We start from the raw sequence: 138,593 nt of genomic DNA, 5'->3' as shown, positions 1-138,593 counted from the left end.
AAAAAAAAGTAGAAGAAGGAGAAGAAAGAGGAAGAGGGAGAAGAAACTTGTGGAGAACTGTACATTTTGATTGCCAATCTTGAATACCAAGTTTCGACTGTACTATGCAAAGCCTTTCTAGTTTCCACCTTCTGCAGCATTAACATCTGAGAAAAATTACAACAGAAGAAACAGATCATGTCAGATGCAAAGCTCAAAGCATAAATTTTAAAGAGAAAAGAAAAGAACGATAAATTATTGCATAAGAGAACAAGAAGAGTGCAGACATTCTCAAATGCTCACATGCAAGGTAAAAAAATTGAGTGCTGATATTTTCAATGACAATTAACAAAGGTGGCAGAAGATGTACAAGATTGAAACGCTTACGTTTATGATGGTTTTAAATGAAGCCTTAAGCAATGTTCTGCTCCCTTCTTATCCCATTCCTTCTTAACTCTTTAAGGTGCGAGGCTATTTCTTGAACGAATCGAAGTCCCTCTTCTCCGTTTCTGATCGAGTTGATGCTGTGCTCCAGAAAATCCCTGTCCGCCTCAAGAGCTTTTAACCTCCATTTTAGGTCAGAAACCTCAGTTGCAAGAGAATATAGATCAATTCCCTCATGGGTTAGAGAGCTTTGATCACTATAAAGATTTCCATTATGTTCCTTCATGTCTTCTACCGTTTCTCCTAAGGTTCCAGACCATTCACCATTAGCCAAGTCGGGTTGATTATTAGAAAATAGACAAAGCTTCCTTTCCAATTTCTCCATGCGCTGTAAAATATATGATCTTTCATCTTCAAAATCCAGCAATGAATTATTTACAGAACCTGTATATTTATCCCCAGCAGACATATTTCTTCCTTCAAAATTGTTCCTGTTATCTGGCTGGTCAGTAACAGAGTTTCTACGGGATATTGCACCTACTTCAACAGAACTCTCTTCTGCGTGCTCCTCTTTGATATCTTTTGTCTTCATATCAGAATGTTCCTTGGTATCCTCCAAGAATGATAAACTTGAGACGTTGTTCCTATAAAATTCAAGCTCTGCTTCTAGATCTTGAATCTCTTTCTCCCTCTCTGTAAGAAGGTCATTAGTTTTTTGCAAGGATTCCATATCATACTCAGCTTGCTCTTCCATCATTCTTAGTTGCTGCAGGGCTTCCATTTGGAGTGTGGCCTTCTCTTCCTGCAGTCTAGTAATCATGGCCATAGTTTGATTTGCTGCAATTGCAGATGCATTTCTTTCTTCTTCCAATTCCTTGTACAGAGCCTGCAGCAATTTCTTATCATGTTCAACCTGCCGTTTCAACCTATCAACCACACTTTCACCTTCAATTTCACTGACAATACTTCCATCCAGAGATAAACCAGATTCATTTCTCTCAAGTGAGATTCTCTTTTGAAGTATTTGCATCCCTAAGCCACTAGTAGCAAAAGGATTCTTCAATTCGTCACTGTTTACAGACAATTTTGGACTCATAGAGACTCTTGGGCTCATAGGCACTCTAGGACTTGCATCATTTATAGACTGCTCTCGAGTAGCAGATAACTGTGAAAATAAGAGCTTCAAATCGTCACTGAATCTTGATGAATCCTTCCCAATCCATTGTTCTGCAAGAGCACCAGATAACTGTCTCCCCCTACTGCCAATGGCTAGCTTGTAAGCATCACCAAGATCCAATAAATTGGGCCCTTGCAGACCATTTTCAGCCAAAATAGAGTTTGTTTCTGCAGTTGTTTCAGTCATTATAGCTGATCTAGTTCTTTCTTTGCAGATCTCCTTGCAATCTGTCATTGCTATTCTTGTCTCGCAGATCTTCTCACAATCTGTCATAGCTGTTTGCCAAACTTCCTCATTCCTAGCAATACCTGTGCAGTAAAACAATATGTTCTCTTTATATATATATTAAAAAAAAAGAATCCAATTTGTTAATCAGAACTACAAATTTGCCTTGACACCTTTGCTAATAGAATTATTCAATCGCACATTTTGGTGCTTTATAACAGTACAGACACAATCATGAAGGAATCTATATCTACAAATTGCAAATAAATTTCAGGATCTTCCTCATGGTTATTTTTTATTCTCAACAGTAACTGATTAAATTCTTCAAATTTGCATATGCTTCTATATCCTTACTAAATATTATGTGCACCTCGAAAACCATGGAACATAACCCAAATGACATTAAGGAACAAATGAATGAAAGCAACCATGCTGTATCCATTGTAGTACTCATATTTGCAGCTTCCTGTACATGGAATCTGGATCATGTCTCCATATGTCATTTTTGTAATGTCTTAATTACTAAAATATACTTCAAAACCATAAATAAATTAATACAATACACACGAGCACACAAAAGTTCAACTTTAAATTTTAGCAAAGTTACCAATGCATAGCATCCACATATGTCAATGCAGCAGCGCACTAACACAAGTGGAGAGATAGAGAGAAGAAAAGAAGGAGAAATTCTAAACTTACAATTCACTTTCAATCCTTGAACAGGAGTTTCCGCTGCACTTGACAATGGAAGGACATCAATAGGGGAAACAAGCTTGCTATTTGTTGATATTTGACCAGGGGTTGCTTTGCTTTCTGACAATTGGCGAACATCATCTACAGAAATAAGCTTGCTCTTTTCCGATGCTTCCAAAGGAGTTTCTCCGCCACTGGATGATGAAGGAACACCCTCAGCTGAAACAAGTGTACTCTCTTTTGATGCTTCCACAGGAGTTTCTATGGCATTCAGTGATGGAGGAACATCATCTAGGAAACTATGCTTGTCATCTTCTGATACTTCAAGTGCAGTTTCTCTGGAAATTGATGATGGAAGGAGTGCATCAAGGGAAATCAGCTCAGGAAGTACAGAGGGATCAGACTTCACATCTGCTTGTTGCCAATCAAATTCTTCCAAACCATTCCCCCTAGCAACTGTAGGTGATACAGAAGTAACTTCCTGGGACTCAGAAAAATCTGACTGTATATTTGAGACTGAAATTGGAATCTCAGGTGAGGCAACTGCATCTATCAATTTTTCTGATGCCAACTCATCAGGTAGAGGAGTGATGATATGAGGCTCAGTCTGCACACATCTAACTGCAATATCTTTAATGGGATTAATTTCATAATTCTGAGCATTTACATCATTATCATCATCAGACTGTTGGACTTCAGATTCATTATCAGAATAAACATTGAGCTCTGTGTATCCTACATGAGATAAATGGTCAAACCCACTATTTATGCTTCGATGCGTGGCTCTGACTGATACAGTTCGTTCCACCTTCTTCAGGTTTTCCTGATATCCAACAGTGCCTGATAAAGGGCCATCAAAATCTGAAGTCTCTGGACCAACTATTTTGGTCTGCATCAACTTCTGGCTGTACCCCCTTGGAATCCATGGCTCATTGCAACAAGAACATAGGGGACTTGATGTATGATCGCCAAGTAATGAGTCCTCATTTAGACCAAGGCTAGAACCCTCCCCCAATTTGCCCACCAATAATCTGTATGTTTCGGAATTTGACTTGTTGATTGTGGCAAATGAGAACAAGCAAGTTTCACACATTCCTTGGACGTCAACAAGATTATTATGCGCATGACATAGAACTAAGGATGAGATCTCTAACTTATGTTTGCCACAGATCAAATCCCAATAATATTTCGGTTTCCTATTGCCTAAAATGTGATCAAGTCTTAAGCATAGCAGGCATGGTGTTTGCAGTCCATAATAACAGGCAAATTTTGTGATTAAGTATGATATTATAGCATCGACAAAGAGCATACAAATTAGTAACCATTCAAGAATAGCAGATGTCAAAGCACTCTTGATACTGTGACATTTTTTCTGTGATTTAACAGATAAAATCTGGGTGGTCGCCATACTCCATCAAGGTTAAGCAATCCCAATATAAATTGACTGAAAGAACAAGCTCCAATATGAATTGTTCGATAATCCCGGGACAAAATTCAACTCTGTATTACCACATCAATGAATGAAAAATTAAAGTTAGAATCAACAGGTGACTATGTGTATGTAAGAGAAAGAGAGACAGAGGTTATAAGTTACCAAAGAAAGAAATATGAAGCAAAATGCAAACAAGCAGACATTTGGACAAAGGACTTTAATCAGAACGTAGGGAATCTCACCAATAAAAGGTGCACTCATTTCACAAAAGATGACTATCCCAATCAAAACCATAATGTTCATGTTTCATCTGAAGTCAGTAAATAACACAACCTAAAATATTATATATGACCAAAGCTAGAAATTGAAATCAATAGCCACGCCAATTTCCAATCCCTGCCCTTAAAAAGTCATAAACCAAATTCTGAAATTTAAGCAGAGATATTTCGTTTGAAGCATAAATAATCATGAAAAGCATAGTCTCCCAAATCCGAAGCTAATGAGAAATTACTAATAGAAAATGAAATCTTAATGCTCCAAATAATTTAAGGAGTCGACGTGTTTCCAGATCAGAAGCTATCAAATCAAATTCATATGAAGTAAAAACTTAATCGCATCTAAAGTACAGCCTAAAAAGAAACTAAATAAATCAGTTTCCAACAAGCTGAAGATCAAAATTTTCATAAAGTTCAACATCCAGAAGGAACAATTATGTATGGCTTGAACTGGACAGTGGAAAGAAAGAATAGCAGACGACACACATCTACTTCACAGGAAAGGAAAAATAAAACTAGAAAAACCCAAAATCACATTTCAACAAAAAGGAAATTTCTTCTCTAATTCAAACCATAAATAATCCATACTACAACAGATAAAAATATAAAAATTCAAATAATCAAAATTAGAATTATGCTCGCAAACAAAAGAAAAGGGAGTAAAAGAACAGTCTAAAGCGATAGTAAACTGACCTGTGCTTGTGAGGAAGCCACGAACCCACCGAGAATTCAGAAGCAGAGAGTCAAATCAAAGTGATCCACCAATCGTATTGAAGACAAGGAACAAATCCCAGGTAGCAATAGTTACAGAAACCGGACACACGCAGATTCGAACAAAAAAACCAAACTAAAATACCCAGTAGAGAAGAGCTTTGTTTTACTCATTGAGTTATAATGCTTGGAACACAATACAACAGTGCACGTTGTTTTCAAACATCCCTTGCAATATTAAAATAATAAAAAAAACATAAAACAAAAGTGGAATTCCACGCCGACAATGCCAAAAGGTCGGCTTATTGATAGGAGAGAGACGACATTTACCGAAAGTATACCCCTTTGCCCTTGAAAAGAAAACATGGAAAAAAAAATTGGGTCTTTTTGGCTTTATCAAAGCACAATGAACCCAACACAAGTACATAACAGCAAAGCTTCCTGCGCTAATTAACTGTCAATATCTTTTATTAACAGATTTTTGTCTAATTATGGATTTGCAGGAAATGCAAATTGAAGAAACCCATTATTGGTAAGACATTGTTTTTGCTCCCAAAATTGAATTTTATATCATATACAAATTTTTTGATATTAAATTATTAATGCCTTTATGCCATCCATGCAAGGGAGCTTCGTGAAATTTTTTATTTATGCTACTATCTTATCATAACAAAATAAATTATAAAAAAAAAATGCAAGATAAATATTTATATAATTAATTATGCACACTAGATATATGAATATAAACTTAAACATTTAATTTAATAGTTATTAAATTTATCTTAATATAGGTTTTCTTTACCTAAATTATAAGAACTTTAAATACAAATTTATGTTAAAAAAAAAAATTCCTCTCTATTTTAGCTTTTATCACGGCTAAGTGAACATCATTATCTCACATCCCAATAGATTTAGCGAATGGTCAAGCAAGGCTGGGATTTGGTGAATGAGAATTTGTAGGTGAGCTACTGTGGTGAAAAGCGAGTAAGGATGGTGACATTGGAAACATTGTAACAAACTAAAAAATTATAATAATAATGAGCAAAACGTGAAAAAGTTGGAGCTCAATTTTGAAATTTATTAAAATATATTTAAAATTTTTAAAAAAAGTTTATTAAGTAATTACTCACTAATAAGTTTAACCATTAGAGGTATTAATTTATCCTTTCTTTTTCTTTTTAATTGAAAAGTTATAACTTTGTAAAAAACAAAATGAAAAGTTATAATTTTCATTCACTACCCACTTAATAGGAAATTAAATTACAATAAAAATAAAATAAAAAGTCGGTTTGTTGAATTTTTTGAAATTAACTTGAATTTCAATATAATTTTATTATAATTTTTTACGTTTTCAATTTCACTTTCATTCGGTTTTAATATTAATTTTTATTTTAATTTCAATATTAGTACAGTTTTAAATTTTTATAATAAACTTTAAATTTAAACAAAATAATTATATATTTTTAATATAATAGTAGTGTTATTTATATAGATTAAAAAATTTCACATTTAAACTTTAAAATAATATCAAATATTTATAATATCATATAATATTTTTATTTAAAATATTAAATAATTAAATATAATTTTTTTATTATAATTTATAATTTTTTTTAAAAAAAAAAGTAAAAAAAAACTTTCAATAAAATTTTTAAAAATTTTATTCTAATATTTTTACAAGAAATAAATTTCAAGTAAATAAATTTTTATGGTTCGTGAGATATGTTTAGCATCTTTTATATTTTATAATAAAACTATATAGTTTTATCTAAGGTTATATAATTTTATATAAGACTACGTTTAATCCAATAGTATTTTTTAAATAGTGACAATTATTTTAATTTTATTTATTTTTAATTTTATTAATATATATAATTTAGTTAACTATATATATAAGAGTAATAATAACAATTACAAATATATATATATATATATATATATATATATATATATAATGTATAATAATTTATATTCTATAAATTATATTTTATTATTATATATATATAAAATAATGTATAATAATTTATTTAATTTTAATTTTAATAATTTCTATTTTATTAATATAAATTCTATTAATATGAAAATAATGTATAATATAATTTATTTAAATAGAATGTCATATAATTAATAAATTAAATTAATTGAATTATACTCCTATAAACTTTTACTAATTAATCAATGACTAAAACACACAATAATAATTATATATATATATATATAATTAATTTTAATAATTTATATTCTATTAATATAAATACTATTAATATAGAAATAATGTATAATATAATATATTTAAATAGAATGATGTAGAATTAACGAATTAAATTAATTGAATTACACTCTTATAAACTTTTACTAATTAACCAGGGAGTAAAATACATAATAATTATATATATATATATATAATTATTTTAATAATTTATATTCTATTAGTATAATTTTATTAATAATGAGGTAGTGTTATTACATAATCTATTTAGATAGAATAACTTTAATTGATTAATGAAATTAGTTAAATTATACAATTGTAAATATTTAATAATTTACCTATCACTAAAAAATATAATAATTTTATATTATTATTATATTATAAATATATATACATTTATATATATAATTATTTTAATAATTTATATTTAATACTCATAATTCTATATATATATATATATATATATATATATAATTTATTTAAATAGAACAAATTGTAATTAAATAATTAAATTGGATAATTAAAATGATGAGAAATATTTAATAATTAAATAATATTGTAATTATATGGGTGTGTTTTTATTAAAATTGTATGATATATAAAATATATTATTGAAAATATATATTTAAATTATAGTATAGCTATTTTAATATATATATATATATATATATATATTTTATAGACTTTTTTAGTACGATTTCAGTTTGATTTTACAGTTTTTAATAAAAAATAATTAAAATTAAAATTAAATATCTAAATAAATTTGATTTGATTTCTTATATTATCAATGTTTATTTTATTTTATTTTGATTTAATACAGATTTTTTATTCGGTTTGAAATTTTCAAAAATCATGCACAACCTAAGGGTAAGCATCAATGATGTATTTTAATGGTGTCCTTTTGCTATTGCATGTTGATTTCTAATTAGTATTGTGCATTTGGATACTTCTCATGCCATTTTATTTTGGGATGATCAATTCCAATGCAAATTGTGCTTTGGTATGGTCATTTGGACAAACCCAAATTATTTACTTACTTTGGAGATCACATAGCTCTATTCCATAGCAAATTGGATCTATGGTAGAGATGATTTTGCAAGATATTGTCCAACCTCATTGGATTAAAAAACTTATTAAGTATTTTATTATTTAATTTTTATAATTTAAAAAAATTTATTAGTTGATTTTTTAAATTTTTAAAAAATTTAATAATTAATCTTTTGTATTATGAGCATTTTAGATTTTTTTTTTATGATATTTAATAGATAAAATTAATAAGGACTAACAAATAGATTTTTAAAATATTAAAAATATTTTAATATATTTTTTAAAATCTAAAAATCAATTAGTAAATTTTTTCATATTATAAAAATTAAATAGTAATTTTTTTATTTATAATAATAGAAATTATATCTAAATTAGCTATGTATTTTGACGTTTGGAATTTCAGTGTTTGGGATTTGAATATTTGGGATTTAGATTATTTGACGTATGTTAATTTGGGTAAGTTGAGTAGGGTTTATATCCTTTAAGTGATGAAGGATGTTATGTAATAAAGGATGAATTATTGTTTGGCATAAGTCCACCTTTAATAAATTGATGTGAACTTAGGAAGGACATGATGTGATGAATTGCTATAGGACAAAAGCTTTTGGTAATGGGATCCCATCTATCAACTTTTGGAAAATCATACTCATGCTGTATAATCTTACTTATGAACACAATCGCAATCATTCATGTGCATATTAAATTATTAATTATAAAGCGGACATTAGTTTTTGTAAATTATTATTATTAAAAATGTGAAACCTATTTTATATATTTAAATTATTTAATTTTTTATATTCAGATTTAAAACTCGAAACCATCATATTCATATTGATAATTTTAGTATAATTGATTCTCACACTTGTCCTTGCTCTTTGATGTTGAGGAATATATTCTATAATATATCATCATTTCTTGTCGAGCATTAGAATAATTAATACAATGCATCCATCGTGGACAAAGTGAAAAGCAAAAAATTCATGACCCATTAGGATTACATGCTTTTAATATAAATTGCTTAGCATATGGGAAATCTATATGTATAAATATATTGCAAAAGGTTAACTCTGAGGAACTTCACGAACATCATATCATGGTTAGTTGTGAATTTTATGCTCTTTATATAAACTATGGTAGGAATATATGCGGGCAGGCTTAATGTAGTCAAGCACGTGATTCACTTTATCTCCACAGGAAATGGAAGCTCAAGCTCAGTCTCCGCATCCAGTAAACAGGCTTGCCAAGAACTCTTTTATATGGAAACGAGGAATGGGAAGCATGGACCAGTGGTAATGACTTGCCTTGATTGTTTCCTCTCAGGTGACAAATTAGAGGTGAAAACTTATGATGGAAATTCAATTAAACCATCTAATGATGTTGTAGAGACAGCTTATAGCCTACTAAAACTTGGGTTTGGCCAATATGAACTTGTCGGAAATAACTGTGAGCATTTCGCCATTTTCTGTAAGACGGGAAAACGTCATAGCAGACAAATCCGCTCCATTGTAGAACTCATGTTTCCGACTCCGATTATGCTCCCGAATCCCTTTTTTCCTTTTTATTAGAAAAAAGGAAAAAATTGTATAAATTTTCTTTGAAAAATAAGAAGTTCAATCATTTTAAATGGAAATTGTAGATTAATATCGAATTAGACTGGTATCTTTTAATTTATATACATCATTATAGTTAATACAACTAAAAGTAATAAATGTTGTTTTATCTTTTTCAATATAAACTTCGTAACCCATACTAGAATGAATGAACAATAAATTAGATATATATTTGTAGAATACAGGAAATAATAATTTTTATTTTAGAAATACTAATAATGCAAGATGCATGGTTAGAATCTCGTGATGAGATCAAAGGACAATGTTGGACTCATTTACGCATGCTTTACCATCTTAAAAATACAAGAAATCATAGAGAATTACCAAAAAGATAAAAAGCTCGGAAGAGAAAACGTGAGGAAGTTTGACGCTTTGTGTAGGACTATAGAAGACGAAGGGATAATGGATGTGATAACAGAGCAGAACAAGTGACACGGTTCACATATAAGACCAGGTTCAAAGTAACAAGCCAATAAAAAATGTTGTAATAGCAATCCTACGGTTAGCCTAATGCACACAACAGATCTAACGTGTAACTAGGTCTAACCAAGAATCTCAATACAAAGCAAAATACAACATTATAGATGTCTTGATAAAATTATTTGATAATTTTACCAACTAAATTAGAAAGCATTACAGGCTCAATCACATGACCAATGGATAGCTTCTGCCTAGTACCCGTAATTTGTGCCATAGACCGAGCCATAGCCTCCAGTATGGCCAGCATGTCCCTGATTGGATGGAGGAGATGCATACACAGAACCATGAGCAGCATAAGGATTATATCCTTGCTCTGCAGATCCACCTGTTTGAGGCTGCGTTGGTGCTGCAGCTTCTGCCATGAAATTCTGCAACACAAAACATCAGCAGACGATCAGAACACATGTAATACAACCAAGTGCTTGAACCTGAGAATACTGAAAGAATCTGGAATCCAAAAATCATTGCCCCTGTATTTTATTAGTAGGTATAGTTGAAAGTAACAGTAATCCATGTCACTTTCCATCTACTAGCGGCTTTGCTGTTCAAACTCAAAGTCTCAAACACCATGTTAAATTACAGGGGAAATTATATGTGCACACAGCCAAGCATTTGTGCAAGGATGATTGCTAAATGGTGGCTCGGAGATCACATGCAAACTACAAAAAACAGTATCCTTGCAAAGTATCCATCCAACCTTTCTAAAGCCAGAAATGTGGAAACCATGATGTCACTAGAATAACATTCTTTTCCACATGCACATAAAGCTACAAATTCAAATGCCAGTAGATCACATCAGAGTGCATCATGCTCAAGCTTAAGATATGGAGTATAGAGTTAATGTTAGAATCCTAACCATTAAACCAACAAAAATTTTGGAAGTTTAACACAAATTGCAGGAACACCCAGAATACCAAAATTAAATCTGTTACAAGCATATGCACATGCCAGCAACCGCAAAATAGCAGTATGAACAAGCCACAAGGATATTTAGTAAAGAGAGAGAACAATGTCCATTAAAAAAAAAGATATTGTAAGCTATATTGCCTGTATCAGCTGCTGAGCTGTTTGTACTTGGGAAGCAGTTCCGCTGATTTCAACCGTCATTTCCCCAGGCACACCTCTAGTTTCTTGTATAGTAACAGTTGCTCCACTAGCTCGCCGAATGTAGCTTATACTTGCACCAGCTGTCCCAATAACAGCATCAGCATAAGATAATGGAATCTGCATTTGCTGTGTAATCTGCAAGAACCATTGAACTCATCATTTTGGGATCTAAGTAAGAGAAGTGCTTGTTGAAGGAAAATTTTCCAGCTTCAAGAAAGCACAGTTTTCATTTCGAGCACTTGACCCAGTAAAGCTCGCAGATTAGAACTTATTTGGTTGGAGGCAACTCAGTTAGGGAACTTGAAGTTCCCAAGAAGTGGAAAATTGTATTTGTTTGGATGGTATTTCTTCTTTACTTAAGGCTTTTCTTCTCTCTTGGTGGAGGGAAGTAACTTACTTCCACTAACCTAACCTAGTTAAGTTACGTCCTTGGAAGTGAACTTCCGAGGAAATAACCCATGAGCATTATATATCTAAATTTCTCAATCTGGTACATGAAAGTTTGAAAACAATCATCATATTAAGAAGATAAATGAGCACGCAAATATCCTCATACTACAAGTGCACACAAACATACAACTCCTTGAAACCAAACATTATATGAGCTTTGAAAGACAGCATCAGGCAGCTCCTCATAAACCCTGCTCAACCCTTGCAAATCTCAAGATATTTGCTTTGTCAGCAAGCTAGCATCAAATCCTATATCATTGTATCAACAATGCATCCAGCAAAGTGGGTGAGGTAAGGTAATAAAACAAAGCTCAATAGCATATAACCTGTGTAATCATTGACGGAGCTGCTTGGGAATTTGATGATGCATGGACACCCATGGGAGCTTCTCTTCCATAGGCAGATATACCTTGATGTGGTTGTTTTTCCATTGGAGGCGGCAAGTCAGCTGGAGGATAGTAATTCTCAATTTGCCTTGGAGGTGGCATATATTGAGGATTATGTCCAAAACCAGGACCCCCACCAGCATTCGGAGGAGGCAGACCTTGAGGTGGACCCCATGATTGATGAGGGGGCATGCGCTCCATTTGAGGATTTGACATTTGCATCTGCTAAGCAAATTATAGACATTAGAATTCCACCACATCCCCAAAAATTATAAATGTAGACTTATTAGGAAGAGCTGCTTACATGCATTTCAAATAATGGAATTATACTACGATCAACTAGAAACTTCCTTAAATGAGAAGCAATTAACTCTACAGCTTTGTGCACACCAGCTGGATCCCCCAATACTTCAACAACTCTATCGTCTTGGAGAGCAAAAACTGGAAGGTCTTCTGCAGAAAATTCCCAACAAATATTAGATTAACTATACAGCTAAAAAATTCAGCAACTTCAACTAAAAAGGGTGGGTAGAGGCAGTGATTAAAGGACAAATCAAATTAATGATAAGAATGAAAGACAATGAGAAATTAAAATCAATGGTGGTGATCAAGAATCAATGGTGGTGATCAAGTTGGCATTGACCATGGCACATGTTTGATGCCCTTAACTCTTTCCCAAATACTTGACTAAAAAAGGCTTCTAGTAAGAGTAAAATACAACCTTCGCATATTTTAGACATTTCCATTTCCACATATTAACCAACAATCGACTCCTAAAACTTGAAACCTATCAGGCCCAAACTAATGTTAACTTAGAGCCAAGTAATAGCAATAATAGTTACATATTGATAATAATGGTAAGAAAACAATGGAGGTAGAGATACAGAAACAAGCAATAGACCAACTTATTAAGGTCATAGGTTAAATGGCAAACGACCAAAATAAGGATCAGAATGATAGATAATGATAATAAAACTTTATCCTAATAGTGAAGATGAAATTGGCAATGACAATTAGAATTAGATATTTTTAAGTTGTTCTAATTTAAAAGTATTAAACAAAATCTATTGAAATACAAAAACATAAGTTCTATTGGAAAAACCTGCTCCAAGAACTCTAACTACACAACTAGAGGATTCTTGAATAGATTTAACAGTTCCTCCTTGTTTTCCAATCAAACTTCCTGCTTGTGAGGCTGGAACCAGCAACCTTGTTGAAACCTTATTTCCTGTGCCTGAGGGAACATGAGAAGAATCACCATCCAATCCATCAACAATCCGTTTGTGAACCCTCAAAAGCCCATCCATTGCAGGAGGAAGAGACGAATCAGGTTCCTCTTTGGCAGACACCATAACCTACATAAAAAAATAAAATAGAAAACAAAATTCAGCAGTAAGAATGTGAAAGCTTAAACAACTACCAAATCAAGCACAAAATTAAAATTTTAAAAGCAAAAAAATTCTAAACAACCTTATTAGCTACAGGAAAAAGTCAACATGAAATAGGCACTTGATTAAGTAAATATGGATGATAGCAACATGGAATTACCAATAAAATTTTCAAAAGAACAAATTGGGAATCTGCCAATCCCATTTTCTTCATCCCTCTGTAGCAAAGAGCATTTGATTTAATTTCCAAATCCATAAAACTATCTATGTAATCAGAGCAACAGAAGTTCTAATAAATTATTTTAGTAAACAATTTGAAAATTAACTGCATTATTCAAATTTTTTACTTAATTTTTGTCCTCCAATCAACTAGTTATTGTTGATGATTTTAGCAACAGCTTATTAAACTTCAGACTAAGTCTTGTTTACAATGTTTATGTCTTCAAATGTTATTACCAAGATACAAGATGTGCATCTCACTAGTAAATAATAATACAAAAATGCATCCAACAAGCTTCTGTATATTAGTGTTTAAAGTTAATTAATTCACCTCAGACGCTTTAATGATTAGTTTAGATGCTTTAATGATTAGTTTATATAAGCATATTCATGAAATTTAATTAACAGTTTAGTGTTAATAGTATTTGCAAAATCCTCTTTAGTTTTGATTATTACAGGTTCCTCAAATGGTGTTAATAAGTAATCAACCATCCAGGTTCTGAGGTTACCAGAGCAAATGCAGAGCTTCTTGATACAGTTGTACGTACAAGGTGTCTCTTAATTCACTCACTTTTCAGCACTTTGTAATGCTCAATGCTGATCCCTGCAATCTGGATCTTTGGTTCTTCAAATTTGGGATCCTAAAGATGATCGATTCCTTTAAAATTTGCGAACAGAACCTGCACAGATTCATTTTTGTTATTGCAGAAAAAGGAATCCAATTATATCTGGATTCATCTGGATTCTTCTGATCAGGTTTCCTCTGTCTTCTTTCATTACACAATCTTCTAAATAAGGTTTCTTGATATATTAAACATTTCCCCATATGTTTATTAGTTTTACTGAAGTTTATAACTTTGATTACATGATATGTGCTTGACAACCCCCTCCATATTTTTATATTCGGTGGTAATAAGCTATTCCATTTTTCTTGTTATAAGTAATTGTTACATATGAAAAATTTTTGAAAGCATCCTTTTATTCTCCAATTGATCTTTTTTCATTTCGTCTTAACTTTGTCTTTTTTTCCCTTTTCAATACTTTGTTTCTTTTAAGTAAAGGTTTTCACTGTTATTACCTCCATAAGAAAATTCATTCATTCCAATCACAAGGCAAGTTACACAAAGAAACAACAAGCAATCCATATTCTTAACAATAATTAAACATAGATAAATGACCAAAATCATAAAAGCAATAACTGCATAGAAAAACACAAATAATACATGATTGTCATACAATCATGATTGCAACAGAGTTAACACCGTAAAACATTGTCTGCAAGGCCTAGAAGTTGCCAGGCCTACGTCAAAATATAAGTAAAAAAGGAGCACGAGAAAAGGAGAAAATTAAAGTGAATGCTTCATACAGTAAAACTAGCTATATGAATCAAGTATGATGCATAATCAAATATGCAACTGCAAACACTTCATATTTTCTACATTTGCCAATAAACTAAGCTGCAAAAATAAATGAAAGACACAAACTAACTTACAGCTCTTTCTGTTGTCCCTGGAGGACCATCAAGTATCTTAATGCGAGCTCTTGTCTCCTCAACTATTTTTTTAATAAACTCTCCTTTGCGTCCAATTATACTACCAACTTTTTGTGCAGGAACCAACATCCGGAACACACTCTCCCCAGGCCATCCAGGCCACTTCTTTTCACCACTTCCAGCAACTGTATCCTCATCATGCCCTTGTTTTTCTTGAACCTGAAAAGTCTCAGTCACCTGATCTTCTGCATGGTCTATATCATGTTCTATAGCATGATCCACATTCTGATCTATACCATGATCAACATTATGCTCAGCCAAACCATCTGTCTCGAGATCCAAGCCCTGATCAACAGCATGTTCCAAGTTCTGATCAACAGGATGATTCATACCATGATCCAGACCATGATCAGAATGATCTACACCATGATCTACAGCAACATCTAGTCCAGGAACGGTCGCTTGATCCACATCATGCTCAACAATGGTTTGATCGAGGTCTGCCATGATTGTCGCTCTGGACAAAACAAACCATATATAGAAATACAAACTATCTCAATTATACTATTCTGAAAAAAAAATTAAATAGAATCATAATGTAATTCATGTCCATGTATTTCTTCAAAATGAAAACAGGAATGAAGTATCCTCAAACAAGTGAAATTGCAACCATCAAATTCCCACCAAAACACCACAAAAAATAATGCTATTATGGTTAAAAGTATTCAAAGTTACATAATTTCAGCGGGAATCTAAGAAATTAAGTGCATATCAAACTAGAAGGCTTTAAAACCAAGCTTCCTCACTTGGAATCCTACAAATTACTTAAGAGGCGAGAGGCAGCTGTGTAATACACGTCTAAAGCCTCTATCATCTGTATGTAGTTACAGAGCCTCAATCATTCACCTTATAAGGAAACGCTTTTATTAGTTGCAGACCTGCAGAATGAAAAAAAATTGGCCAAGAATACTGCAGCTTACATCTAATATTGCATCCAGAAAAAGCCTCAACCCAATAACTTTTCGATTGCATTTGAAGTTCCAGAAATTCCGCAGTAGCTATTAACTAAGACAAAAAAACAATGACGATGTCCAGAGGGAATAGTTGGGTTCAGGGAACCATGAATATATAATTAGCTGTATGACATGCCAAATATACTAAATATTTAAAAAAAAAAAAAAAAAAAAAAAAAAAGATCCCACGAACCCCATACATGAAAAGGACATATAATTCCAGCTGCTCAAAATTAAAATAAACCGTAACCAAAAACCTCTCAAACCCCTAATTTCATCTCCAGAAAATCCTAAATATCACTGTTCTCTTATTCGTCAAACAAAAAATCAAAATCAATCGGAAAACACAATAACGGGTTGCAGTTAAGAACCCTAACCCTAAATCAACTACCAAGAGAACATAACGAAAACCCCAAAACTGTAATCACTACAATAGGACAGCCAACCCATAGAACCCTAAAACAAAAAAGACGAAAACAGCTAACAAGATTGCAATTAAATGGGAAGATTATTAGAATAAACACTTACTTGAAAAGGAAAGAGAAAGGATTTAAGGATGGTACAGTGGAGTAGAATTGTTGCAATATAGGTTTCGAGGGTTTATAGCCTCAAGTCAAGAGTGAGGTAATGTGTGAAGGCGATAAAGTGATGAAGATTTTGGGATCGATGTTCCTTTTGTCATCCTCGTAAAATCTTCAATTTACAATGTGGCCCCTGTTACTTGTTGAATGGCCAAACTAGCCCTACATTTTAAGCGAGGCGCTCGGTAATGAGATGGAGTTAACCCATGCAAATCGGCAAAAATACCCAAAAAAACTGTAAATTTAATTTAATTTTTATCGAATAAAATCATAAATTTTATATCCAAATAAATGTTTCTCTCTTGATTTATTATTTGTACATATATAAATTAATTTATTATTTTTATATATATAAATTAATTTAATAAAATAAATTTAAAAAATATAAATTAAAATAGAGAAAAATAATTATATTTCCACCTCATCTCTTAAAAAATAATAATATAATAATATAATTAACCTATAATATATATACGAAAAAAATATTTTTTTTAATTTTGTGTGGCAATATATAAATTTTTTTTTAATTTCAATGGTGATTATCATTCTGAATAATTCATTTTCTTTTATTGGTATTTGTATACAAGAGTTAAATAAAAATAAAGATTGATATATATATAAACTTAAAAATAATAAAAAATTATATGAATTTATTATAAAAAATAATAATTAAATTAATATTTAATTAAATAATTTTTATTTTATTTCTAAATGTAATATATTATACAAGTTTACTTTTTTCTTAATGTATTAAAAGTGCGTTACTTTTATTAATATTAAAAATATTTAAGTAAATTCAATAATCAAACAGAATTTTGATTCAAAAAAAATAATCAAACAGATTTGAATAATTCAAATAATTAAATCAAGTTTCGGTGAAAATAAAATCAAACTCATCCAAATAATTTTTGAACAGATTTTTTACCAGACTCAAAATGATTAACTCAAATTATTTAATAGTTTCGTACCGAGTATTATATATAATTTTAATTTTCCATAATCCGTCAATATGAGACAATTTTCTACAGCCAGACAGTTGATCGTTACGCTCGGTCTCGCTAAATGAAAAATCAGACAGTTAACTGTTACTCTCGGTCCTACTAAATTTATATTTAGCAGTTTCTTACTGGCTATTATATATAATTTCAATTTATCGTAATTCATCGATGTGGAGGATTTTTCATAAGCAGACAGCTGATCGGAACCAAAAATTTAGTAGTTTCGTACTAGTTATTATATACAATTTCAATTCAATTGAACGTAATCGGTTAATGTGGGATAATTTTCCACGAGCAAACAACTGACCGTTACACTCAATCCTACTAAATTTGTTCATCGCAACTGAATCGAATATAATTGTAAACTAGAATCGAACTCCTACAAGCAGACAGCTAACCGAGATCGAGAATTTAATAGTTGTGTGCTAGCTATTATATACAATTTCAATTATAACGTCGCAACTGAATCGAATATAATTGCTAAATTAGAACCGGATTTTTACAAGCAGGCAGCTGACTGGGATCAAGAATTTAGTAGTTTTATGCTAATTATTATATACAATTTCAATTTGTTGTAATCTGTCGATGTGGGACGATTTCCTATAAATAGACAGCTGACCGTTATATTCGGTCCCGCTAAATTTGCGATATTTTCATCACAACCGAATTTAATACAATTGCTAAACTAGGACCTTATCTCGAATATTGATAGTACCTCAAGCGGCTCCACCCCGAAGGTCCACGGATGGCTCTAATACCAATTGAAACAGTCCGCTCCAAACCGACCTAAATAACTTTTAAACTTACTTTTCACTTCGTCGAAAATACTCAAACTGTAAACTACTCGGCCCTACTGTTTTTTTTGTACAAATGAAACGATGAATTTTCTTCAATACACCAATGGCGCTTTCATCTGTCCATAAGAAGTATAAGGTTGTGATGCAAACTACGTTTCTTTAGTTAATATCCTTGCATGTTAAGTCTAATTGGGTTCATTAAGATCATCATACATTTAATCAATGTAAAATAATCATATAATTAAATATTCCAATTGATTACCGGTGAAAACTCAAATCATTTCAAAATTATTTCTAAAACTTTGAATTCTTGATTTGCACGTCGTGATGAGTAAGAAGATCATGCAAAAAGGTAAGGTACAATTTCATTATAATGAGGCATAAAAGATACATGTGCAGAAAGAGTTTAATAGCGTAATATGTCTGTACAACTGTGAAGAGTTGTAAAGAGGCGGCACATACAAGTGCAACTGGCTCCCAATTATGCCTTCCCACTTATCACTATTAAGCAACAAAGCCTCCATCAGCATTGCTGCTCCTTCTCTTTGGAGTCCTCCTCTGGGGCTGTATTGGCAGCATCCATCAGACTGTCAAATTTCTCAGATTTCCCCAACACTATCTCGATCTACAAAATCAAGGAACTGATCAGATAACTAGAAAACTAAATCATTTTAATACCACCCTCTAAAAACATAACGCATACCTTGGCCTTCTGAACCAGTCGTCCTTTGTTTTCATCTTTCATGCCTACTGTAGATGTCAATACTTCTGCTCATTCAGAGAGAAATATTAGAAGTAAAAATTTAAAAAAAATTCCCATATTCAATCCTCATTTTGAATGCTAGACTATCATAGCTTAAGGAGAGAAGGGAAGGGAATCTCACTCTTCTCGGTGGCTAATCCATTGTTCTTCAAGATCTCAGCAATTGTGACAACAGTGGTGATTGCTAAAATGGAATGAAAATTAGAATTTAGTAAACAGTGACAAACTTTCTTTTCTTTCTCCCCTAATCGAAGATGTTATTTGTTTAAAGAGAAATTGATTAGTAAAGTGTCACATTGAAAGCTCATTTGTATTAGAGAAATAAGTTATACATCTGATGTCTTCATATATTCCATAGGGTATTAACATCCATGGGCAACAACTCTGACAACTAGAAAACTAATAAAAATCTGAGAAAATCAATAAATTGCGAAAATCTTTATTGACGCTAAAATGAAAACGAGTGAAGTCTGTGCACTACATACGTACCCATGCCCAAGGCAGAAAGCTCAACCTCGTCATGTTGCTGTATATACCTCTGCAAAAACAGATAACATATTCTCATTTGGAATCAAAAATAATTCAATTTAATTGATTTCTTTTTAAAGAATTTAATTCTTTTATACTGAAAAAAGATTTTATTCTAAAGCAATAGAAATTATGCATAGAATTCTTCTAAACAAGATTTGAAAGTAAAAGAAAACCAAGAAATGTGCAATGTAAAGAATCATGTATGTATTAGGAGATATTACAGCAATCAACTTACCAGAAAATGATATAAATTTCCCTTATTAGGTCAAAATTAAACGCGATATCTGATTGCGATTGCAGAAGAAAAAGAACTTGATCACATAAATCCTAAAATTTCCCATGATGAATCACAGACACTAGGACCAATGTAACAACCAAAACAAGCAAAAACTAGCAAAAAAGGACTAATTCCCAATTGAGAAAAAGAAAATTTAAACCTTAGCGAGATTGACATAAAAGAAGAGCGGCTTCTTGGTGTTGGAGACTTGAATCCGGTTCTTCTTCTGCTGTGCCTGAGCAGCGACGGACATCTCAGTGGGGGATCCAGTGGGTGCTGTTGCCGGTGTTGGCAAGGGTGCTGGTGCTACTGTCTCCACAGCCATTTTTCCTCTATATCTCTCTCTCTCTCTCTCTGAATCTGCAATTTCTTGATCCCTAATCTGAATTTTTCTTGTTTATAGAGCGGGAAAGTTGGATTGTCGAAGCGAAGCGATTGTTGGGTTCGTGAAAGTAGAGAAGGCCGTTATAAATGGTGGTGGTTTTATAAAAGAGGCGCGAGTGTTGGATAACCACGTGTTGACTTTTCGTTGGTTGTTGACGTGGTAAGAGAATAAGACGGGCTTGGGTTTTTTCTCTCGATGTAATCTGACGAATTTGCCCCTGAGGATTTAAAGAATAGCCAACCATGGTCGGTGTTTGAAGGCCCATGAACGAAAATGGGCTTTACATTGCATTTATTTAACACTAACACTTACAATTTTATAATTTAATTATTTAAAATGGATATTCAATTATTTTTATTTTAATTTTATTTAAATATAAATATAAAAAATATATACATACAATGGTAATACTCTCTGTGTCTCATTTACATTGTGCTGAATAGTGAAAGTAAAATTGTAAAGATTTTTAATATTTTTAATTAATATTATTTAATCATAATGTGAAAGTGGATAGTAAATGAACGGTCGTATAAGTAAAGTTGAAGAGAAATTGGCTTGCCTTTTGGAGAACAAAATTTAATGTTTATTTTCTTTTTTGCAAAGATAGGATTTCAAAGAAGTTGAGAACAAATTGAATAGCTCAATCAATGAACACACGTGAGAAAAAATGTCGGTGAATGAGGGCATTAAACAATAGTCGTGGAAAGGAAGGAGGATCAAGTGCAAAGCCCCATGTATTGAATGGTCATTTTCAAATTCGCACAGTAATAAGAGAAACAAAAAATAATAAAAATATAAAGTTATAAGTGTAATGATATAATAATTAATTATTATAATAAAAATATTGTACATATGAATGATTATATCGTAAAAACTTGACCAATGTGGAAGCAATAGAACATAAATACTTTATTGACTAACATTCCCTCTCAATATTTTTAAAAATATTTTTTTTAAAGAAACAAAAAAACTCCATGTAAAATGGGACTTTAGTAAAACTTTAGGGAGAAAATGGAGACTTAAGCCCTTTAAGTTGAAAGTCTCTTCTCTTTTTTAAAGTTCATCAAATTTGAAACAAAACAACCACACGTATGCAGAGAGTGATTAATTATTTAAAATGAACTTGCTTTATCAATAAGCTGCTTTAATTAAGTAAATATAATAAGATTTTGATCATACTTTCTTTGTCAAATTAATTAGTTCAATTTATCAAAAGAGTTATCAGCAAACTCAAACATGGTGACTCTTGTCCTCTTCGTGTCATTTCTACTATGAAATTAAAATTTGGGTTTATATCCCTCCTTCTCGTATAGTTTCTTGAATCGCTTTGAGTTAATAATATTTGTCTCCTTTTCAAAAAAAAACAAAGATTTAAAAAAAATAAAATAAAATTTATTAAATGGTTAAAGATTTAATGTTAGAGTATTACATAAAAAATTAAATAAAATAATATTAATTTAAATTTTATTATATGTGAAACAGTTGGACCCAAACTGATGTATATGACTTTTGGATTCACTTTTTATTTAATTTAAAATAGTTAATTCAAATTATTTAATATTACTATCTATATTATATATAATTTTAATTTGCCGTAAATTGCCGATGTGAATAAATTAAGCGAGGAACTGACTATTACATTATCTAGTAGTTTCCTACTAACTATTATATACAATTTTAATTACAGTAAACCATTGATGTGGGACGAATTAAGTAAAGAGCCAGCTATTATACCCTCCCGCTAAATTTGCGATGTTCTGGTCGCAACTAAATCGAATACAATTATTAAAATAAGATCGAACTTTTGAGTATTATGATTTACTAATACCTCGGACGGCTCTATCTCGTCTCACACGAATAACTCTTTCATTACAAGCCCACTAATTAGGCACCTCGTTTCACACGGGCGGCTCTTTACTCACCGGTTCACTAACTCTGCATAATTTATATGAACCAGAATAGTTCTGATATCAATTGAAACAATCTAATCCAAACTGTCTCAAATAACTTTTAAACTCACTTTTTTATTGACCCAAAATAATTAATCCAAATTATTTAGTAATTTCGTACTAGTTATTATGTATAATTTTAATTTACTGTAAACTGCGGATGTGGGATGAATTAGATTGTTATTTGAGCAATTAATTTTGGATTTTACGGCAGATTTAAACCGGGTCTAATTTTACTGTCAACGTCCAATAGAGACCCACGATAATTTTTCAAAAAGCAAATTTCGAGATATACGACTTTCACAAATGTGACAAGAGCCGTATCTTTAAAAGATTTTCATAAAATTATTCGTTTTTCAATTTATTTTTTCTTTTATATCGTTTTAACCAAACGATAGTAGTTAAAACTTATAGCGAAATTTAATTAGTATTTATCATATTAACTTAGATGATTTATTTTTTATTAAATAGAGTATTTTAGATAAATAAATAAATAAATAAAAGCTTACTTGAAATACAAGGGGTTGTATATAAAAATTGAAAATCCCCCAAGGAAGAATAGATCATAAAGAAGTAGAAAGTGGGAAAAGAAAGGTTGAAGATGTAACAGTTTTGGGCATTATCACATAGTATGACGTTTGCGTTAAGTGTCTCTTTAGCAAGATGAGAATGATCATCTTGTAATGAGACCAAGAAAAAGCTCAAGGTCTGCAGAATATTTGCAGAAATCCCAAGCAAACCTTTTGGTATCATTACACTATAAATAGAAAGACAAAAAAACCGACTTTTTAATAAAATAAAAAAATAATTTAAAGAAAAAACTATTACATTTTTTAGATTTATATAATACTCTCTCAGGCATATGTTTTTTTTATTTTATTTTTTCATGTATAATAAAAAATTATATTTTTTATTAATTTTTTAATAATATTTATTTTAAATAAATTACATTTTATTAAATACTAAGAGGTATTTTAAACTGAATTTTTAATCTTTAAGATGGAACAAACATCTCATGAAGCTTTCTCATGGAATGAAATTATGAATGTTGTCCCACTCTAAATTTATTTTTATAAAAATAAATAAATAAATAAATCTCAGCCATCCAAAGAAAGAATGTTGGGACGGTTGATTTTGACTTATTCTTCTGGATCCACAGAGACATTATGTGACCTTATATATCTCTGGTTGAAGACAATTTAGATCAATAAATGCTATAATTTAAAAAAAAAAAAAAGCAGTAGATCTTTCATGTAATTTAATCACATTCATTGTATTATGAGTTCAGTCTAATTTTGATAAAAATAAAATGATTTAATTTATTTAAATGGAAACCATATTTTCTAAAAAGTAAAATGGTTACCACATGTTTCCCTTTCCTCACCAAAGGAAAGTTATGGGTATAAAGTTTGGTGTTCATCAGAAATTTAAGGTTGGAATTTTTGTTTCTTTTAATGATAAGAACAAGAAAGTTTACAAGACAAGACGAGTTTTTGAGGATAACCAGATTAGATGTGTTGATAACTATGTTAATTAATTTATGGGACAAGGCAATTATTCTCTAAGAAACTTAATTTGCATTAGTATATGGTTGGTAATCAATCACAATCAAATTTTTTTATACAAATTAATCAAAATCAATTTGATTTTTAGCAAATGTGTAGTGGTTGATGTTTTGTCAGCATATGTGCATATGGCTAGCATTTCTTAATCACCTCCTAATCTTAGCATAAATAATAATTAATTATGATTATTGTGAACATATTTCCATGATTATGGTTTAAGATTGAACAATCAGATTCCTTAAAATAAAAGATCTGACCATCAGAAAATGGACAGTCATCCATTTGTCCCATTAAACTCAAACTCATTTACTTAATCTCGGTCTCCGTAAAAGAAAAAATAACAATAACTATTATTTCACATTATTTTTTTTTAAATAAAAGTTGAGAATTTAAATAGTAAAATTTAAAATCTATTAGATTTATTCATTCAGATACATGTACCATCGGCTAAACCTATAACTATATTAAGTTTATCGATAAATTTATTATAAAAATATCAAAATTAAAATTTTAATATATTAATTTTAGAACCACTTACTTTAAAAAACTGTGCGATTTTCAACTTTGTTATTTGCCGCCAATGACTCATCCTCGCACGTGCGGCCACCGCACCATCAACACACAAATTCATATTTGGGATGGTAATGCTGGAGCATGATCTGTTGGTCCCCTGTTTCTATTTTCATTTCTCTATCAAAATCAGACCAAATGGGACCATTTTAATATTCTTTTATCAGATGCTTCCCATTTTCAAATGTTGTGCTCTGCCAAAGCTGCATAGATCAACTGGGCTCCAATATTATCTTCAGCCTTATTTAGTTCAAATGAATTATTTTTTAAAAAATTTATTTTATAAAAATAACATTTAAATATGAAAAGAAAGCTAAGATTGGTAAATAGTAATGAATTTTCTACTAAAATTATATACAAAACAAAGGAAAAGTTTGTCTGCTCGCTACAAGTGGTGATGGGATAAGTTTTGCAATAAAAGAATCAAAAGGAAGAGGGAATTTTTTTCAAATGAAACGGTTGTATGCTTTTTTGACTTTTTAATAAATAAATAAATAAATAAGAAGGGAGAGTGGGAATATTTAAAAATATTTGGGTAAACGTTCAATCTATTTCAAATGAGGTTGGATCCAAAATTCCTCTTTTTACCTCCAAAATTCCAAAATTTTTATTAATATTGAACTTATTTCTACGAGAGATTAAATAAAATTACAGAAATTCACAATTTAATGTGAATTTATCTAAAAAATAACTAATTAATGTATTCATCCTTATTTTTCTCTAGAAATATTATGATTTTCATGAATTAATAATCTTATGATATAATGCAAGTTCATTAATTTTTAAAAAAATGAGTATTTATAATTAAGAAAATTATATTTTATAGCAAATTTAAAATTAAAGCAAACCAAAAAAACGTGTACTAGGGTTTCCTAGCATCTTTTGTAGTGGTCTGACCTGTGTAAGCATTTTCCACAAACTTTCGTGTATTACTTTGAGGAATGCTTTATTTTCTTTCTTTTTCCCAGCATCCAAACAATTTGTATCAGAAAATGTCATAGAATCTAAATCAGTCAATTCAAAGAGATATATTGCTTTTGGAAATAATGATGGTTTGAACTTCTATTTAAATTTTTAATTTATAATTTTTTTTATAACATTAACTGTTTTAGTAGGGATTAAATTTTTTTATCTATTATTTTATTAAATTGTTTTAAAAAATCTTATATAATATAATCAATAAAACAAATTACGTTGCATATATTATTATAAAATATATGATTAACTTTAAGTTTAATATATATGAAAATAAATTTAATAATTACCCAATTAAATACATATAATTAGATCTATACTTTAATTAATTATAACATAAAATTTTATCAAAAAATTAAAATTACAAATAATTTTATTTATAATAGTTTTAAATAAATCGGAAACGAGCTGCCTATTATTATTCTCTTCAAATTAAAAAATAGATTAAATTAAATTAATTTAAAATTTTAATTTTTTTAATTTTTTTATTTTTATTTTTAAAAAATTTTAATTTTAATCATAAAAAATTGATAAAATCGAATTAAATTAATTAATGATAATATTATATTATTTTTTATAATATAAAAAAATCATATTATAATTAAAATTAAAATATATTAATTAAATTTTAAAATATTAAAAATAAAATATATAAAAAATAAAAAACTTATTAAAAAAACTCAATCAATCAGCTAAATCAAAACGAATTAAATTAAATCCGTTCTATTCTACTTAATTTTTACAAATATTAAAATTTTTATTTTTATTTATTCAATTTAATTTAATTTTAAAATAAACGAGCAAACACCCATACCTGACGTACTATGAAATTATTATGTGTTTCAAATGTGTAATATCTTGTAAGGATAATGGATGCAACCACTATTAATCAACCATCGTAATATTATTGGCAGCAGTAAATTACTATTTGCACCTTAACTACTATATTTATACGTGCATTAATTTTTTTTTTTAAATTTTTGGTCTCCAAAATGTTCAAACCTAATTCTAGCTAATCAATTGCTTACAATCTTTAACTTTGTTAATTAGTCTTGCCTACATTTCAACCATGTATCTCATATATATTATCAAAAAATAAATAAATAAATAAAGAATTTAAAGACACTATTAAATTAAAAAATAAACTACTTAATTAAATTAGACACTATTAAATTATTGCTTTAATTATATTATTTTAATTTATTTGAAAAATCATATAGAGTTGTGTAGTATAATTCTATATTTAAATGTATTAAATTAATATTGGCAAAAGAATAAAATGTTTTTTTAAAGGATGTCGTGTACAATGTGTGGAAATCTTAATAATTTCAAAAGTTCAAAAGTGTTAAAAATAAAAATAAATTCTGAAAAGAAAAGGACGTAAGTACCAACTTGGATTATTATATTATAATTTTTTATGTATGAAAATATTTGTGGGGATAACTTTTATATATATAAAAATTAATTTTTGTATAAAATAATTTTAAAAAATAATAAAAATATTTCAACAAGATTTTTTTTTTCTTCTTCAAATATAATACATAGCAAACCCTAAAAAGTGGCAGAATTTGACTTTTTGGATCAACGCGTCGCCACCATCACCGTCACGTCGGCGCTATTTGTATTTTTTTTTTAAGAAAAAAAAAGGGCCTCCGGGTTGTGCCGTTAGTTAACGCTGTTTTAGGTAAACACCGATCTCCTGACGGTAGGTTTGAGTTTGACAACATAATCAATATTTTCTTTCCTTTTCCGTATGTTTGTTGACTCATTGACTTTTTTTGTTTAAAAAAGAAAATCCATAAATAAATAACATATTTATTTTTTTTAATTACTTTAGTTTTAATACTTTATTTTTGTTTTATTTTTATTCATTATTAATCATTTAAAACTATTAAAAAATCCTATTTGATGGAATTAATAAATGAAATGGTAATTAAAATAAAAAATAAGTAAATAAATTAAAAATTAAAAAAATAAAATCTGAGTTCTCTCATATTTATTTGGATGCACTTATCAGTAAATTAAATTTATAAGTGCATGTATTTTTTTAAATTTTATAATTATAAAATAAATATATAATAATGACACTTATTTTTTTATTTGGATAATTATTGTTTTTATTTGGGTAATTATTGTTATAATTAATTTTTGTATACGTATTTATTGATGTAATAATTAAATTATTTTGTTGTCAAAATATTTAAATTTTAATCTCTCTGTTGAAAATAGTTTTCACCAACTTTTGAAGTATTAGTTGCTTATACTGTAAAACATTTTTGTTTGCTTTTGTAAGTAAAGACAAAGCATTGGTTGGTTATCTTTTAAAAAAATATTTACTTACAATTTTTTTTTATCCTTGAATTAATATAAAATCAAGTGACGATTCAGAAATTTTATTTTAAAAGCTTTGTAAAATAAAATATATAAAATAAATATATATTAAAAATTTATAAAAAATTAATAAAATATTATAATTAAATTACAATTTATCTATTTTTTATTAATTAAAATATATTAATAATATTTTATTTTTAATATTTATAAATATATTTTTCAATATAAATAAAAATGAACCGGTAAATAATTTATTTTTTATTTTATTATAAAATTAATTTTTAATAATATTTATTATAAAAAAAATAATTTTTATTATAGTTGTAATATATAAATTTATAAAAAAATAATACTGTTAAAATAACATAACAGTTTAATATAATATTTATTATAAAATTTATTTATTTTTTAATTAAATTATCTAATTTATTACAGTTTAATATAATATTTATTATAAATTTTATTTATTTTTTATTAAATTATTTAATCCATTAGCTATAGAAATAATTATTTTATTTTATTTCCTTAAATTTAAATAATCTAACTTATTATTTATAAAAATAATATTTAATTTATATTTAAATATTTTTAAATTTAAATTATTTAACTTATTATCTATTAAATTTATATTTTTAAAATTAAATTATTTTTAAATTTAAATACTCTATAAAACTCATTAATTAATAAAATATTATTCATAAAATACTTTTATTTATAAAAATCTAAAATTGATTTCTCCAAAGTTATACAGTTTAACAAATAATTTCGATTATATAAATGGATTAGAAATTAATTATGTGAATTAATTATTTTTTAATAATAAAAATAGTATATAAAATTAAATTACATATGAATGAATTATTTAAAAAGAAAAATTATATATTAAAGTTAAAATTTTAAGGATGAAAAATAAATTTTTTTATTAGAAAAAATAAAAAATAGAAAAAATAAAATAAATAATTAAAATTAAATAAATTAAATAATATTGAATGTGAATGAAGATTTATTTATCTAATCGAGTGATTTTAAATTAACTAAAATTATTTTTAAATATATAAAGATTTAATAGTAATTTTATAAAAAAATTACTTAAATATTTCTATAAAATTTAAAAATTTTCAATGAGCCATGACTCTTGGCTACTCCCTAAATTCGTCTGTATAAAATAAACTTAAAATCATATAATTTATTTGATAAATTATCGAAATAATTTATTATTCTATATAATTAATTAGACTCAATTTATATAGATTTTTTTATATTATGATATTTTAGTTAGAAACTCAACAAAATTTTTTAAAAAAAGACATAAATATATAAAAAGTTTTTTAAAAAAATTATTTACTTCTCATTGATTGAAATATTTAAGGAATCGTATATTCTCACGTGATTTCTCTTTAGCTTTATTTAATTGTTTTTTTTTTAAATTTTTATACTTCATTTATATAAAAAAAGTTTTCAAAAAATTACGAGGTGTTAGAATTTAAATGTCAGTGGAAATTATTTTGGAAAAAAAAGTAGAGGGAATGCAGTGAAAGGGAAATAAAAAAAAAAAATTTCAGTTAATAACGGCGTTAAAACAGAAAAAACCGCTCTATGCATAATATAAACCGACCAGCGCAACATAAAATAAGAACAGTTTAAAGCCTCTCGCTATTAAAAGGCAAAATCACAGAAAACATTTTTGCTTCTTTTTTATTCTTAGAGAGATAGATAGGGAGAGAGAAACAGGGAGAGTGGGAGAGAGAAGCTCGAGATCCTGTCAGATCGCACCGAACTTGTAAGAAATCTCATCTCATTCTTACTGTTTTGGGTTTGTTTCTTATTTGTGATGCTTATGTTTTCTTCAACAATAGCAATGTGCTTCGATCTACAAGGTTGTTTATTTGATCTTTTTGGCTTCTTGGTTTTGAGGTTCTGCCTCTTGAATAGTTGCCTCATATTAGCTCCCTGCTTCCTGGATAGTCTTTGCTTTCTCCATTTGAACTCACTCTTGGCTAATAAATAAGCCCCCCCCCCCCCCCATTTGGGTAATTTTTTGAGAAATCCTTGGTGCTTCATTTGGAATGAAACTTTTTTTTAAAAAAATTTTTGGGTTTAAGTTCTCTCTTCCTGTATATAGTTCTGGATTCTGAGTAATTGTCAAGTTGGATGTGAAGTTGGGCCATTTGTTGCTGTTTTTGTTTTACATGTGTTTTTTCCTCTCTTTTTTCCTGTCTTTTTCATGGTATATTTGGCCTGAGTTTATGGTTTTGCATTCATTTCTTCTTTTCTTGAAAGAATATTACATTTTTGGGCGTTTAACAAAGCTATTTTTGAGTGCTAGCTGATAAATGGATTTCGCACTTTCTTTTCCTTTCCATGTGTCTTTCGATTTTAAAGCGTGAATTTTTTTCTTTCATCTCTTTATCCTTCAATTATTGTTATTTATTACTATTATTATTTATATCATATGAATGTAATCGTTCTCTTTTTGTTGCTTGATTTCTACAATTCGAGTTCAGATTATTTTGGTTTGATCTGTACCATCTTTTAATTTTTCTGCTGGAATTTTCCTTCAGAACATAGTGAAAATAACATGGTTTAAAGGGAAAAAAGATAAAGAAAATATTGGCTTAACAATAAAATCATTTTGTTGTCTGAACATCATGAAACACTTCTGTTAACGTGCAATTCTGGAAGGATGTAGGGGGTAAAGAATAAACAAAGCAAGCAAGCAAGAAAGAAAAATATCACCTAGTGATATTGTACAGACTATTTGTACAAATTTTGGAGTAATTTATCCTTTTTGGAACAATCTTTTATCAATATTAGTCTTAGCCAGTTTTTATAAAAAGATTGCATCTTTTCATAAAGTTTACTCGTGGCTTTGTGCTTTTCATACAAGTTTTTGGTGTTCTTTAAGTTATAATTTAATTTATTTTGCCTCGATCCAGGAGTTCTGCTTGTTAACTTCCTTTTTTTTTTTTTTTTCTCAACTTGAATGGACTATATGTAGGTCTTTTCAAGTCTCATCCATTTGGCTTTTTCAATAAATATTTTCTTATTCCATTCTTAAAAATGTATTTACTTTATCTTGTACTCAATTAATGAAGAGATTTTTTAGCTGTGATTTATGGATAGAATGTTTAAGGTGGCTTATTAAATTTAATATATTTTGAGAGTTCTATTTGTTTTAAATAATATAGCCTTTAGAGTGCTAAAACTAATTTTCAGTTCCTGACATTTCATGGAAATAGTAAATTCTTGTTTTGTAGGCTGTTTCATTTATTTGTTTGCTTTTTATCCCCAGAAAAAAAGTAGTTTATCCATTTATGTATGAGCTAAACATGTTGCTTTTGTGAAGCATTTTGACGCCAAGAACATTGCAATATTTTTTTTTTCAGTTCGATGGGACAGGAACTTGCAGATGAAGCAATGGATAGGAAGCCAAATGGTGTTATAATGAAGTCAAATGGTGTCTCTCATGATAACGTTCCTGCTCTTCCTAAAACTTCAGGACATAATGTTGAAGCAAAGGACTTCAAGGAGAAGGAAAGCACTGCAGCAGATTCAATTGTTGAGAACCAAAATGAGAATCAAGATGTACTTGGTGTGAAAAGCACAAATTTTGATACTGACCAGGCTGAGGTTAAAAATGAAAAGGCTGGATTGCAGAAGTCAAACAATGATAAAAATTCAAGTTTTCCTGCTTCAAAATCTAGTGGAGCCAGAAATGCACAGGGACAGCATACTATCCCTCAGCCATTTGCTCCGGCAACTGAAAAACGTTCTGGTGTGAACACTTCAAAAAATGTGAATAATTTAAGTTCCCCTATTGCTGCAAAGAATTCACAGGTAACTAAAGTGAACAACAAAGCTGTCATCTTGCTTTCTGTTATTTTCACCAAGCATTGCTGATCTGATATTATTAATTCAAGTAGAGCCTTGACTTGATCTGGTTGAGATTTGATCAACATCACTACAACTGTATGAGACAGTTTGTGATTGGATGATCGTACATGTCATGCATCAATGATTGATTTAGAGGTTCCCTACTTACATTGTGCAGGAGAGATCAAGAACAGAAAATTGAAAGTTTTCTGAAATTAACTTTAGTAACCGTGTACTGTTTTCTATATATATATCCGTTTCCTTTTATCTCTATGTAAATTTCTTATATTTAGTCTAAAAATTCATTTGGATGAAAGAAATTGTTTTCTTTCAGATATTTGGAACATAATATTTAGATACAAGTGAGACTGTTTTCTTATCAATGTGCCTGCCATGGTTAAGGTTTTTCTCTCCCATTTTCTCTGGTGGTTTTAGTTTATTGTTTTATGTGTATGCATGTGAGTGGTTATTCAATTGTGTTGAGCTATTCGTCGACTTGGAGAACTTTGTGTTGTATGAATGTACTGCTCCAGTGTGCAGTGTGCCTCAATAGTAATTATAACAATACAACATAATTTGCGTTGGCCTTTGAAGTGTGTATGGACTGAAGCACAGCTTGAATTCAGAAAGATTAAAAGAATAATGAATTTCTTCCCACCTGAATTAGTAATTTTGCAAAATAAATAAACAGTGGTGTTATATATGTATATTTTTATTTGGATATGACACTGATCTTAAACTCTTGCTACTTCCTTCAGCCTAATTCCCCTTCTACAGCAAGGAAGCCATTGCACCCTGATAATAAGAAGCTTCCTGATGAAGAAGATAATTGGTCTGTTGCATCCTCATATCCTTTTCCGGTTCAAGTACTTTACATTCTCAGTGTATTTTTGTACAGTTTGTTACCAGCCAATAGCAAACAGAAAGCCTTCTTTAAAAATTTATATTACATGCAAACTCTGGCTTTGTCATTTCTGGATCAGTAGTCCTTAGCTATGTTCTGTACTGCTGCATCAGCGAGAACTATTAAATGTGTAACCATTGGATCAGCTCCCACCTTTAGATCTGCTGAACGTGCAGAGAGAAGAAAAGAGGTATGTATTTGATTAAATGATCATGTGGAGCATGTTCCTTGAACTTTGTTCTTCATGGACACATTTGTATAATTGTATTGGAAAGTAACCAAGTTATCTTTGCTGTGGCAACCAGTTCTACTCAAAACTGGAGGAGAAACACCGAGCTTTGGAAGCAGAGAGAAACCAGGCTGAGGCAAGGGCCAAGGTAGATCACTTTCTTCAGTATCTTTTATATGATGTGTGTTTGTGTGCTTAAACTTTTCTCCTTTGTTTTAGGAAGAGCAACAAGCAGCCATCAAACAGCTTAGAAAAAGCATGGTGGTTAAAGCAAAACCCGTTCCTAGTTTCTACTATGAGCCACCTCCACCTAAAGCTGAACTCAAGAAGGTATTCTGATCAGGACTACGCTCAGTTCTGTATGAATTCTTAAAAGATTGAAGAAGTATATGAAGCTGGTAAAAGCCATCACTTTGCACAATGAATAGTAAGGAATGGGATATAAGTTGATGAAACTGGCATATTGTCAAGTAAGATTAATCTGCATCAGTGAAGTGGATAGTTTTGCTGCATCAGTGAAGTGGATAGTTTTGTTCCTCTAAAACTAACTGAATTTGGACCTTGTTTGAGCTTTTGACTGTTTTGTCTTTGGAGCTATGTCAAAAGGCTAGAAAGCGTGGGATGTAACTTAGATCAAATCTAGGGGAAAAGTTTTAAAGCTCGAGTCTACTAGATTTCAAATAATTTGTTTGGGGTCCTCACAAGCTCAAGCTTTTAGGTTCAGTGGTTCTTTTCATAAAGTTAACCCTCTTTAATCTCAAATAGAAGATAGATTAATGAATTAATGAATAATAGCTGTCAGTTGTGTGTGTACCTCATGCTTGGTAGTTTAGAGCTAAGATGATAGTACCATTGATTTTTGTCTAGATGCACAGCCTTGATCCTTCTTGCAGCTTTTGTAAGATTATATGTTTTGAGTACATTTATTTGTCATCAGCTGCCATTGACTCGACCTGTGTCACCAAAACTAAATCGGAGAAAGAGCTGCAGTGATGCAATCCAGTCATCCAAAGATGACGCGGGGAAACATTGTGCCCGGCGCAGCATGGGTAACCACAAAGAAGATTTGAATATCAGCCCCACAGCCAAAACTAAGGTTCAGAACAATGGTCATAATATTAAGGGCAGTCGCAAGTCCAAGGACAGATCTAAACAGGAAAATGTTTCAGCAAAGGGAGTTCCTGACAAGATCATTGGCATTGAGAAGACAAATGAAGACATCTCAGTTGAGTCATAAACAGCTGGTTTTCACTAACTGTTAACTGAGGGAAAATCTTGAGTTTCCTTAGTTATGATATTGGATGTTTTGAGAGGGAATAGCCTGCTTCTTTTTCAGCTGTGATGACTGTTTTAAGTAATTTGTGTCGATGTGAATTGTATATGTTTTGTAAGTTACATCATTACATATCATGTTATATATAAAAAGAGTTAAATGAGTCTTTTTTGGACAAAATTTGTTATTTTTCACCTGATGATGTAGATGTTGGCTGTTTTCTTTCTTTGAAAAACCATGACCGAGTAGTTATTCTGTTTAAAGGTGCATGTTGACATGATTTGTATTCGAATTTGCTGGGGTTTGCCTTTGATCATTCCTGATGTTAGGCTTTCCTTCTGTGGAATTTGAAGATTTAATTGCATGGCTGCAGCTTTTCCATGTCTGGAGCACCCCCGCCCCCCAACTCGACACACACGTATAGTCTCCTTGATCGTTATTGAAGCAGCTAAAATAGCTGGTTGCCGTAAAGAATAAATTGCGTAAATGAAAAATAAAATTATATCGAGTCAAAATCTAGTAATCTACAACTCTCTCTAGTTTCAATTAGAGAGAATCTCTCGTAGGGGCCTCTCCTTTCTTTTGCCAGGAGAGTGATTTCTCTCCCTCACTTCTGGTGGTTTCTCTCGTTTTTTTTTCTTTCTAATTTTCTTTAGGTTCAATAGAGAGGTTGAAGTATCTTTGGATCTGCAGGTTATAGAGGATTTCGGTGACAGATCTCAGCTTTCTAGGTTCCACATGTGTGCGATGAACAATTGATTCTTAAGGCATATTGAGATTGCTGATGAGCTCTAGTCGACATCGATAACCCCTTGGTTGAGTTCGCTATCCACCTCAATTCAAAGGGTAAGCGAAAAAAGTAGAATATTTGATAAAAAAAAAACAGGAGACTCAGTGATTTTAGGGCTTTAACTTGTAATAGGCCTTGGGCTTCCTTTCGGCTTTTTATATTTAGGCTTGTAGCCTTACTATTTTCATGCTGACTATGTTGAAATTTGGGCCTAAAGCACTTTTCTGTTAGATGAAAATCTTACCTTCGACTTGACAAAATGGAAAGAGAAAACAAAAATCCAAACAGCCTCCCTCTAAATTTATGGCTATGGACAAAATTGTTTTCTTCGACTGCCACAGAGAAGAATTTCAAATTAACAGGATAAGAGACCGTTAATATGGTTTCTCAGCTTCTTTCTTCAGTTTCTCCCTCCAAAACCATGACCGACTTTGTTCACTCTCTCCCATGCATGTCGTCTCTCTCTTCTCTTATTGTCCAACCTCTCAAACTCCAGCAAAACTCCTTAACTTCTGCTACCTTCTCCTCTTCATCCTCCAAATCTTCAACCCTAATTTGCTCTTCCAAACCCAACAACGGAAGAGCCCCCATGGACGGCGGCAGACCCGTATCGAGAAACCGCAAGAAATCATCTTATGGAACCTCTAGGAGGTCGATTCTCAAGAAATCATTCACCCAAGAGCAGGTTAACTTTTCTTTTCCAGTTACGCATGATCCTCATGTGGGTATAATTGGAGGAGGCATGGCGGGTCTGGTTTGTGCTTTGAGCTTGGAGAAAAGAGGGATCAAGTCCACAGTTTTCGATACGGTTGGTCAGTTGTTTCTTTTTAGCATTTGTTTTTCAATATGGATTTTCATTTTCTTTCTCCTCTATTACTGTGAAAGGAAGATGATTGTGGGTGAGTTTTTAGTATTTGTAAGTACCAATTTATGCTTTATAGAAATAACATTCTTCTACTTGATTCTTTTATCAAAGAGCTTAAGGATACAATGCTCAAATTTCATACAAACCTGTTAGAATGGATAAACAATTTGTGTTTTGTTTTGCTGTCTGCACGTAAATTTCCTGAAATGAATATTCCTTTGGATTAAACGTTCTTACACTATGTAATGGAATACTATATATGCTGCCAAGGGACCATGGTTCTTTGTGGATCCATACTGCCAGGATCGTGCTTGGAAGCAATTAATAGTTTCTTCTGTATTTAAGTTATTACCATTATGAAGGTTACTCACAAAGCTATGCCAATTCAGGGGAACCATGGTTTGGGAGGAAGAATGGGAACTAGAAAAATTGATCCTCAGCCGCTAATATTTGATCATGCGGCCCAATTTTTTACAGTAAGTGATCCTCGTTTTGCTGAGCTTGTTGATAATTGGTTGGAGAATGGTCTAATTCGACAGTGGCAAGGTACGATTGGAGAGCTTGAAGTGGGCGGTCAATTTGTTCCGCTGCCTTCTTTGCCTCCAAAATATATTGGTATCAATGGAATGCGCCCTCTTGCTGACGCATTACTATCTCAGGTGATTATTCCATTGCTGTTTTGTCATACTGTTTTTGAACTCCTCTGATAAAGTGGTTAACAAAATCTTTTCCTTCTACGAAAAAAGAAAGAAGAAAAGATTGAACAATAAATGAATTCAATTGTCGTTGGATACCTTGTATCCACAAGGCTGCAGCTTCAATGGTTGGCTTAGGCTGGAGATGCTCTACGGCAAAAGCAACCTGGCTCTAAATTGGACGGTTCATCTCTAGATCAAATTTTCATGCTTGCAGAAGGTTGTCTAATGAAACATTGTCCATGTGTTATTGAAGTTAAACCTTAATACTGTTCCAAAAGAAATATATAGTAGTTAAAGGTGAAGAACTTGGTTCTGGATTGCTTAAAGCTTGAGCTTAGACACCTAAGCCTAGGGTTGTATCAGACGTCCCAGGAAAGCAGTTCATTATGGCGTGTGGATTGGAAGGGGACTGTGTTCATCAACAGATTTGATTGCAATGGAGTATCTTTAAGTTGAGAACTACATACGAGTAGTCCTCTTTGTCAATGGTCCTAGTACTTCATTATATATAAAATTTTTATTTCTTCTCAAGTATGCTTTTGAAAAATGGTCAAGTTTGTGGGATTTAGTGTAAATTTATTGATTGCCAAAATTAATTATTTGCAGTGAACTTCATTTGTGTTTTGGTCTGATGGTGCGGGAATTCATCTCATCGGCATAGTCATTTTGGTAAACCTGGTCTGTCATGATACACTTGGGAAACTAGAGAGAGGGAGAGAGATGTATGTAAATATAGCAAAGCCTAGGGAAATGCTAGGTGATACTTGCATTCTTCCATGTCAATGAGGTTCACCAAAATAACAGTCATTATTGGACTTGCCATGTCTTTGGGCAGGAAATATGGGATTGAGCTTGTGAGGATATTTACTTAGTAGTATAGGCCAACCTAGGCCTAGACTAACATAAATAACCCGTCAAAATCAGGGAAATGTAGTCTCGAGAATTTTCAGTTTAATTTTGTCTAGCATCTTGTAATGTAAGACATACACAGGCCAAGCTTGTCCTCAACCCCTTCTAGATAAATCTGCCCATTAGTTGGGTTCATCCACCAAGTTGTTGGGTGGAGGTGCTATGTTTTATTGATTGCTGGTTATCTAGTATTGAAAATTTTTTTACCCGTTATTTGCCTCCTACTTGGTAATTGGTTACAAAAGTCTAATTTCTTCTTGTAGAGAGATATTGTATAGTACAATAGAGATTACAACATATTTATACATGAGATACCGTATCTAGAAAGGAAAAAAAAATTAAGCCTATGATCATGCAATCCCTAAGATTAAGCAACTAACATATCTAGCAATATTTACTTTCTCTATTAACATATTTACTTTCTATAACCTATAAAACTCTCATTCAAATTGGAATATAGATGTTAATCATGTCCAACTTGTTACATATATAATCAACTCGAGCCCCGTTTAGAGCTTTAGTGAAGATATCTCCTAGTTGTTCTCCAGTTCGAATATGTCCTGTTGAGATTATCTTTTGTTAGACCTTCTTACGAACAAAATGATAGTCAATCTCGATGTGTTTAGTCCTCTCATGAAATACTGGATTGGAGGCGATATGGATAGCTGCCTGATTATCACACCACAACTTAGCAGGCACCGAATTTGTGAATCCAACATCTTTTAACAATTGACGCACCCATAAGACTTCACATACGGTTTGTGCCATGGCTCGATATTCAGATTCAACACTAGAACGAGATACCATATTTTGCTTATTCCATGAGACTAGGTTATCTCCCACAAAAACACAATATCTAGTGGTTGACCTCCTATCAATCTTCAAGTCTACCCAATCAGCATTAGAAAAGCATTCAATATTTGAGTGCCCATAGTTACCATAGAAGAGGTCTCGTCCTAAGGTCCCTTTCAAGTAGCAAAGAATTTGTCCCAGAGCATCCTACTGAGCAACGGTAGGAGAGGATATAAATTGACTTACAACACTCACTGAATATGCAATATCAGGACGAGTCACCGTCAAATAATTCAGCTTGCCAACTAATTTTCTATACATTTCAGGATCTGCAAATGGCTCACTGTCTTCTGTGGTAAGTTGAAGATTAGGGGTCATTGGTGCATTACAAGGCTTAGCACTCAATTTTTCTATTTCTACCAATAAATCAAGAACGTATTTCCTTTGAGATAAAAAAATGCCTTTCTTACACCACATAATTTCAATGTCCAAAAAGTATTTCAAGGAGCCCAAATCCTTTGTATGAAACTGTGTTTTGAGAAACTCTTTTAGGGATGTAATACCAACAACGTCATTTCCTGTGATAACAATACCATCCACATATACTACAAGCAGAATTACTCCACTATCAGAATTTCTATATCACACTGAGTAATCACACTTACTCATCTTCATTTCAAACTGTTGGACCACCTCACTAAACCTGCCAAACCATGCCCGAGGACTCTGTTTTAAGCCATAGAGAGATTTTTGAAGTTTACAAACCTTGCCTAACTCTCCATGAGCAACAAAACCAAATGGTTGCTCAATATTAACCTCCTCCTGAAGGTCACTATGGAGAAAAGTATTTTTAATATCCAGTTGATGCAAAGGCCAATCATGTGTAGCTGCTAAGGAAATAAACAATCGAACAAATGCGAGCTTGGCAATGTGAGAGAATGTATCAGAATAGTCAACTCTATAAGTTTGAGCATAACCTTTGGCCACTAAACGGGTCTTGAGGCGAGCAACAGATCCATCAGGGTTTACTTTCACTACAAATACCCATTTACACCCAATAGCTCGTTTTTCTGGGAGCAAGGACATCAACTCCCAAGTACCATTAGTGTCTAGGTCCATCATTTCTTCTTCCATTGCAGCATGCCGACCAGGATGGAATAAAGCCTCAATAACAGTTTTGGGGACTGAAATAGAATCTAAAGCAGTGACAAAACAACGAGAAGAAGAGGATAATTGACCATAAGAGACAAAAGACGAAATAAGATGAGTGCAAGTACTTTTATATTTGCGAAGAGCAATAGGCAAATCCAAATCAGACGTAAAGGATCGGTAGGAGCAGGGTTTGTCGACGAAGAAGCTGGTAGCGGAGCGGAGTCAAAGTCCTCTAAGCGTCTAGAATAAACATAAAAAATGGGAGCGCGACCTGGCACATGAGCGAATGTTGCAGGAAGCGTCTGAGGAGACAGAGAGCAAACAGTGTATAACAAGAGGTCATCTTCCTCCCCTTGGGTGTCATAAACAGATGATGGCGAAAAGAACAGAGTGGACTCAAAAAATGTTACATCAGCAGACACAAGATACCGATTAAGATTAGGAGAAAAACAACGATACTCTTTTTGAAGCCGAGAGTAGCCAAGAAAGACGCATTTGAGTGATTTGGGATCTAATTTAGTAATAGTGGAAAACGGAATATTATAAAGGATATCACCATGAAGGACGGAGGAGGGTATGCGATTGATAAAAAAAATAAGCAGTGGATACAGCATTAGCCCAAAAGCATTTAGGTACTTTTATTCGGAATAAGAGGGCTCTGGCTACTTCAAAGAGATGTCGATTTTTCCTTTCGGCAACTCCATTATGTAGAGGAGTGTCAACATAGGAAGACTGATGAAGAATCCTTTTTTGTAACAAATAAGTTTGAAATTCCCCAAAAAGATACTCTTTAGCATTATCATTAGCAATATTCGAATGGAAATATTGAATTGAGTTTGGATTTCAGCATAAAAGGCACAAAAGATAGAGAATAATTCTGAATGACTCTTCATTAAAAATAACCAAGTAGTGCGCGAGAAATCATCAATAAAAGTAACAAAGTACTTAAAGGCTAACTTAGACATAATAGGACAAGGATCCCAAACATTTGAATGTACTAACTCAAAGTGGGGCGAAACCCGTTTATTGACTCAAGACACTATAGGTAAACAATGATGTTTGGCAAGTTTACAAGACTCATACTCTAAAACAGACAAAGAATGAAACTGTGGACATAACTTCTTTAAAGCCAAGAGAAAAGGATGCTCCAAACGACAATGAACATCAAAAGGCGTTAAACTCGTGGAACATGCAAGAGATCTAAGTAGTTGCTAATCTAAGACATAAAGACCTCTGACTCATGCCCTCTATCAATAATCTGCTTCGTCAAAAGATCCTGAAAAACACAATAATCAGGAAAGAACGAGACAACAATTCAATGCACGAGTGAGTTTACTAATAGAAAGCAAATTAAATGAGAGCTTAGGAAGACATAACATAGAAGATACAGGAAGAGAAGGGGTTAAGTTGATATGTCTAGAACCCATGACAGAAGATTTAGTGCATCAGCAAGAGTAATATAAGAAGACGATGCATGAGATTTAAGATTGGACAAAAGGATAGAATTACTTGACATATGATCGATAGCACCAAAATCAATAACCCATTTGGAATATGAAGACACAAGACATGCAAGAGTTACCTGACTTGGCAATTACAGTGATAGAGGAGTTAGAGGATTTTAGAGATGCCTAAAATTGGGTGGATTGTGCGTACTCATCTGCAGATATCAAAATTCCCTGATCAAGAAAGGCCTCAACTACCATATGCACCATTTGTGAGCGCTGATTTTTATTCTGAAGTTTCAGGCACGTCTTCTTAGTGTGTCCAGGTTCATGGTAGTAATAACAAATGATTCCACCAGAGTCAAAAGTAGGAACTGATTTCCCAGAAAATTGAGATCCTTTACCACGATTAAAATCTTCCCTGTGCTCACCTCTGTTATTTTGTCTGTCACTGTCATTGCGACTAACAAGAGCACTAGTGGTGTGTGAAAAAATTAGAAATTCTGTACGCAACACCCTAGTGAAAACATCATGTAGTGACGATATTTCAAAGTCAGAAAGAATATGAGATTTAGCTGTCTCAAACTTTGGAGGGAGACCTGCAAGGAAGCTCATAACAACCCTTTGCTCTCGTTGAGTTTGTTGAGTTTTTACATCTGTACTAAAAGGCATCAAGACATTAAGTTCCTCGTACACTCTTTTAAAATCCATAAATAAAATAGAAGGTCAGAGTTCTATAATTTTTCTCAGCTCGATAATATGTCTTGCACACATCATAAATACGAGAAATATTTCCTTTGTCAAAATATAAAAACTCCAAATAATCCATGAATTTTTTAACAAATTCATAGTGATTAATAAGGCTGATTACCTCACTATGAATAGAATTTCGGATATGCAAAAATAATCGAGCATCATCCCTCATCTAATTTCTCCTATTTTCATCAATTGGAGGATCCTTGGTAAGATGATCATCCATACCGATACTTCATAAATAAATACGGATAGTCTTACTTCAATGCAGAAAATTAGATCCATTTAATTTGTGTTCCGTAATTTTAGGTATCACAGGAATCACCTCAGCTACGGTATTTTTAACTTCAGCCATGAGAACAACCAACCAAAGCAATAGCAACAAAAGAAACACAGAATCAGAAATCAGGACGTGAACAATACTCGGACATGAATAGTACCCAAATGTGAGCAGTACTAAAAACGCCTCCTCCCAACACTCAAACGGCAAACAAACCATAGATTTGTCGAGTGGGTTGCTAGGCGACTTCAGTGAGGGTGACCGGGGCAGCGATAGACAGGCAACGCGCCTCCACGTGCCGGCGAGTGGGACGGCGTCAGAACTTTGTCGCGGCGCGTGAAGCTCACTTGCCGGCCGGACACCCGTTGTCTCTTCAGGGCAGCTTCGCCAGCGCTCCGGCGTCCTTCCTAGGTAGGCGGTGAGAGACAAATATTATCTTATATGGGTAATCCAAAAGAACAGGAGCCCTAAGTCTCAAAAAAATTAAATCTCTATGGGAATGGTTCTGATACCATGGAGAGATAATATTCGCTGTGTATTACAATAGAGATTACAACATATTTATATATGAGAGACCGTATCTAGAGAGGAAAAGAAATTAAGCATATGATCATGCAATCTCTAAGATTAAATAATTAACATATCTATCAATATTTACTTCCTATATTAATATATTTACTTCCTATAACCTATAACACTTCTGGTTTTCTATTAGAAGATGAGAGTTATGTTTGTGGGCCTGATGGCTGGTAACTTATTAAGCAAATGTATATGCTATTTTATTTTAATTTTGATGCAGGGAAAACCCAGTTCTTATTACCCCTCTCTTTTTATGACATCCTCTAGGTCACAGCTTAATAGATTCTGAACCCTTGCTGCAGACTCGCATGGTGAGTGTGGTGAGACCTTGCTGGATAAGTAGACTTGAGCCATTTAATGGGATGTGGCACCTGAGCGAGAATGGAAAACCTTGTGGGCAGTTTGATGTCATTGTCATTGCACATAATGGTGAGACTTCTTCTTACTTCATTTATGGTCTTATTTTACCAATTTTTACAATATTTCCTCATTTTGTTGTATCAGTATTAAATATTATTTGAAACTTGGATGACTTATAAAATGCTACACTTTGCTTCTTTTTGTTAAATTTCCCATAAGTATTTATATAATGTAAATCTGTAGACTTTTGAAATGGGCTGTTCGTATGACCTCTGCTTTGGGTTAAATAATAGCCTCTGTGTCTGACAGGAAAATGTGCAAATCGCTTGCTTGCTTCATCGGGCTTGCCACTAATTGCGAGACAAATGAAAGTATGCTCAAGTCGACGTAACCCAGATATTATTTTGGCTTAAGTAACTTCCAAATATGGTTGATTTGTTCTCAATTGCTGGGTGGTGTTTAAATGCTTGCAGAAGCTGGAATTAAGCTCTATATGGGCCCTCCTTGCAGCATTCGAGGATCCCCTTACAATCCCAAGTGGTGCACCCCCGTTTGAAGGAGCTTTTGTGAAAGGAGTTGATTCTGTCTCATGGATGGGAAACAACACTATGAAGCTATTTTCTGAGAATAACAGCCCTCATTGTTGGACCATTTTCAGCACTGCAGCTTTTGGAAAGAAAAACAAGGTTCCTCAGGTTAGTCGCAACTAGTTTTTTTTCCTTGCAAGTAACTGTGAAAACCAAATTTAGAATAATTAGATTCCCCATCCTCAAGATAAAGCAGATATTGTGGAATAGAGGTTTGTATTCTATGTAAATGTAGCTGGTGTGTTACTAGGAAAATATTCCAAGGGCAACGGCAGAGAAGGTGGAGACAGCCATGCTAGAGGGTGTAGAAGCTGCACTTGGACTACCAAAAGGGTCACTTCAAAAGCCTTTTTACAGCAGAGTCCAACTATGGTAATACAAAACGTTACAATTTCTTATGGGCTATGAAAAATACTAAAATGTGAATTATTGTGTCGAAAAAGAATGATGAGGTGTGGGTGATACAGGGGTGCAGCTCTTCCAACCAACAGTCCAGGAATCCCATGCATCTTTGATCCCAATGGAAGGGCTGGCATTTGTGGTGATTGGTTGTTAGGTTCGAATCTAGAATCTGCAGCTTTAAGCGGCATGGCCCTTGCTAATCATGTAAGTTCAGTTTTCATTTCGTGTTTCGGAACAGTGAGTCTGGACTAGCAAATTATAATTGGGAGGCGGGTGTGATGCAGATCGGTGATTATTTACAAAGCTGCGGAGGCCGTCCAGAGGAATTCGCCGTGGGTTTGGACAACGAGTTCCACTCTATTGAAGGGCACGATATTGGACAATTTTCAGGGCTGGACATGGAGTCCAAGCAACTTCAACACTTCAATTGAATCAATAATAATATTATTACTACGTTATTTCTTATACCAACATTCATTTGCATTTCTTATAATATGATTTTTTTTTAACCTGCTGGCGTGCGAAGCTCGCCTGGTCTGGTAGTTTCATTCCGCACCCAAAAAACACTGCGTATGATAAAAGAAACGCCATTGAGGGACAAATTTAATGAAATTAAAATCTATTAAATTTCTTAAACAATTAAGGAAAAAAAAAACCTAACAAACAACTCTGTTACAACTTGCAACTATCAAACAAGAAATTTACATTGCTACCCCTCTATCCAGATCCCAACTCAAGACCAAAACCTCATTTCTTCGCCTTCTTCGCTGTCTTCTTTCCGGGCGTAGTTTTGGCAGCAGTTTTCGCCACCTTAGTTGGCTTGGCCACAGTTTTCGGCTTTGGCTTCGATTTTACTGCCGACTTAGCCTTCGGCCTCACTGCTGGTTTAGCTTTCGGCTTCACTGCTGGCTTAGCTTTCGGCTTCACTGCTGTTTTAGCCTTCGGCTTGGCAGTCGGCTTAGCTTTCACAGGTGCTTTTGGCTTTGGCTTGGTTGCCACTTTGGCTTTGGGCTTCGCAACAACTTTTCCAGTTTTTGGCTTGCTGGCCGCAACCTTAGGCTTCACATCAGCTGGTTTCTTAGCCGGAGCAGAGCGAGTTGGGGGAAGCTTGTACGAGTTTTTCACTTTAACGAGCTTGCCAGAGGCAACAAGTCTCTTCAATTGAACCAGCAGAAGCTTTCTAAAATTTGAAGGCAACTTCTTTTGCTTCTCTTCGATAAACTTAGTGATTGCATGTTGGCTAGATCCAGTCCTCTCTTTCATTGTAGCAATAGCATCAGTTATCATCTGCATAGAGATTTTTCATTAAATCGATAAACACAAAATATTATTTTTCTTTAAAATAGGTTTATATAATCATAAAGTAAAGAAAAAGGATTACCTCAAGGAAAGAAGGATAAGCGCGAGGAGACTTGGCCTTCTTCTCCACTGTTGCCTTCTTGGCTTTTGGAGCATTGGCCTTGGCCGCGGTGGCCTTTGTGCTGGCTCTCTTGGACTTCGTATCGGCCACCGCCGGCACAGCAGGAGCCTGAACTTCAGAGTCGGCCATTCCTATAAATTGAAATTACTCTAAACCAGAGAAACTCTTGGAGAGACAGAGAGTACTTGTGCAAGAATAGCAGAGAGGGAAAATTGGATATAATGTAACATCAAGAGAGAGAAAGGATTTTATAGGGAAGAGTCGTGGATTGTGATTGGTGGAAAGTAATTTGACACGGATCGGTAGGCATTTTAGAAATTTTGAATATGGACCGTTGGATTGGAGACTTTTTCACGGTCGAGAATAAATGCTTAGTAAAGATGCGGATCATAGTGTCGCTGGGATAATAGCTCCACATGGAGGGGAATGAGATGGGGCTTCAACTTTCAAGTGTGTTTTTGAGCAGAATTCTAATGGACGTAGATTAGTATGTGGTTAATGGATTTTAATGAGATTTAAAGGGTTTTTAGATTAGGACGTCAGCTTTCCAAGGAGTGTTTATTCAGGCTGTTTGGTGCAGAGAACAGGGAGAATTTCGGATTTGAATGTGAAATGGTCAAAATTAGGGTTTTCGATAAGTTAGCTGAGATTTTAAGGGATTATTTAAAGTATCTTGTAAGTAAATTGCAATTTTTTTGAGGTATATGATACTAGCATTGTAGAGGAGTTTATTGGTTAAAGAATCATGAAATTTGGTTAAGAAATGGGTAGTGAAATTTTGATTTGAAAGTGATTCAATTTGAACATACTTAATAAGGTGTGATAGTTTTGTGACATTGAGCACACCATATATATAGCAGTATTACAATGCATGTTCTAAAATTATTACCTACAAATATAAATGAAATTAGGGTTACATTGCTACATGTTACTCCAATGTATATGTTTAATTTTTAAAATTTTAATATAGGAAAACTCTTATCAATGAGGGTTAGAGCGAATGGTAGAAATTTATTTTTTTATTTTGATGATGGTCTTCAACTTTTTGGCTCTCTAAATTAAACAACATGCTCTACTAGTATGAAAAGAAAATTAGTAAAATTAATGATGGTTAGGTAAAATTTTACTGTAAACGTAGTGATTATTCATGAATTATTGGATATACTAGTACATGTATATTTTCTAAAATTAAGAACTCAACCTTTTGTGAGCACCATACAACTTAATTCTTCATGCCTCCCTTCCATTTTGATTATTCAATTAGGGTGAACCTAACATAAATCCGCGTTGATATCAAAACGAGTTTTAACAATAATTAGGTTGAGTGTTTTTATTGAGATTTATGCAGAATAAATTAAGTGTATTTAATAAATACATAATTTTACATGCAAATATAAACTTATGCTCTTATTAATTCATGGTGAGGTAATTAAATTTATACTCTTATTACCTCATGTTTTATCTTTATTCCATACTCAAATTTATGCTCATTAACAGTAAACAATCGACTAATAAATGCGGAATTAGTTTCTCCATATCCTATCCTTTCATCAGTGTCACATTAGTCAAATTCGCAGCACGTACATTTAAGATCTCGACGTCGGCTAAGAGAGTCGACCATCATGTTGGTGATTTGCGCGTATCTCCTTATTGTATTAGGTCGTGCTCCGCCTGCTCGACCTTTGACAAGGTCGATTTTCTGATCTGGTCGACTATAGACATGTTTTAATAATAGAGGGTTTGATATTTTATAGGTTTTATTTTTCAAAAGCAAATATCTTATAGGTTATCAAGTTCAAATTATATGGTTCTGATAAGGAATAATATATTTTATGTAACTAACTAGATAACCACATTTTTCATAACTATCTAAATAAATATAATATCTAGTTAAAATAAAAATAATATATAATCTCTATCTTTATCTCGTAAATACCTCTATAAAAACTTCATAACTATTAAAAACTGCTCTTTTAGTAGAAACTTTAATACCTAGATTAGAGAACAAGTATCTAAAGTCTATCTTGGCACATCCATATCATTTCTATGCCAAAAAAACTCATCGAAAAGTTGGTCTAAGGGGCTTTTTTCTTCGTCCAAATGACTTTGAATGGTGTTAAATTGAAATTTGAATATTTTAGACCAATTACTCATCTCACACCATATGATTTTTGCAAAACAAATATATCTTTTTACTGAAAAATGGTAACTTCACCTCTATTATTAAGAATTTAAAGTTAGCACAACTATATTTCACAAACTTGGATCTAAAATCCTTATAAGAGAGACATATTATTTTTATCTCAAAATTTGGAAGACTCTGATACCATGTTAAATTTAAATAGTATCTAACTCACCTCAAAAATTAACTTGAAAAGTGCCTAAAACTATTATAAGAGACATTATCTTTATTCCAAACCGATATAGAATTAACTTCTGGAGTTTTGAAATTTTATTGTTTGTAACTCCGTAGACTATTTTTATATTCACTTTTATTTCTAAATTCTTTTATTCTATCCATATTAATAAATAAAAAAAATTACTATATAGTTTCCGTATTATAAGTAAATTTATTAGTCGAAAACCACTTCTAATATTTTATAGAATTAAATAATTAATCGTTCCTTTAGTTTTATTTAAGTAGTTATTATTTAGTTGGTATGAAAAAATTCATTAATAATTGATTTTAATTTTAAAAACTACATTCAAATGTATTTATTTTTTTAAAAAAAGTTTATTAATTAATTATTTTATATTGAGAGCATTTTATATTTTTTTAATATTTAAACTTTAAATTAAAAGAAAACTAATTTGTACTATTTTTAAAATTTATATTTATAATACCACATGGATCGACCGAATTATTATTATTTTTCATTAAATCACTATCTTTGTGACAAAAAAAGGGCTCTCGTAATAGGCAGTCTTTATTTTCTTCTTCCCTTAGCTTAGCTCTGAAATTATTATTTAATTTATAGTTATTAAATTAGTTAGTTTGTCAGTTTTTTAAAAATATATTAATATATTAAAATTTTAAAAAAATCTACTAATTAATTTTTTATTATTTTTAACTATTAAATATTTTATTAATTAATTAATATAATTTGAAAAATAAATTCAGACCCGCACTTTTATAAAACATTTACTAATTAATTTTTTTTATATAATTATTAATAAATTTTTTTAATTTTAAATGAAAAGTAATAAATATTTTTTTAATTGAGGAATTTAATAAAATTTTAAATAACTTTTAATTTAAATAAAAAATGAAACCGGTGAAATCTAATCGACATTATATATAATCTTAAGGAAACTTAATTCATTGTACTGCTCATTTCATTTATCTTTCCATTAACTCTTTCAATTCTTATTCTTCCTCTTCCTTCACTTCTTCTTCTTCTTCTTCTATGGTCCTCCATCTTCATCCCACTAACTCATTGTCTTCCTCCTCTTTTTCTTCTTCTTTGTCCTCATTTGCCTCTCTCAGATTTTTTTTTATTATCATTACCGTCACCTCGTCCAAACGGGAGAGACTAGATTAAAGAGTGATGGGTTCCGCTCAAAGCTTCAAGAAATTGGAGAAGATAAGACAAGTAATCTTATTTGATTGTCTGCTTAATTGTGTGTTTTTTTTCGTTGTATTTGCTGTGAAGATTATGCAGAGATGGGGTGTAATTGTTGAATTGAAATGAATGAATATTGAGTTATTACTAAATTTACAGATGCTCTGTTCTAGATCAGGACACTACTTTTTCTTTTTCTTTTTTTTAAGTGCCACTAAAATATCTTTAAATTAAAAGACTAAAATATAAAAAGAGATTTTATTATTCTATTTTTCATGGAATTATTTTTTTTAAATTTTTATTTCAATAAATTTTTTTATTTATATATAAGAATAAAATCATAAATAATTTTATAAAAAATTATTTAAATTTTTTGAATTGCATTTCTTATGATATAAAAAGGAAATACCAAACCAAGAAATTACCTGGTCTGGTAATTTCATTTATAATCGAGTCCAACCTAAAGTGCGCTATTCTACTCCCACAGTATGATAAATGAAACGCCATTGACGGGCAAATTTAATGAAATTGAAATCTATTAAATTTCTTTAGAAATTAAGAAAAAGTAACATAAACAAAACAGCTCTGTTACAACCTGCAACTATCAAACAACAAATTTACATCGCTGCGCCTATATGCAGATACCCAACTCAAGACCAAACCTCATTTCTTCGCCCTCTTCGTCGTTTTCTTTCCTGCCGAAGTTTTGGCAGCAGTTTTCGCCACCTTAGCTGGCTTGGCCGAAGTTTTCGGCTTTGCCCTCGACTTCACTGCCGACTTAGCCTTCGGCTTCACTGTTGGCTTAGCCTTCGGCTTCACTGTTGGCTTAGCCTTCGGCTTCACTGTTGGCTTAGCCTTCGGCTTCACTGTTGGCTTAGCCTTCGGCTTCACTGCTGGCTTAGCTTTCACAGGTGCTTTTGCCTTTGGCTTGGTCGCCACCTTGGCTTTGGGCTTCGCAACAACTTTTGCAGTTTTTGGCTTGGTGGTTGCAACCTTGGGCTTCACATCGGCTGGTTTTTTGGCCGGAGCAGCGCGAGTTGGGGGAAGCTTGTACGAATTTTTCACTTTGACGAGCTTGCCAGAGGCAACAAGTCTCTTCAATTGAACCAGCAAAAGCTTTTTAAAATTCGAAGGCAACTTCTTTTGCTTCTCTTCGATGAACTTAGTGATCGCATGTTGGCTCGATCCAGTCCTCTCTTTCAGTATCACAATCGCATCAGTTATCATCTGCAGGGAGATTTTTTTTATATAAATGATAAACACACAAATTTTTTTTCTTTAATAAAAGGCTTATATAAAAGTGAAGATGAGGGATTACCACAAGGAAAGAAGGATAAGCGCGAGGAGACTTGGCCTTCTTCTCCACTGCTGTCTTCTTGGCTTTTGGAGCATTGGCCTTGACCGCTGTGGCCTTTGTGGTGGCTCTCTTGGACTTCTTACCGGTCACCGCCGGCAAAGCAGGAGCTTCAAATTCGGAGTCGGCCATTCTAATAAATTGGACTTTCTTTAAACCGGAGGAAGTCTTGGGGAGAGGGAGAGAGAAAAATATTATTTTTTCTTTTTCCTTTACAAAGACTGAGAACTTGTTCAAGGACAGCGGAGAGAGAAAATTCTAAATAATATAGCATCAAGAGAGAAAGGATTTTATAGAGAAAAGCCGTGGATTGTGATTGGTGGAAAAGTTTTTGTCATGGATTGAGTGGCTTTTTAGAAATTTTGAATATAGACCATTGGATTGCAGACCTTTTCACGGTCGATAATAAATGCTTAGCAAAGATGCGGATTGCGGCATTGCAAGGATAATAGCTCCATATGGATAGGAATGAGATGGGGCTTCAACTTTCAAGTGTGTTTTTGAGCAGAATTCTAATGGACGTAGCTTAGTCTGTGGTTAATGAATTTTAATGAGATTTAAAGGGTTTTTAGATTAGGACATGAGCTTTCCAACGAGTGTTTATTCAGGCTGCTTAGTGTAGGGAACAAGGAGAATTTTGGATTTAAATATGGAATGGTCAAAATTAGGGTTTCCACAAGTTAGCTGAGGTTTTGAGGGATCATTTAAAGAATTTTGGAATTAAATTGTAATTTTTTTATAGTATATAATACTAGCATTGTAAAGGAGTTGATTGATTCAAGAATCATGAAATTTGATTAAGAAATGAGTGATGAAATTTTGATTAGAAAGTGATTCAATTTAAACATTTTCAATACCCTGTGATAATTTTGTGACATTGGATATACCATATTATAGCCGTATTACAATATATGTTCTAAAATTAATATCTATAAAATTAAATAAGATTAGAGCTACATGTTACTCCAATATGTAAGTTCAATTATGTCATTATTCATCTAAAATTAAAAAAAAAAAAAAACATATTGAAGTTTATTACCATTTATTCATTTTATCTGTTTATCTCTTGTGATCATATTGTTGATTTTCTCATTGGGATTGAATTATGGGGCTATGATAAGGGATGGTATATCTTATATAACTAAATAGATAATAATATATTTTATAACTAACTAGATAAATATAATTAGAGATGATTGCTTTAAAAATATATATAATTAGAGATGACAACGGATCGAGTATTTTTGAGTATCTAATCTGACTGAACTCTAATAGTATGTATTTGAAAAATTATAATTGAATTTTGATAGGATTGAATTTAAAAAATAATAGTCATGATGGATTTAGACCGGATTCGAATTTTATATATAAGATATTCATTAATTTATTTATATAAATAATTAATTTAATATAAAAATATATTTTTTATGATAATATTTATAAATTTTTTATATGCTTTTATTTATATATTACAATTTTAATAATTTTTTAAAAAATATTTTTTTTTAAAATAAAAATTATTAATAAAACTTTTTTATATAAATTATTAATTAATATATATGAGATTAAATGAGTTCACATTTTACAAGAATTCAGATAATTTAAATTAAATTTTAATCAAATTTGAAATAAATTTAAATATTATTAATATAAATGAAATTGAAATTTGATATACTAATTAATTTTCACATATATATATCCTACCAGGTAAGATATAAATAATTTATAGTCTCTATATTCATTACTGCTCTTTCAGAATGAACTTTTGTGTTTAAGATTTATTATTCTTTTTCTATTGCCTTATAATTTTTGTTTGTTTTTTTTATTTTCAGTTATTTCAAATATTGTCCACATACTTTTTTATATTATGATTAATATATGACCCTATTTAATTTTATATTATTTTCATCATAATTACTTATTAATTATTTTTTTTTTTTTTCAAATGAGAGTTTAAATGATCTCTTCACATCTAATTTAAAGAATGGAATCCATCTCAACCTACAACGGTCTAAACCCCCAACCCCATCAACTTCGAAAGCATCTCTTGGAACCCATCAACTCTTTGTTCAGATTGTGGGTTTGATCTTTTAATGGCCACTTTCATATTTTGATCAATTATGCCTTTATATACCTTTCCAAAACCTCCAACACCAATAACGTTACAATCGTCCAAATTTTTTGTAGCTTTCTTCATCTTATGCAGTGAGAAATGGCGACAAAGTCCCTGAGCCTGGTACTAGTATGGGAGCTGGTACGAAGAGGCAGCCAGCTAGAGGTGTGCAATTCAACGTTAAGGTCTCTCCTCTTCTTTTGGTGGACGGCGTACTGCAGCCACCAAACAAAAGCCTGCGGCTCCTCCAGCAGCTGCTCTTTCAATCTCAACTATATTTTGAAAAGTTTTTTATTGATCTCTGCCATATCCTTGATAAGCAATGCTGATAATTCAGGACTGAGACCTGCCAAGTTATTGCTTCGATCACTCATCTTGAATATCTCTAATCCATTGAGTGAAGCATCATAATGTTGAGGCTTAAACCGGGTTGATGGATTCAAGTCCACTTGAATATGTTCGTCACATTGCTTGTCATTAACTACAATCATATAATCTCTGTATGTTGGTTTTCCGATTTCTCCTGTCTAAGCAATTATATCAACTGGTTGATCGCCACCCTGAGCAGTTGGATTGTTGATGTAAATATTGAAGGACTTCAGATTGCTTCTTCTGAAATAAAACTCGCAAAAATGGAATCTAACAATTTATTTGAAATTGGCATCAACCCGAAACAATCATGTCAAGTTAAACTTCAAGTTCATAGCCGAATCAGGAGAGTAACGCCTGCTGCCACCACTGAGAAGTCGGAGTTGGAGATGTTAAGGCCAGAATATTCTGATGGATAAAAGTAGAGCCTTAGAAAGTGTCGAGTTTGTGGCTTTATTGGGACTTTATAGGTTGCTTCAGATCTGAAAATACTAGCATCCATAAGTGGAACATCAGAAAGAATTGAAGAATCCTGGAATTGAGCTCTGGCTTGCGGATGATTCCCAACAAGGTACTTAGCATCTAAAACCCATTTTGGCCCATCAGCATCTGTGCCTTCATTTTCAGATCCACAGTTCAAAAGCAAAGAATTTGTTGTGTTTGTACTAGACACATGAAGGGCATTGAAAAGAATGGAAACACAGGATAGAAAAAGCAATGTATGGGTATTAGAATTCATGGTTGAATAAAGAAGGACAATGAGGGCATGCAGTTTGGTGTTTGGCGTACAGGAAAACCAAGAAACATTTCCCACAAGGAGAAAGAAAGTTTTCCTGTACGCCAGAAACTTGACAAAATTGCTGCTGTCTTTTTTGTCTTTGTTATGTTTACAGCAGATCTAGCCAACTTTAATCAGCCATGGAGACTCATGCCTGGTTCAGAGAGGACCAATCCAGGCAATGTTTTCTTTTTTCTTTTCTTTTTCTTTTCTCCTGTTCGCTGGGCATCCATTGTTGAAATTTGTGCAGTTGGAAATTGATGAATGAGAGAAAGAATTGTAAAGTTTGAAATTTGGGTGGTTATAATGGATTTGGATTTCTGCTAAAATGCTAAGTTTAGCAAGCTTTTCCCCCTGCAAGTTTATTGTATAATAACTTGACAGGCTACTTGACTTGTACTTGAAATTCCATTCACAATGTTCCTCATCCCTTAATGATTTTACAATTTTTTTAGATCATTAAATTAAAATAAAGAATCAATAAATAAAACTCGAAAATTCTTTTATGGCTTCCAATTGGGTTCTCTACTATCATGACAAATAACAAATTACTCAAAAAAAGAAAAAAAAAAAAAAAAGAACTCTTTATAAGAACTCATGCTTGAGTAGAGATGATCAAGTATCATGTTTTTACTTTAGAATTAGCATGTTTTTGTTTATTATTACTAAGCCCTTAAACAGATTAATTTATTTTTAGCTATTCAATGTAACTGTTATATTATAATATTTTTTTTATTTTAATTACTGATCATAGTGAAATTGATACAAATAATTTCTAATATCATTATTGTATATATAAAAAATATATATTCAATAATTATTTCCATATAAATTAATTTTTTATTTCTACTTTATCCGTAGATAAAGTATATTAAATTTCTGTGTTTATTTTTTATTTTATATAGTGACTGACAAATAGAATGTCGATATTGTATGTTTCGACCGTTTTAGTTAATTAATAAATTAATGGGACATAATTAATATTCCCATAATTAGTTTGAAGATAAGTATAGTTTTCAAACAATTTAGGAAAAAAAAATACTAAATTTTTTCCTAATTTGCAAAAGCTTCTATGTGCATTGGTCTAATCTCCATATATACACAAAATACTAAATTCTGTTAAAAACCATCCGATTTCCTAATTAATATTCGGAACGTATATAGAACTCAGCAATTGAACCAAAAAAAGACAAAGCATTCCTTGGAGGATAGCCAACTGCTGTCCAAAATAGGCAAATTTCTCCTAAACTAGGCTTCCAAAATTATCATAGGAAGTTACAAATGAATGGCGTAACAGCAAACACAACAACCCAATGGATGTGCGCGACGGCCGCACTCCTCTTCCTCCTGCCCACCACCACCCCATTAAAGCCCTTCGCAGCAACTCTTGCTTGAGCTGGTCGGGCTGGTGCCGTGTGTTCCTCTTCAAATAAACCAAGACAACAAACAAACTTAAACGTGTAGTTCTTCATTAATATTCAAGAATCTTTTCATACGCACCTCTGCCCCCTTCTCACATTCCTCCTCAGTTGGCGGCTCGACGGCTTCTGTCCCTGTTGGCCGCCGACGCCGCCTCCTGTTCATTGCATTTTTATCAACTTATATATAATTGAAACTAACTGGCATATCGCCGCTGCACCGCCCCCCACACGGCCACACAGCTGATCCTCCCCGTTTATCCTGTCCTTCAACATTAATCATTTGTTAATTACACTATTAGATTATTAATCTTAGGATGATGAATTACGACCCAATGGCCAAGAACTTGTCATCCTCATCATGGTCACCATCATTGCACGGTTCAGACACGTTGGAGGAGTTGCAGCACATGCCATTGGCACCTCCCATGTGGAAGAACAAGAAGCGCTTATCAAAACAGCTATCCATGTGCGAGACTCGACGGGACAGAGCCTGGGAGAAGAGGCGTCGCCAGATTCTTAGGCAAGAAAGAAGAAAGAACAATATTATTGACTCCGATGACTTGACCGATGAAGACTTGAACGAGCTTAAAGGGTGTATAGAACTTGGGTTTGGGTTCAATGAAGAAGAAGGGCACCAACTGTGCAACACCTTACCAGCTCTTGATCTTTATTTTGCAGTAAACCGACAGCTTTCACCTAGTCCATCATCGACACCGCAAAGCGGAGGTTCCATGTCCAGGTCCTCATCATCGCTAGGTCGGCGATCGTCATCGTTTGGCAGCTCACCCAATGAATCAGATTGGAAAATATGCAGCCCAGGTGAATCCTCCATTCTTGAACATAAATTGTACGTTTATGCATGTGAAATTGAATGCAACAATTAATATTTTGATTGTTAACTGTGATGGTGCGCAGGTGATGATCCTCAACAGGTGAAGACCAAGTTAAGGCATTGGGCCCAAGCCGTAGCATGTTCAGTGATGCAGTCTTATTGATCCAAGTGTGGGACTGGTATGGCTTTTGTAGAGAAGAGCGAGACTTGAGAGGCAACCACAGGTTGGCTTGAATTTGCTCCAGCAAATTTTCTCTCTAGATTTAGATTTCTACTGCTACTAGGCCAACAAAAGGAGGATATTTTTATTGTTTTTTTTCAAGTTGGAGCGGCGCCGTTTTGGTGGTCCATTTCTATGGCCGAGGACAATCGAGTAGCTTCTTGGCTTTCAATGATCACTTTGGTTTAGAGAGATAATATCATGCATCATCATCTCTTCTTCTTCTTCTTCATGTAATTTCTTTTTATACCAAGTGCAGAGAAAAAATGTAACAGTACTGTAGGCGCTGTAATTTTGCGCTTTTTTTTTTTTTTTTTCTTGGGAAAAAATTTGAAATTGATGGGATTTGCTATTTTTTGCATTACCATCAGTTAGATATATGTGTATCTAACTATCTACATATAAATATGTAATAAATCCATCTCTCCAGTGTATACATCTCTCTGGTAGAACTTTCTTATATGGTATGTAGCTAGCCAATTCAAAACTGCCATGTAGATTCTTTCTTAGAGTTGCCGAATATATGTACACTCGAATACTTATAAGAAACATGTAGCATTATTTTGATTTGCTTATTAAATTTGGTGTTATATATTATTCAAATATAAATTATTTTTAAAAGAAATGGAGCTTAAATTTTTATTTTTTATATATTGAGAATTTTTCAAGATTCATCACCACGTGTTATGCGAAACTATAACTATTGATCCACGTCAGCTAATATAATCACATTACGGTATTAAAAAATGTTAATTATCAAAATTTGTACTTATGTATTAATTCATTATGTACCATTAGTTTCTGAACTTTATTTTTTGTGCATGATAATTTTTTTAAACAACGAAATATCTCGTTATTTTGTGTGATGAAAGACCTTAATCAAGACAACGAGGTTTTAGATTTATGTAATAAAGATTAATATTAAAATTTTAAGATTTGTTTGTCCTCAAGCTAATATTAATCATTATGAATATTATTAGTAAATTTTAAATTTTTTATGTAACCAATGAGCTTTGCATAAATATTAATATATTAATTATATATTATTCAATAAATTAATTCTAAATTTAGGTTTATATATATATATATATATATATATATATATATATATATTAATGACAGAGTGTGTCTACCATGTCTATCTGTCTGTGTTGCTTACTTGTTGAATGCGTATGATAAGTTAGTCGGAGGAAAGTGCTTGAACTCAAGTACATGCAAGAAAGGGAATGAAGTCCATCAACCTGTAAAAGAAAAAACAACCATAAAAAAAATTTTATCCACGTCCGCAAATATAAATCATAACTTAATACTACTAAATAATTTAAATTAACTATTTTGAACCAAATGCAAAAGGAATTCAAAAATTATTTGGATTAGTTTAAATCAGACTATTACAATTGATATCAAAATCACCCTGAATCGAAAAAACTGTGTAGAGCTAGTGAAATTCCGAGAAAAGGACTACCCATTTGAGATGAGGTGGAGTCACCCGAAATACTACGAACTATAATACCCAAAAATTTGATCCTGACTTAGTAATTATATCCGAATTAATATTCAGTTTTAGTCCTGACTTAATAATTGGATCCAAATCAGTATTCAGTTGCAACGTTTAGCAGGGGAGAATTTTATAACCCCTTTGTAATTATGCCTTACGAGTTTTGAAAATGCAACTTTATAATTGCATAATAATAAAAAAAATATTTTTTTAAATAAGCTATTATATAATTTTATAATATAAAGGGAATTTCTATTATAAATTTTTTTTATAAAATAAAATTTATTTGATTAGTAATTATTTTTTAACTATATGTATATAGAATCTGATATAATACTTGATGTGGCCGAAATGAACTGTACTGCTATTGGTTTACCAATAAGAAAGAGAATGTGAGATGGATGCCGCTTAGGATAATCACTTCAATGTTCAAGTTAGTAAACTGAAGAATAAATCGAATATAAGGAATTGCTTAAAACTGAAGAGTAGTTGTGTAATAGAATACATTCATTTGTCTCTGTGATCATATGCTTTTATACTATAATAAGATAGAGTTAATTATAGTATTTCTTGAAAATCCAGTAGGTGCTAGCTAATTTATCAAGGATCCTGTAATTACAGGTATAATAGGAATCTGTTGGATTGTATCTACTAACAGTAACTTTATGTGCAGACTTAACCTCTTTAGGAGAGGATAAGTCTTGATAAAGAACTGGATGTTACGGTGTCTGAGTCTTTCTTTCCACAGGTGGGGTTGCATATTGGCTTATCAGACCCTTTGTAACAGTCAGCTGCCTGCTTGTGGAAACGTCCCACATCGGCAGATTACGACAAATTGAAATTGTATATAATAGCTAGCATGAAACTATTAAATAACTTGGTTTAACCATTTTGGCCCAAGTGGAAAGTGAATCTAAAAGTTATTTGGACTAGTTTGAGCCGAGCTGTTTCAATTGGTATCAGAGCCACCCTTGGTCAGACAAATTGTGCAGAGCTAGTGGGTCTACGAGAAAAGGGCTACCCGTGCGAGATGAGGTAGAGCCGCCTGAGATACTAGCGAACCACAATACCGAAGGGCCCGGTCTTGGTTTAGCAATTGTATCCGATTTAGTTGTGACGAGGATATCACAAATTTAGCGGGACCGAGTGTAACGGTTAGCTGCCTGCTTGTGGATTCCATCCCACATCGACGGAATACGACAATTCCGAATTGAATATAATAGCTAGCACAAAACTATTAAATAACTTGGGTTAACCATTTTAGGCCAAGTGAAAAGTGAGTCCAAAAGTTATTTGGGCCAGTTTGGGCCGAACTGTTTTAATTGGTATCAGAGCCACTCTGGGTCACACAAATTGTGCGGAGCTAGTGGACCTGCGAGGAAAGGGTTACCCGTGTGAGATGAGGTGGAGCCGTCCGATGTTAGAACAATTGGTACTCACCCTCGTAACGCCGGACTCTTATTTGGAGAGGTCTTGGGTTCGAGTGGTGGGGGAGGCGACCTAATATTCCTATGTGGGGAATATTAGGCCAAATCCCATTGGCCTCGTGAGGTCATGGGACAAATCCTGCCCGGCGGTTGTGAGGCCAATGGGATGGATCACGGGAGGGTCGGACTTCAGGCTCTAGGCTATGTGGGCTCGGGAGATGGGAGAGGGACCCCCGTGACACTAGCAAACCACAATACTCAAGAGTCCGGTCCTAGTTTAGCAATTATATTTGATTCAGTTGCGACGAGGACGTCGCAAATTTAGAGGGACCGTGTGTAACAATCAGCTACCTGCTTGTGGGAACGTCCCACATCGATAGATTACGACAAATTGAAATTGTATATAATAACTAGCACGAAACTACTAAATAACTTGAGTTAACCATTTTGGGCCAAGTGGAAAGTGGGTCTAAAAGTTATTTGAACCAGTTTAGGCCGGGCTGTTTTACCCTTGCCACGTGGTTCTGTCTTATGGTGACAGTTCATGTCTTACTTTGGGCGATTGTTGTGTTACATAAGAGGTCCCCTCGCTGGTCTTTGATTCTTCAGATTTGAAGGTAACAATTATCTTCACGATCTGAGGCACGTAGCACGTTAATGCCTCTCCACTTGTATTGCTTTGCCTATGCCAATTCTTCGATGATGACTGCCTGGTTCCTCGAGCCACATTTAAAACCTGTCGTCGAAACCGTCATATAAGAACCTTTTTTCTTTTCCAAATATCACTTTTACTTACAACTGCATCTTTACTTTAGAAAAGACTCAGCCATTCCTCTTTCTCATTCAGACTTTCTTGTTTTCAAGGTAATTCCTATTTGCTTTTTCTTTTCTTTTTTTTTTCTAAAAATGAATAGGAATACTTCTTCTTCTTCTTCTTCTTCTTCTCTTCCTTTCAGTGGAAGTTTTGTCTCAAACTCCTCCTTTGACAGCCTCATCCGTGCCCCAAATCCTATCGTTCTACAGTAGGCAGTTCATGAAAGCGAAGGTAGCCTGATCAGTGATATCCTTTCCATACTAACATAGAAAGATATAGAACATCTTCACGACAAATACCAAATTTCTCAAGAAATCTTCCATGCCATTGCTCCATCTCCGAGCGTTCATGTGGAGGACCAGATCCCTGCGGAAGAAACTATCATGGTCTATGAAGGGCAGTTAAAGGCGGGTCTTTAGTTCCTTATCGATCCATTTTTTACTAAAGTCATTCGATTCCATAAGCTATCAGTCGCTGATGGGTGTTGAAACCATAAAAAATAACTTATTAAAACCCAACAAATATGATTTGCGTATAGAGTGAATATGATCGAATCTACAGGGAATTGACACTAAGAATTTTTAAACAATAACTAGAAAAATAAACAATAAAAGTAATTATGACGAGTTTAAAACAAAAAGTGAAGCAATTAAGGAAATCGATAATCAAAAGATAAATAAATCAATATAAGTAAATTTTAGTTGAAGTTTAAGATCCATTTCAGTTTTGAAAACTGATCATAGAAACAAAAATATCTTTATTTGTTTCAATAAATTAGTTATAGTTATGGAAGACGCTCCTCATAACCAATCTCTTCTTAGATTTAAGTTTATTAGGAAACATTCACTAATTAACCCTAGCCAACAAATCGCCTAAAGGACGTCTTTGAAATTTTAATTTATCAACTGCCTTAAGAATTAGAGAGACCCAATTCTAACCAACAAACCAAATCGTGTAGTGAGTTCAAGTTAGATCATGCAATTTCTTAGTGGGTTACACTAATTGTTACTTATCATTGAATAACCTAAGCAATTACGAATTTCAAACATATAAACTAACAATATATTACTTTGAAATTATGAACAATGGGCCCTATTGATCAAATAATAAAGTAATAATAATATTAAAAACTGAAATTGCATAAATATTAGAAGAATAAAAAATGAACAATTAGTTTAGATCTCACGATTCATGTATAAACTGAAATTTCAACCTAACCTCAACTAGAAATAAAGAGTTTATCCACTCAAAAGAAAATATAAAAGAGAAGAGATGAAATTTGGCTAGAAGAGATGGAGAAGAAGGACAAATCCGCAGCTGTCCACAAAGATGGGCTTAAATAGGTGCTTAACCCTAGTAAAATCCTTTTGAGAATAGAAATTCTTCTTCACTTTGAATTAGGAATCTTTCTTTTAATATGTTTATTCCGAGAAGAGAACTCCTAGATTTGGGGAGGATATCGTGCCACACTGAAGGAAGGAAAATCAAGGGGATCCCATGACTTTTAATAAGGAGACTTGATCTTTTTATTTTCAAATTTGAATTTTTCTTGCTCACTGTTAGGTTCTGTGTAAACTGTTGATTTGCCCAGTGATATGAGCAAATCGCTAGTCAAAACCACCATCTGAATATGATTAACTCAGCTTGTAATTCTGGTAATTTCTGGTTTCTATAAAGTATGATCATCCGGTGGGTTTGCTCAAATCGCTGGTCAAGTCAATTTCAGTGCTTTTTAACAACTTTTTATTAAATCTACTTCTCTTTTACTTTTTTGCGAAATATAACAAAAAAATATAAAATTAGTTAAAAAAAAATACTCAAATCAATGCTAAGAACAATATGAAAAATGTGTTGAAATTAGGTTCGATCAGTCATCCAGTTGCACCCTAATAGCTGGAGGGTCCTGGTGGCCTTCCTGTTCGTTTGTTTTAATCACAATATTGAGCCAAACGTGGCCCTGTTCTCTCAACTATATCAGCTGGGTACTCAAAAAAATAAAGAGTTTTGATTTTTTAATGGGAGAAGGTACCAAACATTATTCGACGGAATACTCTCATCCCTAAAGCGATGGAAGAACAAGTTTTCATCCTTCGCCACAGGGTGTCTAGGGGCTTTGGTCCCATTCATACCAGTTGGAATATGTATGTGAAACTGAGGAAGGATGGGATTCAGCCACGAAGGAGTGGGGAAAAGGCTTTAAGCTTCCTCTAGACAATGGCCACGTCCTAGAAAGTGGACATCACCAAGGTAGTGAAGAACGCCGTTTTATCTTGGTAGAGCCTTCTTTAGGCGAACCAGGCTTGGGGTCGTCATCTGCTCAGCCTTAGAGAAACCTCCCTAGCTAGCGAGCAACATTTTTCTCTTTTTGACTTCTTTTGTACTACTTCAAACTGCTTTACTTACTCATTTTTTGCTCTATGCAGATATGGCTGGAAAGAAGAACAAGTTTGCTGAGGTAGCTCGTGCTGCCTGAAAGGGCAAAGTTTTTGCTGGAACCTCTGGTCCACCTCCCAAATGAGCTCGCCGAGTGGATGAGATAATCATGCTTCCTCCTCTTGCACCCCTTCCTACAATAGAGCCCTTACTCAGCCCGAGTCTTTTACAAAGGGCGTCTCTACAGCAGTCCCCATCACGGTTGAGCCCATACCAGAAAATGCTAGGGTCGAGTCCTCGTGGCCTCGTAGCATCCAACACCTGGCACTAGCATTGATCCGGACAACCTCTCTTCTTGAGGAACCTAACCTGTCAATCCTAATAACCAAGAATGTTTTGAGGCTCGAGGACCATCATCGTATGAACGAGGTCGAGACAGATGAGCTCTTTGACAACATCATGCACTCTGCTATGGAGAGTGTCCTCTGTATATATATGGCTAAAGAGCGTAACAAGGCGAGGGCTCGGGGCTCAGGAGATGGACAGAAGACTCCTACAAGAGGAATGCTCGAGGCTGAAGGCTCGGGTTGATGAAGTAGTAGGGTACCATGAAGGAGACATTAAAGTCGATAGACAAGCTCTCGGTAGACCTGGGTGAGACCAACGCTTCCAAGCTTGCCTTTGAGAACCGGGAAAAAAGTGCCGAGGATCAAGTGGCCATGCTTCAACATCAAGTCTAGGAGTTGCACTCTCAAGCTGAAGGGCCCCATGTTACCTCTATCAGGATTGCTGAACTTGAAGCAAAACTTTAAGAGACGGTGGCCCAGGGTGGGGAGGTGTTCGTACAAGGTCAAGACTCTACCAAGAAGGAGCTCATCAGGGATTTCCTATAGAGGAATTCTCTTGGATTGATGACATCTTCTTGGATAAGGATAGACAGGACAAGGAAGGGGTAATCGAAGACAACCTTCCTGACCAGGCTTCTACTATACTAACAAATGATGAACTTGTAACTGAAGCTCAGAAGGAGGCGATTGACGATGTCCCTTCTGCCTTGTAATACTCTTTATTTGAATGAAAAAATTTTCATTTCATTTTATCATTATTTTCATGAAGTTTGTATGATCGATACTCGACCATAACTTTCGTCCAATTATCATTAGTAAGACTTAAAAACATTATTAAGGGGTTAACACTCGACTATAATACCTAATTACTGGCCTAACTAGTGGTCATAAAATAAATAACTTAAAAATTTTAAAAACGAGATCAACACCCGGACATGTGGCCTGGCGGATACCTGCCTTGTGGCCTGGGCGTGAAATGCCTTAGCAAAATTTCTATAACATGGGACTAACACCTGGTCTCATGGCCTAGTGAATACCCACATTGTGGCTTAGGTATCAAATGTCTTAGAAATTTTTATATAGGACTAACACTTGGACATGTGGCCTGGCAGAACCCGCCTTATAGCCTTGGTATTAAATGTCTTGTTTAGCAGGACTAACACTCGGATCATGACCTGTTGGAATACACCTTGTGGCCTTAGCATAGAAAGTCTTGTTTAGCGGGGTTAATACCCGGATTATGACCTAGCAGAACCCGCTTTGTGGTATTGGCATCAAATGTTTTGTTCAGTGGGACTAACACTTGGATTATGGCCTGGTGAAACCCGCCTTGAGGCCTTAGCATTAGATGTCTTATTTAGCGGGACTAACACTTAGATTATGGCATTGGCATAAACATTGTTTAGTAGGACTAACACCAGAATTATGGCCTAGCGAAACTCGCCTTATGGCCTGGCATAGAATACCTTGATTAGCGGAACTAACACCCAGAATGTGGCCTGATATATAATGCCTTGATTAGCGGGACTAACACCCAAATTGTGGCCTAGTGGAACCCGCCTTGTGGCCTAGTGGGACCCACCTTGTGGCCTTAGCAGCAGATGCCTTGTTTAGCGGGACTAACACCTGGGTTATGACTTGGCAGAACCCACCTTATGGCTTGGCATAGAATGCCTTGATTATCAGGACTAATACCTGGATTGTGGCCTATCGAAACTCGCTTTGTGACCTAGTATATAATGCATTGATTAGTGGGACTAACAACCAGATTGTGGCCCGGCAGAACCCACCTTGTGGCCTTGTTTAGTGGGACTAACACTTGAATTATGGCCTGATGGAACCCGCCTTGTGGCTTTGGCATCATATGCCTTGTTTAGTGGGACTAATGCTTGGATTATGGCTTGGCGGAACTCACCTTGTGGCCTTTAATGAGTGCTCTTTTAATCTTTTTGAAGAAGGCAAACCAATTCGTTCCTTATCACTGAAGAACATAACACATGAAAAAAATACATCGTTAACTGATATTGATAACATTTTCTCATATTACAAATATTTCAGGAGTGGAAAATGACTCGATCATCTAGCTTGGCCAGCTTATAAGACTCTGCGCAAATAACCTACGAAACTCTAAATGATCCTTTCCAGTTTTCGCCCAACTTACCAGGCCCGACACTATCCCTGTTATATCTGTCCTTTTAAAGACTAAGTCTCTTGCATTAAAGACGTGTGACCTGACTCTATTGGTGAACATTCAGAGGACATCTTCTGTGACTTATTTATTTTTTCTTTACCATCGTTGGGTCCTCCTTTAATTACATGTATAACTCCTACAGGTTCATGGTCAAGAGTAGTTTCAGGAGTTGTTACCTCGGGTTTGGGCCTTCTCTCTCCTCTATTCTTTTTGGTAAACTTTCAAAGTGTGTCATCCCTTATTAATCTCTTGATCTCGTCTTTCAGCTGCCGGCACTCTTCTGTTGTATGTCCATGGTCTTTGTGAAAACGACATTACTTATTCCTATCTCGCCTTTCGGCTCTATCAAGGTTGAGCTTGGGAGGCCACCATACCTCCTTGTCGTTTTTTCTAATCTAGATTAGAATACGTATTCGTGAATCATTCAATGGAGTATAATTCTTATACTTACTTTGGCCATTCCTTCTTCAGGAGAATGGATAACTTCTGTGGTCTCCTTCATATTCTCGACTCTCTGGCTTTTAGTTTTGCTTTTGACTCATCCTTTTATCCTCCCTCAACGCTTGTGTAATACCCGGCTAAGTTTCAGCATCGGAATTCCAACTTTCCGGCGGAATCTCCATTGGAATCCAGAATCCCGAGTTCGAAATCCCGAGAAAGGGTGAAAATCAAGGTTTTCTAAAATATTTTTACATGTTTTTAAGGCTTTAATGAAGAAAAAAATTGAGTTTTAAAAGAAAAGACTAAGGAGGGAAAAGCCTAGTTTCGGCCGCCGAACCTCATGTTCGACCACCGAACATGGTCCTCTTGTGGAAGCACTTTTAGCCCCCGAAGGTGGTCTGGCCAGCCACCTATAAAAGACCCCCTGTCCGAAAATGGGCGATTTTTTCTCTCCATTTTCGGGCAAAGGTGAGTTCTTAACCCTCCATGGTTGATTTTATATTTTCCTACAAATCCTTCAAGATTTTTATGAGTTTTTACCATGTTTTGAAGATTTTAAGCTTAGATCAAAGTTTTGGAGCTTGGAGACCTTCGGAGCTCGTTTCTCTTCATCTCCAAGTTGGGTCATGCCTACCTTCGATCTTCAAGAGGTAAGTGTAGATCCTCGTCTTTTTATATGTTTTAAGTAAGTTTTAAAAGGGGTTAAGGGTATATGATGCATGTTTTAGAGTAGATCTAAAATGTTAGGATTTATGTTAGTTTAATGATAAATGTATGTTAAATGTGATGTTTGTTGGGGTATAGGCTAGTTTTATGCCCCTATATATTTGAAAGTGTGTTTATGCATGTTTTAGAATAGGTGGATGTGTGTTGGAAAGTTTGGATGGCTGGATGTGGGATGGCAGAATCGGGTTCTACCACCCAGAAGGATCCAGGTTCGGCCGCCGAAACAAGGTTCGGCCGTCGAACTTGCCAGAGGAGGTAGTTTTGGCTGCCTAAGCTCGCCCCCGAAGGTTTGGACTTTCGTGTAATACCCGGCTAGACCCCGGCATCGGAATTCCTATATTCCGGTGGGATCTCCGTTGGAATCTGGATTTCTCAAATGTCGGAGCCTTCCAGATGGGTGAAACAGAGGTTTTTTAAAATGTTTGAACATGTTTTTATGTTTTCGATTAAGCAAATTGAGTTTTGCAAAGGAAAAGATCAAGGAGGCAAATTGCAGGTTCGGCCGCCGAAAGTGAAGTTCGGCCGCCGAACAATGCATGGTTTCACATGCAGCTTTGGCCGCCGAAGGAGAGTCGGTTGGCCACCTATAAAAGCTCCTTTGACCGGAAATGGGGTGTGTTTTCACCCTCTTTTCGTGCAAAGGTGAGTGTGTGACCTCCCTTGGTTGTTTTCACCATGTTCTTCAAATCATGCAAGCTTTAATGTGTTTTTAACTTGTGTTTTTGAAGTTTTGAGCAAAAGAAGGCAAAGTTGAGAGTTTTGGAGATTTTGGATCATTTTCCTCCACATCTCCGAGTTAGGACCATCGATCCTCTCGTTCTTCAAGAGGTAAGCATGGATCCTCACCTCCCCTTATGTTTTAAGCATGGTTTAAAGAGTTTAAGGGCATTTTATGGTATGGTTTAAATGGATCTAGAGGTTTAAAGGGTATGTTGCTCATATGCCGTATTTGATGTTTTGATGTTGTTTGTGGAGTTTAAACTAGTTGTTAAGCTCCTATATGCATGAAAAAGAGTATAGGCTTGTTATAGAAAGTTGGTATGCATGTTGAGTGTGTTTGGTTTGGTTTTGGAGGCTGAGTATGCATGTTTGACCCGAGTTCTGCCTTCTTGGCAAACTCAGGTTCGGCCGCCGAACCCCTTGAGGATGCTGTTTTGGCCGCCTAACCTTGCCCCCGAAAGTTGAGACTTTCGTCTCTAGAGGGAAGGTTCGGCCGCCGAACATGCCGCCGAAGGTGGGTGACTTTCGGCTCTGGAAAGGACTTTCGGCCGCTGAAGGTGCCGCCGAAAGTGCATGAGTTTTGGCTCTGGAGGGACTTTTGGCCGCCGAACCTGCCGCCGAAAGTGCCCTGTCCAGCCTTCCTTTGTCCATTTTTCCATGCATGTTTATGATGTTTTAGGGGGTTTTTGGGAAGATGGTTATAGCTATGTTAGAGTATGTTTGGTCCTCATTTGAGTCCACCTGTGTAGGTGTGGACCCGAGGAACCAAGGAGGCCCACAGAGTTAGAGTTACAGAGACTGTTCAGCAGTTGACAGAGGTGAGTGGAACTGAATTATTGTTTTAAATTAATGAAAGCTTTTAGCATGATTCATGCATCATAAATGCCATGTTATAGTAGGGTGTATTGCATTGCCTTAGTATTCACGAAGATGACGCATTGCATTATTACTTGTTGATGGGGACGGACACAGAGTAGGACCCTTTAGCCCTCTGATGTTTATGTTTATGTAACAGAAGTCCTGAGGAGCCCCTTGAGGGCCGGGCACAGAGTTTATATGCATGTAACAGAAGTCTTGAGGAGCTCATTTGAGGGCCAGGCACAGAGCAGAGGGATTTTTGGGTCAGTCTGTCTGTGATGTGCTTTGATTGTGTTATGGCGCATTTCATGATAGCATGTTTTAAATGTTTTTATTGTTCTGCTCACTGGGCTCTAGTAGCTCACCCCTCTCCCTAACCCTATGTTTTTAGGACCCTAGAGAAGGCAGAGGAACAACAAGGGTAAAGTCTAAGTATAATAGTCTAGAGTAGTGGACATAATGTAATGTAATGTATACAGAGATAATGTAAAGTCATGTAATGTATATTGAGTTAGTATTGTGCTTGGCCCTAGACTATGTTTAAATCCCTTTGTATATGATCATTATGTAATGTTTTATGATGTATTATGATGAGATCCAAGCTTGATATATGATGATGACCCATCTCGAGCATTTGATGAGAGCTCTAGTATGGGGTTTGATGTTTACAGGTTAGTGCATGCACAAGTCAAGCTTGGTGAATGATAAAATTCAAAATTTTTATGGAAATGTATGATCATGTATGGGATTTATCAGGTACACAGAGTTCACAGTAGGCTTGCTACGGGTGTAATACCCGGCTAGACTCCGGTATCGGAATTCCTACCGTCCGATGGAATCTCGGATGTCGGAAACCTCTAGAAGGGTAAAATCATGTTTTCATAAAATGTTTTAATGTATTTGATGATTTTAAGTAAGAAAGGAATTGAGTTTTGAATGAAAAAGACCATGGAAGCATTTCCAGGTTCGGCCGCCGAACCTCAAGTTCGGCCGCCGAACATTGGATGGTTTAGGGGGGCAAGTTAGGCTTCCGAAAGTGGCTCAGGTTCGGCCGCCGAACCCCATGTTCGGCTGCCGAACTTGCATGAGTTTTGGAAGCACCTTAGGCTGCCGAAGGGTGGTCTGGCCAGCCCTATATAAGAGCTCCATGGCCGAAACGGGCGAGTTCTCTCCATTTTCGGCCAACAGTGAGTTCATGCTCTCCCATGGTTATTTTTGGATGTTTTTCCTCCAATCTCTCAAGTTTTAACAAGTATTTGCTTGGGTTTTGAATATTTGTGAACTTAGAGTGAGTTTTGAAGCTTGGAGACCAAAGGAGCGAGATCTCTCCCCTCTCCAAGTTGGATTGCCTCTCCTCTTGTTCTCCAAGAGGTAAGAGTAGATCCTTAGCTCATTATATGTTTTAAACAAGTTTTATGAAAGTTTATGGGGTAGAAATGCATGTTTAGGTTATTTTTGAGTTTATGGGTTTATGTTGAGTTTTTGAACAATGTGAGTTGTTTATATATGCTTGATGTGTTGAAGTTGGGGTTTAGGATAGTTTGAGACTCCTATAGGCTTGTTGGCTTGAGTTTGCTTGTTGTAGAATAGGTAAATGCATGATTGAGTGGTTTGGGAGGTGTTTGTGCATATAGGAGGTTGAGTTCTGCCCTTTGGAAGAACTCAGGTTCGGCAGCCGAAAGGACTTTCGGCCATCGAACCTGCCTGTGGAGGCCAGCCTTTGGCTGCTGAACCCTACCCCCGAAAGTGGACTTTCGGCTCTGGAAGGGAGTTTCAGCCGCCGAAGGTGCCGCCGAACATGCATGAGTTTCGTCTCTGGAGAGAACCTTCGACCGCCGAAAGTGCCGCCGAAGGTGCATGACTTTCGGCTCTGGAGGGACTTTCGGCTGCCGAACTTGCCGCCGAAAGTGCCCTGTTCAGCCTTCCTTTGCATGATTTCTATGATTGTTTTAAGGTGTTTTAGGGAGTTTTTGGGGAGTATTTTAGAGTCATGTTCATGTGTGTTTGGTCCCTCATTTAAGTCCACCTGTGTAGGTTCGGACCCGAGGAACCGAGGACCCCAGCAGTGAGCTAGCTGCTTCAGAGTCTACTAGAGGTGAGTAGAATAAACCTTTATATTTTTAATTAATGGAAGTTCTAGCATGACTCACACATCACGAATGCCATGTGATATTCTAGGATGTTTGCATTAGAATTCACGAATATGTTGCATTGCACTATTTGATGTTGATGTGGATGGATGTTGGATGATCCTTTAGTCCTCGTATGATATGATATGATGATGATACGGTATGGAAGACCAGTGAGGCCCATTCTACGCCCCTGGCACAATGTAAGAGAAAGACCAGTGAGGCCCAGTCTACGCCCCTGGCACAGTTGGAATATTATGCTATGTTATGTAAGAGAAAGACCAGTGAGGCCCATTCTATGCCTCTGGCACAGTTGGATTATGTAGAGGACTACTGGTGACAAGTCCATCCTTGATGTGATTTTGTCTGTGATGTGATGCATTCCATTATAGCATATGTTTTAAATATTTTATTATTCTGCTCACTGGGCTCTAGTAGCTCACCCCATTTCCCAAATCCCCCAGGTATGCAGGTACGGGATAGACCAGGAGGTCAGCTAGAGTAAAGTCATGTTTGTGTAATAGCTAGTGGTGGACATGATAAATTATGGAAATGTAATGTATTGTATAGTAATGTAATGAACAGTATTGAACAGTTATGTAATGTAATGATGTTATTGAGGATTAGAGTTGTGCTTGACCCTAGTATGCATGGTTATCCCCTTTGATACATGATCTATAAAATGTTTGTATGATGTATATGGTTAACCAAACTTAATGTATGTGATGTTACCCCATTGGAGCATTTGCTGAGGGCTCCAGTTTGTGGTTTATGTTTATGAATTGTGCATGCACAGGTTAAGTTTGGTAAATGAATGAGAAAGTTCAAAATTTTTATGTATATGTTGATCATGTATGGGATTAAACAGGTATACAGGTTGTATGTTAGGCTTGCTACGGGTCCCGGCGGCCTTAAGTCGATCTGGATCTTAGCGCCTGTAGCGGTCCGATTTTCGGGTCGTTACAACGGGTTCCGGCGACCTTAAGTCGATCTGAATCCTAGCGCCGGTAACGGTCCGGTTTCTAGGTTGTTACATTTCGGCTCTGGAGGAAAGTTTCGGCCACCGAATCTGCCCCCGAAGGTTGTGACTTTCGGATTTGTGGAGGACTTTCGGCCGCAGAACCTTGCCCCCGAAAGTGCCTGACTTTCGGATCTGTAGGGACCTTCGACCGCCGAACCTGCCGTCGAAAGTCCCCTGCCCAGCCTTCCTTTGCTTGTTTTGCATGCATGTTTCATGATGTTTTAGGGGGTTTTTGGGGGGTTGTTTAGACTCATGTTAGAGTATGTTTGGTCCCTCATTTGAGTCCATCTGTGTAGGATCAGACCTGAGGAATCGAGGAGGTCAGCAGTGAGATAGCTGCTTCAAAGTTAGTTCAGAGTCAGCCAAAGGTGAGTAGAACACAACTCTTTTTATTTCAAAGCAATTAAACTTTTAAGCATGTTCATATATCATGAATGCCATTTATGTAATAGGTTGTGTTGCATTAGAATTCACGAATATGATGCATTGCATAATATGATGTTGATGTGGATGGATATTGAATGATTCATTAGCCCTCGATATGATATGATATAATATGATATGATACGATATGAGATGGAAAGACCAGGTGTGGCTTGAATTACGCCCCTGGTAATATGTAAGAGAAGACCAGGTGTGGCCTGCACTACGCCCCTGGCACAGTTGGACATGTTACGTTATGTTAAGGAAAAGTCCTGAGGTGCCCCGTTGTGGGCCGGGCAATGGATATGTAGAGGGTTACTGATGACAAGTCCATCCGTGATGTGAATTGTTTGTGTTGTGATGCATTCTATGAAAGCATATGTTATAAATTGTTTTTACTGTTATGCTCACTGGGCTTTAGTAGCTCACCCCTTTCCCCTAACCCCCAGGTTGCAGGGCCAGAGATAGCTCAGGAAGTCAGCAAGGGTAAAGGCTATGTATATGTAATAGAGTTGTAGTGGACATGTAATGTGATGTAATGTAATGTTAAGTAATGTAATGAGAATTAGTATTGTGCTTGGCCCTAATGTCTATGGTTAATCCCTTTTGTACATGATCTTTATGAAATGTTTTAAATGATAAGATATGTTGAACCAGACTTGACATATGAGATGTTGACCCAACTGGAGCATTTGATGAGGGCTCCAGTAAGGGGTTTTATGTATACAGTTATGATGCATGTACAGGTCAAGCTTGGTAGATGAAAAGTTAAAGTTTTTATACAAATGTATGATCATGTATGGGATTTTATCAGGTGTACAGGATGTATAGTAGGCTGCTACAGGTCCCGGCGACTTTAAGTCGATCTGGATCCTAGCGCCGGTAGCGGTCCAGTTTCCGGGTCATTACAGCTTGGACTTTATCATCCAGCCTGATGTACTTTTGGGCTTTGTCCATTAGCTATTGGTATGTAGCGGCTGGGTTCTTAAGGGAATCCATGAACTTGATGTTGCGTGTTCCTTTTTTCAATGATTCACATGCTATCTCATGATTTAATTCCTACACCTGTATTGCTTATGCATTAAACTATGAGATAAAACTCCTTAAAGGCTCGCTCTCTTCTTGGCGAGTCTTCTGCAAGTCAGAGGAAAGCTTTTTAGGAGATATACAAGTAATAAATCTGAATTTAAATAACATAGCGAATTGTGTAAAGTTTTGAAGTAAACCTGGATTCAAATGTTAGTACCATTTTGAGCCAAACCTATGAGTGTTAATGGAAACACTTGGCACAACATGAAGTCTTTAACATCCTGAAGCTACATGGTCATCCTGAAGATGTCAGGTGACTTTTGGGATCTGTTGTTCTGTCATATTTGTCCAAGCTTAGCAGCTTGAACTTGGTTGAAAAAAGTTATGCTAAGATCTCTTTTAATAGGGGAAAGGCATCGTCCAAACTATAGTCCTCCTCCTGCTCCTTTCGATACCTTTGAATAGCCAACACTAGCTTCTTCCTCGAACTTAGCCTTCCCTTTAGATTGCGTCTAGATTGCCTCTGTCCGAGCCCTTGGGGTATCAATAGAGGGTTCCTCTCTTTCTCTAGGAGCCATGAATGATGCCTCCCCTGAACTTTATATTACTCGAGAGTAGCCTACAACCTTTTAATGTATTGGAGCATTTTTTCATTGTTCAAATTATTGAGATCTGCTTCGTTGACCATAGAGGGTATATTTTGTCCACTGTCAGGAGCGGAAGAAATGATAGCTCTCTCATTGGTAGCAACCTTAGCAGCAACTCGAGACTTGTCGGCCATTTCGAGGGAGAGAAAAAAAAGATTTCTTTTAAGAGAAAGGGGGCAAGAGACCGGTTTTAATCCAAATAAACAAAGAGAATTTAATGGACTTTCAAACAGCGAAACCAAATGATGTGGCCGAAATGAAGCTGCGCTTGTAACAACCCAGAATTCGGACCGCTACCGGCGCTAGGATCCAGATCGACATGAAGTCGCCGGGATCCGTAGCAAGCCTAACATACATCCTGTATACCTGTTTAATCCCATACATGATCACACATAAACATAAAACTGTAAACTTTTTCTTTTCTTTTACCAAGCTTAACCTGTGCATGCACATAACTATAAACATAAAACCCCACACTGGAGCCCTCATCAAATGCTCAAATGGGGTAACATATCATACATTAAGCCTGGTTTTCATAAATATCATTAAAAACATTTCATTAAAAGATCATGTACCGAAAAGGGATTATCATACACTAGGGCCAAGCACAATTCTATCCTCAATACAATTCTTTTCATTACATTACATTATAACATTTTACAATACATGTCCACATCTAACTATTACATAAAGCATGACTTCTAATCCTGATGACTTCCTGGTCTAGCCCGTACCTGCAAACCTGGGGGATTAAGGGAAGGGGTGTGTAACAGCCCGGACGTGATCCCCGGCACTGTTACCGCTCACGGCCCAGGGCTATCCCTCGCCTGGCCTCTTGCCACCTCGGGCTTTCCACTGGCGTCGTGAGCAGCTCTTAACATCCCTTCACCCTCACGGGTTCCAGGCAGGATTTGTCCCTCGGGGGACCCATTACGGCCCGCCCTAGCCCGAGTGGATTTGGCCCAATTCCTTCCTCTGGGAATTAGGTCGCCTCCCCCACTGCTCGAACCCTTGACCTCCCACTTTAAGGGAATAGTCTGGTGAGAGTGAGTACCAGTTGTTGGTACTCACTCTCACCAGACTATTCCCTTAAAGTGGGAGGTCAAGGGTTCGAGCAGTGGGGGAGGCGACCTAATTCCCAGAGGAAGGAATTGGGCCAAATCCACTCGGGCTAGGGCGGGCCGTAATGGGTCCCCCGAGGGACAAATCCTGCCTGGAACCCGTGAGGGTGAAGGGATGTTAAGAGCTGCTCACGACGCCAGTGGAAAGCCCGAGGTGGCAAGAGGCCAGGCGAGGGATAGCCCTGGGCCGTGAGCGGTAACAGTGCCGGGGATCACGTCCGGGCTGTTACAAAAAAAAAGGCGCCTTTTTATGTAACAGCCCGGCCCTTCTCGCACGGCACTGTTACCACTCACGGCCCAGGGCTATCCCTCGCCTGGCCTCTTGCCACCTCGGGCTTTCCACTGGCGTTGTGAGCAGCTCTTAACATCCCTTCACCCTCACGGGTTCCAGGCAGGATTTGTCCCTCGGGGGAGCCATTACGGCCCGCCCTAGCCCGAGTGGATTTGGCCCAATTCCTTCCTCTGGGAATTAGGTCGCCTCCCCCACTGCTCGAACCCTTGACCTCCCACTTTAAGGGAATAGTCTGGTGAGAGTGAGTACCAATTGTGCCATTGGAACAATTGGTACTCACTCTCACCAGACTATTCCCTTAAAGTGGGAGGTCAAGGGTTCGAGCAGTGGGGGAGGCGACCTAATTCCCAGAGGAAGGAATTGGGCCAAATCCACTCGGGCTAGGGCGGGCCGTAATGGCTCCCCCGAGGGACAAATCCTGCCTGGAACCCGTGAGGGTGAAGGGATGTTAAGAGCTGCTCACGACGCCAGTGGAAAGCCCGAGGTGGCAAGAGGCCAGGCGAGGGATAGCCCTGGGCCGTGAGCGGTAACAGTGCCGGGGATCACGTCCGGGCTGTTACAGGGTGAGCTACTAGAGCCCAGTGAGCAGAATAGTAAAACATTATATTTAAAATACATGATCTCATGGAATGCATCACATCACAAACCAATCACAATCAAGGATGGACTTGTCACCAATAGCCCTCTACACATTCCAACAGTGCCAGGGGCGTAGAATGGGCCTCACTGGTCTTTCTCTTACATAACGTAACATAACATTCCATTGTGCCAGGGGCGTAGAATGGGCCTTACTGGTCTTTCTCTTACATCGTACCAGGGGTGTAGAATGGGCCTCACTGGTCTTACATACCATACCATATCATATCCTATCCTGCCATCATACGAGGGCTAATGGATCATTCAACACCCATCCACATCAACAACATAATATGCAATGCAACATATTTGTGAATTCTAATGCCAGCACCCTAATATATCTCATAGCATTCATGATGCGTGAATCATGCTAAAACTTTCATTATTTGCTTTGAAACATAAAAAGTCATTCTACTCACCTCAGGCTAGCTCTGAAAAGACACTGAAGCAGCTATCTCACTGCTGGGGTCCTCGGGTCCGAACCTACACAGGTGGACTCAAATGAGGGACCAAACATATTTGAACATGACTCTAAACTACTCCCCAAAAACCCTCTAAAACACCTTAAAATAATCATAGAAATCATGCAAAGGAAGGCTGAACAGGGCACTTTTGGCGGCAGGTTCGGCGGCCGAAAGTCCCTCCAGAGCCGAAAGTCATGCACCTTCGGCGGCACTTTCGACGGTCGAAAGTTCCTTCCAGATCCGAAACTTGTGCATGTTCGGCGGCACCTTCGGCGGCCGAAACTCCCTTTCAGAGCCGAAAGTCCACTTTTGGGGGCAGGGTTCGGCAGCCAAAAGTTTGCCTCCACAGGTAGGTTCGGCGGCCGAAAGTGCCTTCGGCTGCCGAACTTGGGTTCTTCCAAAGTGGCAAAACCCAGCCTCCTCATGCACAATTTGCCTCTCAAAACATTCAAACATATATTTAGCTATTCTACAACATGCATACACAAGCAAATAAGCATATAGGGGTCTTAAACTATCCTAAACCCCAACTACAACATAAAACAACTCAAAACAACACACATTATTCATAAACTCAACATTAACCTAAACATACATTTCTACCCCCAAGAACCTTCATGAAACTTAACCAAAATATGAAAAGAGGTGAGGATCTACTCTTACCTCTTGAAGATCGAGAGGAGATGCGATCCAACTCGGAGATGGGAGAGATCTAGCTCCTTGGGTCTCCAAGCTCCAAAAACTTGTCCTAAGCTCACAATTCTTCAAAACCAAGTAAACACTTATTAAAACTTGAAAGATTTGAGGAAAATCATCAAAACCAACCATGGGAGGGCACAGACTCACCTCTGGTCGGAAATGGGGAAGAAACTTGCCCATTTTCAGCCATGGGGCTTCTTATAGGGGCTGGCCAGGCCACCTTCGGAAGCCTAAAGTGCCTCCAAAACTCATGCAAGTTCGGCGGCTGAACCTGGAATTCCCTCCATAGTCTTTTTCATTCAAAATTCAATTTCTTTCTTACTTAAAATCATAAAATACATGAAAACATTTTATAAAAACATGATTTTACCCTTCTAGAGGTTTTTGACATCCGGGATTCCACCGGACGGTAGGAATTCCGATATCAGAGTCTAGCCGAGTATTACAGCGCTGCTATTGGTTAACCTGCAAGAAAGAAAACTAAGGTGGATGGCGCCTATAGCAGCCACTCCGATGCTCAAATCAGTAAATTGAATAATATAACGAGTATAAAAAATTATTTAGAATTCAAGAGTAGTTATGTAAGAAATGCGTCCTTTTGTTCATGTAATCATTAGTTTTTATATCGTAAAAAAATGAAATTAATTATACTATTTTTTAAAAATTCAGCGGGTGCTGATTAATTAATTGAAATTCTATAATTACAGACATAATAGAGATCTGCTGAATTGTGTCTGCTAACGATAACTTTATATGAAGATTTAACATTTTCAGAAGAGGGTGAAACTTGATGAAAAACCGAGTGTTTCGTTATCCATATCTTTTTTTTTCACAAATGGCGTTACATATTGAGTTATTAGTCCCTTGTCCTAATAAAGAATGTAAAAATATAAAATATAAAGAAAGTAAATTACTTTAAATTGTTTTTTATAAAGTGAAGATTTTTTTTATTCCAATTAAAAGAAAAAGTTTCAGAGCAAACCACAAATTTTAAAAGAAAACATTATTTTAATATAAGAAAAACAGGTTAAAAAAAGGTAATTTTTGCATAATTAAAATTTGTTAGATTTATTTTTAAATTAATTTTAATAGTTATAATCTATGTTTATATAATAAGCCAATATTTTTCAATAAGTTGACATGTATTATTTTTTTTTAAAGAATTAATATGTGACACCATATTAAGAATGTAACTTAATGTTTTGATATGTGAAACTTCTCAATTATAATTTTTTTAATGTATAATTTATTAATTCTAATTAATAATAATTTATTTTCATTTAAATTTTAATATAAAAAAGTGAATAATATTTTGAAATCAAAATAGGTGAAATTATTTAAAATAAAATAATCATAACAAATTTAAATGAAAGAAATAACATTATAATTAAAATTTTTAATATATATATATATATTCATCAAATTGCATGGGCATTTCTAATTAATATATATTTAAAACACCTGCTATTATTTCTTTGCTGGATGTATTTAAACGAGTCCTTTATTCCCCTTTTCCATTTAAAGAAACTTGCTCAATAAAACCCTGAGAGAGATTCCTATTACACACAGCGAGAGACTTCCGTTAGCTGTCTGGTTCCCCTAGCTCTGGGCGACGTTAACTTTTTTGTGCTAATTTTAGGGTTTCAATCGCTAGTTTCTCTAAATATATGGCCCCCGATGCCTCTGATGCTCTTGCAGGTTCCTACCTTCTCTCACATTTTCGTGTTTTCGCTTGCTCAATTCAACTTATTTATCTATTTTTTGGTTGCTGTTTCAGTCAGGCAGAAAGTTCAGCAGTTCCTCACTGCTGCAAGAACCGGGAACCTCGATCTTCTGAAAAGTAACTTCTGTTTTTAATTTTTTTTTTTCCTTCTCTAGTGAAATAGGATATGGGTTTGTTACCTGTAGTTCTATTTATTTATTTATTTTAATAAGTTTGTCGTTTGGCTTTGCTTCATCAGATGTAGCAGCGCAGCTCGATGATGGGAGAGGAATCGCAAAAGCTGTGGCGGATATAAAGGATGCTAACAAACGAGGGGCTCTTCATTTTGCGGCGAGGGAGGGACAGACTGAAGTGTGCAAGTTCTTAGTGGAGGACTTGAAGCTTGATGTGGATACCAAGGATGAAGACGGTATGCATCTTCAGTGTTCTAACTAACGGTTCTTTTAATTGTTTATGCCCTTTCATTTGTGAGAAATTCTGATTGAAAAAAAAAAAAAAAATTCCCCACCACACCCCCCATCCCAAAAAAGAAAGTGAGAAGAAAACCAACAAATATGGTGCCCTGTATTTCTTTTAGCTAAATGAAAAATTAGTAGATATGCATTAGGAAGATTAGCATCAGCATTGGATTTTTGTTTGACCTCGTAGCTAAATTTCATTTTTCTTGAAATGAAATTAAGAATCTTATTGTATAACTCAATTTTTGTTGTGGGACTTTTTGCTTGTGTTCAGGTGATACTCCTCTTCTTCATGCTGCTCGTCAAGGACATACTGCTACTGCTAAATACCTTATTGAGCATGGTGCCAATCCTTCCATTCCAAGTGATTTAGGGGCCACACCTTTGCATCATTCTGCAGGGATAGGTACTTTATTTTTATCATTTCCTTTTCATTGTTGAAGGGAATGTCTAGACCATCTGCAGCATGGTTTTTCTGCCTGCTTAATTTCTGTGATGATTTTAATATGGCATAATAGCAAGTAGAATTATAGCGTATCTGTGTTGCTTGCGTAGATTCATTTAGCTATCTAATCAGATTTTACTTCAGTGTTTTTTGTGCTCGGTTGCAGGAAATATCGAGTTGCTGAGGTATTTACTTTCCAAGGGCGTTGAGGTAGATTCTGAAAGTGATGCAGGCACTCCTCTAATTTGGGCTGCCGGTCATGCTCAGCCTGATGCTTTGAAAGTTTTGTTGGAGCACCATGCTAACGTAATGTTTGCTTGGTTCTTTCTATGTCAATCCATATAATTATGATTAAAAGGCCACAATCTATATTCGATATATGTGATATATTTGCATATAATTAACATATTGGGGGGACGGGGAGGAGAAACCTTTACCTTTTGCTCACGAGGAAAGTTTATTATTTGAATTTTCTAATTATAGGAGCGTCTTTCTCTTTTTTAGAAGGGGAAATTTTTTTTCTATGAGACCAACTGTTAATAAATGTCTTAAGATGTATGACCTTTGTTATCCTTGTTTTCTAGGAAGTTGAAAAGAGGAAGAAGAAATCTTTGTTACTTGGATTAGTGTTTATTATTCATGTTTGTGATTTTCCTCATAAAATTTATGAAAAAGGCATTTATATTTCCCGATAACATGCTGAGGCTGTTTTTATTGTGTTTCTTATGTTAGTGTTATTATGTTTTGCAGCCTAATAGTGAAACTGAAGATAATATAACTCCACTATTGTCAGCTGTTGCTGCCGGTTCATTAGCTTGTTTAGAATCATTAGTTCAGGTATCCTCTTTGGTCCTTTAATTTGTTGGATAATGTTTTTGAATTCGACAGCATTGCATCTTTAGTTTCTTGGTGAAGATACCTGGAAGATTAAAAATGAAAAGGAGGGGAATCATGTTTATTTCATTGTTAAGAAGATGGTTTTAAAGTGGTGTGCTTTGATGCTTAAACTGCCTTTTTATAGTTATGGATTGGTGATGTACTCTCTCAGCTTCTCCTTCTCCTGCTGGGTTGGATTCCAGTTTTGAGAAGGGAGTTAATGTCACTGTTTAGTTTTGAACGTGATTCATGGACCTCTTCAGGTTGTAATGGATACTCAAAATGGAAAAAGAAATCTTGGGTTTTTAAAATAATCTGAAGTTAAGTCAATTAAATAACAAAAAAAAACCTTAACCTTTTGGCACCAATAAATGTCTTTTTCCTTTGTTGAAATACTTTATTATTAGGGTTTTAATTTTTTTTTTTCACATCCTAGATGAAAAGTTAGTGTGCAAATCATGATAGGTCAAAGGTAAAGTTCGGTATTGAATTGTAGCAGAAGTTGGGCCCACCTACCTTATCAAAGAGAGAGAGAGAGAGAGAGAGAGAGAGAGAGATCAGGACCTCACCACAGAAGGGTTTAGTTTACTTAATTCCCTCTTTCATTCTTCCCTTCTCTTCTGTAGAAAACTATTTTTGGTTGGTGGTTTGGCAAGTTTATTATTAGTAGACTAGAGCTTTAGGATGATGTTGAAGGTGCTACTTGTTTTGGTGCTTCACTGTCCTTAAGATGTGGTTTTTGCCATTTTATGGTTTCTGTGCAGGCAGGTGCTAATGTAAATGTTATTGCTGGTGGAGCCACTCCATTGCATATTGCTGCTGATAATGGTAGCCCTGAAATCTTGAAATGTTTATTAAAAGCTGGGGCTGATCCTAATGTCACTGATGAGGTGAAATCATCACTGCATTCATTTACATAATGAATATTTACCACTTTCTATACATTAATATCACTTGATTCTGTATGAATCTACCAATTGAATTGACAACCTCGTTTTTATATGTAATGGTAATCAGTTATATTTGCTCCACAGGATGGCCAGAAACCAATACAGGTTGCAGCAACAAGAGGTAATCTTGCAGCCGTTGAGATCCTTTTTCCCGTGACATCAAAAGTTCAAGCCATCCCAGAGTGGACTATTGATGGAATTCTCAGATATATGCAGTCTGAAACTAACAAACAAATGGTACTAAGATCCTTACAATTTTGTTTTGAATTTCTCCATTTTTGGAGGAGCATCTACTGTTATTACAATTAATTCGTCAATTTACTTTCAGAGTGGGTTACTATATTCTTTAATGCATTACTCCCAAGGTTTTTTTGCGTCCTTGGACTTAATGGTTGTGCTTTGGTTGTTTTTTGAAACGGACAAAATCATTTATATAAGTAGTCGACATTATAGTTATAAATGAGGGAGAGATGTTTTTACTAGAGAGAGAGTTTGTGTGTTTAAACAATTACTGATCTCAAGATATTGTTATTGCCTTTCCCTGGCATTTCAATTTTATGCTTGGTACTTGCCTGTGGTTAGTTTGTCTATTTTGGCAGCAACTGATTATTGTGTTGGAAACTATTTGTTTCCAGGAAGAAATGAGGAATCCAAGGGAATTAATCGATACAGAGGGCACTGCAGTACCAAAAAAGGATCTCCCTGAGGTAGCACCCTACTCTGTAACTTAATTCTTTTGTTATTTTATGTCATTCTTCTGATTTACGATCTTTTTTCTTCATGAAATAATTCTTTTCAACATAAATTTCATTGGGCAAGTGCTTTCTAATGTTATAAAAGATTGTTTTGCTTTCCATTGGCAGAAATAGCCGACAATTACATGCAAGTACTTTTATAGTTGTTTATATATGAAAAAATAGATGAGTAATCAAGAAGTCTTCAACTTATAAGGAAACCTCAATTGAGTCCTAGAATTTTTTTTTTCCTATCGTACTCTAGTTATTCACTGATTAAATCTATGTTAATCCAAAATATATAATGCTACTGACAACATTTATCCACATCTGTCACGCTTTGTCTTTTGTGGAGTGTTTTTAATAGTTTGAATTGATTGAGAATCATCAAGTCTTAGGACTACTATTTATACCCATAAAAAGTTTTACTTAATTTGGGAAGTTCCTGAAGCAGTAGACTCAGGATATGAGCATTGCATGCTTTTGGGAAGTTGAAAATTGGGAGAACGCAACTCTCAATTACTACCAGATTTGATATTAACCAAAAAATATGGTAATATGAGTTGATTTTTTTTTTTTTAAGTTTATTTAAAGTTTTATTACAAGATGAATATTTTTGCACTCGTCATATATTAACTGTTTCCTGCACTTTGTCTTTTGTGCTAGGTCAAAAGTGACTAGTGGTTTATTAATAATAATAACAACAACAATGAAAATAATTAAAGTTTGGTTTCCTTTGAGCTTAAACCTCATAGATTTTCATCATTCCCAACTTGTTCAGGTATCACCTGAAGCAAAGAGGAGAGCTGCAGAAGCAAAATCAAGAGGAGATGAAGCTTTCAGAAGAAGGGAATATCGTATGGCAGTGGATGCTTATACACAAGTACAGTATACTTATCATATCAGCTTTGCAAAATATAGAGACTTCCTAGTTCTTCAATTATATTTTGGTCCAATAGTCCGAATTTGCAAGTTGGCAACCTACAGCAAATTCTATGCATTTCTATTATTATTTAGACTATCACATTAAAGACTTGTCTAATTAACTAAAATGCTAGAATTAAATTAGACAAATTTGTCAAACAGCTATAACCACAAAAATCAATTGATGAATGCACTAGGTTATCTTGATTTAATTTAAGCCAATCCAATTCAACTTGTCCAATTGACAACCAAATTTAATCATAGCATGCAAGGACAAATAATTATTCTTTCCTAGGATATACCAAAAATATCAACTACAATCTTTTACTTATTTCCCAATAGCAATAATAAATCCTAATTGATTCTTTAGGTTTATTATTCTTTAAAATTTTCCATAGGTTAAATCTGTACCTCTGTTCTGATTATTATTCTTGTGGAGTTTATTGTCTATTTCAATTCAATAAACTTCCCCTCTAGTGTTATTAAAGAACAAGATCATTCAAATATTAATCAATATTCAAAGGCATTAAACATAAATAATAAACTCTTGTATTAATGAAGAAAATCAAGTTGAATATTGGATAAAATCTCAAACTACATCAACACTCATAGTATAAAAGGTGGATACACATGGTTGAACAATCAAGCACAAATTATTTGATTCAAAATCTAAAATCATCCTAACAATAAAAACTAGAAACTACAATCAAATTTGATAGAGAAGTGAAGAGAAGAAAAACTGTGATTTCTTCCAAAATCTGGTTATCCTGTTGCTAAAGCTTAAGCTTCTAGATCTTCAAAGACTGACCACTTGAATCTTCAAAGGTGGCTAGACTTGAGTGAGAAGTGGCTAGAAAGATCTTAATATAATGTTAGAGGTTTACATAGGCAGAGAGAAGAGTCCTAGTACCCCTAGGATTTGTTTTTCCTTTATTTCCCATTTTGGCTTAAAGTAGGAGTCACCTCTTTCTATGAAACATGCGGCCCTGTGTTTTGGTTCTATTCTTGCCTCCATAAAAAGCTTCTGGCATGGTCCTCTCTGGATGGGCTTGAAATTTAGTGATATTTGATCACACAGATAATAACATGGCCCCCCATTTTCCTGGCCGAAAACACCTTTGGGGAGGTGGGGTTTTTTTCTCTCCAGGGGAAGTTTGGCACTTCGTTATTTTGCTTCACTTTGAACCTAACTACACCATAACTCATTGACAATAAAAAGACTTATTTATGCTAAACATACCAAAAACACAATAGAAATGAATAATATGCATAATCACAATAAAACAAAGTGCCAAATAATCCTAAATGTGGTGTACTTTACCAATACATCAGCCTATTCTGTTCATTGGAGGGCAAAGAATATAGTAATGTTTTTCTTGAAACAGGCCTCGTGGCATTCTGAAAGTTGTTTCTTTTCTCTTCCAAGTGAAAATAACTACAGCCACCCATCCCTAAATATTTGTATGCAAATGTGCACAATCTCTCTAAATGACTATCTATAGAATTGAACAGTAGAAGTCTAAACTTGTGTTTTGCTCTAGAATGGAATTAGCAGCCGATGATTGGTTGTGTGCACAGGGTTATTCCTAGGACAGATAGTTCAGTGGAGCAAACATTATCTGGCTACTCTCTGGTGGAAAGGACTAAAGGACCCAGAAATAGACGAGGAAATGCCCCTGCTAGGTGTTATTTGTCACTTCCCGGTGTTTGAATTAGTGCTAGAGAGCCTTTGGCATTTGGGACCCAGTTGTTGCTCTGGAGCATTTAGTTACCTTAGTGGTTGGAGTTGTATCTCAACAGTTCAAAATGCTAAAGTTAGAATTTTTTCTAGTTTTTCATGTTTAGGTTTCTGGAAGGTAGCCACCAATTGCCAAAAGCTAACTCTAACCACAAACTAAAGATTCTTTGTCAACTGTTGATATTAATTAGTGAGTTTTCTGGATGTTGATAGAATAATGGTTTCAGTGTTGCATTTGCAGGCAATTGATCTCGATCCTACTAATGCCACGTTGCTTTCAAATAGAAGCCTTTGTTGGGTACGCTTGGGACAACCTGAGCATGCATTAACTGATGCGAAGGCTTGCAGAGCATTAAGACCAGATTGGTCAAAAGCTTGCTATCGGGAAGGTGCAGCTCTACGTTTATTGCAGGTATGCTTTCTCCTCCTTTTCCTTGAGTACATGAGAATGATTTCAAGACCTATATTGTCTAACATTTCTTGGTCGCATTTTAATTGCAGAGGTTCGATGAAGCAGCAAATTCATTTTATGAGGGGGTGATGCTTGACCCTGACAATAAGGAGCTTGTGTCAGCATTTAGGTTTGTGATTAAATGTTCACAAGTGATTGATTTGTTTTACTCTTTTAACATCCTCTTCTCACCCTAAGCATTCATTTTGCACTACAATATCTGTTGCAAGTCGATCAGAAGGGGAAAAAACCTTCACTAGCCATGTTAAAAAGGTGGGAAGGTCAATTGAAGAGGATTGGAGAGGAAGAGTTGAGATTAGTGAGGAACTTAAAATTATAGCCATAGTTAATAGTTGTTATAAGTTATAAAAAGTAAATATGTTAATATAGGAAGTAAATATTGATAGATGGGTCAGTTGCTTAATCTTAGGGATTGTATAATCATAGGCTTGATTTTTCTTCCTGTTTAGATACCGTCTCTCATGTATAAATAGGTTGTAATCTCTATTGTGAAATATAACAAAGATTATCCTTCTACATGGTATCAGAGCCATTCTCGTAGAGATTTAATTTTTTTTTTCCTTCCTAGTCAAGTTTAAATAAAAAAAAAATAAATTTGGAGACTTAGGGCTCTGTTCATTTGGGTTACTCATAAAGGGTAACATTTGGATCTCACCATCGCTGGAGTCGCCACATCGTTCCCTTGTCAGATTTGAGGTTTGTTTGCCGTTTGCGTTTTGTTCATCGGTACTGTTCACGGGTACTGTTCATCGGTACTGTTCACGCCGAGTACTGTTTTCTGATTCTGTGTTTCTTTTGTTGCTATCGTTTTGGGTTGGTTGTTCTTATGGCTTAAGTTAAAACCACCACCGTAACTGATGTGATTCCTATGATGATTAAAATCACGGAACACAAATTGAATGGATCTTCCGATCAGGGAATTTTGATATCTGCAGATGAGTATGCACAATTCATCTAATACCAGGCATCTCTAAAATCCTCTAATTCCTCCTCTATCACTGCAATTGCCGAGTCAGGCAACTCTACTGCATGTCTTGTGTCTTCATCCTCCAAATGGGTTATTGATTCTGGTGCTACCGATCATATGTCAGATAATTCTACCCTTTTGTCCAATCTTGAGTCTCATACATCGCCTTCTTATGTTACTCTTGCTGATGGCACTAAATCTTCTGTCATGGGTTCTGGTCATGTCAACTTAACCCCTTCTCTTTCTGTATTCTCTGTGTTATGTCTCCCTAAATTCGCATTTAATTTGCTTTCTGTTAGTAAACTCACTCGTGCATTCAATTGTTGTGTCTCATTTTTTCCTGATCACTGTATTTTTCAGGATCTTTCGACGAAGCAGATTATTGGTAGAGGGAGTGAGTCAGAGGGTCTTTACGTCTTGGATCAGCAACTACCTCGATCTCCTCGATCTCTGGTATGCTCCACGTGTTTAACACCTTTTGATGTTCATTGTCGTTTGGGGCATCCTTCTCTCTCGGCTTTGAAGAAGTTATATCCACAGTTTCATTCTTTGTCTATTATAGATTGTGAGTCTTGTCAATTTGCCAAACATCATCGTTTACCTACATTGTCTTGAGTCAATAAACGGGCTTCGTCCCCCTTTGAGTTAGTCCATTCAGATGTTTGGGGTCCTTGTCCTATTGTGTCTAAGTCTGACTTTAAGTATTTTGTTACATTTATTGATGATTTCTCTCGTACTACTTGGTTATTTTTAATGAAGAGTCGATCATAATTATTTTCTATTTTTTGTGCATTTTATGCTGAAATCCAAACCCAATTCAATACTTCCATCCGTATATTGCAAAGTGATAATGCTAAAGAGTATCTCTCTGGGGAATTTCAATCTTATTTGTTACAAAAAGGGATTCTTCATCAGTCATCTTGTGTTGCCACTCCTTCACAAAATGGAGTTGCTGAAAGAAAAAATCGGCATCTTCTTGAAGTAGCCAGAGCCCTCTTATTCCAAATGAAGGTACCTAAATGTTTTTGGGCTGATGCTGTATCCACTACTTGTTTTTTGATCAATCGCATGCCTTCCTCCATCTTTCATGGTGGTATCCCTTATAACATTTTGTTTCCCACTAAATCTTTGTTTCCTATTGAGCCACATATTTTTGGTTGTACTTGTTTTGTTCGTGATGTTCGTCCACAGGTTACTACATTGGATCCCAAATAACTCAAATGTGTCTTCCTTGGCTATTCTCGACGTCAGAAAGGGTATCGTTGTTTTTCTCCTGATCTGAATCGGTATCTTGTGTCTGCGGATGTAAGATTCTTTGAGTCCACTCCGTTTTTTCCGCCATCATCTGTTTATAATACCCAGGAGGAGGAAGATGACCTCTTGTTATACACTGTTCGCTCTGTGTCTCCTCAGACTACTCCTACACCTTTCGCTCATGTGCCAGGTCGCCCTCCCATCTTTCATGTGTATTCCAGACGCTTAGAGGACTCTGACTCTGTTTCCCTACCCGCTTCTTCGTCGACTGATCCTGCTCCCACTGATCCTTCACTGTCTGATTTGGATTTGCCCATTGCTCTTCGCAAAGGTAAACATACTTGCACTTATTATATTTCGTTTTGTCTCTTATGATCAATTATCCTCCTCTTCTCGTTGTTTTGTCACTGCTTTAGATTCTATTTCAATTTCCAAAACTGTTATTGAGGCTTTGTCCCATCCTGGTTGGCGTGCTGCAATGAAAGAGGAAATGATGACCCTTGACACTAATGGTACTTGGGAGTTGATGTCCTTGCCCCCAGGAAAGCGGGTTATTGGATGCAAATGGGTGTTTGCAGTGAAAGTAAACCCTGATGGATCTATTGCTCGCCTAAAGGCCCGTTTAGTGGCTAAAGGTTATGCACAAACTTATGGAGTTGACTATTCTGATACATTCTCCCCAGTTGCCAAGTTTGCATCTGTCCGATTGTTTATTTCCTTGGCGGCTACTCATGATTGGCCTTTGCATCAACTGGATATTAAAATGCTTTTCTTCATGGTGATCTTCAGGAGGAGGTTTATATTGAGCAACCACCTGGTTTTGTTGCTCAGGGGGAGTCAGGTAAGGTTTGTAGACTTCGAAAATCCCTTTATGGCTTGAAACAGAGTCCTCGGGCATGGTTTGGTAGGTTTAGTGAGGTGGTCCAACAGTTTGGAATGAAGATGAGTAAATGTGATCACTCAGTGTTTTATAGAAATTCTGATAGTGGAGTAATTCTGCTTGTAGTATATGTGGATGATATCGTCATTACAGGAAGTGACATTGCTGCATCAGATCCCTAAAAGAATTTCTTAAAACACAGTTTCATATAAAGGATTTGGGTTCCTTGAAATATTTCTTGGGAATCGAAGTTATGCGGTGTAAGAAAGTCATCTTCTTATCTCAAAGAAAATATGTTCTTGATTTGTTGGCAGAAACAGGAAAATTGGGTGCTAAGCCTTGTAGTGCCCCAATGACCCCTAACCTTCAACTTACCACAGAAGGCAGTGAACCATTTGTAGATCCTGGAAGGTATAGAAGATTAGTTGGCAAGCTGAATTATTTGACGGTGACTCGTCCTGATATTGCATATTCAGTGAGTGTGGTAAGTCAGTTTATGTCCTCTCCTACTGTTGCCCAGTGGGATGCTCTGGAACAGATTCTTTGTTACCTTAAAGGGGCCCCAAGGCGAGGCCTATTCTATGGTAACCATGGGCACTCAAATATTGAATGTTTTTTTGATGCTGATTGGGCAGGCTCGAAAGTTGATAGGAGGTCAACTACTGGGTATTGTGTTTTTGTGGAGGTAACTTGGTCTCATGTAAAAGTAAGAAGCAAAATGTGGTTTCCCGTTCTAGTGCTGAATTTGAATATCGAGCCATGGCACAAGCCGTTTGTGAAATCTTGTGGGTACGTCAACTGTTGCAAGAAGTTGGGTTCACAAATTTGGTGCCTACTAAGTTGTGGTGTGATAATCAAGCAGCTATCCACATTGTCTCCAATCCAGTATTTCACGAGAGGACTAAACACATCGAGATTGATTGTCATTTTGTTCGTGAAAAGGTCCAACAAAAGATAATATCAACAAGACATATCCGAACTGAAGAACAATTAGGAGATATTTTCACTAAAGCTCTAAATGGGACTCGAGTTGATTATATATGTAACAAGTTGGGCATGATTAACATTTATGATCCAACTTGAGGGGAGTGTTATAAGTTATAGAAAGTAAATATATTAATATAGGAAGTAAATATTTATAGAGAAAAGGGTTTTTGTATTATTTACTGAACGTATTACAGAAGCTTATATAATACAAGTCTACAACTAACTAAATACAAGATAAGTATACAACTATAACTCAAATACTAAAAATAGATAAAACTGTTATAGGTAGTCTTTATCCTTAATACTAACTAAATACAAGATAAGTATACAGCTATAACTCAAATACTAAAAATAGATAAAACTGTTATAGGTAGTCTTTATCCTTAATACGCCTCCGCAAGATTGAGGCTCCATCGGAGACTCCAATCTTGGTTCTAAAGTAACAAAATTGAGTTCTTCCCAAAGCCTTTGTAAGCACATCAGCAACTTGATCTTTTGAACTTATGTGAAGAACCCTTAACTGTCCAGCATTAATTTTCTTGCGAACAAAATGGTAATCCAGTGCAAGATGCTTCATCCTAGTATGATAGATTGGATTGGCGCAGAAGTAAGTCGCACCAAGATTATCACAATGAAGGACTGGTGGTTGTGATATTGGTGCTCCCAAATCTTGTAATAAACTTTGAACCCAAAATACCTCTGCTACAGCATTGGCTAAGGCTTTATACTCAGCCTCTGTAGAAGATCGTGAGACAGTCTTTTGCCGACTAGATTTCCAGGAGATAATATTAGAACCAAGATATAGATCATAAGTAGTTGTAGACCGCCCATTATCAAGGACACCACCCCAATCAGAATCAGAGAAGGCAGACAGAGTATGAGTGGAAGTTCGATTGAGAAATAAGCCATAATGTATGGTTCCTTTGAGATATCGCAAAACACGTTTCAGTGCTTGAAGATGAGTTTGCGTCGGTGCATGCATAAACTGTGACAGCCGATTCACTGCAAAAGAAACATCAGGACGCGTAATTGCCAAATATTGAAGAGATCCAACAATTTGGCAATATACGGTGGAATCAGTCGAATTAGAACCATCATTTAAGATCAGCTTGTCTCCTGTAGACATAGGAGTATTCACCTCTTTAGCTCCAGCCATATCAAATCGGTCTAACAAACTAGCAATATGTCGATGTTGCGAAAGAAATAATCCTGCAGCTGTAGAAATCACTTCAACCCCCAAAAAATGATTTAATATTCCCAAATCTTTGATAGAGAACTGAGCAGATAGCTTCTGTACACAGGTATTCAGAAAATGATTGTTATTACCTGTAAGTACAATATCATCAACATATACTAGAAAATATGCAGTAATCCCATTGTTGGAAAAAATAAACAAGGACGCATCAGCATTTGATTTGCGAAAACCAAGTTTGAGCAAAAAAGAAGTAAGTTCAAGATACCAAGCTCGTGGAGCCTGTTTCAAACCATAAAGAGACTTCTTCAGTTTGCAAACATAATCAGAAAACTCAGGTTGCACATATCCTGGAGGTTGCTGCATGTAGACATCTTCATAAAGTGTGCCATGTAAAAAGACATTATTTACATCCAATTGCCTTAACTGCCATCCTTTAGAAATTGCAAGACTAAGAACTACCCGAATTGTAACCGGTTTTGTAACCGGACTGTCTCAAAATAATCACGCCCAGGTTCCTGAAGAAATCCTTTGGCAACCAAACGTGCCTTGTACTTATCAATAGTACCATTCGGTTTACGCTTAATCCGAAACACCCATTTGCAACTAATAAGATGATGTTTGTCTCTCGGAACCAGCTCCCAAGTTTTATTTTTCAAAAGAGCATTGTACTCTGAATCCATCGCCTGCCGTCAAAGTGAACTAGCCAGAGCTTGTTTCACTGTTCTTGGCTCTAGTGTATCCGGTAAAGGATATTTAGTTGTAAGATTAACAAAAGAAGAATTAAAATACTTTGAGTTAGGCTTCCTTTGTCGCTGCTGCCGTTGTACAGGAGCTGGAACTGAGTCTTGTGAAACAATCGGTAGTGTCAAATCTAAATCAGCAGTAGAAGATTCAGTCATCAAAGGGTCAACTTGTTGAGTCTCAGTACTAATTAATGGCATGGCAGATTGATCAGATTCTGCTGATAATGCTGTAATAGATTCGGAACCAGTACTTGAAACCAACAAATCAGAATCACGTGGAATAGAAATTGCCAATGGAACCGAAGCAACTACAGTTGGTGCAACAGGTGATGAATTTGGTTGTTGTGCCGAACCTGTACAAGAAGCATCTCGAAAATAATCTGTAAATTGATGAGAACTAGTGCAAGTTTCGGATGGAAAAATATGCTCAACAAATTGAACATGATGAGACAAATACAAACGATTAGCCTTTGGATCGTAACATTTGTATGCAGATTGAGTTGGAGAATATCCAAGAAAAATACAAGGCAATGAACGACACTGAAGTTTAGAATTATTATATGGCCGTAGCCATGGAAAACAAAGACAACCAAAAGATTTCAGTCTCTTAAAATTATGAGACATACCAAACAATCTAGAGAAAGGTGTTTGAAACGAAATAGCGGACGAAGGCAACCGATTGAGCAAATAAACAGCAGCCTGGAAAGCATGAGACCAATAATTAGATGGTAAAGACGAAAATTGTAACATAGCAAGACCTGTTTCAACGATTGAGCGATGACGACGTTCAGCAGTACCATTATGCTCTGGCGTATGTGGAGGTGTTGTATAATGTGAAATGCCACAAGACAAAAAATGATTCTTAAGTTTTTGATACTCCCCACCATTATCAGTGAACACAGAAACAATTTTAGTGTGAAAATAATTTTCAACCAATTTCTGAAAGTGGATAAACAAATCATGAGTATCAGATTTCTTCTTCATGGGATATAGCCAAACATACTTAGAATAGTGATCAATAAATGTAACGTAATATGCATAGCCATCAATAGATGTTTGTGTAGGACCCTAAACATCGGAATAAACAAGTTGCAAAGGCTTATTACTAACAAAAGAATTCTCAGAAAATGGTAATTTATGACTCTTGCTCATAGAGCAGGAAGTACAATGAAAACTAGAAACATATTTAGACATAGACTGAAGACCAATATTTCGAAGTACTAACAAAAAGACATTATTGTTGGGATGACCAAGCTTGTGATGCCATTCAGAAAGCAAAGACAGACACCGAGTAGTAACATTCAGCTGAGGACATTGAGAATTAACTCTGGTAAAACTTGCACAGTAGATATCATCAATGTTCTCTCCCCGTAGCAGAGACGCCCTCGTGTACAGATCCTTCACAACAAAATAAAACGGAAAAAATTCCACAGAAACATGATTAGTGCGACACAACTTAGCAATTGAGACCAAATTCTTGCGCAGATTAGGCACGCATAACACATTAGGCAATGATAAATTCTTAGAGTAAGCAGGAATTTGCACAAAACCAGTATGTGATACAGCAAGCGTTTTACCATCACCAAGTTGTACTTCCTCAGGACCTCCATAGTCAGAATAGCTTTGCAAAGAAGCTGGATTCGACACAACATGATGAGAAGCTCCGCTATCAAACAACCATTGTTGTAGAGAAGAAGCAGCCATAGCAGAAGTAACATTAACTGCAGGTATCGGTGCTGAAGAATGAGAGGTATCAGTCTTCAAAGACATATTATTCTCCTTAAGAAAGCGAGCCAATTTGCGACATTCAGCAGTAGTATGCCCAGTATATTCACAAAATTGACATACCACAGCAGGTCGATAAGAACCTCGACCTCGACCACCAGAGTAAGAACCACGACCACCACGTCGATTTCCAGAATAATTGGAGTTTTGTGGAGATCGATTATAATTGCCATTCTGATTTTGTGAACGCCCTCCAGAACGTTGAGTGTAATTGACAGTAGCAATCACTTGGGACGTAGCTGAAACAGTTGTGGAATCTTTTTCTTGTAAGGATCGTTCATGATCAGTAAGTTTTTCAAAGAGATCAGAAAAGGTTATTGGGGTTTCACGAACTTTTAACGCAGCAACTATGGGACTGTAATCATCTCCCAATCGCGTGATAATATAAACAATTAAGTCATCATCACTCACCGGATTCTGGGTAAGAGCAAGCTCATCTGCAATAGCCCTCATCTCATTGAGAAAAACAGCAATCGGTTTGGTTCCCTTAGAGTTCTGTGCTAATTTAGTTTTTAAGGACAGAATTCTAGAACGAGAAACATTAGCAAAACTCTGGTGAAGCCGATCCCATGCTTCTTTGGCAGTATTGGCTGAAGAAATCAAGGGTTGAATAGTATCGGAACAACTTCCTAAAAGAGCATTGATCAAGATTTGATCTTGTCGAAACCATAAGGCGAAAGCTGGGTTGGCTGTTTTGTCTTTTTCAGAAAGAAATTGTGATGGTGCAACCCGTAAACCATCAATAAAATCAAGTAAATCAAGACCAATTAAGGTTGATTGGATCTGTTTTCTCCAAACAGGAAAATTCTCCTGAGTAAGTTTAATTGGAAAATGCGTTGGAGCATTTAATTGAATAACAGTATTAGACGACGAAGCCATTAATTAAAGCTTAAGAAAATTGGATCAGAAAACTCGTGAGAGCAGATTGCGGCTCTGATACCATATAGAGAAAAGGGTTTTTGTATTATTTACTGAACGTATTACAGAAGCTTATATAATACAAGTCTACAACTAACTAAATACAAGATAAGTATACAGCTATAACTCCAAATACTAAAAATAGATAAAACTGTTATAGGTAGTCTTTATCCTGAATACTAACTAAATACAAGATAAGTATACAGCTATAACTCAAATACTAAAAATAGATAAAACTGTTATAGGTAGTCTTTATCCTTAATAATATTGATAGATGAGTCAGTTGCTTAATCTTAGGGATTGTATAATCATAGGCTTGATTTTCCTTCTTGTTTAGATACCGTCTCACATGTATAAATAGGTTGTAATATCTATTGTGAAATATAACAAAGATTATCCTTCTACAATAGTTCCATTTGATTTGCCTTGCACTTTGGTAATCCAGAGAATTTTGGCAGAATGGTTAGGACCTATAAAAGAAGCAATGAATGGTTTTCTTTCTTTCCTTTCATTTATTTTTATTTTTTTCCTGCTGCATGAGCACATTAGATTTCTTGTCTGGATACCTTATAAAGCCCTAGTTTTTAGGCACTGCTTAATTGTTGACAGTATTTGGGTTGCTAATGTTATTTCTGCATCGACATTATGTAAACTTCAACTATGCAACTCTGTCCATATTTACAGGGAAGCTGTTGAAGCTGGAAGGAAGTTTCATGGTACAGATGAAAAAAAATCATGATATCTTCAGCAACATATGAACACCTGGAAAAGAGACAAACAGTTGTGATGAATCCCCCCCCAACCCCCCCTCCACGCTCCCCCCTCTATTTTATTTTTCCGCCTCTTTCGCCTTCCCTCTTCTATGCTTGGTGAGAAACTGTCATCATATCTTTGTTTTGTGTTAAAGCACCATGAAAAAAAGGGTGAAGATTGTGTGCACATAATCTACTAATATTTAATAGCTAATTAAAATGTTAGATGTGTTCCCTCAATTTTTTTTTGGAAGTTGTAAATTGTGGAACCTTAGTGTGGGTTTTGTGCTTGTTTTCTGTATGCGTCAAAAGCGGGACAAGGTGGCTGCCAGGCAGCATCAAGTTGATGTCAAGGAAGACATCACAACTTGCTGGGAGACTTTGAGGATTTCTGCATTGATTTTTAACAGCAACTTGGCTGCATGGCTTCCACTTGATATATGACCTTTCATCTTTCCTGTCTCTTTCTTTGCCTAAAATATAGTTGTTTTCAACTTTTATCAATCCCCTGTTGTTTCCAAACCTATATTTGATTTAACTATTTCTCTTTTTAGGGGAAATCTAGTCTATTAATTTCTAATTTTATGTTTAAATTTAAGTATTTTTTCTCATATGAATTAAAAAAATATAATCAAAATAAACAATAAATATTAATTAGTTTTTTCTTAATATTTCTTATATTATATATAAAAATTTAAATAATTCATATTAGTAAATTAATTTTTGAAATTAATAAATTTTATTTTTAATGATAATTAGGCTTAGGCATATTAAAATCTCAAAAATATCTTCATGAATGAGAGAAAACGAAAGTGAAGTCAAATGGTATATATATTTGAAAAGAAGAGTGGGAGTGGATGAAATAGAGTCCACGTTGTTGTTGAATGCTACGCCCACGTAACAAAGCTTGTGATCACAGTTTAATACTTTGCTAATTAATTAATCAGTCATCCTCGTTGACTCATGATAATTCTTAGACTCTGGTCTACGTGGCAGTAGACTATAAATTCCACCCTCCCACCTATCTTACTCAAAATTCTCTTCTGAATGAAGGTAAATCAATGATCTTTGCCTCTTTGGCTTCCTTCGCTTGCATAATGATTTCTTACCTTCTTTTTTAAAAAAAATTATAAAAGAAAGGTATCCATGCCAAGAAACCAGCTTGGGAAGAGGAGGAAACCTATGGAGTCATCAGGAATTGTCCCTGGAGATAATGCTGCTTCCAATATGGATGCCAACAATGGTGATTCACAATGTTTTGATTTTGATTTATTTAATTCAATTGATCCATTTTTTATTTAGATTTAATTCTTAGAATAATTTATATATGTATTCTCATGAAATCATGTCTAAGTATAGTTTAATTCTTAAAGTTAATATTAATGCACTTAATTATAAATAAAAAAATATCAGAAGATTTTAATGTATTTATAATAAAAATAAAAATAAAAGATAATATTATATTATTTATTTTTATACATATATATATAATCTTAATTGTATATAAATATATATAAAATTATACTTATAGTGTATACTACATTTAAAAAATCATAAAAATAAATACATTTTTAATTTCATCTTATTTAGTATGGCTTCGATGTAGTTCTTAATGAAAATTAAATTAATTAAAATTAAACTGAAACAATAAACTAAATTTAATTAGTATAATTACTGTCGATTTGATACGATTTTGGAGTTCAATTCAGCACAAACAAACTAGGCACTCCTAGTTCCAACCAATCACTGCTTATTGATGATGATTTGTCTTGCTTTCTTGCTTTTTCACTTCCCCACTTTCACTTTCAATAGATCAACTAACAAACAATGCTTACAAGTAAATGAAATTCGAAACAAGGGTCATGTTCTGTCTGCCATGATTCCACCTCTGATTTTAGAATTTTGCATTTGATTTAAGGGTTCACATTTACTGAAGTGAATTCTGCTAAAGCCAGTTCTATGAAAGTAATCTCTTGCCGCTTCTCGGCCGATGGAAAATGGCTTGCTACTGCTGGCCATGACAAAAAGGCAAGTCCCAACTTCTCCAAAAGGCTTGAATCTTTTGTCTGGTTTATTTGTTAGCATGAACATTTAGAAAGTTCAAATTTGCCTCTGAATCACATATACTGGTCTGTGATACAGGCTTTGTTGTGGTATGCTGATGGGTTAAAGCCAAAATCTACCTTTGAAGGCCATACATCTTTGATTACAGACGTCTGTTTCAGTCCCAGCATGCCATATCTTGCGACATCTTCATTCGACAAAACTATAAGGGTCTGGGATGCTGGCAATGTTAGTTTCAATTATGGCTTCCCTCTGTCCTTTTCCCTTCTTGTACAACTGCATGCAATGAGATACTTGCGCTTTTGCCTTTCATTATTACAGTGGCTTGTGCTGTAGATGGAACTAAACATGAAGCTGTGTAATGATTTTGCAGCCTCGAAGCTCATTACATATTTTTAGAGGACATTCTACTTGTGTTATGTCAGTAGACTTTCACCCAAACAGAGATGATCTCATCTGCTCTTGTGATGGTGGTGGCGATATACGCTACTGGAGTATTGCCAACAGCGACTGTGCAGCAGTGTTCAAGGTAGAATCTTGTGAGTTGTTTGATTTATAATATCATGCACTAAAAATTTGAGTGGTTCAGGGTGGTTCAGCTCACATAAGATTTCAACCCCGCCTAGGGAAGTATCTTGCTGCGGCTGAGGATTATGCAGTGTCTGTACTTGATGTTGAGACACAAGCTTGTCTTCATTTACTACAGGTTAGTTTAAAGTTTTCTGTCATCTACATTAATCCTGGGAGATGATTTCAGCTTTTCTTTATGTCGCACTTGTTAACAAATATTGGCAGCACGACTGAGATTCTATTGAATATGGCTGCAGGGACATGTTAAACCGATTCATTTTCTGTGCTGGGATCCTTCTGGTAAATATATAGCATCTGTTAGCAAGGATGCTATCAGAATCTGGACAATTGGATCAGGGGGAAATGGAGAATGCATTCATGAGTTGAGTTCTGATAATGGCCACATATTCCACTCCTGTGTTTTTCATCCTGTAAACTCTTCATTGCTAATCATTGGCTGTGAACAGGCAAGTAGGAATCTTTTATTTGTTGATAATTATTGCAATATCTAATGTGTTTAGTATAAGATTTTGGATGCGGATTCTGTTTCTTATACACAACTATGGGCGTTGATTCAGTCTTTGGAGCTTTGGAACATGACCACGAACAAGTCTACGACCCTTCCGGCTCATGGAGGATTAGTTGCTTCATTAGCTGTATCAACAGCGACTCGGTTGGTTGCTTCTGCTAGTCATGATAAGTTTGTCAAGCTGTGGGTTTGACTCGGCTAGTTCATCGTCATTTTAGTGGTTATAGCTTGTTCTTAGAATTCGTTCCTTGGGCTAAGTTTACAAGAGAAGTTCAAGTTCTCTGTTTGTCATGAGTGCATAACTTCCAGGAAGTTGATGTGGTTACTTCTCCTTTATTAAAAATTAAATCTCATGAAGTTAACTCATCTATTTCCAATTTTCCCAATGAAGCTGATATCAATAATTTTTTTAAATATATTAGTTAGAGATTATTAAAATTAATTTTTAAATAAAATTTGAAATATTTTAGTCATAAATACTTTAAAATAGTGACTTTTCTAAAAAAAAATAGATTTGAACTTCAATTTCAAATTGGTTCTTTTGTCACAAATGTAATGGCTGATTAGATGGAAAATTAATATTATGAAATCATTGTCTTAGCCAAAAAATTCGTCCGTCTTTTAGAATCTCCTAAATCCTTTTGAATAATAATATTGAAGTAATGATATTATATATTTTTTTTCTTCTTAAAAATGATCTTGATAAAAAATATATAATTTTCAAATATAATGATAAATAACATCTTTTAAATTTGTTATATCTGAATTATTATTTTAGTAATTTGTTGCCTAGCAGAGCAGCTTAAGCTACTATTGCATCAATGGATAAATATATCGCATTACAAAGTTTTCGTAGTCGGTATACTATGGATTGATATGCATATGGTTTATGTAAATTTTTTCCGATGAAACGAAATTTTTACTTAAATAAAAATTAGATCTATAGATATAAAGTGGAGTCGGAATTATATAAAATCTTATATATTTATATTATAAATTTATATAAATTTGATTTAGATAAATATTTTTAATTGAAAAAATTTTTTATTTAAACATAGTCAATATAAATTTATAGTGTAAAATAAGATTAAAATTTATATAAAATTTCATATATTTATACTCTGTAATTTAAATAAATAAATTTTTTCTATAAATAAAATATACCACTTTCAACTTCCCTTCATAGAAGATCCCCATTTGAAAATTAAAATTTAAAATCTTTAAATAATTTTAGAAGAACTAATACTAAATATTTATAAAAAAAAAAAAACCATCACAGACATAGACGCAAAACATAATTACTCCAATTGAAAGGACACAAACAATTTTAATATCTGAAATTTAAAAATAGGTCTAGATTTAAAGTATATTTTGTAAGTTTAGTTTCTATTTCCTTTGTATATCCTTTTATTTTCTTTTTCTTTTGTCATTTAGTTTATAATTATCGTCTCATATCTGTACTCTCTTGCTATAGTTATGTTGGCAATATGTATGAATGTATGGCGTGCTTTTCTCTTTTGTCAAGCGACTATTTAATTTCTTTCATGCTATATAAATACAATTCTGAACATTACGGGGTCTGTTTTACCATGAAGAGAAATATGTATTCAGGGTAAGGATTCTAAGGACAGATTTAAATTCAGCCTGATTTGTCCATACTGGTCTTGATCCTATACGAGGCTTAGAGTCGCGCCTTGAACGTTTCTGGAGTTTAGACCCAGTCTTTCTAGCTTGGACTTCGCCAGATTTAGGCGCTTGCAGCCCGTCCATCATTAAGTACTAAGGGTGAGTATTTGGTCGGTTCGGTTTAAAACCGAACTGAATCGAACTGAAAAAATCAAAAATTGAAATTTTAGTATTTATGAAAATCAAATTGAATTAATTTTGGTAAAAAATCAAATCGAATCAGTTTGATTCAGTTCGATTCGGTTCAGTTTGATCGGTATGAATTTTTAATAATTTTTTTTCTCTTTATTTTTAGTAGTTTAAAATTTAATTAGAATATTTTAACCTTCCTACGATCTAATCTCTCTATATTATTGAAAATAATATACTATTATCACTAATCGGTTCGATTTGATTTTTTTAATTTTTTTCTGATCAAAATTAAACCGAACTGCAATAACTGAAATTTTTAAAATTAAAAACCGAACTGAACCGAAATGAATAAAAAATAAACTGAATTTTTAAATTAATTTAATTCGGTCGGTTTTTTCGGTTTGAACTGAATACTGCTCACCCCTATCAAGTGCTCCTTTACCCTCTCATTAATTATTCTATGATTTACGAGGGAGTAAATTTCAAGATCCCAATTATTACCGCGCAACTCTAGAAAATTTCTGTCAAAATGTCCTTTCTCTGACTTTTCTCATTTCAAACTTGTGCTTTTACTTTTGCTCGTTGTTTTGCGCTGCTTCTGCTATCTTACTTTTTTTTTTCTCTGTAATCTCTGATTTTTTTAATTCGAGATACGTTTTACTCCTCTCATGACTTCTACTGGGATTCCTGAGGTGGTTGGTCTGGTGTCTTTTGTCACCTGCCTCATTGGGCTTTTTGTTTCTTCAACTCAGTTTTTTTGTACTAGCGGTCTATTTTCGAGACCGATCACCCACCTCATTAGGTTTCTTATTTTCTTAACTCGATTTTTTAGTGCCGGTGGTCTATTTTCAAGATCAGTTACCCACCTCTTTGGGCTTCTTATTTCCTCAACTCGATTTTTTGGTATCGGCGGTTTATTTTCGAGACCGGTCACCCATCTTATTGGCCTTCTTATTTCCTCAACTCGATTTTTTGGTGCTGACGATCTATTTCTGAGACCGCTCACCCATCTTATTGGGCTTCTTATTTTCTCAACTCGATTTTTTGATACTGATGATCTATTTCCGAGACTGGTCACCCATTTCATTGGAGTCTTTATTTTCTCAACTCGAATTTTTAGTATCGGCAGTCTATTTTCGAGACCATTCACCCATTTCATTTGGTTTTCTATTTTCCTAACTCAATTTTTTGGTGTCGACGGTCTATTTTTGAGACTGGTCACCCACCTCATTAGAGTCTTCACTTCCTCAACTCGGTATTTTGGTACCGACAATCTATTTTCGAGACCGATCACCTGCCTCATTGGGGTCTTTGCTTTCTCAATTTGATTTTTTGGTGCCGGCTGTAACAGCCCGGAAATCCGGAGCGCTACCGGCGCTAGGATCCAGATCGGCATAAGGCCGCCGGGAACCGTAGCAAGCCTGACACAACCTGTAATCCTGTTTAATCCCATACATGATCAACAATACTCATAAACCTGTGAACATTCTCATACAACAACCAAGCTCAACCTATACATAAATATAAACATAACATAAACCTCCACTGGAGCCCTCATCAAATGCTCCAATGGGGTATCTCATCATACATAAGCTTGGTTGAAACATAACCTCATATCTCATATCATAAAGACCATGTACATACAAGTGGGATTAACAATCTGTGTTGGTCAAGCACAACTCTATCCTCAATATTCAAATTACATAACATAACTTAAAACACTTTTACATTACATCATAATACAATTGTCATGTCCACAATCTAACTATTACATAAACATAGCTTCCATACTCTGGCTAATCTCCTGATCTACCCTGTACCTGCACATCTGGGGTTAGGGGAGAGGGGTGAGCTACAAAGCCCAGTGAGCAGAATAGAGAAAACATATATTAAAATATTTCATGCTACTATGAAATGCAACACATCACAAACATATCACATAAGGATGGTACTGTCACCTATAGTCCTCAGCATAGTCCAATCGTGCCAGGGGCGTAGAATGGGCCTCACTGGTCTTTCTCTTACATACATAACATAACATAACATTCCAATATGCCAGGGGCGTAGAATGGGCCTCACTGGCAATCCATACCGTATCCTCATCATATCATGTCATAGGAGGACTAGAGGATCATCCAATAGCCAATCCGCATCCACATCATAATATGCAATGCAACACATTCGTGATTACTAATGCAAACACCCTATAATATCACATGGCATATATGATGCATGAACATGCTCAAAAAGTTATATTTCATTTATTTAAAAATTTAAGGTTCATTCCACTCACCTCTGGCTGAAGCTCTACAGACTCTGAAGCAGCTATCTCACTGCTGGGGTCCTCGGTTCCTCGGGTCCGAACCTACACAGGTGGACTCCAATGAGGGACCAAACATACATAAACATATCTCTAAAATATCCCCCAAAAACCCCCTAAAGCATCCTGAAAACTTCATATAAAAATATGCATGAAATGGCTGAACAGGGCACTTTCGGCGGCACCTTCGGCGGCCGAAAGTCCCAGACAGAGACGAAAGTCTCATTTCGGGGGCAGCTTCGGCAGCCGAATGCTGCCTCCACAAAGGGGGTTCGGCGGCCGAAAGTTACTTCGGCTGCCGAACCTGGTTTCTGCCAAACGGGCAGAAACTTGGTTCACATGAACCTCTTGCCTCCCAAAACCTCAAATCATGCATAAACTTGTTCTAAAACATGCATACTCATCATACATCACACCTAGGGGTCTCAAACTATCATATACCCCAACTACAACACTCCAAACACACAAAAACCAACATACATTGTTCAAAATCATAACATAAACCCAAATATTCAAATAACCCTAACATGCATTTCTACCCCATAAATCCACTTAAAACTTGTTAAAAACATACATTGAGCTCAAGATCGGCTCTTACCTCTTGAAGATCGAGAGAGAGACGACATAAACTCGGAGATCCCAGCAAATGGGCTCCTGAGTCTCCCAAGCTCCAAAACTTTGCTCAAAAGCTCAAATCTTCAAAATAAAGTGAAAACAAGTGAAAACCTTGAGAGATTTAGAGGAAATACATCAAAGATGGGTGAGGGGGCGACGGAGACTCACCTTGGCCGAAAATGGGGAAAAAAGCTCGCCCGTTTTCGGCTAAGGGACCCTTTTATAGTGGCTGGCCAGACCACGTTCGGGGGCCGAATGTGCCTCCGCATCCATGCAATGTTCGGCGGCCGAACATGAGGTTCGGCGGCCGAACCTGCACTTTCCTCACTCATGCTTTCGGGGGCCTAACGTGCCTCCAAAACGCATGCATGTTCGGCGGCCGAACTTGACTTTCGGCGGCCGAACCTGGGTTTTCCTCCAAAAACTTTTCATGCAAAACTCATTTAATTTCATACTTAAAAACATTAAAATACATGAAAACATTTTATAAAAACCTGGTTTTACCCTTCTAGAGGTTTCCGACATCCGAGATTCCACCGGTCGGTTGAAATTTCGATATCGGAGTCTAGCCGGGTATTACACCGGCGGTCTATTTTCAAGACTGGTCACCCACCTCATTGAAGTCTTCTTTACTTATCAGAAGTTTTTGATAGTAGAAAAAAGGGTTTTATTCATGTTTTCGATATTACAGTTACATTGTACATACATTGAAAATACCTCTTCAGGTGCTGGATGTTCCAGGCGTGGGGCTCGGGTTCCCTTACAAATCTTTAATTTTGTATACTCCCATTCTAATGACTTTGGTGACTCTAAACGATCCTTCCGAAGTCGGTGCTACCTTTCCTACAATAGCCCTTTTTCCCGTGGCTTTTAGTCTTCTCAGAGCTAGGTCTTCAACTTTCAAGTTCCTCTCATGAACCTTCTGGTTGTAGTACCGAGCTGCTTTCTACTGATAGGCAGTTGTTCATACTTGTGCTTCGTCCCTGATTTCCTCTAGGGCATCTAAGTTGTAACAGCCCGGACGTGATCCCCGGCACTGTTACCGTTCACGGCCCAGGGCTATCCCTCGCCTGGCCCTCTCGCCACCTCGGGCTTTCCACTGGCCCCGTGAACAGCTCTTAACATCCCTTCACCCTCACGGGTTCCGGGCAGGATTTGTCCCCTTGGGTTCTCGACGTCGCATCCTTCCCCAAGTGGATTTGGCCCAAATTTCCCTTAGGAAATTAGGTCGCCTCCCCCACTACTCGAACCCTTGACCTCCGTGGCGAGAGGGCCAGGCGAGGGATAGCCCTGGGCCGTGAACGGTAACAGTGCCGGGGATCACGTCCGGGCTGTTACATAAGTTGCTCCTCAGTTTCTCACCATTGACGTCTTCATCGTTAAACTAAACCCGATGTGTTGGGATTTGTAGCTCTATAGGAACTATAGCTTCTATCTCAAATGCTAGTGCGAATGGGTATCTCTCCTGTTGAAGTCTGAGGTGTAGTCTGGAATGCCCACAGAATGCTGTGCAACTCAGATGCCCAATTCTTCTTAGCACCATCTAATCATTTCTTCAGCCCTTATAGAATAGCTTGATTTGTCACCTTGGTATGACCATTTTTCTGCAAATGAGCTACCAATAAAAATTTATGCCAGATACCCATGTTTCTTGTAAAATATTTGAAAGAGTTACAGTCGAACTGCTTTCCATTATCCAAGATAAGTATCCTTGGTATCCCAAACCGACAAATAATACTGCCCCATACAAAGTCTATTACCTTCCGAACTGTGATGGTGGGAATGGCCTCTGCCTCAGGCCACTTAGAGAAATATTTCACTGCTACTATTACGAATTTCTTCTGCCCTACATCTTAGGGAATGGTTCTAAGATGTCTATTCCTCATTGCGAGAATGGCCATAGACTTGATATACTTAACTGTGGTATAGCCGATATGTTGATTGCATTGGCGAACCTTTGGCAGACATTACACTTCTTCACAAATTCTCTAGCTTCCTTCTTTGTTGTTGGCTAGTAATACCCCTGCCGAAAAATCTTATTTGCCAACGTGGTTGCTTCCTTATGAACTCCACAGACCACTTGGTGTATTTCTTGAATTATTCTGAATGCCTTTTCTGGCCCTATCCACCTTAGCCACGGGCTAGATTTTCCTCTCCGATATAGAGTTTCTCTCACCGCCTGGTAGGTAGCGACTTTAGTTGTGATTTTTTGAGCATCTACTTTATCTTCTAGAAATTTTCTAGCTTCAAGATACTTAAGGTACGAGGTCATCCAACTCCATTCTTTATCAACTTGCATAATCAAGCTAGTCGGCTTTTCAAACGTAGAGACGTTGATTTGCTGCACATACACCTTGTTCGGGAGTTGTTCTAGCTCTTCCACTGATAGTTTGCTAAGCAGATCTGCTTCTTCATTTTTCTCCCTAGGTATTCATCTTTATTCAACTATAATCCTTTGCTCACTGAGGTCAGCTTCCAGGGCTCATACTTTAGCTAAGTACTTTTGCATAACTAGGTCTTTTGCCTAGTATACCCTTATTATTTGTTTCACCACCAATTGTGAATCACTATTTAATTTAAGGTCAATTGCCCCTACTTTTAAGGCTATTTGCATTCCATTCAGAAGAGTTTCGTACTCGGCCATGTTATTAGACGCTGGAAACCCAAAGCGCAATGCATAACATACTTTGAACTCATCAAATCCTTTCAGAAGGATTCTTGCCCGGCTACCGGTAGAACTCGATGCTCCATCTACAAATAGATTCCATACGAATTCATGCTGGAGATTGCTCTCCACCCTTTTTTCCTCTAATTCTGGTAGTGCCTTACTCTGGTCTTTCTTGACTATGATGAAGGAGCATTCAGCTATGAAGTTGGCTAAGGCCTATGCTTTAGTTGCTGTCCGAGGTTGGTAAATAAGGCAGTACAAATTGATTTCTATCGACCATGCTAACATTCGCCCTGAAGTTTCAGGCCTATGTAATATCTTTTTCAAAGGTTGATCAATCATCACCACTCCTTGATGATCTTCTAGATATGTTCTGAATTTTCTCATTGCTAGCAACAAAGCGAATGCCAACTTCTTTATGTTCATATACCTGACCTTGACGTCCTTAAGTACCCATCTAACATAGAAGACTGGCTTCTAAATCCTTGTCTCTTCCTTTACTAGCACGACGCTCACTACCTATTTCGATGCAGCTAAGTATATCAAGAGCTCTTCCCCCGCCAAACGGACTATTAAGCACATATGGAGAGCTAAGGTATTCTTTAAGGCTCTTGAAAGCCTCTTAACAATCCTCTAACCATTCAAAATTCAAGACTTTTCTTAACTTCTTGAAAAAGGGTAAGCACCTCTCCGCAGACCTAGACATGAACCTGTTAAGAGTCACTACTCTCTTAGTGAGCCTCTGTACATCCCTTACGCAAGTTGGGTCAAGCATGTTCAATATGGCTTCTACCTTTTCTGAGTTCGACTTTATGCCCTTTTCATTAATCATGTAACCCAAAAGTTTCCCCCTTTTGATAAAGAAGGCACACTTCACAGGATTCAGCCTCATTTTGTACCGCTGCAATACCAGAAAGACCTCTTTTAAGTCAGCTAGATGCTGTTGGAAAGTTTGGCTTTTGACTACCATATTTTTGACATACACGTCCATATTTCACCCTATCTGGTCTTTGAAGATTTTATTCCTCAAACACTGGTATGTAGCCCTTGCGTTTTTCAGACCGCAAGACATAGCCTTATAGTAGTATGTCCCATCTTTTGTTATAAAGGAGGTCTTCTCTTCATTTGATTTATGAGGATCTGGTGGTATCTAGACATAGCATCCAAAGATGACAAGTAATCAAAAACGGCCATAGAATCGACCATTTTATTACTATCCGGGAGGGGCGAATAATATTTTGGGTAGGCTTGGTTCAGGTCGGTGAAGTCTATACACATTCTATACTTCTCATTGGCCTTTTTCACTAGTACAGGGTTAGCTAACCACTGTGGATACATAACTTTCCTAACAAACCCGGCCTCCTCTAATTTCTTGGATTCCTCCTTTGTGGCATGTTGCTTCTCTTTACCAAAGACTCCCTTCTTCTGTTTCACGGCTTGGCATCAAGGAAGACATTCAGTTTGTGGGTCATCACCTCGGGCTTGATCCCCGGCATATCTGAGGGCTTCTAAGCAAAGCTTGAGGCATGCTCCCAGATTAAGGTCATTGCAGCTTCTTTCTGGCTTTCTTCTAGGCTCGAGTTGATGCTGAAGACCTTATCGCTTTCTTCCCCGAACAGTGGGAAGGCCTCTAACTTGTCAACAGGTTTAGTCCTGACTTCCTTCTCGTCTCTAACCTCCATAACTTCAGGATTCACTTCCTCTGGCTGGGCACACTGTTCCTCTACTATAGCTATGTATATAGCTCTAGCCTCTTCTTGCCTTCCCCGAATAACTCCAACCCCCGCATCAGTTGGGAACTTCATGGTCAAGTACCAAATGCTTGTCACGGCTTCAAAATCGTACAACATCGGCCTTCCCAGAATTGCATTGTAGCTCAAGGGTATAGTGAGTCCGTGACAGGGGTGGCTCTCCCAGGGTGAGGGCTACTTTCACCTTGCCTTGCATCGCTACCGGGGTGCCCCCTATCCCTTTGATTGGGGCTTGGTTGTTGACGAGTTATTTTTTAGCTATTTTCATCTGTTGAAAGACTCGGTAGGGCAATATGTTCACCTTGCTGCGGTCATCAACTAGCACCTTGTGAACCCTGAAGTTGTGGATAACTGCCTCAATGACTAGGGCATTGTCATGGGGCATTTGTACCCCCTGCGCATTTTTCAGGGAGAAGGAGATAGTCATTGGGGTGTGCTTAGCAACTTGCATCACCTCTACACCACTTTCATTTTCATTTCTTCCTCTCTTATTCCCCCTCCGGTTCATACGGGTTTCAGTCCCTCCTACAATTATATTAATTTTCTGCTGGAGCCGTCATTTACTGGTGCTCCAATCTGTCTCCTAGGCCTTTCCCCAGTTGCTCTTTGCTGTGGTCTTTGCCCTTTAGGCTTCTTTATAAAATTTCTGAGATGGCCTCTCTTAATCAATCTCTCTATCTCATTTATTAATTTATAGCAGTCGTTCATGTCATGGCCATGTATCCTGTGATACTGGCAGTATTTATCCGAGCCCCTTTTACTTGCCTCAGCTCTCATGGGCTTGGGCCATGGCACAAAATTTTTGTCCTGAACTGTTACGAGCACCTCAATTCTGGACACATTCAGAGGAGTGACTTCGGCTGGGACTCGAGCCTAATAAGGTCTCTACTCCTTTCTTTCCCATTGATGTTTGTTCAGTGCCTCCAGGCCCCAATCCTGCCTTCTCCCCAGCTTATCTTGCCTTTTGTCATCCCCTGCTTTTCCTCTATCTCTGTCATCCTGGGCAAATTGGTTGGTTGTTAAAGCGTCATCCTGCCTTATGTACTTCTCAGCTCTCTTCATTAACTCTGACAAGGTGGTGGGTGGCTTTCTGCACAACGATCCAAAGAATTCTAGAGAGGTCGTGCATTTCTCTATGGCCTCAATAGCCCTTCCTTCATCCAGTTTGGGTATTTGCAAAGCTTTCCAATTGAATCTGGCCACATATTCTCTCAGAGATTCATTCCTCCTTTGTCGGATGGTCTCTAAGTAACTCATCTTCCTCTATACAGGGACTCTCGTAATGAATCTGCTGATAAATAAACTGGCTAGGTCTATAAAATTCTTGATACTCCTTGACTCTAGGCTGTTAAACGACATTCGAGCTGGCCCTATTAAGGTGGTCGAAAAGACCTTTCACATCAAGGCATCCAAATGAGTCTGCAACTCCATCAATGTCTTATAGTTCAAAACGTACTCTCGGGGGTTTCCCGTCCTGTCATAGGCTGCCAAGGCTGACATCATGAACTTCTTTGGTATTGTCTACTGCTGAATCCATTTTACAAATAGTGATGAGATTGGCAACAGGGACTGTTGTTGTCTCAGGCCCCCAGCTCCATCAACAGTTGCTCCTTCAATCTTTCTAATTTCTGATCTACATTAGTGTCTTCCCTTCTAGACCTCTTTTTCAGGCGATAACTTCTTTCTATCTCTTCACTTTCTAACCTCTCTGCGGGCTCAGAAGAGTAGCTCTCGGCTCCATCATTTTCAATAAGCTCCCTCATCATCCTGCCTCTTGTTCGGGCTGCCGGCTCGTTCCTCTGGCTTGCCTCTCCATCCTCTTCTTTTGTCCTCCTGCTACTTTGTTGGGAGATTTGGTAAATTAATACGGGTTGGGGCTCATTGAGGTTGAGCCCTTCTGCTAAGGATAGTCTATTTAATAGGGTACTGAGCCCTCTTTACTGTAACATCTAGCTTAGCCAATGAGCAGTGTTTTGCAACTGGAAGGCCATGCACTGAAGTTCTTGGTCAGATAGGGAGGTTCAAGGCATGGTTTCGGTTGAACTTGATGAAGGGTTAAATAACATGGGTGGCTGATTTACTGGGGGCTGTTGGGCTAGAGAATGAGAACTGCGAGCTTTTCTGAGTCGAGCTTAGGTTGTTTGGGGTGGTTCTTGTATAGTTTTCGCAGTGATTGGTCATGTGGATCTCAAGGGTGAATGAGGATGAGAATTTCGGTGACGAAAAGATCTCATTCGTTCTCCACAGACGGCGCCAATTGATATCTGAGATCCAAGAATGGGTTTAGACTCAAAGTATATTATATTTTTGTAAGCTTAACTTCTATTTTCCTTGCATATCCCTTTATTTCCTTTCTCTTTTATCTTTTAGTGATGTGTAACCGTTGTGCCGTACCTGTACCCTCTTGCCACAGTCACTCTGGCAGTATGTATGGACTTATGACGTCCTTTTCTCTTTCGTCAAATAGTTATTAATTCCCTCTGCGCCACCTGGACACGATTCCGGACATTACGAAGTTTATTTTACCATGAGGAGGAATGGGTATTCGAAGAAAAGATCGTCTGGACAAATGCAATTTCAGCCGTTTTATCCAAACTGGTCTTGATCCTATACGAGAAGTAGAGTCAGCGTCTTAGCCCCTCCTAGAGTCTAAGCCTAGTCTTTTTAACTTAGATTTCGCCAAGGCCCGAGCGTTTGTAGCCCGCTAGCGCCGACCATCATCAAAATTCAAGATATACAAAGAAGAATGCATTTAATAAAGATCAAATTCTCAAAATCTGTTCCAAAATAGCACATATTTGAGTTATTGAGAGAAAAGAAAAACAATGGTGGAGGGACCATTTCCAAATCTAGATTTCCAAACACCTGAAATGGAAGAAAAACATTTACTTTGAATTATTTATGAAACCTGCAAATATGGCATTCGCATTAGCAATGCACCAACTGTAAAACCTAATTTACAACTTGTAATTTACTAAATGTATACTTCATTTTCTAATTAATTAAGTATCTGATTTTTTATGCAAAGAAACTAAGTTTAATTTTGTTACTAATTAGATACAAGTTAAAAAGACATCCACACATTTAAATAAACGATAAATACATTTAGTTAATAATAGAAAAGAAAAATAAAACAAAGGGCAAAAAAAATCTAAAATCTAAGAAGTTATGCTACGTGTTAGGAGCAAATTACTCCACGTGGCAACAGACATGAGACATGTATGGTTAGAAGCAAACAAGCGTTTGCAACCATGAAGGCATCCGTCATGGTTCTGTCTCTTTCCTTTTCCTTGGTTTTAGTTTTAACAATTCCTTTTCCTCCTGTAGATGAACAAAAATGGCTCAGATGCTCCCCTGCTATTTGCACATTGCTAAGGGTATCAGCACAGAATCTCCGTATACATGTAAAGGAATCAGATTTAGTCCTGTAAGGAAAATTAGTTGGCAGAAAAGATCTGTGCTTAGTAACAAGGGATGCGTTGTACAGTGCTGTAGTAGCGTTTCTTCAACCTCAGCTTCATCAGCTGCGAAGCAATTCTTGGTCGAGGACAGAACGACTTTTCAAGATAGAGAAGAGCAGTTGGAGAATTTGGTGAGTGAGCATGGTTGGAGAGTGAGGAGGTTGGTTAATGATGAATATGAGATGAGAGAAGTAGCTCAAATTCAAGCTGAAGCTTTCCACACTCCCATGGCTCTCTTTGATGATTTATTCTTCCAATTCTTTAAGGTCTTTTCTTCTTTTATTGACATTCTTGCTTTATGATTTGTTTTTCAATCCATTAACTGATTTCTTTTTCTTTTCTCTCGCAGGCTGAAGTGCTTGCTGGGCTGCTTTACAAACTTAGGAACTCACCTTCAGACAGGTAGTCCTTAATCTAGATATGTACCCACTTACCCTTCCCAAGTAATAAAGGGATTTAAAAGCTTTCTTAATCTTTTGATAGGTCAGATTGGTGCTTTGGCTGATTCATCAGAGAACATGACGATTATCTTAACATTAAACAGATATGCATGTTTGGTAGCTGAGCCTGCAGCTGATTCCTCCAAGTCTTCAAGGCAAAATCTTGTTGGCATTGTGGATGTAACAGCTTCCAGAGATGAATCAGTCATGCAACATCTCAGGGGAGCAGAAGAGTACCTTTATGTTTCAGGGATTGCTGTTTCTAAGACTTTCAGGTTTCAAGAAACTTTCTGCTTCTACATTATCTTCAAGGTTTAACATTTGGTTTAACATTCCAGTTAACTTTGATATGGACCGAAATTTTGTTATTGGCAGGAGGCAGAAGGTAGGGAGTGTCCTGCTAAAAGCCTGCGATGTGCTTTCCAATTTATGGGGTTTCAAGTATCTCGTACTCCGAGCTTATGAAGATGATGTGGGTGCTCGTAGATTGTATACAAAAGCAGGTTACAGAGTCGTCTCAAGTGATCCTCAATGGATGACTTGGATCGGAAGAAAGCGACGCGTTCTTATGATCAAAGAGTCCAACTTGCTTCGTTGACATTACATTTCTTGAATCACATTTGTAATCTGGGCCTGCAAATAAAAAGTTCTGATTTGTATAGCATGTAAATTGTTTACCGTAATCGTTTCTTTGAAGTTCAAATGCTAGAACATTAAGCATGTAATTCAATGTAAATGCAGCAAGGCAACTTCACAAGTCTTCAAGAAAGTAAAGACCAACTCATGAACTTAATCATCGCCATCCGCGTAAAAGACGTACGAATGGAAAGAAATAACAGAAGAAAACAGAGATATGAAACTGATAAACATCCACTATATATGCTGTCTACAATCCAGAACCAGAAGCTTGCATACCAGAAAACCACTGGGATGAGTAATTTTTTCCTGACATTTGAAAATCGATGAAAAATTAATGGATGGTCTCCTCAAAGAGAACAAGGGAAATAAGTAAGACGAGCAAAGGAACATCCCATTAATCCTCCTCTAGGTTGATGGAGTCCCCGAATTTTCCATACAAAATCTTCTTTAACTCAGCCATCTGTGCCAGGATAGAATCCTTCTCTTCCTCGAGTTTTTCCAAGTTTTTGCTGGTTACTTCTTTCATCTGTTCTATCCTGGTTTCAACTTCTTCCTTCGAAACATGAGCAAAGACTTCTCCTATTTGAAAACGAACCACCTCCTCATCAGTAAGAATCAATTCATTACTTGCATCCTCCAGATTCTCATTTGTTTCCTGAAGAAAAAGAGACACTAAACTGGTGTAGTAAAAACAACTAAACCAACTATCAATCTCAGTAAACTCAAGAATAACTTTTCCAAGCAATTGAAGAAAAGGGGAAACAGAAAAAGATTAGTAAACTGCCAAAATATAAGAAATTAGCCAACGTAAATTTACTTGTACAAAATAAATCAGTCCAATGGAGCCATCCTCCAGATAATCTACTTCTATATATGTTTTGCCATTTAATTTGCCATTAACTAGCATATTTTAAATTTGCCCTGGTAGTTCAATGAAGATAGTTTCTCCAAGTTTATTTTCAAGTAAACAACTCAACCACAATACCTGCTAACAATTCAAAATGAGCTCAAACAACTCTCCAGAACGGCTTATTCATCGACCTAACAGTTGCCTAACCCTTTATGCTGCTCAAACTAATCCAACACCATCTTTTTACTAAGAACTCACTGTTCATAATCAAAATTAATCATAGCTAGCGATACTTTTTTCAAGTTTCTGACCGTTCATTAACCAAATGAATTCCATCCATGTACCAATCAAATTGGGCAGTATTAAAGTATCCATCAATTTTGTGGCCACGCAGGACAGAGAGAGAGAAGTACCTTGGCGATCTTAATTTCATCATCGAGCTCGTGAAATCGGTTGTTTAATCTACCGAACTTGTTGATATTCTGCTGATCCTCCCAAGTCACCTCGGTTTCAGATCCCCCGCCCTTCACATTCAATACTATTTCTTTAAGCCCAACAAATAATTTTAACCAATAAACATAAAAACTGCAAGAATGGGGTCTTGCTAGGGTTTTGATTACCTGTTGCATGTTGGTACCAGAAAAGCTCCCGACCGGAGAGAAGGGTTCCGACTTCAATTCAATGTTGAATCTCCGGAGTCCGGACAACCGCACTATTCAGCTTCCAGTCCTGAGTTAAACGGTGGCCCTTCGTGCCAGGTCTTCGCTGCTGTAACTCCCCTCCAAATTTACTCATATAGCCCTCATCATTCTTAAGGTTTTCTCCACGAGCATGAAGGGCAAAACTGTACGTTAATTGAACTTCTTCAATTTTAATCCGAAAGTGTGCTTCGGCTTCCTCAATATTTATTTATTAATTATTAATCATAATATTTTATTTTTATTTAACAGAAAGAAAATAGATGGAACAATAATTAATAACTAAATAACTAATGATGGATAATCCTTTTTCCCTTTCGTATTATAAAAATAATAATCTCAAAATAAATTAATCAATAACTTTTCAATTAATTTCAGTTTATGATAATTAGAATCGTAATAAGCTAATCTTTTAATATATGAGAAGAACTAAGCGTGAGACGGTTAGATCGATGCACGAGTGCTGCATCGATTGAGCTTTAGATTTTAATCGCTTAGCTAAGCAAGGACGTGGGTATGGACTTTTCTGAATTGTGGGCTTTGGTACATATAGCAATCTGGAATAAATTTTTTATAATAAAAAATTTATAAATATTATTTATACTTTATAATATAAAAAATAAGAAAATAATTCCAAAATTTATTATTTTTTTAGTTTCTTGAAAAAATTATACTTATCCCCTATCACCACTGATGTAACTTTAATCAAGTGCTTGAGCAAGGCTCTTTCTGCCGGTGATCACGCCGTTTATATATAAAATAAATGTTGATTGACATTAATTCATCTTGAAACAGTTTTTAGAGACCTCAGCCACCTCTCAACGAGGGAGGGACCTAAAGGAGGAAGTAGGGATGGCAACGGATCGGATATTTTCGGGTATCCGATCCGACCGAACCCTAATAGAACGGATTTGGATAGTTATAATCGGGTTTGGGACGGGTTCGAGTTTTAAAAATAATACCCGTTGCGGGATCGAATCAGATTTGGATTTTATATACAGGGTATCCACTACCCGAACCCGTTTATATAAATAATTAATTTAATATAAAATATATATTTTACAATAATATTTATAAATTTTTTTATATTTTTTTATTTAAAATTTTAAATTTAAATATTTTTTAAAAATATTAGATTTTTTAAATGAAAAATTATTAATGAGAAATATTTTTTATATAAATTATTAATTAAAATATATAAGATTAAACGGGTTCAGATTTTATTCGAATAATAATAATCGGATTTGGTACGGATTCAGATAGTTTAAATTAATTTTTAATCAGATTCAAAACGGATTCGGATATTACTAATATAAATCGGGTTCGAGTAGTTTAATTTTCGCAGATATTCTACCCGTTTACATCCCTAGAGAGGGCTGACAGGCACCAGGACTGACAGGCACCATGGCCCGACTAAAAATTTAATTTTTAAACGTAAATAAATTCAGTTTTTTATAATAAGTTACCTAGCTTAGCAATGAATTGCTCGGTGAAATAAATGAAGTCGAAATAAATCAAATAAACTCAAATCAAATCAAATAAAATCATATATGTAATCACATGCATGTGACTCTGATTCAATAGCCACTGTACATACAGCTTCACAAGATCCAACAATATATATATTTTGCTAAACCAAAGATGCAAAGTAAACGATCAAACACAACAAACAAAGACATTTAGCTATACTTAAGGAGCTTGAACTTTTCGACAATATGATAATACCATTACAAAGTCCTTGGCTGAGGAACCCACCGACGTCGGTACCTTTTTCGATGTTGACGCTGTCTTAAACCACAAGTCCACCAAGTTGTGTAATTGCAGAGATGGAAGCACTGGTTGACCCCGGCAGATTAACTCCACCTGTGCAAGACAAAAGCAGCTAGTTTTCATCGTGCATGCACAAAGAACACAAGTTCCAATGAAGTCCTAAAGTCGTAACTCCCTACAATAGATTAGGCTTGCGAAATTCCATGTTAAAATTCATATCACATTAGATTAGTGGTAATATTTGAACAAGACAGCTCTGGCATGTTCTACCACATTTTTCTTGTCTGCCCGAAAATTAGAAGGTAAACTATTTGTACTGCATTGCAGAAACATTATGAATTGAATAAGAAGTTTCAGGCAACTCTTGATTATTTCTACGCCAAAAAGAAAAGGTGACACATGATAACAAACATTTTTCCTATCATTTTCAGTTTTCTTACTTTTGTAAAACAACGTTAAAGAAACAACGTAGGTAAGAGGTAAGAACAGGAAACCATTTTACATCAAATACATTCAATAAATGTCTGCTTTCTGGGAAGGCAAGAGAGAACTCACCTCAGCCTCACTCCTCAAATCAAGTTTTTTAACAAGATACTTCTGAATGAGCGAGACGGGCATTTTACCATCCCTGTGACGTCAACAAAATATCATTGAGGATAAGCATATAAATTTTCATGTCAATTAGTAGCTTCTTACTTAGCATGACCAAGATAAGTACAACCACAAAAAGTAACAGGACGCAAGCGAAAAGTAAGCTTATCAAATTATGACCAAATAAAGTCTGAAATTTTGTTAAGACAGAAGCAGGTAAAACTAAATAAGTGCAATTCTATCTTACATTTAGCATAATAATATAATTAACCATCATGATCATCCAAATTCTAATTTTTATAGGCATGGAAATTCTTCAGTTGCATAATTACGTTATCATGTCTGAAAACCTCAACTCAAAAACCATTTGCAGTTCTGGTACCCTTTTGAAATGAAGACACAATTTACACGAGCACTCTACCAATTTTTGGCTAAGGATGAACATTGGTCTGTACGACTCCATGTTTCAAACCAAAACAAATAAGGAGAAAAACTGGTGGTGTGAAGGCAGCAAGGTGTTGCAACTTGCAAGTGATGTATGTGATGGTGTCAAGGCAGCAAAGTGTCTGGCAGATGCCTTGAGAGCGTTACAGGTGAGAGGAGAGAGCGAGAAGGGATTCGAAAGTGAAATAGAGAAAGAATTAAGAAATCAACAACGGCAGGGAGGCATCAATGGAACAGAAAAAAGGGAGGGGAGACTAACTTAGAAGGAGAACGAAGTGAAGGAGAAGCGCAAGGAGAAGAAAGAGAAGCTTTATACTTGTTGCTAAACCCTAACAAACAAAATGGCTAGCATTGGCAAACTTTGTTTGGTTTGTTTTTACTGAAATTTTTTTCTTTAGAACCGAACAAATTAAACCGATTTTTCAAAAATTAGAATCAAACCAAACCACATTACCTAATAAACTGAGTAAAAATTTTAGTTCGGTCAATTCCATCAGTTATTTCTCTTTAAACCAAATTCCTTTTACCCCTGTTTCTGGCTTCCCAATAGTTTAGCACTTTCTTGTTACTCCAAAATCTGAAATATGATGGGGGCACCAATAATAGCATTGGCAATTCTGTAACTTTCCTATTTAGCATATTCTATTTTTAACGCTCAGAACAGAAGTGCGGCATAGTTACAAAGGATAACATTTGTCTTCATTTTGTTTAAAAAATCAATGAAATTTTTTTTACAAACTAAGAAGACATCTATTCTAATCTAGCATTTTCATTTTCTTATGGGGTACAACAGCCAACAACAAAAATTCCAAATGCTTCAGTAACTGTACTCGTGTATGCATGTGGCCACAAAAGAAACTGCATTAAATCTGATGCCAAAGATAAGATATAGATATACCCCTACTTACCTCGCCAAGCTAATTAATGGGTTACATGTTCAACTGAGACACTAACTATGCCAATTACTATGTGACTCTTTTAGTTATATACAAGTCTCCTACTTATCCATAAAGTTAATTTCCAGAGAGAGAGAGAGAGAGAGAGAGAGAGAGAGAGAGACAGACAGAGAGAGAGAGAGAGAGAGAGTTTTGCAGTGATGTATTGATGAAGAATTCTATAATCAACATGCTAGTTTTTGACAGCAGTGGATACACACAGGCTTGGTAGCAAATTACAAGTTCATGAGAAGAACTTGAGCATTGACGGTAGTAATTCTTCCTAGCCATAATTTTTTGCTTCCAGCTAAATTAATTTGACCTCATATTGAGAGTTTATATGCACATTAAATCAAGCTTAGGGGATAATATGGAAACAAGGTAGCAGCTTTTTACATTGTTTCAACATTGAAAAGTGTTCAACTACCAAGATGCAGAGACAAAACCATAAAGTCAACAAAATAAACAAAAGGAACCAAATTTTAGACAGGTAATAAGAACAGAAAAACTCACTTAATCCTCAGGTAACATGCAGATATCTGTGGCAATGAAGCATCACCTTTCCTGAAGACATTAACCATAAAATAAAATACTATTACCAGATCCAGAACAACCATCAATGAAGCATCCTAATAACATGTCATGATTAAAACATATAAGCATGATAGCCAGCCTAAGAAGCAACTTACTCATCTTCAGAGGCAACTAATGAGAACCAAATTGGACAATTTCTTCTATTGTTCTTAGCACCTGCAGCATCAAGCGTGACTAGTGCCGATGCACTAAGCTGTTCAGCCATAGCCCTTTTCCGTGATGCTGTCAACCTTCTACGCTTGACTGATGCATGAAGTGGATTTGCCAAATTCTTATCATCCTGGACTTTCATATCCTGCCCCCGCTCCTTATTTCTGGTTTTAGGCATATATATCATATCATGACCATTGGGAGATTCTGGTCGGAACTTTGTTATGGGTGACTGGATTTCACAACCAGGTGCACTAAGCAGTTCTGATTTTGCATGAGAAATCCCTTGCAAATTTGACTTACAGGACTTGCTTCTGTTAGCAGCTTCAACAAGACAATTTAAGGGAGTCCATAAATCAGCTTTCCCTTCTATTATTTCTTCACCATCTTCTTGTTCTTCTTTATGCCTTTTATTTTGCAGAATTTTATTAGGAGACCCAGGAGAGCTTGAGCTCCTTGGGTGCTCTTCTGCAGAATCTTCTTTTTTACTGGATTCATCAACAGTAAAACTGCACTGGAAAGCAGAAGCCTTTCTTGCACTAGCTTTAGATCTCCTTCCAGTCAAGCCAATTTGCATTGGCACTTTGGGAGTGCTAACCACCAATGATGATAATGATCTCTCCTTTCTTTTCGCTGGCAATGCAATTGAAGGCATAACTTCAGGGGCCTTGATTTTTCTTCTTTTAAAAGGAAATATTTTGGCCCTTATATCTTGCATATTATGGTCTGGCCTGCATAAAAAAACAAGATATAGACACAAAAAAGTGAGCAAATACTAAAACAAAATTAAGAAGTTGAGAACATATTTTCTGTTAAAGATGAAAAAAGTTCCAAACATGTGTCATATCTTTTTTATTTTTGTGATGTGAGGCAAACAAACATACAAGTAATAAAGAAAAGAAAATGCAAATAGAGAATGAACACTCTGCAGTTAGCCTAACATACTTAAAAAAATATACCAAACCAACTCAAAGTTGGATGAAAGGCCACTACAGGACTTAATAATTTAGATTTGACGAAGTAATAGCATCTAGCACTGCAAAGGTGGTTTTAAGACTTCCCCAAAAACATTAACAATATCTCATGCAGTCTCGGTGGCTTTGCATAGATGGTAAGATATCATACCATGTTTGCATATTAGGTAAATTGGCATTAACAGCAGCTCACATCGATGGAATATAATGGTAGAATGAACTAGTGTGATAAATAGACGCACTGTGATCTACAGCTAAGAAAAATAGCACCGCTTAATTGTGCTCAGCAGTTAGCAATTAGAACACAAGTGAAGGGTTAAAAAGGAAAAGGAGGAAATCCTAGGATTCAAGAGATCTTTTTTTTAAATATAAAATTTTAAATTGAAAGGCTGCAAAGAAACAAATAATACCACCTGCTTGGGCCACTGTTGAAGCTTAATGATCTTAAATGTGCAGTTATTGCATCTGATCAAACAATAAGTAACTTCTCTCATGGTCTAGCAACAAACTCCAAAAATCAGTTCAGTCCTAAATAGATCCCTGGAGCCAACTTCTTTTAGGAATATATAAAAACTTGTGCTTTACGAAGAAGTTTAAATGAGTGCCACTTTATAACCATAAAAGAATGTGCCTTTTGAGCATGCGGGTGTGAAACTCAACAATGATTTGGACAAGACTAACCTCAGTTTCTCCGCAGGCAGACAGCCCAGATCAATATGGCATACGGGACAGCAGTCTACTTCTTCATCTGAGAACTTTTCATATATGCACTTCCTGCAGACTGGTTTGGATTTCAAAATCAGTGAACCAGAAACAGCACGGTAGAATTTTGTTTCACATAAAAGATGTCAACGGTTATTTATTAACTTGCCGATGAATCATTTAACACCAAATTGTTATGTTTCTTGTGTTAAACAGAGTGCATTTGAAGATTCTTCCCCGATGCATTATAACAACTCCTAAGTATGCATATCTTCTGTTACATTATTGAACGAGAATTATCAATAAAAAGCAGGAATGTAAAATATATAAATCCGAAATCATAAAGTCAATCTACACATGCAAACGACAAAAGTAATACGTTAAAAAAAAAACAAGAATTGATACAGTTGAAACCAGAAATAAGAACAATAATGCTCAAGCAATAGAAGTCAATCCATAAATCGTAAAATAAGAGCAACCCATCTGAATTGAAGAATATGGATTTACGAAATTGCAACATCCACGTAGAAAAGCAAGGATACTAAGAAATTGCTAAGCAAAAAAACAAAAATCCCAGATCACGAAAATACAAAGAATGAACAACCCAGATTGTAAAGATGCGATTTATGGACAAGACAGCATCACCTGATCAAATCATCGGAGAAGAGACGAAATTAAGGAGAAAGAAAGAGAAACTTACACGTGTGAAGACATAAAGATATAGTGGTAGCATCCCTTAGCAGCTTCTTACAAAGAGGACAAGTCATGCATGTCTGTATTAACTCCCTCTTTACTTTCACCACCTGTCCCGCCATCTCTCCCTGGCTATACACTACATTACACAACAAAGAAAATCCAGAAGCAAAGAGAAAGAAAGATCTAAAAGGAGTGAAGAAATTGGAGATTGGCGAGTGGATTCGACAAGGGAGAAGTAGGCGCGGGTGTTTTGTGGGATTTTCAGAGGATGCGTGGGTTTTGTTCTGCTGCTATTGCCGTTGTTTGTGGTTGTTGCGGTTAAGATGTTCTTGAGGTTCGATGAAATAACATGAAAACTTGGAAGCGTGTAAATGCGATACACGCCGAATTCGTGTCCGATCTTTGGCTTTGCTGATTACTACCATTTGTGGGACTTAGAGCACTGTGTCATAGGGTAATGTGCGCCGCTGTGCGTCTTATTTCCTAACCTGCGGTTGCTTTCTCATGTCAATGTCCCTCGCCCACTACGTGTCAACTGTGCAGGCTCAGACAAAATTCTGCAACGTCTACCAGCACAGTTTTAAAATTTTGCTGTGGGCTCTGGCCCATTCATATCCTCTCCCCATCCGGCCTGGATTAGCCCAGACCCAGGAATCAGTCAGTGTCAGACCATTAAGTGGAAACAGACCCATGGCCGATCATGGCACTGGCTTTAGCTGAGAAGCTATCCTGTAAGATGTAATGACACATGGAGCACATAGATTGGCCTTTAGAAGATTAGGATATAAAATTTCTGGCTATTATCCAACTCTTAATTTGTCTTGTTTTATATAGTAATATCGGTGTCCACTTACATTTTATCTCCAACTCTTCTAAGTCTGTGACCAAATTTCTCAAAATCTTGCACTACCCATCAGGAAAATGGCCACCATTACTGCCTCCAAGTTGCCAACAGTTTTGGCCCCTGCAAGCTTCAAGAAAACAACCAGGATTCACTCCATTCCTATTCTTGGTAAGACATCATATTAAATTTTTATAAGAGAAAGATAAATTATATTTATGGGTTGTGTTTCTGATAGGGTTGCCGGTAATGGCAAGAGAGTGCAAGGTGAGGTGCAGCCTAGAGGAGAAGAAAGAGACAAGATCCACGGGTAAGAACACAAGCATGGTTTTATCGTTGATGGCAACAGCAGCAAGCACAGCAGGGCCAGCCATGGCGTTGGTGGATGAGAGAATGAGCACAGAAGGGACTGGACTTCCCTTTGGTTTGAGCAACAACCTTCTTGGATGGATACTTCTTGGTGTGTTTGGTTTGATTTGGTCTTTCTATACTGTCTATACTTCAAGTCTTGAAGAAGATGATGATTCTGCTTTGTCCCTCTAAGAAACCAAGGGCTTCTCTCCACTGTAACAAATGAATAAAATAGCTTGCAAATGGAAAGTGGGAAATGGGTGTCCCTTGTATCATTGCTTGAACATTTTCCTTAATTGCAAAATAATAATTGTTATCATTATTTCCCTAAGATTATAAATTCTTGTGAGGTTTTCATTTTAGAAAAAAGAATGAGAAGAGAAAATCAGCAGCATTAGTTGTGGTGGAGATGGTTTTGCTGGATATCAATCTTCTCAATTCACAGATCCTGATCAAACTAACATCTCATAGTTATTTGCTTTTCTTCACGAAGATCCAATCCGAAATTGCAATATCTGTGAATTAAAAAAATAATAATAATAAGGAGAGAAAATGAAGAATAGATAATTAAAAATTAAACAATATGTTGCGAACTGAGTTAATCATAACTCAATTCTCTTGTACATTATCCAACATTTGTAACATATGTTCTGCATATACTAAATTATCAACTAAAATCACTGCAAAATTTAAAAATATACTAACCAAACAGGCACAATTTTAATTTTCCTGGAAATTTAAAATTCTCTAGTTAATTATCCCAACCAAATAAGGTCTAATAAAGTACATTTAAATGATTATGTAATAATAATACAATTTACAATGAATAAGAATGTCTAACGTCGATGAATTATATGAGAATATAATTTGAAATTAAGCATACATATCTAATTTTATATAAATACAGGAGGCTAATACTTAGCCAGTGGCCTAAAATCCTAAAGATTGTGTTTAGACTCTCAAAGGAAAGAAAAAAAATAGAAATGAGATAAAAAAAAAAAAAAAACAAAAAAAAAGTAGAAATGAGATCTAAAAGGTATGGAGGAAGAAAAGGGTGAATTAAGACGACAATGAAGGAGGAGAAAGAATGGAGTATTTTTGAAATTTAAAATATTTTTTATCTTTCATTATTAATTTAAGAGATTTTATAGATAAAATAATTTTTAATTTTAATAGAATTAGAATTTAGAGATTGAGTTTTAAAAATAAAAAAAATTAATCCTAAAATTTAAAGATTAAAGTATAATTTATTCTAAATTTTATTAAAAATATTTTTTAAAATTTAAAAAATATTTTGAGAAATTTTTTAAAAATAATATAAAATTAAATAAGATTATAATGGTTAATTTGTATACTATTATAGTGAAAAAATAAGATGCATAATAATTTTAAAATAATAAAAGAATTGAATACAAATTATTGGATGAAGGGATTATAAGGCTTTTCCTTTCATTTCTGACTGACCGTCCTTCTTTATATTTGAATAGGTTAATTTAAATTTGTGCAATTTCAAATTAAAATTATTTACTCTCTATTTGATAGGATTTATTTTATAATAAAAAAATTAAAATAAATTTTAACAAAATTATACTTGATTTCATTTTTTTAAAAAAAATAAAAATATTATAAATTAAAAAAATAAATTAATTTTTCATTCCAAACAAAAAAATTTAATAAAAAAAATAAATTGACATTCTTATAAAAAAATTTATCCCAAAAAATAGGTTAAAGAATTTATCTTTAAATTTATTATTATGAAACTCTAAAACTCTATAAATCCGGTTTAAGTAAAGATTGCCCATTATCTGAGAAGCAATTGCATGCAATAAAAATTCCGAGTCAATAGAGACAAGACATGATTTTCATAAAGCTAAATTTTATTTCTTTGAAAAAGATGATTCAATAAACGCTCAACAATGGCTGTTGAACTATTATTAAACCACTTTATTCATTACATGCTGAAATTTTATACAAGCAGAAAGATTCCCTTCATCTTTATCATATCAGAAGATGACGAGGGACTTGGTGTGGTTATCATCTTCTTCAGTTAGCAGTACAGTTTATAAACTCGTAGTTCACCATAAGGAAGCCTTGAGCATTGCCTTTTCCGTCAGTATCAAGTTGCTTGAAAGCGGCAGCGTCCATGTCGAGGCCTCCATTGCTGCACTTATCAACAATTCTCACTGTTGCCTCAGCTCCAGTTTCAGCATTTGTCACCTATGTACGTGCACGCAAATCAAATTTAAATTGATCCCCATTAATTAACTAAACCTCTTACGTACCTTTAAGCACTGGCCGCAAGCATCTTTCCCTTGAGGACCAACTGGTCCACAGAAGGCAGTCCAGGCGTGTTTACTGCGCCATTCCAATGGCTTATCGCCATCCCAGGTTGAGCAGAAGGCATTTGCAGCATTCAAGTTCCATGCATTCTGTTCAGAATTGTAGGAACGAGAAGTGGCTTTCACATTAGATGCACTAATACTCTCACTAAGATCATCACTGCTCGGTCTGCAGTTGCTTTGACATCCAGGGCCACAGTACTCAGCAGTTGTTCCACAGTAACCCCATCGGCTACAGCACATCCTGCCAGGACACTTCCTGTTGCCGGCTTGCCTGCCACAATGTGGTTGTGCAGCGGCAGAGGCCACTAGACACAGAAGGAGCATCACACCTAGAGACAACCTCGCCATTTTTTTCTCCTCTATGTGTTTTGATTGTGAGTTTGTCTGCCTTCAGGTGCTGGGAATTTATAGTGGAGCATCACTGCTATAAAGCTAAAGATATATGTCATGATAATGTCATCATTACAGGTGTCGGTGATCGACGGCAGTTTTGCGATGAGCTGTGAGACAGGTGCCCGCCGGGAACCACAAGGGAAAATCGCACTGTAGCGGTCAAATGGGGCAGCTGCACATATGCACTTTTGCTTATCCCACATGTTAACACTATAATATCCTGCTAATTAAGAGATTAAATTATGAATTCTCTCATAAACGAAAGCATTTGCTGCTAGCCAAGAGCATTAGCATTAATTTTGTTCCATGTATATAGCAACTCTATCAAAATTCTTCACTCATCAGGAAAATAAACAGCACTACAACCACCAAATTGCCAGCAGTAGTCTTGGCCCCCGCATGCTTCAAGAAAACAACCAGGATTCACTCCATTCCTATTCTTGGTAAGATATCATATTAAATTTTTAGAAGAGAAAGATAAGCAACGACTATTAATTATTATATTTATGTGTGGATTGCTTAATTGGGTTTGCCGGTAATGGCGAGAGAGTGCAAGATGAGGTGCAGCCTAGAGGGGAGAGCAATTTTTCAAATCATGTAAAAAATGAAATTTATTTTTAAAATTATACAGGATTCAAAAATATTTTCGGATTCTGTGTGTCAACCCACTGGGTTCAGCAGTTATACTGCCGAACCCAGAAGTTCGCCACCAATGATGGCGAACTTCATGATATTCGCCACTCATGGTGGCGAACTTCATGATATTCGCCACTCATGGTGGCGAACATTCGTTTGGCAGGTTGTTCAGCACCCATAGTGCCGAACAAGTGGAACCGTGCCACGTGAGCAATCTGCTCGTGTGGCTGCAGCGTGACATGTTCGGCAACAATGATGCCGAACATGCAGAATTCAATGCTTCGTCAGAGATTCCTGATGAAGCATTGACCGCGAAAATAGTTCGGCACTGATAGTGCCGAACCCTTTTATGTGCATGCACAGCCATGCGGCTCTACATGGACAGTCCTAGACAGATGAGACTTTGGCTTCTCGCTCTTCTTCTTCTCTTTCCCCCTTCAAAATTTTTTATCCTCCTTCTCTTTCTCTTCTGTGCAGCCTTCTCTTCTCTCTTCCACTGTAACAAATGTATAAAACTAAACATTGACTAATAGAAATCATGATATTGATTCTAAATATATAATTTAGATGATTGCATGATATTAATATAATTTAAAATGAATAAGCACGTCTAGCTTATATTTGTATGAGAAAATAATTTGGAATTATGCATGTACTTGAAATGTTATATATATAGGTGCTAATACTTTGTCTTAGCCAATAAATCTAAAATTTTAATCAATTTAAATCCTTTAATTTCTTCAACACTTAAATCTAAATTCTAATTAGAAAATAAGGTAAAAGGGAAAGACTAACTTCCCTTGGAGTTTTTATTTTTTAGAATTTTAAAAAAAATATTTAGAAATTTAAATTGTAACTAAATTTATTTATAAAATAGGAGCTCAAGAAATTTGATCACTTATGTGGCAGTAAAACACTCTATCTGACGGCGCATGTCGTATAACAAGCATCAGACTGGGGCCCTTTTCCTCCTAGCTTCACTGTAGATTTCTCTCTTTCTACCATTGCATTAGGTACCGACAGTTTTGTTGTTTTTTGCCATCATATTTTATCATGGAAAGGGTTTCCTTTTGACAATTTTATTTTTTCATTTATGTCTTTGGGTTATATGTTCTTCTATTTTTTGTTTTTCCTGCTGCATATTTATAACTTACAAGTATCGGGACAACCAAACTTACAAGTAGGCGGCAACATCCTCCTCTAAAACCGGATCTTCTTCATGGGTCATTAGGGTCCACTTGGTTTAGGATTTTTATGAGCTTGGCCATTATTCTCAAAATGGACAAACACAAACGTTAATATTATTATTATGCAATAAAATTAAATATTCATACAATAAGAAATTAATTATATATATTCTCTCTATTAACTTTTATTTATGGTAAAGAGAAAATTAAGGAGTAATAATTTTTTTTTGAAATTTATGATCTGAGATCCAAAAAAATGGGGTTTTACAACGGGTTCTGTACAACTGAAAAAACTTAGACCTAGAGGAGGATATTTCTCCTTTTATATGTTTCCTTTTGTCTGCTAGTGACGTATTAACAGAATGAATATAATTGAACCACATGTCCCTGTTACGTTGATATGGACGTACGAGGGAATCAAATCTCTATCCCATGCACAACGGCCCTTGATTCTCTCCGAACGCGCATGCGGATGGTCCCACAAGGCGAAGGGGTTGAACTCCCTTCGGGTTCTGAGCTAGACCGAAGGAGGAGGTCAAGACTAGGCCCGGAGGGGATCTGTCCATTGGGCCGAAAGAGCTAGACCGGCCTGTTTGAGGAAACGGACTGGAGCCCGATCTTTAAATCGAACGAATTGGACCTGGTTCTTGGAGGAGACTTAGTAGCCTTCAGACTATGAGTTGCCTTAGTGGGCCTGTCCCTAAACTGGGGTGAAGAAACCCAGCGGTCATCAGAAATGAAAATTAAAAATAAAAAAATATAGAAATATAAAATTTTTTAAATTTATTCGGATGCATTTACTATCTCATCTAAGTCAGTGAGTGCGGATTAATAATTATTTTTATTCTACTATTAAACACAATAATTAATTCTCTAATTCCAAAAACCTATATTATAATTTTCCTTTTTCTCACTCTTAAATATCTTACTTTTACAGTGGTAAATTAGTAGAAAGAGAAAAATTAAAATGACAATAATTATGAGAAATAAAAGATTGCTTAAAAAACTAAGGAGTATTTCATATATATTACTGTACATATTCTTTCTATTCCATAATTTTATCTATTTTATTTTTTCATATATATTAAAAAATAATTTTTTATTAATTTTTTTATTATATCTATTTTAAAAATATTAAATATTAAAAAATATTTTAAAAGGTTTTTTAAAAATAATATAAAATTAAATAAAATTATAATAATTAATTTATATATTATATATTAAAAGTAAATAATAATTTTAGAACAATTAAATAAAAATTATACGATAATGAGAACAAATAACACCACACAAATAAAATATATATGATATATGTATAGTAGCATAATTTGTTCAAATTCATAAAGCAAAGACTCAAGACGGTTCCCAATCCTGCTAAAATGGAAGAAGATAGTATGCTGGAATCACCTAATAACATTAAGAAGAAACCAGAAGTAATAAATTATAAAATTAAATATTTTTTAATTAAAGATAATAGATTTCATTAGCATTCAAGGCACAAGGTTTGGATATAAAAAAAAAAAGCCCATATAATAAAAAATCAAGGATTAAGGCCCATCAAATATAAGAGAAGAGAAACTTTCTCAACCTCACCTCAACTATCTCCTTCAGAGTCAGTGGAAGGAACCGAACTCATCTCAAACGGCAAGCTGAGATGCTGATAGTGCGCTCTCTGAGGATACTCCTTTAGCTACTAGCTGACCACCTTTCACTGGATTGAGGGAAAGGGTTGGACCGGAGACCAAGCGATCCTTCACTTGCAAATCCAAAAGAAATCGCAACAACCAAAGAAGAAAAAAAGCAAAGGCAAGTCCTCTACAAAAGCAGGAAAGAACAAAAAATATGTATAATTCCACTAAATGAAGAGAGGATACAATCTACTATCGGATGAAGAAAGGTCTCCGTCCACCTAGAAGAGGCAGAGGAAGACCTTCAGGAAATAACTCTTAAAGAAAAAAGATAAACCCTCAAAAGAAAACCAGATGACCTCTCTACATGAGAGAGGCCTTTCCAACACTTATAAAATTAAAATCAATAAATTATTAAAACCAAATATAAGTTCCCATAACTTTAATATAAATTTCCACTATCTTCAAAATATTTTTACAATTTTTTCTTGAAAATCAAAAAATGGAAAACTTGAAAATTTGGAAAATAATACGACATAAAAGTATACTTTACAACTGAAACGTCTAAGCCTCTCGTAAGCACATCAATCACTAATATTAGTTAAAATGAATAATAATTCTAAATTTATAATTTATACTAAATTATAAATAAAATTTGAATTTAATATTAGTTGTGATTCTTTCCTATTCAATATTATATTCTAGTCAATTAATCAATTTTACCTATTATTAATTTATTAACTCACAGTTGATTAAAGCATCACTAATAATCTTATATATAATTTTAAATGTTGATTTCTTGCAAAAATTTTTATATTATTTAAATATTCTTAGAAGAATGACTCTATATATTTATAATTTTGTTATTTCTGATAAATTGTCATTCTTTGTGCTCGATCGGGATAGGATTGATAATTAAATTATGAGATCATTTAAAAATTTTGCCTTTAAGCTCATTACCGTGAAACTCTATGTGTTTAGAGTACCAGACAATCTAGATCCATTTAAGGATTGCCCTGGTGTTTGGTGTTTGATTGAGAAGCAATTGCAAGAAAATTTCTGAGTCAACAGAGACAAGACATGATTTTCATAAAACTAAACTGTATTACTTTGAAAAAGATGATTCAATAACAGGCTCAATGGCTGTTGAGCCATTACTAAACCACTTTATATTCACTACATGCTGAAATTTCATACAAGCAGAAAGATTCCCTTCATCTTTATTTAGCAGAAGATGATGAGGGACTCATTGATGTGGTGATCATCTTCTTCAGTGAGCAGTACAGTTTACAAACTCGTAGTTCACCATAAGGAAGCCTTGAGCGTTGCCTTTTCCGTTAGTATCAAGTTGCTTGAAAGCGGCAGCGTCCATGTCGAGGCCTCCATTGCTGCACTTATCAACAATTCTCACTGTTGCTTGAGCTCCAGTTTCAGCATTTGTCACCTATGTACGTACAGGCAAATCAAATTTAAATTGATCCCCATTAATTACGTTTTGTAATTAAGAGCAATTAATTAATTAACTAAACCTCTTACGTACCTTTAAGCACTGGCCGCAAGCATCTTTCCCTTGAGGACCAACTGGTCCACCGAAGGCAGTCCATGCGTGTTTACTCCGCCATTCCAGTGGCTTATCGCTATCCCAGGTTGAGCAGAAGGCATTTGCAGCATTCAAGTTCCATGCATTCTGTTCAGAATTGTAGGAACGAGAAGTGGCTTTCACATTAGATGCACTAATACTCTCACTAAGATCATCGCTGCTCGGTCTGCAGTTGCTTTGACATCCAGCGCCACAGTACTCAGCAGTTGTTCCACAGTAGCCCCATCGGCTACAGCACATCCTGCCAGGACACTTCCTGTTGCCGGCTTGCCTGCCACACTGTGCTTGTGCAGCGGCAGAGGCCACTAGACACAGAAGGAGCATCACACCTAGAGACAACCTCGCCATTTTTTTCTCTTCTCTATGTGTTTTGATTCTGAGTTTGTGCAAAGCAGCCTTCAGGTGCTGGGAATTTATAGTGGAGCATCACTGCTATAAAGCTAAAGATATATGTCATGATAATGTCACCATTACATGTGTCGGTGATCGCAGGCAGTTTTGCGATGAGCTGTGAGACAGGTGCCTGCCGGGAACCACAAGGGAAGATGGCACTGTAGCGGTCAAATGGGGCAACTGCACATATGCACTTTTCCTTATCCTCTATGTTAACGCTATAATTTCCTGCTAATTAAGAGATTAAATTATGAAATTATCTCATAAACCAAAGCATTTGCAGCTAGCCGAGAGCATCAGCAATAATTTTCTTGCATGTGCATTGCAACTCTATGCTAATTAAGAGATTAAAGTGCTTTCTCTTTCGTTTTAAACTTATTTTATAACAAATATTTAAACTTATTTTTATATGAATATTTATATTTTATTTATTTTATTATTTGATTAAATGAAGAGTTAAATAATTAACCAATGAAGAAAAAGTTTTAATTTTTCAATGTAACTAATGCTTATTATTAATTTTTTTTATATACCATTTTATTAGATTCGTACTGAATAAGTGATGATCATTGGTTTTGTGACGTATGAGATGGAAATATTTTCCGTCTTACAAAGAAGAGGAGTTCAAAATGAACTGTCCAAGTAATTAAATATGTGAAATATTTTCCGGAAAATAAGTTGGATATTTATTAGCGGTCTAAATTTATCAATAATATCAAAAGTTATAAATAAGTTGGATATTTATATTTTAAAAAAAATATAAAATAATATCAAAGTTTATCAGTTAAATTATAAAAAAAAATAATTGTTAAAATAAATTAACGCTTTACCAATAAATCTAAAATATGGATGATTGAATTACTGACTAGCTATTATAGATAATAATTCGCATATATTTTCATAATAGATTAATAACCATCTTTATTATCACTCAAGAACTTGAGATTACAATCAGCAAGCTTTCTTATTCAGGAAATTCAAGATTCATTTGCTTTTTCTACGTATAATATATGTAGTAGTTAATTCAATCACCACAATCCACAAACTGGTAGTTCACAATAAGGTGGCCTCGAGCAATGCCTTGTCCGTTGCTGTCTATCTGTCGGAAAACACCTTCTTCCAAGTCCAAACCTCCATTGCTGCACTGATCAACAATTCTCACTGTCACTCTATCTCCTGTTCCAGTATTAGTCACCTGAACACATCATGTGCAAACAAAAATATTTTAGCAAATTATAAACTAAATGATCAAATGTAAATAAACACTCATAATCCCCGTTTCAAACAAAAAATCAAATGTAAATAAATGCTGATAAATTCTTACACTTAAGCACTTGCCACAAGCAGCTTGTCCTTGAGGTCCGGCGGGTCCACAGAAGGCCGTCCACCCATACTTCCGGCGCCACTCGAGAGGCTTGCTTGCGTCCCACGTTGCGCAGAAGGCACTCACAGCAGTCAAGTCCCAGTTATTTTGTTGAGGATTGTAGACATGATAGGTTGCTCTGACATTGGAAGCACTTTGAGAATTGGCTTTAGCAATGAAGAAGACCAGCAAAGCCATGCACAAGCTTGCAATTACCTTCCCCATGATTATGTGTTTTGTGGAGAATAATAATGCAAGAATGGTTTCATTTATAGGAAATTTTCAGCTGGAAGCTTGGAAAAGTATCGCAATTATATTCAACTAAGACTGAAGACCTTGAATATCAAGAGTCAAATCAAATGATCTGGATTTTATCGAGAATCAGGAAAACAAGTAAGAGTTCTTTGCATAGTTTCTGGCTTGATTGATGCAATTGTGTTTGATCAGTAGAACACGGCATTGAGCTTGAACGAGCTACTAGAAAGATAGATTTGGGTTATCTCCATTTGTAATGATATTTTATTACAGGTCGCCATTTTTGAAAAATCCAATCCATTATTCAACATTCAAAACTAAAACTTAGAAATTTATAACAGATATTAATCATTTACGTTTTCAAGCAATGGTTATCATTATTTTAATAAATTATCTCAAAGGGTAAAAAAAAAAAACAAAATGGGTTCCTACAATTTCTTTTTTTCTCCGACCATAATTTAATAAATTTATTAATATTTTTTATATTTTTATCAAATGATGCGGAACCCCAGCCTATTAGAGACTGAAACGACACATACCCTAATAAAAAGAACTTAATTCAGAAAATAATTCCCCAATCTAAAACACCCTTAATTAACATGCAATTAAGAACACTTATAATGGATTGATTTTAAGAGCAGCAAGAATAAGAAACATACAAGTTAGTATCAAACCTTATTCGTGATGCAATGTCAAGAACCAAGATCTCTCTTAAGCTCTCAAAGAAGAATCGCATAAAACAATTGTATTGAATAATTGATAATCTGTGTCTACAATAGAAAAAAAGATGCTTTATATAGCCTAAATTAAGACCCATGATCTTTGCCACTTCCCACAACTATGCATGGACCCATGATCTTTGCCACTTCCCACAACTATGCATGGACCTATGATCTATGCCACTATCCACTACTAGATAACTACCCACTACTGTTTAACTACCCACTACCAAATAACTACCCACTACTGGTTAACTACCAACTACTAAATGACTACCCACTATAAATACAAAATTTGAATTGTCAATAAGGACACATTTGGCCTAATTGACTTGGAATGGCTAGATTGTTTTTCAACTTCAAAATGAACTTGCAAAACTTCCACATATTCCTTCATGAATCCTTGAAGTGCTTCCTTCAACTTCTTGGATCTCAGCCTTGTAATTGGTCCTTGAGGCAATGCTAGCTCATCATTTTTTGTGTTGTTGGTCGTGCTTACATCATCCCCTCCCTCTTGAAAAGGATTCGTCTTCGAATCTGTACCAAAATCAAAAGGAGACAAATCAGAAACATTAAAGGTAGCACTTACACCAAACTCACCTGGCAGATCAATTATGTATGCATTGTCATTGATCCGTTTCAGCACTTGATATGGTCCATCCCCTCGTGCATCGAGTTTTGATTTCCTTTGAGTTGGAAACCTTTCCTTTCGCATATGGATCCAAACCCAATCACCTGGTTTGAATACAACTTTCTTGCGACCCTTATTGGCCTGTTTCTCATATATGCTGTTACGCTTCTCAATATGCTCATGCGCTTTCACGTGTATTGATTTAACCATTTCAGCCTTCGCTTTTCCATCTAAATTAGACAACTCGTTTAAAGGTAAAGGCATTAAATCTAGTACAGTTAATGGATTAAAACCATACACAACCTCAAAAGGTGAATAACTAGTAGAAGAATGGACTGCTCGATTATAAGCAAATTCAACATATGGCAAACATTCTTCCCAAGTTTTCAAGTTCCTACCCACAATAGCACGAAGCATAGTTCCTAAAGTCCTATTAACAACTTCAGTTTGGCCATCTGTTTGTGGATGACAAGTAGTAGAAAATAAAAGTTTAGTACCCAATTTCCCCCACAAAACACGCCAGAAATGACTAAGGAACTTAGAATCTCTATCAGAAACAATAGTCCTAGGTATACCATGCAAACGGACTACTTCCCTGAAAAATAAATCAGCTATGTTCGTTGCATCATCAGTTTTATGACATGGAATAAAATGTGCCATCTTGCTAAAGCGATCTACAATAACAAACACTGAATCTCTACCTCTTTTTGTCCTAGGTAAACCTATCACAAAATCCATAGATATATCAGTCCAAGGTTCAGTAGGTACAGGCAAAGGAGTATACAACCCATGTGACAAGGACTTAGATTTAGCCTGTTTACATGCAAAGCATTGAGCACAAATTTTCTCTACATATTTTCGCATGTTAGGCCAATAAAAGTGTTCATTCAACATGTCTAATGTGGTCATCCATGTTTCGGCTATAAATCAATATATCATCAAAATACACAACCACAAACTAACCTAGGTAATCACGCAAAACATGGTTCATCAATCTCATAAATGTGCTAGGTGCATTAGATAAGCCAAAAGGCATGACTAACCATTCATATAAACCATATTTTGTCTTAAAGGCAGTTTTCCACTCATCACCTAACTTCATCATAATTTGATGATAACCGCATTTCAAATCAATTTTTGTAAAGAAAATAGCACCACATAATTCTTCAAGCATATCATCTAATCTAGGAATAGGATGGCGATACTTTACAGTGATTTTGTTGATCGCACGACAATCAACACACATGCGCATTGTTCCATCTTTCTTTAAAACCAACAAAACAGGTACTGCGCATGGACTAAGGCTCTCCCTGATATGTCCCTTAGCTAGCAACTCATCAACTTGCTTTTGCAATTCCTTCGTCTCCTCAGGATTGCTACGGTAAGCTGGACGGTTTGGAATCTGAGCTCCAGGAACAAAATCGATTTGATGTTCTATTCCCCTAATGGGTGGCAACCCAAATGGCACCTCCTCATGAAATACATCCGCAAACTCCTGCAATAACTTAGAAAAAGAATTAGGCAATTCAACAGTAGGGTTAGTCTCAATCATAAAATTGGAACTAAAACGCAATATAATCAAAGCTCTCTTCCCTAAGTATGCTTTCTTCAGCTCTCTCTCTTTACAATAAAAGGAAGACTTGCTGAATTCTTCACTCTTCTCACTCAGCTCTCCTTTTACCTCCACACTCACTAACGTTTTCTCTCCTGCACATCTCTCATTTTTATCCTTTCCCGTGCAGTCACTCTCCTTTGGGCCATTCAAAACTTTCATTTTACTGCTGGCCTCTTTTCCCTCATTCTTTTTACTTGTCTCACCTCCCTTACCCAATTTAGCAGATTGTTGTAATTTCACTTGATCTGCATATACATCTTTAAGAGATAATGGTACAAGTATATGTTTTACACCGAGGAACGTAAAAGAAAACCTATTACTATACCCATCATGAATGACATGCCTATCAAATTGCCATGGTCTACCTAACAAAATATGTCCAGCCTGCATGGGTACAATATCACAACTAACCTCATCTACATATTTGCCAATAGAAAATGACACTTTATATTGCTTGGTTACCTTTGCCTCGCCGCTATCATTCAACCACTGAAGTCTGTAAGGATTAGGGTGTTTAATAGTTTCTAGTCCTAATTTATCAACTAAAATAGTACTAGCACAATTAACTTGACTACCCGAATCTATTATCATGCTACAGACTTTACCACCAACCAAACAACGAGTGTGAAAGATATTTTCACGCTGTTCAAGTCCCTCTTCTTTAATAGAAATATTTAAAGTACGCAATATCACTAAGGACTCTCCTTGAATAGGATACTCTTCTATCTCTACATCAGAACAATCTTCTAAAGGTGGTACTTCATCAAAATGAGAATCACTTTCGGAGACTATCTCATCTCCCCTCACTATCATAGCACGTTTATTAGCACACTCATTGGCATAATGTCCACGCCCTTTACATTTAAAGCACTGAATATCTCTAGTTCTATTTGATTTAGGGGCTGATTCATTTTTACCATGAGAGTTGGATGTTTCTTTGGAAGGTAACATGCCTTTTTGAGTTGAAGACTTTTCAAACCTTTTAGGATCAGGCTTGGTGTTCCATTTGGAACCCCATTTGCTGTTGGAGTTTTGAGCAGCCCTGTTGCTCCCCCATCTATTTCGACCTCTTTGTCTTTCCACCTTAATTGCAATGTTCACCAAGTCTTCCAAATCAACATATGGTTGCAAATCAACCACATCAGCAATCTCCTTGTTAAGACCACCAAAGAAACGAGCCATAGTCTGGTCTTCCTCCTCCACTATGTTTGCTTTGATCAGAAGCAACTCCATCTCCTTATAATACTCATCAACAGATTTTGATCCTTGGATTAGTCTTTGCAACTGATGATGGAGATCTCTATGGTAATAAGTAGGCACATATTTCTTCCTCATTATTCGCTTCATCTCATCCCAACTAGCAATGGGTAACTCTCCATTCCTTCTCCTAGATTTCACAAGCTCATCCCACCATATTAGTGCATAATCTGAAAACTCAAGGGCAGCAAGTTTTACCTTTTTATCATCGGAATAGTTTTGACAGTTAAAAACCATCTCCACTTTACGCTCCCACTCTAAATAGGCATCAACATCAGCCTTACCATTGAAGCTTGGAATCTTCATCTTTATGGAGTTCATACTGTTATCTACATATGGTACACGATCATTGAACCTTCTGGCTCGGACAGGGGCTGATTGTGCCTCATTTTCCTCTTCATAGGATGGATCGTGTGTATCATCATCCCTCTGAATGGACTTGCCCTTTGAAGATCTAAGGTTGTCCTCCAGGTGATCCATTCTCGAATTTAGCTTCTGAAAGCTATCCATGAAAGCTTTATATATATCTTTAAGATCAAATGTAGGGTCAGAAGTATCACCAGTATTATGCCCAGACATTATAGAAAAAACCAATTCTCTCAACTCACGTGTTTAATTTTCAAGCACTCACTTGGTATCTCAAAAGTGCACTTCAGAATAAAGACTCAATAAGCCAAGCTTGTATGATTCAAATAATAATGAAAGCAAGGAAAGACCTAAGAAGAAAAGATAGGAAACAACACTAGATGAAAACTGACCAAAATGAACAAATAGATTCATTTAGCACACAAAAGTTAAATTTCGTGTACTAAGTGTGATTAGATGTTCAACAATCTGCAATTTGTCAAACTAAATGTAAGGAACCAACAGACAGAAAGACACCAAATTGACAAACTAAGAATCAAAAATTGACAAGACGGATGTGCTTAACACGAAGTTTTCCCTAAGCATGCAATCCTAGGTTAACTGATATTAATATTGACTCAACAAAATTAATTCAAAGCAAGCAAACAAAATAGACACTTAAAACAGCAAGTATTAAGTACAACTGTTTTGTGAAAATACTACCCAAATTTGTCCTAAACCTACCCCAAACATGTATTTCGAATTCCAAGCCCATAAATATGTTCAAGGTATATGAAATATGATTTATATCAGTAGATATCAATCAGAATGAAGTTTGAACAAATGAACCAAAGTGGCAGAAATTCTTTTTTTTTTCTTCTTGTTTTGATTTTTTTTTTTATATGAACAGAAGTAAAACACTGTAAATACTATTCTAAGAGTATTAGAATAACAACATATGAATTAGGGCAGAAAGCATAAACCAAATCACTAAAGATAGTAATTCAGCCTAAACAAGAATTTAGGGTAAAATTTGATTTGAACAACAACCAAACAATGTATTCGGCTCTAATAGGTATCCCAAACCAGATTTCCAAAGTGATAGTTAAGAAATTATTACTAAGCCTAGTTTTGATACCAATTGATGCGGAACCCCAGCCTATTAGAGACTGAAATGACACATACCCTAGTAAAAAGAACTTAATTCAGAAAATAATTTCCCAATCTAAAGCACCCTTAATTAACATGCAATTAAGAACACTTATAATGGATTGATTTTAAGAGCAGCAAAAATAAGAAACATACAAGTTAGTATCAAACCTTATTTGTGATGCAATGTCAAGAACCAAGATCTCTCTTAAGTTCTCAAAGAAGAATCGCATAAAGCAATTGTATTGAATAATTGATAATCTGTGTCTACAATAGAAAAAAAGATGCTTTATATAGCCTAAATTAAGACCCATGATCTTTGCCACTTTCCACTACTATACATGGACCCATGATCTTTGCCACTTCCCACAACTATGCATGGACCCATGATCTTTGCCACTATCCACTACTAGATAACTACCCACTACCAAATAACTACCCACTACTGGTTAACTACCAACTACTAAATGACTACCCACTATAAATACAAAATTTGAATTGTCAATAAGGACACATTTGGTCTAATTGACTTGGAATGGCTAGATTGTTTTTCAACTTCAAAATGAACTTGCAAAGCTTCCATATATTCCTTCATGAATCCTTGAAGTGCTTCCTTCAACTTCTTGGATCTCAGCCTTGTAATTGGTCCTTGAGGTAATGCTAACTCATCATTTTTGGTATTATTGGTCGTGTTTACATCATCAAATAATAGAAAACAGCTTAATTTTGAATATTGTTTTCCATTGTCAGTATTGCATATAGAAGTTAATTTAATAAAAAAAAGAAATTATTAAATACAAGCATTATAAAATGATTTCACCATAATGTAGGGAAAATTTCTGGATTCATAGGACAGCCAAGCCACACGTTATTACAATAAGTAGCCAATTAATTAAGCGTTAATTGGCCTTGTTGCTTCCTATGCTAAAGAAGCTTAATTATTTTAGATGATTTTAACAGACATCCACTCCATTACATTATCATTTAATTTCTAATTATCCATAACGGAGAACAGAGGGTTCAAGGAATTTCCACAATCAACAAATTGGTAGTCAACTATAAGATGACCTTGTTGGTATCCTACCCCATCTGTGTCCAGTTTCAGGAAAACATTCACGTCCAAATCCAGCCCTCCATTACTGCACTGATCCACAATCCTCGCTATCGTTTGAGCTTTAGTCCTTGTATTTGTCACCTACATATGTGTATAATACAGTTAATTAATTACATCCATATTCACATTGATATTCTTAGTTAAGTTGTTTTTTAAGAGTCTTACTCTCAAGCACTTCCCGCAAGAAGGCCGGCCGTGTGCTCCGACGGGACCGCAGAAGGCAGTCCACCCGTACTTGCTCCGCCATGAATAGGGTTTGTTAGCATCCCATGTAGAGCAATATGCACTTACAGCATTCAAGTCCCATCCATGGTTCTGTGGATTATATAAATGATACGTCGCACGCACGTTGCGAGCAATTTGACCACCGCCACCGCCACCGCCACCGCCTCCGCCTCCGCCTTTGCAATTGCTTTGGCAGCCATCGGAACAGAATTCGTCAGTAGTGCCACACCACCCATAACGGCTACAACACAGATTATTAGGGCAAAGCTGGCCACCTGCTTGACTACCACATTGCTCGGCAATTGCACCACCTGTTAAACATAATAAAAGAAACATACATATATTACTCTTGACTGTTTCCATTTCTTTAAAATTCTTGATTTTCTGGTATGGAGATGACAATGACGATGAGCTAAACTCAGTTGGCGTTATTTATATTTAGCAAATGGGACATAGAGCTAAAGTGAGTTGATCTTTGCAAGTACGCTAATGCCATAACGTATTAAAGAAGATTAGGACAAGGAGAAAGTGAAAGTGGACTGAATGATGAGACTAGAAAGTAACTGTTCACGGTGGAAAGATTCCAAGGGATGATGTGAGGCGGCTAAATGTCCTTGGGTTGAGTCGTCCTTCGGAGATGACACGATTCTTGAGGTGCCTAAATTTTATCTTTTTAAAAATATTAATTAAATTGAAATTAAAAGTAATTAAATTCAAAATATTCAATCAATGTCAGTTATAACTGAATTCATCCAAATAAAACTATATTTTATATAATTAATTAGATAAAAATATATAATAAGAGTAATTTTTATTTATAATTTAATAAAATAACAATTATAAATATAATATTAACAACATTATAAATAATATTTTATTAATAAAATTATAATTAAATATATTAATTAAAAAACTTTGTTTATTTCGGTTAGTCTGGTAATTAAACCAAAGTTAATTAATAATAATAAAAAAATCAAATATTTTATAAATTATTTATTTATTTAATTCAATTATTTGATTATAACAGAATAATATACACTGAACGAAAAAGAATATAAAGCCGATCCACATTTATTTTATTTTAGACGTGAATTTCCTTAGCCATTAAGCATTTGTGATTTCACATCTGGCAACGGGTAGGGTACCCGCGAAATTCAGGATATCCAAATCCGAACCCGATTATATTTACAAAATCCGAACCCGTCTCAAATCCGTTTAATATTTTATTTTTACTATCCGAATCCGTCCCAAACCCGTTTAACAATACCCGCACAATACCCGAACCCGATTTTTTTAATTCAATTCATGAGAAAAACTGCCAAATAAACTACACCTAACAGTTGCACAACCCAGCAGACCCAGCAGTGTGTTCAATAACAAGAACCAGCAACTCAGCAACCCAGCAAATAATGATTTATAATCATATAATCAGATTAATTCCATAAATTCTAAAAATCAACAGTATTACATTAATCAAATAGCAAATAATTAGATTTTTTAACAGTATCTAAATAATTAGATAAATAGTTCCTAAATTCTAAAAATCTTTAATAGCAACTAAAAATTTTTCAAGAACATACACACAAAAGATCTTGATTATCAAAAAATTTAATTGTAAACCTGAAGAGAGTTCCAGGAGATGTCGCCGAC

At 35.3% G+C, this 138,593-nt stretch overlaps 19 protein-coding genes and 1 pseudogene across 30 annotated transcripts in view; 8 read left to right on the top strand and 12 right to left on the bottom strand.

Moving 5' to 3' along the window:
- The window catches only part of LOC110620944 (myosin-binding protein 1), a 5,303-nt gene extending 187 nt beyond the window's left edge, over positions 1-5,116 (bottom strand). The window contains exons 1-4 of one of the 2 annotated variants that reach the window (XM_043959145.1): positions 4,884-5,116; positions 2,465-3,958; positions 367-1,848; positions 1-146 (exon numbers count right to left, since the gene is read on the bottom strand). The exon at positions 1-146 is cut by the window's left edge and continues 187 nt beyond it. In XM_043959145.1, coding sequence (XP_043815080.1) covers positions 392-1,848; positions 2,465-3,866 — 2,859 coding nt within the window. In that variant the 5' untranslated portion in view covers positions 3,867-3,958; positions 4,884-5,116 and the 3' untranslated portion in view covers positions 1-146; positions 367-391. Of the gene's footprint in view, positions 147-366; positions 1,849-2,464; positions 3,959-4,859 lie in introns of both variants that reach the window. The other variant, XM_021764898.2, reaches the window with a different exon arrangement.
- A 4,146-nt stretch (positions 5,117-9,262) lies between these two features.
- On the top strand, positions 9,263-9,697 carry LOC110621596 (protein LEAD-SENSITIVE 1-like). The gene has a single exon (XM_021765865.1). The coding sequence runs from the start codon at positions 9,263-9,265 to the stop codon at positions 9,695-9,697; it is 435 nt and encodes a 144-aa protein (XP_021621557.1).
- A 459-nt stretch (positions 9,698-10,156) lies between these two features.
- On the bottom strand, positions 10,157-16,964 carry LOC110620748 (flowering locus K homology domain). 2 transcript variants are annotated; one of them, XM_021764591.2, is made up of 7 exons: positions 16,806-16,964; positions 15,265-15,781; positions 13,268-13,520; positions 12,470-12,618; positions 12,106-12,387; positions 11,270-11,464; positions 10,157-10,590 (listed from the first exon to the last, which is right to left on the bottom strand). In XM_021764591.2, the coding sequence occupies exons 2-7, from the start codon at positions 15,769-15,771 to the stop codon at positions 10,414-10,416; spliced, it is 1,563 nt and encodes a 520-aa protein (XP_021620283.1). In that variant the 5' UTR covers positions 15,772-15,781; positions 16,806-16,964; the 3' UTR covers positions 10,157-10,413. The 2 variants fall into 2 exon arrangements, with proteins under 2 accessions (XP_021620283.1, XP_021620284.1); XM_021764592.2 differs by lacking the exon at positions 16,806-16,964 and having other exon boundaries at positions 15,265-15,795.
- Positions 16,965-18,993: 2,029 nt separating this feature from the next.
- Positions 18,994-20,669, bottom strand: LOC110621314 (uncharacterized protein At2g34160). The gene is made up of 5 exons (XM_021765548.2): positions 20,385-20,669; positions 19,906-19,954; positions 19,538-19,600; positions 19,357-19,421; positions 18,994-19,278 (listed from the first exon to the last, which is right to left on the bottom strand). The coding sequence occupies exons 1-5, from the start codon at positions 20,547-20,549 to the stop codon at positions 19,177-19,179; spliced, it is 444 nt and encodes a 147-aa protein (XP_021621240.1). The 5' UTR covers positions 20,550-20,669; the 3' UTR covers positions 18,994-19,176.
- An 8,970-nt stretch (positions 20,670-29,639) lies between these two features.
- Positions 29,640-34,475, top strand: LOC110620293 (protein WVD2-like 1). Its single transcript, XM_043958912.1, has 7 exons — positions 29,640-29,782; positions 31,389-31,839; positions 32,634-32,722; positions 32,882-32,969; positions 33,085-33,156; positions 33,228-33,338; positions 33,946-34,475. Exons 2-7 carry the CDS (start codon positions 31,393-31,395, stop codon positions 34,243-34,245), a joined length of 1,107 nt encoding a protein of 368 aa, XP_043814847.1. The 5' UTR covers positions 29,640-29,782; positions 31,389-31,392; the 3' UTR covers positions 34,246-34,475.
- A 460-nt stretch (positions 34,476-34,935) lies between these two features.
- On the top strand, positions 34,936-44,400 carry LOC110620292 (renalase). 5 transcript variants are annotated; one of them, XM_021763974.2, is made up of 9 exons: positions 34,939-35,127; positions 35,303-35,879; positions 36,326-36,595; positions 42,847-42,973; positions 43,214-43,275; positions 43,378-43,599; positions 43,742-43,863; positions 43,959-44,097; positions 44,178-44,400. In XM_021763974.2, exons 2-9 carry the CDS (start codon positions 35,451-35,453, stop codon positions 44,322-44,324), a joined length of 1,518 nt encoding a protein of 505 aa, XP_021619666.1. In that variant the 5' UTR covers positions 34,939-35,127; positions 35,303-35,450; the 3' UTR covers positions 44,325-44,400. The 5 variants fall into 5 exon arrangements, with proteins under 5 accessions (XP_021619667.1, XP_021619668.1, XP_021619666.1 ...); XM_043958911.1 differs by having other exon boundaries at positions 34,939-35,879; XM_021763977.2 differs by lacking the exon at positions 34,939-35,127 and having other exon boundaries at positions 35,746-35,883.
- An 83-nt stretch (positions 44,401-44,483) lies between these two features.
- On the bottom strand, positions 44,484-45,539 carry LOC110620294 (histone H1). The gene is made up of 2 exons (XM_021763979.2): positions 45,275-45,539; positions 44,484-45,180 (listed from the first exon to the last, which is right to left on the bottom strand). The coding sequence occupies exons 1-2, from the start codon at positions 45,440-45,442 to the stop codon at positions 44,641-44,643; spliced, it is 708 nt and encodes a 235-aa protein (XP_021619671.1). The 5' UTR covers positions 45,443-45,539; the 3' UTR covers positions 44,484-44,640.
- A 3,855-nt stretch (positions 45,540-49,394) lies between these two features.
- Positions 49,395-50,497, bottom strand: LOC110620173 (histone H1). 2 transcript variants are annotated; one of them, XM_021763792.2, is made up of 3 exons: positions 50,195-50,497; positions 49,780-50,103; positions 49,395-49,707 (listed from the first exon to the last, which is right to left on the bottom strand). In XM_021763792.2, the coding sequence occupies exons 1-3, from the start codon at positions 50,360-50,362 to the stop codon at positions 49,540-49,542; spliced, it is 660 nt and encodes a 219-aa protein (XP_021619484.1). In that variant the 5' UTR covers positions 50,363-50,497; the 3' UTR covers positions 49,395-49,539. The 2 variants fall into 2 exon arrangements, with proteins under 2 accessions (XP_021619484.1, XP_021619483.1); XM_021763791.2 differs by having other exon boundaries at positions 49,395-50,103.
- Positions 50,498-52,241: 1,744 nt separating this feature from the next.
- LOC110621595 lies at positions 52,242-53,451 on the bottom strand (annotated as a pseudogene).
- Positions 53,452-55,243: 1,792 nt separating this feature from the next.
- Positions 55,244-56,194, top strand: LOC110621594. The gene is made up of 2 exons (XM_021765863.2): positions 55,244-55,730; positions 55,827-56,194. Exons 1-2 carry the CDS (start codon positions 55,244-55,246, stop codon positions 55,904-55,906), a joined length of 567 nt encoding a protein of 188 aa, XP_021621555.1. The 3' UTR covers positions 55,907-56,194.
- A 21,132-nt stretch (positions 56,195-77,326) lies between these two features.
- On the top strand, positions 77,327-93,860 carry LOC110621690 (ankyrin-1). Of its 3 annotated transcripts, XM_021765968.2 has the most exons (14): positions 77,327-77,517; positions 77,597-77,659; positions 77,781-77,951; positions 78,275-78,406; positions 78,612-78,751; positions 79,196-79,282; positions 80,086-80,211; positions 80,356-80,508; positions 80,907-80,978; positions 81,787-81,888; positions 83,909-84,079; positions 84,169-84,248; positions 85,467-85,559; positions 93,553-93,860. In XM_021765968.2, the coding sequence occupies exons 1-14, from the start codon at positions 77,487-77,489 to the stop codon at positions 93,605-93,607; spliced, it is 1,476 nt and encodes a 491-aa protein (XP_021621660.1). In that variant the 5' UTR covers positions 77,327-77,486; the 3' UTR covers positions 93,608-93,860. The 3 variants fall into 3 exon arrangements, 2 of the variants coding, with proteins under 2 accessions (XP_021621660.1, XP_021621661.1); XR_002489007.2 differs by lacking the exon at positions 85,467-85,559 and having other exon boundaries at positions 83,895-84,079; XM_021765969.2 differs by lacking the exon at positions 85,467-85,559 and having other exon boundaries at positions 77,329-77,517.
- Positions 93,861-94,342: 482 nt separating this feature from the next.
- LOC110620604 (transcriptional corepressor LEUNIG) lies at positions 94,343-97,169 on the top strand. 2 transcript variants are annotated; one of them, XM_043959116.1, is made up of 7 exons: positions 94,343-94,863; positions 95,539-95,648; positions 95,763-95,912; positions 96,058-96,213; positions 96,274-96,390; positions 96,512-96,725; positions 96,833-97,169. In XM_043959116.1, the coding sequence occupies exons 1-7, from the start codon at positions 94,767-94,769 to the stop codon at positions 96,943-96,945; spliced, it is 957 nt and encodes a 318-aa protein (XP_043815051.1). In that variant the 5' UTR covers positions 94,343-94,766; the 3' UTR covers positions 96,946-97,169. The 2 variants fall into 2 exon arrangements, with proteins under 2 accessions (XP_043815051.1, XP_021620095.1); XM_021764403.2 differs by having other exon boundaries at positions 94,348-94,863; positions 96,512-96,721.
- A 12,069-nt stretch (positions 97,170-109,238) lies between these two features.
- LOC110619971 lies at positions 109,239-110,621 on the top strand. Its single transcript, XM_021763499.2, has 4 exons — positions 109,239-109,682; positions 109,766-109,818; positions 109,961-110,131; positions 110,232-110,621. The coding sequence occupies exons 1-4, from the start codon at positions 109,293-109,295 to the stop codon at positions 110,452-110,454; spliced, it is 837 nt and encodes a 278-aa protein (XP_021619191.1). The 5' UTR covers positions 109,239-109,292; the 3' UTR covers positions 110,455-110,621.
- An 87-nt stretch (positions 110,622-110,708) lies between these two features.
- Positions 110,709-112,162, bottom strand: LOC110619972 (probable prefoldin subunit 4). Its single transcript, XM_021763500.2, has 3 exons — positions 111,966-112,162; positions 111,759-111,869; positions 110,709-111,150 (listed from the first exon to the last, which is right to left on the bottom strand). The coding sequence occupies exons 1-3, from the start codon at positions 111,972-111,974 to the stop codon at positions 110,890-110,892; spliced, it is 381 nt and encodes a 126-aa protein (XP_021619192.1). The 5' UTR covers positions 111,975-112,162; the 3' UTR covers positions 110,709-110,889.
- Positions 112,163-113,562: 1,400 nt separating this feature from the next.
- LOC110620840 (E3 ubiquitin protein ligase DRIP2) lies at positions 113,563-119,435 on the bottom strand. Of its 2 annotated transcripts, XM_021764755.2 has the most exons (6): positions 118,904-119,435; positions 118,183-118,282; positions 116,473-117,258; positions 116,297-116,347; positions 114,369-114,441; positions 113,563-113,906 (listed from the first exon to the last, which is right to left on the bottom strand). In XM_021764755.2, exons 1-6 carry the CDS (start codon positions 119,016-119,018, stop codon positions 113,733-113,735), a joined length of 1,299 nt encoding a protein of 432 aa, XP_021620447.1. In that variant the 5' UTR covers positions 119,019-119,435; the 3' UTR covers positions 113,563-113,732. The 2 variants fall into 2 exon arrangements, with proteins under 2 accessions (XP_021620447.1, XP_021620449.1); XM_021764757.2 differs by lacking the exon at positions 114,369-114,441 and having other exon boundaries at positions 113,763-113,906.
- Positions 119,436-119,713: 278 nt separating this feature from the next.
- LOC110620841 (photosystem II reaction center W protein, chloroplastic) lies at positions 119,714-120,422 on the top strand. Its single transcript, XM_021764758.1, has 2 exons — positions 119,714-119,911; positions 119,979-120,422. Exons 1-2 carry the CDS (start codon positions 119,821-119,823, stop codon positions 120,281-120,283), a joined length of 396 nt encoding a protein of 131 aa, XP_021620450.1. The 5' UTR covers positions 119,714-119,820; the 3' UTR covers positions 120,284-120,422.
- A 1,504-nt stretch (positions 120,423-121,926) lies between these two features.
- On the bottom strand, positions 121,927-122,788 carry LOC110621731 (pathogenesis-related protein PR-4). The gene is made up of 2 exons (XM_021766018.2): positions 122,374-122,788; positions 121,927-122,308 (listed from the first exon to the last, which is right to left on the bottom strand). The coding sequence occupies exons 1-2, from the start codon at positions 122,779-122,781 to the stop codon at positions 122,135-122,137; spliced, it is 582 nt and encodes a 193-aa protein (XP_021621710.1). The 5' UTR covers positions 122,782-122,788; the 3' UTR covers positions 121,927-122,134.
- Positions 122,789-127,432: 4,644 nt separating this feature from the next.
- LOC110621672 (pathogenesis-related protein PR-4) lies at positions 127,433-128,421 on the bottom strand. The gene is made up of 2 exons (XM_021765948.2): positions 127,818-128,421; positions 127,433-127,721 (listed from the first exon to the last, which is right to left on the bottom strand). The coding sequence occupies exons 1-2, from the start codon at positions 128,223-128,225 to the stop codon at positions 127,548-127,550; spliced, it is 582 nt and encodes a 193-aa protein (XP_021621640.1). The 5' UTR covers positions 128,226-128,421; the 3' UTR covers positions 127,433-127,547.
- A 744-nt stretch (positions 128,422-129,165) lies between these two features.
- Positions 129,166-129,891, bottom strand: LOC110621328 (pathogenesis-related protein PR-4). Its single transcript, XM_021765570.2, has 2 exons — positions 129,595-129,891; positions 129,166-129,465 (listed from the first exon to the last, which is right to left on the bottom strand). The coding sequence occupies exons 1-2, from the start codon at positions 129,856-129,858 to the stop codon at positions 129,295-129,297; spliced, it is 435 nt and encodes a 144-aa protein (XP_021621262.1). The 5' UTR covers positions 129,859-129,891; the 3' UTR covers positions 129,166-129,294.
- Positions 129,892-136,431: 6,540 nt separating this feature from the next.
- LOC110620535 (pro-hevein) lies at positions 136,432-137,350 on the bottom strand. The gene is made up of 2 exons (XM_021764317.2): positions 136,884-137,350; positions 136,432-136,799 (listed from the first exon to the last, which is right to left on the bottom strand). Exons 1-2 carry the CDS (start codon positions 137,304-137,306, stop codon positions 136,596-136,598), a joined length of 627 nt encoding a protein of 208 aa, XP_021620009.1. The 5' UTR covers positions 137,307-137,350; the 3' UTR covers positions 136,432-136,595.
- Positions 137,351-138,593: the final 1,243 nt, after the last annotated feature.

The sequence above is a fragment of the Manihot esculenta genome, chromosome 8 (assembly GCF_001659605.2).
Source record: "Manihot esculenta cultivar AM560-2 chromosome 8, M.esculenta_v8, whole genome shotgun sequence".
NCBI lineage: Eukaryota > Viridiplantae > Streptophyta > Magnoliopsida > Malpighiales > Euphorbiaceae > Manihot > Manihot esculenta.
This window is presented reverse-complemented; position numbering and strand designations above follow the sequence as displayed.

Excerpts from the sequence above, each read along its gene's own strand:
- LOC110621596 (XM_021765865.1), top strand. The coding sequence starts at position 9,263 with ATGGTAGGAATATATGCGGGCAGGCTTAATGTAGTCAAGCACGTGATT.
- LOC110620748 (XM_021764591.2), bottom strand. The coding sequence starts at position 15,771 with ATGGCAGACCTCGATCAAACCATTGTTGAGCATGATGTGGATCAAGCG. Across the intron at positions 12,619-13,267 it reads AGTTAGAGTTCTTGGAGCAG|AAGACCTTCCAGTTTTTGCT; the intron begins GTTTTTCCAATA and ends AATTTTCTGCAG. Across the intron at positions 10,591-11,269 it reads CAGCTCAGCAGCTGATACAG|AATTTCATGGCAGAAGCTGC; the intron begins GCAATATAGCTT and ends TTTGTGTTGCAG.
- LOC110621314 (XM_021765548.2), bottom strand. The coding sequence starts at position 20,549 with ATGGCTGTGGAGACAGTAGCACCAGCACCCTTGCCAACACCGGCAACA. Across the intron at positions 19,422-19,537 it reads TGGATTAGCCACCGAGAAGA|AAGTATTGACATCTACAGTA; the intron begins GTGAGATTCCCT and ends CTGAATGAGCAG. Across the intron at positions 19,279-19,356 it reads GACTGGTTCAGAAGGCCAAG|ATCGAGATAGTGTTGGGGAA; the intron begins GTATGCGTTATG and ends TTGATTTTGTAG.
- LOC110620293 (XM_043958912.1), top strand. The coding sequence starts at position 31,393 with ATGGGACAGGAACTTGCAGATGAAGCAATGGATAGGAAGCCAAATGGT. Across the intron at positions 31,840-32,633 it reads TTGCTGCAAAGAATTCACAG|CCTAATTCCCCTTCTACAGC; the intron begins GTAACTAAAGTG and ends TACTTCCTTCAG. Across the intron at positions 33,339-33,945 it reads CTAAAGCTGAACTCAAGAAG|CTGCCATTGACTCGACCTGT; the intron begins GTATTCTGATCA and ends ATTTGTCATCAG.
- LOC110620292 (XM_021763974.2), top strand. The coding sequence starts at position 35,451 with ATGGTTTCTCAGCTTCTTTCTTCAGTTTCTCCCTCCAAAACCATGACC. Across the intron at positions 43,600-43,741 it reads AGAAAAACAAGGTTCCTCAG|GAAAATATTCCAAGGGCAAC; the intron begins GTTAGTCGCAAC and ends GTGTGTTACTAG. Across the intron at positions 43,864-43,958 it reads TACAGCAGAGTCCAACTATG|GGGTGCAGCTCTTCCAACCA; the intron begins GTAATACAAAAC and ends TGGGTGATACAG.
- LOC110620294 (XM_021763979.2), bottom strand. The coding sequence starts at position 45,442 with ATGGCCGACTCTGAAGTTCAGGCTCCTGCTGTGCCGGCGGTGGCCGAT. Across the intron at positions 45,181-45,274 it reads CTTATCCTTCTTTCCTTGAG|ATGATAACTGATGCTATTGC; the intron begins GTAATCCTTTTT and ends ATCTCTATGCAG.
- LOC110620173 (XM_021763791.2), bottom strand. The coding sequence starts at position 50,362 with ATGGCCGACTCCGAATTTGAAGCTCCTGCTTTGCCGGCGGTGACCGGT. Across the intron at positions 50,104-50,194 it reads CTTATCCTTCTTTCCTTGTG|ATGATAACTGATGCGATTGT; the intron begins GTAATCCCTCAT and ends ATCTCCCTGCAG.
- LOC110621594 (XM_021765863.2), top strand. The coding sequence starts at position 55,244 with ATGGCCAAGAACTTGTCATCCTCATCATGGTCACCATCATTGCACGGT. Across the intron at positions 55,731-55,826 it reads TTGGAAAATATGCAGCCCAG|GTGATGATCCTCAACAGGTG; the intron begins GTGAATCCTCCA and ends GATGGTGCGCAG.
- LOC110621690 (XM_021765968.2), top strand. The coding sequence starts at position 77,487 with ATGGCCCCCGATGCCTCTGATGCTCTTGCAG. Across the intron at positions 77,518-77,596 it reads TGCCTCTGATGCTCTTGCAG|TCAGGCAGAAAGTTCAGCAG; the intron begins GTTCCTACCTTC and ends TTGCTGTTTCAG. Across the intron at positions 84,080-84,168 it reads CAGCTCTACGTTTATTGCAG|AGGTTCGATGAAGCAGCAAA; the intron begins GTATGCTTTCTC and ends TTTTAATTGCAG.
- LOC110620604 (XM_021764403.2), top strand. The coding sequence starts at position 94,767 with ATGCCAAGAAACCAGCTTGGGAAGAGGAGGAAACCTATGGAGTCATCA. Across the intron at positions 94,864-95,538 it reads CAATATGGATGCCAACAATG|GGTTCACATTTACTGAAGTG; the intron begins GTGATTCACAAT and ends ATTTGATTTAAG. Across the intron at positions 96,722-96,832 it reads TAATCATTGGCTGTGAACAG|TCTTTGGAGCTTTGGAACAT; the intron begins GCAAGTAGGAAT and ends GCGTTGATTCAG.
- LOC110619971 (XM_021763499.2), top strand. The coding sequence starts at position 109,293 with ATGGCTCAGATGCTCCCCTGCTATTTGCACATTGCTAAGGGTATCAGC. Across the intron at positions 109,683-109,765 it reads TATTCTTCCAATTCTTTAAG|GCTGAAGTGCTTGCTGGGCT; the intron begins GTCTTTTCTTCT and ends TTTCTCTCGCAG. Across the intron at positions 109,819-109,960 it reads AGGAACTCACCTTCAGACAG|ATATGCATGTTTGGTAGCTG; the intron begins GTAGTCCTTAAT and ends AACATTAAACAG.
- LOC110619972 (XM_021763500.2), bottom strand. Across the intron at positions 111,151-111,758 it reads ATGAAATTAAGATCGCCAAG|GAAACAAATGAGAATCTGGA; the intron begins GTACTTCTCTCT and ends CTTTTTCTTCAG.
- LOC110620840 (XM_021764755.2), bottom strand. The coding sequence starts at position 119,018 with ATGGCGGGACAGGTGGTGAAAGTAAAGAGGGAGTTAATACAGACATGC. Across the intron at positions 116,348-116,472 it reads TTAGTTGCCTCTGAAGATGA|GAAAGGTGATGCTTCATTGC; the intron begins GTAAGTTGCTTC and ends TAATGTCTTCAG. Across the intron at positions 113,907-114,368 it reads ATTTGAGGAGTGAGGCTGAG|GTGGAGTTAATCTGCCGGGG; the intron begins GTGAGTTCTCTC and ends TGTCTTGCACAG.
- LOC110620841 (XM_021764758.1), top strand. The coding sequence starts at position 119,821 with ATGGCCACCATTACTGCCTCCAAGTTGCCAACAGTTTTGGCCCCTGCA. Across the intron at positions 119,912-119,978 it reads TCACTCCATTCCTATTCTTG|GGTTGCCGGTAATGGCAAGA; the intron begins GTAAGACATCAT and ends TGTTTCTGATAG.
- LOC110621731 (XM_021766018.2), bottom strand. The coding sequence starts at position 122,781 with ATGGCGAGGTTGTCTCTAGGTGTGATGCTCCTTCTGTGTCTAGTGGCC. Across the intron at positions 122,309-122,373 it reads CTTGCGGCCAGTGCTTAAAG|GTGACAAATGCTGAAACTGG; the intron begins GTACGTAAGAGG and ends GCACGTACATAG.
- LOC110621672 (XM_021765948.2), bottom strand. The coding sequence starts at position 128,225 with ATGGCGAGGTTGTCTCTAGGTGTGATGCTCCTTCTGTGTCTAGTGGCC. Across the intron at positions 127,722-127,817 it reads CTTGCGGCCAGTGCTTAAAG|GTGACAAATGCTGAAACTGG; the intron begins GTACGTAAGAGG and ends GTACGTACATAG.
- LOC110621328 (XM_021765570.2), bottom strand. The coding sequence starts at position 129,858 with ATGGGGAAGGTAATTGCAAGCTTGTGCATGGCTTTGCTGGTCTTCTTC. Across the intron at positions 129,466-129,594 it reads CTTGTGGCAAGTGCTTAAGT|GTGACTAATACTGGAACAGG; the intron begins GTAAGAATTTAT and ends TGATGTGTTCAG.
- LOC110620535 (XM_021764317.2), bottom strand. The coding sequence starts at position 137,306 with ATGGAAACAGTCAAGAGTAATATATGTATGTTTCTTTTATTATGTTTA. Across the intron at positions 136,800-136,883 it reads CTTGCGGGAAGTGCTTGAGA|GTGACAAATACAAGGACTAA; the intron begins GTAAGACTCTTA and ends ACACATATGTAG.